The 144179-nt window shown below is 41.9% G+C and overlaps 6 protein-coding genes across 11 annotated transcripts; 2 read left to right on the forward strand and 4 right to left on the reverse strand.

Moving 5' to 3' along the window:
* Window positions 1-8660: 8660 nt before the first annotated feature.
* Window positions 8661-25798, reverse strand: maco1b (macoilin 1b). Its single transcript, XM_063498334.1, has 11 exons — window positions 25515-25798; window positions 23291-23432; window positions 20102-20228; window positions 18657-18780; window positions 17494-17672; window positions 14448-14994; window positions 13383-13541; window positions 12671-12853; window positions 12455-12575; window positions 10654-10828; window positions 8661-10566 (listed from the first exon to the last, which is right to left on the reverse strand). Exons 1-11 carry the CDS (start codon window positions 25592-25594, stop codon window positions 10364-10366), a joined length of 2040 nt encoding a protein of 679 aa, XP_063354404.1. The 5' UTR covers window positions 25595-25798; the 3' UTR covers window positions 8661-10363.
* Window positions 25799-26542: 744 nt separating this feature from the next.
* On the forward strand, window positions 26543-30685 carry rhd (Rh blood group, D antigen). Its single transcript, XM_063497537.1, has 10 exons — window positions 26543-26742; window positions 27063-27249; window positions 27331-27481; window positions 27572-27719; window positions 27810-27982; window positions 29486-29623; window positions 29712-29839; window positions 29937-30016; window positions 30096-30169; window positions 30306-30685. Exons 1-10 carry the CDS (start codon window positions 26598-26600, stop codon window positions 30330-30332), a joined length of 1251 nt encoding a protein of 416 aa, XP_063353607.1. The 5' UTR covers window positions 26543-26597; the 3' UTR covers window positions 30333-30685.
* A 320-nt stretch (window positions 30686-31005) lies between these two features.
* tmem50a (transmembrane protein 50A) lies at window positions 31006-36793 on the reverse strand. The gene is made up of 7 exons (XM_063497538.1): window positions 36683-36793; window positions 34999-35104; window positions 34789-34901; window positions 32220-32287; window positions 31941-32033; window positions 31299-31359; window positions 31006-31218 (listed from the first exon to the last, which is right to left on the reverse strand). Exons 2-7 carry the CDS (start codon window positions 35098-35100, stop codon window positions 31173-31175), a joined length of 483 nt encoding a protein of 160 aa, XP_063353608.1. The 5' UTR covers window positions 35101-35104; window positions 36683-36793; the 3' UTR covers window positions 31006-31172.
* Window positions 36794-38686: 1893 nt separating this feature from the next.
* mgst3b (microsomal glutathione S-transferase 3b) lies at window positions 38687-42176 on the reverse strand. Its single transcript, XM_063499542.1, has 4 exons — window positions 41939-42176; window positions 41727-41849; window positions 39846-39918; window positions 38687-39328 (listed from the first exon to the last, which is right to left on the reverse strand). Exons 1-4 carry the CDS (start codon window positions 42062-42064, stop codon window positions 39228-39230), a joined length of 423 nt encoding a protein of 140 aa, XP_063355612.1. The 5' UTR covers window positions 42065-42176; the 3' UTR covers window positions 38687-39227.
* A 6959-nt stretch (window positions 42177-49135) lies between these two features.
* On the forward strand, window positions 49136-55405 carry rsrp1 (arginine/serine-rich protein 1). Of its 5 annotated transcripts, none has more exons than XM_063497832.1 (5): window positions 49138-49368; window positions 52946-53584; window positions 53674-53831; window positions 54901-54975; window positions 55060-55405. In XM_063497832.1, exons 2-5 carry the CDS (start codon window positions 52987-52989, stop codon window positions 55201-55203), a joined length of 975 nt encoding a protein of 324 aa, XP_063353902.1. In that variant the 5' UTR covers window positions 49138-49368; window positions 52946-52986; the 3' UTR covers window positions 55204-55405. The 5 variants fall into 5 exon arrangements, 2 of the variants coding, with proteins under 2 accessions (XP_063353902.1, XP_063353901.1); XM_063497831.1 differs by having other exon boundaries at window positions 52966-53584; XR_010096494.1 differs by lacking the exon at window positions 55060-55405 and having other exon boundaries at window positions 49136-49368; window positions 52966-53584; window positions 53674-54231; window positions 54901-54962.
* Window positions 55406-57363: 1958 nt separating this feature from the next.
* On the reverse strand, window positions 57364-66249 carry syf2 (SYF2 pre-mRNA-splicing factor). 2 transcript variants are annotated; one of them, XM_063498063.1, is made up of 7 exons: window positions 66186-66249; window positions 65787-65888; window positions 64454-64579; window positions 63923-64040; window positions 61826-61916; window positions 60001-60099; window positions 57364-57717 (listed from the first exon to the last, which is right to left on the reverse strand). In XM_063498063.1, exons 1-7 carry the CDS (start codon window positions 66201-66203, stop codon window positions 57552-57554), a joined length of 720 nt encoding a protein of 239 aa, XP_063354133.1. In that variant the 5' UTR covers window positions 66204-66249; the 3' UTR covers window positions 57364-57551. The 2 variants fall into 2 exon arrangements, with proteins under 2 accessions (XP_063354133.1, XP_063354134.1); XM_063498064.1 differs by having other exon boundaries at window positions 65787-65885; window positions 66186-66237.
* Between the last annotated feature and the right edge of the window lie 77930 nt (window positions 66250-144179).

Here is a 144179-nt window from a genome sequence, read left to right on the forward strand (position 1 = left end):
ATTCAGTACCAGTGGTGTTTTGAACTGCAGTGTACATGTTGCCAAATGCAGTGGTCTGATTGGTCACATTTGTTTATTTGGATTGGAAAAATCACTTCTTATTGTTATTAGTTTATTGTTATGATCATAAAATCATATATTAATATTCAAATATTTGCATGAATTTTAAGCGTCAAGTGTGTAAAGGCCTTTACAGTGAGTCCACAGTAAAAAATAGAAAATCTTTGATAAATAAACACAAAATTTAAGTTTTATAATTGCAGGAAATGTCCAGATAATGAGCTCCCAGTACCTTCCTTTTGTTTTTGCGTTCTTCTTCTTAAAGCTCAAGCCCAAAAAGTTATGCTGATGGGGTTTACTACAGCAGAATATGTGACACATTACAGGAAAAGCCAAATGAAGACACATAATTGAGATAGATAGATAGATAGATAGATAGATAGATAGATAGTAGGGGTGCAACGATACACAAAATTCACGGTTCGGTTCGATACTTTGGTGTCACGGTTCGATATTTTTTCGATACAAAAACATGTTCATGCTTTTTTAATTTGTCATTTATTAAAATTATAAATATATATTTTAACTCAAAAGTACAGTTTTTAAATCTAATGTTGCTGAAACGACAAAGTAATAAAAAAAAATATATCTGATTGAGAAATCCCTCATCTTTGGAAAAGAGAGTTTATTACAGAAAAATGGCTCTTTCCAAAATAAAAGCTATACTATACGATTCTTCTGGGGTATATTCTCAGCAGCATATTAAACATATCAGGTCCCCATAAGGAGAATCATGTGCTAACAGCTGTCTAAATGACTCGGGTAAAGTCTGTAGCATGCGTGCTTGTTGTTTTTGTCTGCTTCCACTTGTCTTTGCACTAGGATGATGTCGGAGTAAATGTGCAGTCATATTCGTTGTGTTCCCACTAGTACCGTCAGCGTTAATCTGAAATGACGTTAACGCCACAACAAGGCAAATCTCCATTAACGAGCTACCGCGGATCGCCCCGTGCATGGGGGCAACACGTTAACGAGCAAACTGCGCTAACGCACTAGTTCCCACCCATGTAATTGAGCATTGCGTGGCACATCCGACATACTGTTTTACTTTTCTCCATGACGCGCTTACCTTCAGGCTCATACTTCACATGAAAACCAAGATAGTTCCAAACGCAAGATCTGAATGAGGGTGGGGGAGGTTCAATTTGCCATGTTGCAACGATTAGCTTCTGTCTTGCTAGCTTGTGCTGCGCTCAGTGGATCTGCGCTCGACAGTGCAGCCTAGGCGGAGTAGTCGAACGCAGATCCACTGAGCTCTCAACACAGACAGCATCGTCAGAAGAAAAGTTGATAAAATAAATTAAAAATTTTGTATTGTTCGATACACATGCGTACCGAACCGAAAGCACTGTATCGAACGGTTCAATATCGATACGAGTATCGTTGCACCCCTAATAGATAGATAGTAGGGGTGCAACGATACACAAAATTCACGGTTTGGTTCGATACTTTGGTGTCACAGTTCGATATTTTTTCGATACAAAAAAATGTTCATGCCTTTTTAATTTGTCACTTATTAAAATTATAAATATATATTTTAACTCAAAAGTACAGTTTTTAAATTTAATGTTGCTGAAATAACAAAGTAATAAAAAAATAAATCTATCTGATCGAGAAATCCCTCATCTTTGGAAAAAGAGAGTTTATTACAGAGAAATGGCTCTTTCCAAAATAAAAGCTATACTATACCCTTCTTCTGGGCTATATTCTCAGCAGCATATTAAACATATCAGGTCCCCATAAGGAGAATCATGTGCTAACGGCTGTCTAAATGACTCGGGTAAAGTTTGTAGCTGCGTGCTTGTTGTTTTTGTCTGCTTCCACTTGTCTTTGCACTAGGATGATGTCAGAGTAAATGTGCAGTCATATTCATTGTGTTCCCACTAGTGCTGTCAGCGTTAATCTCGTTGAAATTACGTTAACGCCACAACACGGCAAATCTCCGTTAACGAGCTACTGCGGATCGCTCCATGCGTGGGGCTGGACAGCGTCAACACGTTAACAAGCTAACTGCGCTAACGCACTAGTTCCCACCAATTGAGCATTGCGTGACACATCCGACATACTGTTTTACTTTTGTCCATGACACGCTTACCTTCAGGGTCATACTTCACATGAAGACCAAAATAGTTCCAAACGCCAGATCTGAATGAGGGTGGGGGAGGTTCAATTTGCCATGTTGCAACTTCTCGCTAGCTTGCACTGCGCTCAGTGGATCTGCGCTTGACAGTGCAGCCTAGGCGGATAAGTCGAACGCAGATCCACTGAGCTCTCAGCACAGACAGCAGAAGAAAAGTTGATAAAATAAATTAAAAATTTTGTATTGTTCGATACATATGCGTACCGAACCGAAAGCACTGTATCAAACGGTTCAATATCGATACGAGTATCGTTGCACCCCTAATATATAGATAGATAGATAGATAGATAGATAGATAGATAGATAGATAGATGGTGTCACTTCATGGTCATTTTACACTCCACACTCCTTTGCAGAAAAGTTTTAATGGCAGTGGGGCATGCTGGAAAATATCTTACTCATACTTCCTGACCTTGCTCCCTGTCATTTGTGCAAAATGCTCACAAACCCGGGTGACTTCCACTACGCAGCAATTTATTAGGTTTTTTTTGGCAAGTGGCTTACAGAGTAATTAGCTGGGGAAGTGGTATTTTAAATTATCTTTAGCAAGCAAAACAAAAAAACCTGTTGCTGAAAAGAGGAAGGAGAGAAACGAGAAGGACGAGTGCACCCCTGGGACTTTGGACTTGAGCGGTGCCGTCTATGACTCTGTGAGCGCAAGGCATGAAAGATGAAGCTATGATGGGTGAGTCATCTGTGTTTTTGTAAAGGACTGAAACATTGTTACCACATCAAGTTAAAAATATATACTCATACTTTAAGGTGTGTCTGTGTGATGTGTCTAGATGTATCTGGAATGAGGAATTCTGTGAATGAGTGTTTGTTATATAGGGAGATGGGTTTGCTCTGGTACATCAAGGTCAGTCTCAGAGTTGTTACACCTGTGCTCTTGGCTATGAGGGCGGAAAAAAACTTCACTCAGTGCAGCCACACCCCCCAGGGGAGGGATCAGAACAGTCAGCCAGCCAAATTTGCCCCCTTAGTGGTCCTGGTGACTTTTCCATCTTTGGTTGGCGTAGATATTGCTGTGAGGATTGTAACCGATGTACAGTTTCTTGTAAACCTATTCCTATTCAGTTCAATTCAATTTTATTTATTTAGCACCAAATCACAACAACAGTCGCCTCAAGGCACTTTATATTGTACAGTAGATCGTACAATAATACATACTGTAGTTTAATCCAAACATGATACAAATAAGTTTTCATCCAGGTTACCAAACCCTGGATGAAAAACAAAAATGTTTTTTTGTTATATAAATGAGTAAGTTATAATCTTATATATCACCACTGTGATTTTTTGTCTTGCACTAATCTCACTAATCTTGCTAAAGTTGTTAAAGCAGGACCCAATAGTGTTCCCTGAGGAACTCCTTTCTTTAAAACAATTTCTTACAATGTTATAATCTAAAAGTAAACAAAGTGTTCTCAAAAAGTGAGTACGCTCCTCCATCCAGCACAGAGTCTAAACTGCAATGCTTTATTGTTGTGAGGGATAAATCTGTGCCTGTTTTTCATTTTGCAGTCATACCAACACTTTTAATTCCTGTTTTGCACAGAAAGCCCAGTCATGAACTTTTGCAGGACACCACAGACATCCATCAGCCACATGCAACACAAAATGCCCATCTCAGCGTGTATTTTGGGCTAAACTGGTTTTCACTAGAGGTGGTTATTAAAGTTTAAACACAAGATTTTACTGGGGCTAATTTAATGTAACCTTTGGCCCCATATTCTGCACTACAGTGAACCGTTGCAGTATGGAGGAAGTACGTGGGGGGGGTTTCTCCTCAAAAAGGACATTTTGCATCAGTGAATCTTTGCTTAGAATAGAAAGCCATCTTTCCACTGCGGACTTGATAATAATTCTGTCTCTACAGAAAATTTTGGTGTCTCAAGTTATTTAACACAATTTTCTTTTATTTCTTAGCATGAAAACAGATTTTCTCATGCAAGTGACAGAAAGTTTTGAAGCTGGAGTTCTTAAAGCTGTGGATGAACCAGTAGTGTTCCCTGAAGTACTCCTTTAAAATCATGTGAACATGTTAGTTTTAGTACTTTAGTACTTCATATTCCAGCTCAGTTTCAGAAAGAAATTCTTCACATTTCTTCTAAAAGTCAGATAAACCAATACTTAACTCTAAATCAGAGCTGTTAAACACATTTTACATCATAACTTACACACGCCCAGTTTGATCTCAAGTGGCTCAGATGGGTAAAATAACCTATAACCTTGTGGTTATAACCTAATAACCTATAACCACTTCCAACATGTTCCGCTTTCTGTCAGGGTAAGGAAGTTTAACTATATGTATCCATATTTAATGTCTGAGATTCTTAAAAAGAAGAAGTGCAAGTTCAATAATACGCCCATGTTTTTCTACATAATAAAGAAATGCCACTAAAGTAAATCAAAGAAAATCAAATTTCCACACAAAATAGTGAAAAGCAGGAAGTGTTCTTCCTGTTTTGGTTGATCTCTTTCTTACTTTGGTGTAGTATGCCAGGCCACAAATTGTGTCTTTGTCAGTAAGAAAGGCAAAACAAAAGGACAAAATTTATGTCCTTCTTTGTGCACTTTTCACATTTTTCGAGAAGTCTCTTGGGTCGAATTGGACCCTTTGTTGGGCCAGTTCTGGCCCCCCCAGGCCACACGTTTAATGATAGTTAATAGTTAAAGGTATGTTCTGGGAATTTTCAAGGACAGAAAGAGGCGGTTATAAAGAGTATCATAAAGTAGTCTCATAGTGTGTGTTTCAATAAATTAAACTGATGAATCTGAAAACTTTCCACAAATTATAAATCAAGTCAGTTCATTTGTATAGCACCAAATCACAACAACAGTTGCCTCAAGGTGCTTTATATTGTAGAGACCATACAATAATACAGAAAAAAAAAAAAAAACAGAAAACCCCAACAATCAGATGACCCTCTGTGATCAAGTCCTTTGGCAACAGTGGGAAGGAAAACTCCCTTTTAACAGGAAGAAACCTCCAGCAGAACCAGGCTCAGACAGTGGCAGCCATCTGCCGCAACCGGCTATTATAAACAAAAAGTTGCCCCCAAAATACAAAAAATATATTTTTTGGTGAAAACCTTTAACTGGCAGTGATGCTCAAGAGTGAATTTAACAAACCTCTATGACCTCTGACCCCTTTATTGTTCTTCTTTGGTTTTCTCCAAAGTTAGCTCCATGGATAAGACTTCTGCGAAGATCCAGCAACAATTCTGACATTTGAAATTTAAAATTCACCCTTTGTGACCCTTGGTTTTATTACACTGGTCAACATCTTTTCAGAAGCTGCCTGCTTTGTATATAAAATAGACGATTTCATATGTACTTTTTCAAATTTTACATTCCCTGCTACCAGGAAGGTCAAATCCAAGGCCAAACAGAAGAAGTCAAAAGTCAAACAGATAATCGCATTTAGAATTCATACAAGACCAATATCAACAAAACAGAGTGGCCATGTGAAGATTAGTATTGGTAATGGCAATTTCGGCCATTGTTGCAAAAACTCAGAGGTGTGTTTTAGTCATTTCTGGTTTCATTTAAGAAATGATCCAGGAGCATGCCATCAAAACTAAACCCAACCACAAACTTTAAACATTATTTGTCTTTTTCACTGACTCAAAAAAGTACCTTCAGATGCATTATGACGGTAGACTGGTGTAACCTTTCCTTGTGATGAAAAAACCCCCGATTTGAATGCTTTCTGTGAGAAAGTGAAACCAAAAAGTGGAATCTTTTTCTAACCTCAATCATTTTTGAGGCCCAGATAAAATACAGTGCAGAGCATCTCTAGCAAACATGCTGATTGACATTAGAAATGTTGTCTCGTATTGGTTCCTGTAGTCGCAGAGCTACATTTCTCTGGTGAGTTTCACTGAGCTTACATCACCGCCCTGTGTGTGAATCACTCGAGGGTTTGGTTCGCAAAAAAATCCAGCAATACCAGATCTCATGGGAGATGACAGTTTAACTGGCCACAGCGTCCTCAGGGGCATATTGGGCAAGCGCTCCACGATCTTCAATCTAAAGCTCAGTTTTAAGTTACAACACAGCATAAAAAAAATAGTTTCTAGAGAGACTGATCACTCCTTTAAGTCCCTCTGTGCTCGGGCAGGTGAATTCCTTTTAAATCACTGTTTCTTTGTTAGCAGATACAACTGTGCCTCCATGCAATGGGACAAAGAGAGTGACTGTAAACTGAAGCATGCAGCACGAAGCCTGGCTTTTAAGGAAGCAGCAGTACTAGTTGGAGAAGAAAGATCAGAGAGTTTCTGCCAGAGGGGAGAGAAGACGCATGTTTTGGTTCTTCACTCTGAAGGTGAGTAGAAGAGCCAAAACACACACAGTTTAATTATACATGAGGACAAACACAAGTAAGCAACCCTCAGAGCAAGCATGGGAGTGTTTCTGCTGCAAGCTCACCAAAGCTTCAGTGATCGTCTGCAAAAATAGTGTTTTTCTAATCCTTTAGGGTGAAAGTGTTTTCAATCAAGAAAAAAAAATGTTAAACCGAGTAACTCAATAGAAGCTTTATCTGCATTTTATCTCATTTATGCCTCATTCCCTTCAAACGGGAGGATTAACTGTAGATTTCGGATGCTCAATGGCACTGTGGGTAATTTCTAATGATCATAATTTGCCAATTCCACATGCTTGACCCTGTTAAACAGGAAGTGGAAGAGCATGGAGCAGATGGGTTTAAAAACAGATTTATTACCAATCTAAGCACAGTTAGTCTCAATGCACGGGTTGATCAAACATATCTCAGGAAGCTTGGCATGTGACAGGGTCCTGAGAGGGCTTCTGTCATCCTTTGAAATTAGGGGTGCTTGACATTGACAGCGGGAATCTTAATCCCCACAACCCTCAGGAAGTGTCATTCCTGATCTGAATGAACTTCCAGGGCCAAAGGTCAGGAAAGCAAAGGCACCCCCTCACGTGTCCATATTTAGGTAGAGAAACGACTCATCCAGTCCTGCAACAAAAAATGATCATTTTAATGACCAGCTTTTCCCTCTTTTTGTGGCAAAGAATGTCCATCTCAAATTATTACCATAAATAAACAGAAATAATAATAACCAACTCTTTTATCAGAATAAAATGTGATTTATGGTCTTAAAAAGAGGGAAATATGATGATTATTTGTAGTGAATGAGCAGAACTCGAGTGGAGAGAAGTGATCACTGATCAGACTGACACTGCCCTCTAGTGGTAAAAGGGAGATGGTGCATTTGGGCAAATTCCAAAACAACAAAGGGGCCACAGCAGGTTTTTACACTGTTTTAGATCTCTCAGCCTTCAGTTTTCTGTTTATTAAATGAAACGCTGCCGTGTTGGTTTGAGATCAAGTAACTGAAGAATTTGCCGTTCCTTTCCTTTGAGAAACTTGGGTTGCTTTTCCAGTTTGCTTTGGCTCATCACCCATTCACACTGGCAGACATACATGTGCATGAGCAGCTTTTCTCCTTTTTCATATTTTTCCAATAACTCTAGTACAAGTTCACCTTTGTTTCATCCCTTCAAATATTCTTGTTCTGGACTGTTTAGGATTTTCTTTTCCTGGCAAAGTTTAATCTGTTCTTCGTGTTTGTCAGTGTAACCAGTGGTTTGCTCTTTTGTTGTTTTTTTTCCCCATTCATGAAGGTATCTTTTGACTGTCCACTTTGATAATGATGCAACTACAACATGTTTGTCTTTACCATGGAAAGAATTCTGTGATCATGCACTTTAGTTGTCTTCTTCTTTGGGTTTATCTGAGTTGGTCAGTGCATTCAGACTCTTAAACTGGTTCTTTCTGTAGTTTTTCCTCTCTCATGTTGGCCTCTCTCACTTGTGCTGACATCTCTTTGGACATCATAGTGAGAATTCAAGTGACCTGGAATCGACTCCCGATCATTTTATCTGCTTAATTTGTCATGAAATGACAAAACTGAATTCACCTCCCTGTCAGACCCCCGTCAGTCTAATGCCTGAGCCTCTGAAAATGGGGGACTGTATATAATGTCTGTAATTCCTGAACAGTTTATGCAAAACTTTAATTAAACCCTTTAAATGAAAGCTGAAAGTTCACACTTAAATCACATCTTGATTGTTTGGTTTAAAATCCACTGTGGTGTTGTAACAGAGGCAAAACTACAAAAAAAGAAGAAGAAAAAAAGCTCCAAATATTTTTTGTGCAGATTGCTGTGAGTTCGACTAAGAGGGTGAAAGCGTACACCTTTAAAAAGCTGCATGGACCCTCAGAGAGATTTTTTTTTTTTTTTAAACAAATACGCAAACTGATGAAACTGAGGCAAAGTGCGCCTGAAGAGCACACAGCAGCTTCGAGGTTTAATATTTTAAACATCGAGAGATCGAGCCGAGGGAAACTGAAATGCATCAAAGCTGTCGAGTTGGTTTTACCTCTGCAAACACGTTAAATTAACAGCATCAAGAAGAGAGAAGTCAGTTTGCAAGAAAAAAAATGTTTATTTCTTGTAAACCTCACAGAGCGAGAGCGCAGCCAAGGTCAGACCTGGAGGAGGGGGAATGAGGGAGGGAGGGGGGCAACCAAACTGTGACTTTGGGCAAAGAAAACAAAAACAAAAACAAAATCTATTCGTTCCACATTCAGCTGAACAAACAACCAACTAAAATGTAAATTTGTCACAACATTTTCCAAGAAGCCAATGACAGCAATCTGAGCGAGTGAGAAAAGAAAGAAAAAACAAGCGTCTCCATACACAGTAAGGTGAAAACCACACGCACAACAATGATGGTGAAACCACATCAGACTCGAGAACTTTCTTCTCTCCCTGCGGGAAAACTGCGAGAAGAGCAGAAACAGGAGGAAAGGAAAAACCAGCCACTCGCCAGACGCTGCAAATACGGTGACATTCACGAAACTTCTAGTCCCTTACTGTCAACTATACACCTTCCACTACTACACCACAGGTCACCACTGCCCATAGACTCCTTAACAGAAACCGCTGTTAAGGTGTGAGCCAATGCGTTCACAGTACATTCTTCAACACAGGAATTCCAGTCTTGGCACACAAACCAAAGTGGAAGTTAATTAAATTAATTCAACTCCTTTTTTTTTTCTTTTTCTTTTTTTTTTTACATTGCACAGTCCATCTTTACAGTTTTCCCTTTCAAACAGCAACGTGTGCTTTCCACGGTGAGAAAAGAAAAGAGGGGGGCAGCTGCTAAACCAAAGCATTTGGGGTTCTTCTGTCAGAGTGACTCGAATATGTTGCTGTCAAACATATCTGGGAGTGATTTTATTACAAGGCTGCCCTCCAGAGAGCACAACGATCAACAAATCTGTGTTTTTAGTCCCACTAAACTGATCTCTTCCAGCTTAGCCAGATGCTTCAACGCATTCGGAAGGTTCGGGCAGCATCTCATTAAACTCATGTCCTCAACTCAAGGCACTGTGATCATGACTCATGATGCAGGATTACGCAGAGTGGTGGAAAGCAGACTTGTTTCTGCAACCGGGTGTGGGAATGAAGGGGAAAACCAAACCGCTGTCACTTTTTACCCCCTTTCAAACAAAAAACCAAGAACAAATCCATTTTAGACAGCTTAAAAACTGTTTACCGCCAGCACATCCCCAACGCAGCTTAGAGCAGGGTCAATTTGGTGTCCAAATTGTTTTTTCTTTTTAAATAAAAGAGGTTGAGTTGGTGTCATGAGTGCATTACATTCCTCTGATGCTATCTCGGGAGAACAGCTGTTAAAATTAATTTGGATTACAAATCAGGCTGTAGAATCAAGGAGGGCTCTGTTTTCCAGTTTGTGGAGGGAATGATAAACCCAAAAAGAAAAGAAAAATACAGCAGCTGCTCCCCGGAGGTGAGGAGTGAGAGCGATCCTCGATTCTGTAAGGTTTCACTAGACACTTAAAAGAAAAACTGGGGCTTCCTAGCTGATGTGGGATTTTCAAGTTTGTTTGTTTTTTAAGTTTTCTTTTGTTTTAACTACAACAAATACAGTCACACAATACAACATCCTTCTGACCTGGCAAGGAGAGAACCAAACCAAAAAAAACAAACAAAAACAAACAAAAAACCCCTCAGGTTCTCAGCCGTGAGGTTGCCTGCAGGAGGAGTAAAAAGGACAGGAAGATGGATGGCGAGGTGGAGGGGACGGGGGCGGGGGAGGCGTTCACTTTTTGAGAGGCTGGTAAACGGAGGCGTTGGGGTCCAGGCTGGAGGGATTGGTGTCCATGAACTTTGAGGAGTAGTGGGGGGCCACGGGGGTCATGCTGCTGGTGTCGGCTGTGTAGGAGATGCTGGGCATGACGGCCATCACTTCCGCTATCTTCTGCTTCAGGTCTTTGATCTCCTGGTCCTTCTGCAGGATCTGACCTGAAAACAGATTTTAACAAGTCAGCCTGAGACATTTAAAACAAAAACAAATAAGAACAACTCTGAGGACGGTGAACTTTTGTGAACCTTGTGCGATCTCCAGCTGCCTCTTGGCGTCCCCGAGTGCAGAGAAGAGGTCCAGTTTGATCCTGGTCTCTGCACTCAGGCTGTTCTCCAGGTGCTGGGTCTTGTCCTGCATGGCTGACAGCGCTGACATCAGCACCTCTGTGTCTTTTTCGTTTTCTTTATATTTATGAAGCTCCTAAAAGATGGACAGGGAAACAGTGGGGGTCAGGAGGGGAGTGTGTTTGCAGAAAGGGTCAGCGGTTTGGAGGTTTTTCACACCTGATATTCCAGCAGCTTTTTTTTGTGGGACAACTGAAAAGATCCAACAAATCACTTTGTTATGTTAATTCCAACACTGCTCAATGGATGTTTGCGAGGAGGCACACTTAGGCTACGTCCACACTAGCCCGGATAGATTTGAAAACGGTGTTTTCGTCTGAAAATGCTCCACGTTTTCACACAGCTGCTTACGTTGAAAACGCTTACGTTCCAGTCCTGCGCATGCGTGAAACACAAGAAGATTCGACCTGCCTCATTTCTGTCTGCCGTTTATTTACTTTCCGGCTCTTTGAAACGTCGCGGCAAAATGTTGGGGAAAAGCACCGAGTTTTTAAATGGACTAACAATGAGGTGGAGTTGTTGCTGCGAGTAACACAAAAGTACAAAGTTGCAAAAGCGAGACAGAGTTTACAGACTGATATTAATCTTTAATAGGGCTGTCAAAATTGAGAGCAAACAAAACAACTGCTGTATAATGCCCTCCGCTATCTTAGTTTAATTGGTCACATGACTGCATCATATGACTAACATGCGTCATCGTTTTAGAAAGTCTGCGTTTTCCCTGTCCACACTGCGATGCGAAAGCACTGTTTTCAAATGCATGCGTTTTGAAAACGCTGCGTTTTCCATCAGCGAAAACACCGTCTCAGTGTGGACGGGAGGCCAAAACGGAGAGAACACGATAACGCATATATGTGGACTTTATTATAGATTTAACAGACCAGGCTAGTATTTCTGCTGCAGTCTTTTATCACCCTGACACTCAGAAACATCTAAAACTTTATATTCTCATCCTGCACAAAACGTCTTGATGCATTCTCAATCATCCAGGAAAGTAAATCTCCAAAAGTTGATTCTGTTCATCTGGACGTAGCGTTTTGTGTGAGAAACGTTTCGTCACTCATCCAAGTGACTTCTTCAGCCTCAGCTGACTGCAGGTTTCCCCAAATCTTATAAACAGTACATTTGCATAATGACTGAAACCAGCCCACTGAATGAACAATGGGCTGGGAGGTCAGTTCCTTAATCTTAATTATGCAAATTCTCATGACCATTGATCAACAGCCACTGACCAAAACCCACTGATCAATGGCCACTGATCAATGGCCATGAGTACCATTCACAGAGAGTTGGGGAATGGCTGCAATCACAGCATTGTAAGATGGCCAGCCCATTGTTCCTTCAGTGGGCTGGTTTCAGTCATTATGCAAATGTACTGTTTATAAGATTTGGGGAAACCTGCAGTCAGCTGAGACTGAAGACGTCACTTGGATGAGTGACGAAACGTTTCTCCCACAAAACGCTACGTCCAGATGAACAGAATCAACTTTTGGAGGTTCTGCACAAAGTGCTTCATCATGACAGACGTTACATTTTGCTTCCTCACTTCCACTTTCCTGTCGCACTTTTCAATGATGGCTGCTATCAGACCAAAAGCAGAAGTGGCTGTGCACACAAGACTGTAAAAAGAAGCATGTGAAAAGACCCAAGCCTCTGATGGACTAATACGTCAAACCAAACAGTGAATTTCTCAAACCTGTACCTGCACTTTTAACTCAAGCTCTCGGATCTGGTCCTCCTTTAGCTTGATGTCCATTGTTAATTTCTTGCACTCTGTTTCTAATTCAGTGATCCGCCGCCGCAGCGTGTCTGTGCACTCCCCTCTGAGAGCAATGGGAAACACAAAGAATGGTGAATGACCCTCAAGGCCCACAACAAACCACAAGTAACAGAGCTGGTGAGCCAGATGTGTACACACCTGGATGCTGCTGCTAGTGCTACTGCTCTGGCTGCTGTGGCCTCCTCTAACTTCTTTCTCTTCTTCTCCTCTGAGAGCTGCTTCTCGGCGGCAGCTCGGGCCTCCTGCTCCGCCTTGAGCCTCTTCTCCAGTTGGCCCACTGTCTGTTTGTCCTTCTGCTTTGCCTGCACAGCATTATGGAGCCTACAGGAGCACAAAAGCCACAGAGCAGCTTGTTAGCACAACAGGAAGTGAGACCCTAAGGTAAATGGTAAATGGACTGGTTCTTATATAGCGCTTTTCTACTCTTCTGAGCACTCAAAGCGCTTTACACAAGTGCATTTTCTTAGTGCTTTCTAACTAACATTCACACACACACACATTCATACTCCGATGGATGCATCGGAGAGCAATTTGGGGTTAGTATCTTGCCCAAGGATATTTGGCATGCAGACTGGGGGAAGCCAGGAACCACCAACCTTCCGATCAGTAGATGACCTGCTCTACTGCCTGAGCTACAGTCACCCAGGACGTCTGGAAGGCAAACCTCAACAGAGGCAACCCTACCAAACATTTACTGTAGATTTTTAGGGGACTTTTATTATTATTATTTTTTTTTTTTTTAGACAAAACCTAAAGTTCTCGATGCAAACCCCCACCGCCCTCCTTCACCCAGTTGTTTTCTTTATGTTTGTTTTTAACTCGCCTCCATGATGACAGCAGCAGCACTCACTTGTTCTGCAGCAGTTCGTTCTCCTGCCGCAGTTGGCCCAGCTCGGTGCGTATCGAGCGCTCGGCGCTGCCCAGCGAGCCGATCTGGCTGCGCAGGTCCTGCTCCACCTGCCGGCTGGCCTGTAGGTCCGCCTTCAGCTTCTTGACATCCTGCTCCAGTCTGTCCCGGGCGGGAGCATGACAAGAGGTGAGAAACACACAGAGGTCACGAGAAGGAAACAACAAAAATCAAAGTTTGAGAAGCACAGCAACATTAAAATTCAGGTGTAGTTATAGCCACAGCAATAATAAAATCAAGATGATTGAAAAAAAAAAAAAACATTTGAGAAACCCTGCCCTCTATCTGGGAACTTCTCTCTAAAACCTCTTACGCTCCTCCTAAGAGAATGAGAAAGGTGAGTTTCTTTTGGTCAGCGGGAAGAATAAAACGAGGGTCAGATGTCTGATGAGGAGAAAAGAACAGGACAGTTCAACAAACGTGCAACGTTTTGAAAAGTGGCCTTAACTCGTGATCATCGTGAATAAAAATTTTTGCCATTTTCAAACTATTTTACATGAAATCACGGATCACAGGGAGATGTGTTAATATCAGCAAACCAATAAAAAATCATTTTAAAAATTATACAAAACAAGCAATAAATAAATAAATAAATAAAATATAGTCAGGTCCGTGAATAACTGGTAAAATAAAGTTTTCTTCTGTGAATGCTAAATGAAACAAGCAGGAAGTTTCTGCACATGTACACAAATGTTAATAATCTGTAAACAGTTAATTTGGTGCTTTTGTTAAATCCCTTAAATTAAAGTTCGAGCTCGGCACTTCGATCACAGTTTGACCCCAGTTCTGCCTCTGGAGATAAAAATCAGTTAGTTGCTCAACTTTTTACGAGACATCGTTCTCTGATTAATGTTCTGGAGGCTAAAACTGAACTCGGCTGAAATAAACCTCATAAACCATTTTCCCTCAATGTCAGGCAAAATCCTTAAAAGAAGCTTCACTCCTGATATCGCTGATGAGGTCAGAACGGTGCATTTATGAATATAAACCATGTCTGTGTCTTCTTACCGAACCAGTGCTTCCGGCTTGCTGAGCTGGTTGTTGGGGATGCAGTTGTCGGTGGGGTCCCTGTGGGAGCTGCCCGACGTCCCTTTCACCAGTAGCTTGTGCTTCTTTTCGTTCTTCCCAGCGAACGAAGACGTGGGCGTGGGGACGCTGCCGTTGGTGGTGCTGTGGCCGCGGGGCGAGGAGTTAAGCGCCGCAGTGTTGCTGCTGGCATTTTTGCAATTTTTGGAGGATGACGATGAGGAAGAAGAAGAGGAGGAGGAATTGTTGTCCTCTTTAAGGAGCAGGTTCTCTGTACTGCCCAGCTCTGTGTTCAGTCTCTTGTTATTCATATGGTTCTCCATATACTCCATCTCCTGGAGTTTAGAGTCCACTGATGACGGCAGGATGCTGTTATGCTGTTTTTTAGCTTCCCCTCGTCCCTCTTTCCCTTTTTCTCTATATTCTAGCTCCGGCAGTTGTGCCAATGTCTTTTTATTGACTGGGGCGCCATTCTGTGACACTGGAGGTGTGTCCACTTCCGATATTCCTTTAGCTGCCGCCGCCGCCGCTGTGGGTGCATAGAAACACATCAATGTTTATGTGAATATGTGTATTAGAGGTGTGATGGTACGCAAATCACAACACGTTAACCCCCAGGGGTCAAGGGTAGAAATACTTTTGATCTTATCTTCATATTTAACCTATAAACCCCTTTACCTTGCTGTGTGTGAGACTTTGGACTATTTCGACACACTGTATTAACACAATGGACCGAAAATGGCACAAAAAAACTAAATATCTCTTGGATTTTTTTTTTTTTTTTACTGTGAAAACCACAAACATGTTTAGTGAACTAAACATGACTTGAAATGCAAATATAAAATGTAAGCTTCAAATGTATGTACAAACCTAGCTAACGGTTAGCTAAAGTTACCTACAACAATTTACATTCAAATTCAGTCAGGCGTCGCAATAAGATTCCACACATATTATTTGCACTACTCCCAAAAAATAGTTCCCGTCCACAACAAGACAGAGGGGCACATCGCAGGCCTGACACCTCCAGGGTGTATCACTACTCCCGATGTCCACCCGGAGACAGCGTTTACACTTCAATCTGTCTCCAGTGGCCTTCTGGCCAGACTGTGACATTCAGCAGTCACCACATTGTTTTGACACACAAAACAAATTAAAAAAAGTCTACACTACACACCGACTACACACTGCAAACAATTAAATGTCACAAATCTCTCAAAACTCGTCTCCCTTTCACCGCTGTCACTCCCACAACTTTCCCCTCTTCCTCAGCAACCACATGCTGGTGTTGGCATATAATTTTCTGATCAGTTGATGTCATGCATTTTTCACCAATAGTAAAGAGGCTATCCTTAGAAAACTGTTATACAGTTTCTTCCTGCACCAAATGGCAGTTTGACAGTGACAGTTTTCAGGAAAAAGCCGTACTTACCGTAAGTCTGGTTTATTGGGCTATCAACAAAATGTAAAAACTGGTACATAGTTTGAAGTCTGCACTTTCAACACGTGTTGAAAGTGCAAAGTCTCTGTGAGGCTGGGTCTTGTTCATACATAATCTTAAATCTGTTACGTGATCTGGACACGCCGGCGCATCTGTCGACTCCAGAGGGTTAAAAGTCCATTATGTCTACATCTTTGCAAATGTCCAACAGATCGGTTTTGCTCGACCCTCGTATATTTTCACTGAGCTCTAGCTGAGTGACGCGCAACGGCTACAAAAATTCAGGCAAAGTTAATAGCAGCAGTTCACCTGCATGCATGCAGATGAACATGTGTGCTCATTAAACTCTGTCAATGCTTTCATTGAAGGCCTTGATTGTTATCACAGAAGCGAGTGTTGCTGTGGTCGACCTCGTTCTTGGCGCCGCCTCTTTGCTGCCTGTGTGTTTGAAACTGAACTTCGGGCCTTGACGGTTTGTACTGTAATTTGCATTAACGATTAACATGCTGCACTTACTCTTTACCTGTTACATCATCATTATATAGAGTATATATGCAAGCCTTCATATGTTATATCTGAAACAGGACTTTCAGTTACACCTGTGAACACTGACAGCAGGCTCAGGTGTTTTAATTGTGGAAAAAGTGACTGTGGCTACGACCTCACATCGTTTTCACACCAGCTCCTCACACATCTGTCTCATCACACCCAATGTGGTGACTGAGTGGAAGGAGTGTTTACCTAAACTGTGAGGCAGGTGCACATGTGACCACACACTTTGGATAGAAAGGGAAGACGTACGATTTATTTGACTGAAATGATTCATGAGAAACAAATGAGAGCTTGACCAAAGCTGTGATTAGAAAGGATGTTCAAGATTATATGAGGAGGATCAAACCTCTAAAACTAAAATCGGCCTCCATGTTTCACAGCAAAAATAAAAAAGAACTTTGTAGTTGTAGAGTAGAGCCACATTGAGCCATACAAGCTAAATCACCAGACAGACATTACGTTCTTTGCTCAGAACTACCTGATAGTACCAGAGCGCCAAACACATGGCCCATTAAAATGGAAAGTGAACTGCAAAGTGGAAAAGCTGTTTTTATCTGAATGACTGAAGCACGCTGTTTAAATCTAGACAAGACTTTACCTTTTCATCCATTTTTACTAATATTATAGCACTAACTACACGTCTTCCAGGTGGCAGAATTCAAATAAGTAAAACTGGAACAACTACTCGGCTGCCTGTGTTCACAATGAAGCACAATCAAGACGTCCACACAGGAAGTGATTAGCAGCCCAAAGACCCAACATGAAGGGACTTCAAGCAACAGTGAGTAAAATAACCCCTGAGAATACAAATTTCAAGGTGAGAAACTACCAATGAAAAGGTCACCTCTGTCAGCTATCAAACAATGCACAACAAGGGAATCACTTCCTGTGTAGACCTGGAGACCTACTAACCACTCAAGCCATGAACGATCTAATCACTGCCTTAGGGCAGCGAGCTAACAACCACAGCATGGACGGAGTGAGAGGATAATCAAGGACATAACGAGATTTCTGCATGTGTGCAGGTTTGAATCTTACCTTCTTCGGCTTCGCGCTCTTGCCTCTGAAGCATCTGTTGCTCTGGAGGCAGAGCCTGCTGTAGAAGCTGCATGTAAAACTCATTCTCCTTCTGCACCTCCTTCTGCTTCCGGAGGCGCATTTTATAGCTTACATAGCTCTTGAAGCCGAAGCCCAACGTGACCACGGGGTAGCCGATGCTACAGAGAGGAACACAAAACGCACATTCATGAGGTCACTGGGCACAGATGGTCACTGCATTTTTTTTTCCTAATGTAAACAATTAAAACAGTCAAAAATATGCTTATGCAGACACTAATGTACCTCCAAGTAAAATCTATGTGTGGGAAACACTTTGTGACTTCAACAATCTCTTTGCAAACTTCATAAAAAAGGGGAAAAAAGTTAAAAATAAATTCACACAGAAATATAAATGCAGGTATTTGGTATTCATCAGTGACAATAATAAATAAAAACAGGACCAGGATTAATTTATTTGGACCAGTCTCATATCAAAATTAGAGTCGTCAGGCTTTGTCATTTGCAGGCATTCTCTTCCTTTTTCACCTCACATACTCACACACGGAGACACGTTATGTGACGATAAGTCAAATAAAAGCTTCCCGAGAGTTAAACCTGACTGTCGTCCTTCTACTTTCTCACTTATCTCTGACTGAACAGAACAAATTAAAAGTAAGAGAGTCACAGGGAGCCTGCTGTCACTGATAACCATGCAAAGATCAGTGCAGTCCTGGAAACACCAGGAAAATGTGCAGACATCTGCATACAAAGACTCTGCTTTAAGTATAAGCAGATGAATCATGCTTACATGTGTAGACTTGGTCTAAATGCCCTTTCAGCAGGAAACAACTCTGCTGTCTGCTTGAAAGAGAACAATAAGGGACTAACCAATGCTGTGAAAGATGATGGCTAACCTCACACAACTGCAGAAGTGAAAAGAAAAAAAAAAGGTCACGTGTCATGTTTAAAAGTACACAATAAGGCACATTTAGATTTATTGTGTACTTTTAAACATGATCTTAGTGGTTTTATGTACTGAATGAAGCAATGTGAACGTTAGAGTAGTTCATACGCTTATTTTTTTTTTTTCATCTTTACCTAAAAAATATCTGTTAGCTGCGTTCAAGACAGTGAACTTAAGCTGTAACAGAACGGTGGCTCACCAGTGTGCAGCAAAAGGGCGACATAGGTCCACGTGGAAGTTCTTCAGGTCTTTGAATCTGATGGCTGCCTCGATGTACACAAAGAGTATCCACAGAGACACGGTGGGTAGACAGACCCCCCTCTCTGAAAAAGCAAAGCAGCACAAAGATGTGAGAGCATGACTCATTTACAAAGCCGTAAATATTAAAATAAAAGTGCCTAAGGCGTCAACTTTTTGTATTTATTTGATTATACAAGTTTAGGAAATGCTGAAGTAGAGGCTCATGGTTCAACACAACCAGTGTTGGACGAGAAGATCAACAACCAAAGACACCATGCTGAACACTAAAGCGTGATTCCCAGTCTTCTCCTCACAGCTTATTAATTTAACACTGATATCAGAACAGGACTCGGTATCTGCGGATACCTGAAGGTATCAGTATCGGATCGACCAGCATCTCAGATTCTTCCACCCAAACTCTGAGACAATATCATAATTTAAGGATTCATTTACAATTTTAAACATTTTCAGAAGTGCAAAAAGCATGAACTTTTTCATAAAGAGGTGCACATGGAAAATGCATAACCTGTTGGTTGGGCTTGTTGAAGAAGGAATTTCAACAACTAATCAATGACATCAGCATGAAAATAGATGGGAATGTGTTTGTGGGATCACATTTTTATGGAAATGATGTCAGCCATTAACACCCCCCCCCCCCCCCCCCCATATACTGTTTTAACTGCACATAAAACAGTATAGTACAGTAAGATTACCAACATGGGGTGATCAGAATACAGACCGTAACCATTGTTTCAGGGGCTCGAAACACTGATTTCCCACTAGGCTGTGGAGAGCTGGGGGATATTAATACTCCTGTGACGTCCTCTCGGTCTGAATGTCACTGGTGAGTATGGTTGGAGAGCTCAGAAAGCAACTGGGGGCCAGTTTCAGTTCCCCCCGCCCCAAATTGGCACTAACATTTCAATCTGACACCCGCCCTTCGGTCAGCTCAGGGGGACGCCGCTAAATCAGACTGACAACTAATCCTCAGAGGCCAGCTTGCTTACACATGGCGTGCAAAATTCTCAGAAACAACTATTTGTAAATACAACGACAGAGAGTAACCGAGAGTCGCACAACGCCTTCACACCTGCTTTTCCCCTGAAAGGGACGTTTTTTTTTAAGAAGTGGTGACAAGCGTGACTACAAAGGATGAGTTATTTTAGCAGTTCATGAGTGAATGATTTACAGCACACATCATTTACATCCCGAGGACAAAAAAAACCCCAAAACAAAAGGAAAGATTGTGATAAAAATATGGTCAACCAGCATTAATTTAAAAATAGATTTAATTTTTTAAATATTACATTTAATTTTTAAACATACAAAATGTTCCTAAAGGTCATTTTGAGCCAGTATTTAAAGTGAGAGGTATAAATGCATCCAAACACTGCATAGCCTTACCTGTGTGCCAAACATACTGCACCCACACGTAGGTACTGGCAGCAAAGAACAGCCATTGCACTGGGATGAAGAGGAGGCAAATGATGTCCGAGGTAAACGCCACACACACAAAGAATACTGAAAAGGCCTGTTGGGCAGAGGAAAGGCGATTATTACCAACATCGCAGAAGAAGAAGAAGTGTACATTATCAGATGTTTCATTAAAGAGGCTGGTTACCAAAATTTTGATAGTTCATTTTACTTTTTCCCATTTAATTGCCCTTTTTGTGTAATTTTATTTTTACCTTTTTGAGCTCTTTTGTCTCGCACCTTATTTATTAGGAATTCCCCAACTTGTTGGATAAATAAAGCCTGTTACCTTAATTATAAATGTGTCATCAGTGGTAATATCTTCTTCTCTGTGAGAAGCAAACACTTCCTATCCGGCAGCATTGATAATGGCCCCGAGGCTAAACTAAAATGATGATTTTACGTAAAAATAATAAGGAGATATCGGCCAGAAGAAGTAAGAAGGGCCTGCAGGCCTGATGAGATCTCTGCTGTTTGTATGTGAGAGGAGCGCTCTGATCCTAAGAGGCACAAACAAGATTACCGATAAGAACAACATGTTGTCTTTGAGATTGTAGCAGGACTCGACTGAACCTGCCTCACATCCAGGGAACTGTCACTGACACTTTTATGCTGATAACCTGAAAGGCTGTTTTATTCCTCACTGCTCTCACCTGTACATCAACCCAGCTAACCACATTTTCCCATCAAGTATCTGACACTTCTCCTGGAGTGTGGTTATGTCAGCGCTCATTTTACCATCTTATATATGTAAGGACTTCCTCTCATCATTTACTAGACAGTCACTTTTGCACCAGCCTATACAACTTCTTTGACTTAATTACCTTATCAGTCACATTATTCAGAGTTTGTTCAGGTTATAACTTTTTAGACTGTGTTTTAACCTAGAGAGGTTCATCTCTAATTTTTTAAACGTCTTTAACCACTTCAGTCATGAAACTGTCGATCAGTATTTAGACTCTTTTCACTGTACTACACAGATACTTTGGGGATGCCCAGTTCATATTTCACCAGCAGAACTTTACTTTTTTGCTCAAAAGAACATTTAAACAAATAAAAATCATTAAAAACTAATGTTTAGGGCCTAAATTCAGCATCTCAGGAGGTAAATAAAAACAGCATGTGTGTGTATATTCTTATTTTAGTTCCACATCTAAAAAACTGAGTAGTGACAATAATAAAAAGGCTGTAATTATGTTTTTGTGGCTAAATAATAAAATAAATAAATAAGTGCACATAACTCGGCTACGTGACTCTTATGCAGATCACACATCCTAATAAGAGTTTAATCTAAGGTTGTGCAATTCACACTAAATCTACATTCAATAACAAGAATTATCAATGCAACATTATTGTGCATTCACTTTTTTGCTATAAATCCATATAAACACTTTTCTTTAAAGATCAGACTCACTCCTAAAAAAAACATTTTGGCAGGTCAGCTTTAACCAAGATTGTCGGAAGAACAAGTTTTGGTTAACAAGCTAAAGGAATAATCAGTTGTGATCTCAATACTCATCAAAATGAATGTCATTCTGATTTTTGTCCTAGCATCCCAAGTTTAATTTGCTCCAAAACATATAGCCTGGTCATACTTTGTGGTCTGCTGAACTCTAAAACCTGTACGAGCTCTCAGAGTTTATCACAAGTTTCTTTGGAGGATCAGAATGAATAAATATTCCTCCATAACTCACACATGGGCCAAATATGACGTGCTGACCATCACAATTCGACCACCAACATCCAAATAGGAAAACTAAACACATCCCAAAAACCTGTGACAGACTCGAACTCCACCTCCTTGAACTGCAGTTTGTTGCAGCAGAACTTCAGAGAACCATGCGAGTGGACTCAAATGTTTACATGTGGCAGGCAACATTATAAGAAGTGTGTAAAAATTCTTAAATTCGCAAAAAAAAATTAGGGGTAACTTATTTTGTTTATGCTGAAACTTTTCCTTCACTCCATTCATTAGAGGTCCCCAGACACCATCACCAGAAGTCTTCCTCCAGCCAGTGACTATGTTCAAAGACAGTCATGCTTTCAGTGTGAAAAGCTTCTTCTCCATCAAGCACTGATCAGGTTTCTCAGAAAAATGTTCGGCATCACTGTCAGTGTTACGACACAGTAAAAATAAATAGAGTGCCCTTATGTTTTCTAATATCCCTCTACTACACACTGTCCATTATGTTGTAATGAATACAAACACTCTTCCACAATTAAAACTCATTTAATTCACTAACAGATAAATCATGTGATTAAGAGCTGGTCTCAAGGGGAAATGCAAAAGTAAAAGTGAAGCCATTTCTGGTCTGGATAGCTATGCGCTGCCAAATGAATCGGGCAATATGACCAACTGGATAGCACAGTGAGTCTCCTGCTGAGTCCAGTTGGATGAGTGGTGTCTTGTTTTGGTTTATCCTCCCACAACGAACGACTACTGTCCAATACGGTGGAGTTGGAGTCTGTCACAGGGTGAGAGTCCCTGCCGACCACTGCTAGCTTTCCAAAAAAAGAGCGTGGGGATTGTCAACTAGTGAATCGATACTATGCCATCTAAGACAGTTGAAAATACACAAACAAAAACAGAAAATTCACTGAGAGACTGACACTATATCAGTGAGACCATGTGCGGGAAACACTAACCTGTGTTTATAAATATGAAATATTACACTGAGCTATCTTCATGCAGTGATGCAGGTCCGAGTTAGCGACACAGGCAAAATACTCCAATGATTACAGTTCTATCATATCTATATGTATGGCCCTGTATTCGCACACTGCGACTACATCCGTGAACTGAACAAAGGCTTCTGGTTCCCCAGAAGTTTGGATTAAAACATATAGGAAGTCAGGCCTTTGCAGTAGCTGTTCCTAAACTACAGAGGAAATTGCCCCTTCATATGAGGCCCCCTCCATCATTAGACCCTACTAAAACCTGAGTGAACACCCATTTTTAAAAAATTCTGATTACTTTTTATCTATGTTACTTGCGCTGTTTTTTTTTTTTAAATGCGTGGTACTGTTCTATTCTTTTAGCTGCAAATCTGACTTTATTTGAATTCTGTGCATCTTTTCAGTTGTTCAGTGTGTAGTGCATACTTTAAGCCATCTACTCACCAGCCCCTGGTATCTAAAGGAGTCGTACACGCTCCGGATGAAGAGCCAGAATGGCCAGAGGTACTCAAACCTGAACTCAAGTACAAAATCTGCCAGTAGCACCAGTGCCCAGACCACCAGGAACTTCAGGTACAGGAAGGTACTAGAATACATTTAAAAACAAAAACAAAAAACCCTGAATGACAGAAAACTGTTTTCCAACACAAACACACAAGAAAATTTAAGAGTCTAGACTGGTAATGACATTTGTTGCAGCGTATGTTTTGTCAAGCAAATATTTCCATAAATGCACAAAAAGCAATTATGAGTTTATAGTTATTAGTTCACATCAGATGCACTCAATAACAGTGAGAATAAAAACTGTGAGGAGGTAAAACTGCTCACTTTCTTGTTTGAAGAAAAACCACCAGAAGCACAAAAAAAAAGCCTGACTAAAGCTTCCTATCTCATGGCTTCAGCTGGACGACAGTGCCAAGCAATTTAAAAGAGGCACTTGGAAACCAAATCTCTCTTCTGCCTGCTGTGACAGAGCAAAGAACCTGAACCCCAGGCAGCAAGAACATGTGTTTGATTGTGGGAAAATATAGCCAAAAAAAAAAAAAAAAAAAAAAAAAAAAAGCTTGATAGTGCCTACATGTAAAAATATAGTACTGAGCAAAAGTCTTGAGCCATCCCTTCCTTATTTATATTTTGCTAGGAAAATAGGAAAGAAGTGTAGCAATTTATTCTTCAACACAGCCTGGATGCTCTTCAAGAAATCCCTGCAATTTCTTAAAGCAGTCCTCAGGAATAGTTTTCCAGGCTTTCTGGAGGAAATTCAAAGCTCTTCTCTGGATGTTGGCTCCCTTGTGTTCTGTTCTCTCTCATAAGACAATCCCACCATGTTTCAATCATGTGGAGGTCCAGGTTCTGGCGAGGCCAATCCATGACTGCCCTGGTATGCTTTTACTGGATGGGCAGTCTGTCAGGGATAACTGTCATCCTGAGAAATGAAGCTGTTGCCACTGATCTTTAGTACAGTTCTAGTGTAATTTGGCATATCTCAGCCTTTTTGCCCCATTTCTCTTCCTTAAGAATGGCTTCTTGGCAGCCACCCTTCCACTGACAGCATTTCTGACGAGGCTTCAGCCAACATTAAACGATCAACTGAAGGACCAGATGCAGCTCTCGGGGCTGCATCTGGTCTGCATCTCATGCTTCTTTACAATTTAATTTTTCTTTTTGCCAGTTGTCTGTAGACACAACACTGGTTCAGTTAGGTAACTGTTTTTTTCTTGAAGGAGTCATAGGTCAAGATTGGAAAGCATTCCTCTGAACATGGTCAAGTAGAAGGACTGGACTGAAAATGTGGAAAAAAAAACACATTTTTTGGAAGCAAAAAAAAATGAGGAGTGGCTCAAGACTTTTGTTTTGCCTTGGGCACAAGAAGTTGGAAGACCCTTTCTCTGCTGACAAAGACTGTGGGAGAATGAAGTGAGATGTGTACCTGGAGCTGAAGATTTGGATATGACATCAGTGCCACACTGCAGCAGGGATATAAACACTGCTCTAACCTCTTGCTGCTTTTATCCTGCATTTGCTAGAGACCCAGAAAGTGGCCCACTGGGGGTGCTCTGATGTCGGGGGGAGGCACCTGTTCAATAATTCAAACATTGCCCCACATCTCCAGGTCCTCATGCCACGTGTGTAAACTAAATGGCCTTTAACGTTAATATGTATGAAGCCACACACAGCTGGAGACTGGAAGCACAGCCAAGCCACTGAGAGCTGTTAAAAGCGAGTGACAGCAGCCTTATCGACACGTTTGTGGTTAATGTTACACCGCTGTCGTTGAGGCTCATGTGATGATGTTGGCAATAATAAGCTGGTGGACCTGCTAACAGCGAAGCAGCTAACTTTGGCACCTTCAGCCAGTGACAGCTGACTCTGGCGCACAGTTAACACCCGGGATTCTTTAGTTATCATGAAAAAGTCAGCTGCAGTGTAATTCAATTAGTAACTGTGCTATGGAGCCGGAGTCAAAGCTCAAAACAGGCTGTTTTGGGGCCTAGCGCTATAGTTAGCTTACATGCTAGTGTAGCATATAACGAAAACATACTAGAGCTAGCTGCCTGGCTAGGTTAACAGGCTGTCAAGAAGTGGCAGCAGCTGTGAGGTTAGGGAGGCGTATTAACGCAAACAACCCATTCATTTCCCTTCGTTGAGGAGGCTCCGTGTAAGTTACCTGCCGTATATCCCCTCGGTGATTCGGTTCCGTTTTAACGGCCGTCGGAGTTTGCTGCAGTCCGCATTGCGCCGCTTCATCCTCCTCCACTTGGCTTTGGCCTTCGAGTACCCGCCGTAATCTTATCCAGTTTTCTTGCGTGTGCGGACAGAGATAATAAATAAAGGTGCTTGTGATATATATCGCTGTTGTTATTATTTTTTTCCCCACTTGAAACAAAGAAATAAATAAATGACTATTCGGGGAACCTCCTCTTTTCTGTTAGCGCAGGCTCAATAAGCCCAGAGCGCGTTGTGTTTTACCTAGTGTGGCTGTCAGACGGCCGGTGCGACCAATCACCGTGTCCGTAAAGGACTCCTTTTTTGACAGATACACAGAAGAGCCAATCACTGCCCTCAGTGGCTGCTCACTGAGCGCTCCTCACCGTTTGTGGAGCGTCTTGGCGTTCAACCAATCAGATTGTTGTGAACAAATTGGGCATCGCCGATCGGCCAATTAACTGACAGCGGGGGTGGGTCTTTCCCTTATATGTTTCTGCCTTTGGTTTATTATGAGGACTCAAATATGCTGTCTTCGGGACAAAATTCCCTTTGTGCTTGATACAAAAACATCCAGTCCGACATGGGAGGGGGGGTTATTTATATCACGGCCTTTGTGTGTTTCGCTGACTGACTTGCCCCAAGGAGATGAATGCCATTTATGCTTTGTTACCAGGTTTAAATAGTGTGCACGGTGTGTGCATGCGTGTGCGGCAAAAAATGAGGGCTGCAGTTGTCTCTGCTTAAAAAGTGAATTATTTGTGCCTTTTTAAATTATTATTATCTATAGGGATATAATAAAGCTTCACCATGCTCACTTCCTTATGTTTCAAAATATTCCCTCAAATACCCCAAATTACCACTTATCCCCACAAATATTTATATATTTTTTTATTTGATTCACATCTATTAGTGCAGCTCACGCTGTCTTGCCAAGACGCTTTCATGCGCAACAGCTGATAAAGAGGAGAAGCTGCGTGCTGTGGGGTTGCGCCCGTTTGTCTGAGCGTCAGTGTGAAGAGAAGTTGTGCAGCAAACATCTTCAATGCCTCCTCAGTACGCACCAAGCCTGCGCTCTCGTCTGGCACCCTTGCTGCTTTTCCTGCAGACTGGGTTTATCATCATATTTGCTTTTTACACTGAAATCGAAAGAAATGGAAACGCTGATGACTTCAGCAAATGTTACCCAGGTGAGTTTTATTTTTGTGAGCTTGAAAGAGAGGGCGGGGTTGAGGTCAGATGAGGTGAAAGATGGAGAGTTCGTGTTTACTTTGATTAGCTAATTTATGAAGCAACTATCTTTTAAACTTTTTTTTTTTTTTTTTACTATCTTTTAAACTAACTTCATGTGCATGCTTTAGTGTGCGAAATAAACACACTTTAGTCCAAGAGTGTGGGGAGGAGCTGCCGTTTGTTGGTCATTGATAAGCCCGTGAGTAAATGTGTTGTGTCCTCAGCTAAAATTCAGCTGTAACTGTTTATTTTTGTGCCTTCTCTTCTTCTTTTTCAGAGTTCCAGGATGTGAATGTGATAGTGATTCTAGGCTTTGGCTTTTTGGGCACTTTTCTAGTGCGGCATGGTTTCAGTGGCTCTGGGTTCAACCTCCTTGTGGCTGCCATGGCCACCCAGTGGGCCCTCATACTGAACGGTGTGGAGTCCTTGTACTACAGGGGAAGGCTCAGGATAGATCTGAGAAGGTGGGAGGAGACGGTTGGTGCAGATAATTTCCTCTAAAGCAGCTTATATAAATAAATTTAACTGGAACTTGTCTGCTGTAGCTTGATAGTTGCTGAGATGTGCACTGCCTCAGCCCTCATTTCAATTGGAGCTGTGCTGGGGAAGACCAACCCAGTCCACCTCATCCTTATTGGACTGCTCGAGGTGTCAGGGTTCATCCTAAACAAATGGCTTCTGCAGTTAATCCTGAACGTAAGCCCACGTTTCACCCTCATATCATATCTTTAGATGAAGTGTATTCACATCGATATGCTGCTGCTGATGTTATTCTGGTCCTTCTAGACCCAGCCTCTGATCAGCATCATGATGCTTCACATCTTTGGGTCCTTGTTTGGACTCATGCTGACAGGGACACTTTACCGTAAAGGCTCAGAGCGGCGATTTGAAAAGGAGAAATTTGACACAAAGATGGGATTGTTCTCCATGTTAGGTAACAGCTTTCCCAGATATCTGCTGCATCATTTGGCTAATTTCCACTCTAGTGAATCTGTGTACACCTGAATCTGTCTCTCCTCTCCAGGGACTGTTTTCCTCTGGATGTTTTGGCCCAGTTTTAACTCTGTCCTCGTGGATGATCAGACTCCTGGGAGGAAGCTGGGAGCCGTGTGCAGCACCTACCTGGCCCTGGCCGTTAGTGCTGTGACAGCAGCTGCGGTGTCTGTGCTCTCCAACCCCAAGGGAAAACTAAACCTGGTATGACTTGACACTTGATATGTTTGCACATTATTGTGAGACTTTATGTGCAATGTCAACATAAGGTGTCCAGCATAAAACCTCCCCTCTGTGCCACTAGACAGACTTTTGCTGGCCCACAAAAAGTCAGTTTGAATACAGCTAACTGTTTTTGCTCATTTTGCTTTAAAACTAAAGCTTTAAAATAAATGCAGTGGATCAAATGCTGTGCTGCTCTTTAGACGAATCCCTGCTACCTGTAGGCATCTCTGCTAGAAAGAGAGACGTATGGTAGCAGCTGTTGGCTTAAAGCGACATTAAAGTAAAGATCTATCAGTTTATCTGCTTTCATTTTAGCTTTTTTTTTTTCATTTCTACTCTCTCTGAACAGCTGAAAACACTGTTTTTCTTCACATTTAAACTATCTCCACAGGAAGGGCTTTTATTAATATTTTAATGGGAAAATGCCCTTATCTGCCACTTTATTAGATACACCTTGCTAGTGTCAGGTTGGACCACATTTTCCTTTATAAGCTGTCTTAATTCTTTGTGGCACAGATTCATCAAGGTGCAGGAAACATTCTTCAGAGATATTTTTTGGAGACCATTTGAGTTCAGTGAACTCATCGCCATGCTCAAGAAACCAGTTTTAGATGTGCAAGTTGTGATCATAAAGGGATGGACATGGTCAGCAACAACACTCAGGCAGGCTGTGGCATTTAAAAGATTCTTAGTTGGCACTGAGGGGCTCAGAGTGTGACAAGAAAATATCCCCACACCGTTACACCAGCAGGAGCCTGAACTCTTGACACAAGGCAGCATGTATCCATGCTTCCATGCCATTTACTCCAAATTCAGACCCTACCATCACAGCAGAAATACCAGACTTCTGTTGTCTAATTTAATTAGCCTGTGTGGACTGTAGTCTCAGTCTCCTGGCACCTGGTGTGATCTTCTGCTGCTGGTAAAAGCATCTGCTTCAAGGTTCCACGTGTTATGCATTCAGAGACGCTCTTGTGCACACCTTTGTTGTAACGAGTGATATTTGAGTTACTGTACTGCCTTTCAAAGCATTTTCAGCCAGTGGGAATCCCCTTTCTTTTTCAATGACCATGCCTGCATGCTTGAATGCACTAAACTACTGCCATGTGATCAGCTGATTATATATTTGCATTACTGAGCAGATGAACAGGCGTACCTAATAAAGTGACTGATGTAGAATATTATTTTTGTCAGTATTTTATTTAAAAAATGAGGACTGCAGTTATCAGCACCTAAATAGGCTTTAAAGCCATGAGTGGTTTTTGATGTTCTGGCTGCGTTAACACAGAAATCTCCTAAAATATGACAAAAATGAAGTTTATGTTATTCACAAACTTTTGGTGACCTCCAAAGAGGTTTTTTTTTTTACTTATTAAAAAAAAGTGGGGTTAATTTAAACAAACTTTGGTGTATATTAAAATTAACAGTGCAAGCTCAGCTTCGTCACCATGTGAAGCACCTAAAAGTCTGATTTTCTCTCAGATCCACCTGCAGTCCTGCATCCTCGCTGGTGGCGTCGCTGTCGGCGTCTCCATGTCAGCAGTTCGTCATCCTTGGGAAGCCATGATAATCGGCTTTGCTGCTGCCATAATATCATCCATTGGATTCCAGTATCTTAAGGTTTTTCTCACCCCCTCCTACACGTGGACATTTGCCTCAAGCTTGCACAGTCTGTATGATAAAACTCAGCTATTAACTTATTCCGCAGATCCACATGCTGCTGGCATTCCAGTGCCATGACACATGCGCTATCTTAAGCAGTCATGCACTTCCTGGTGTACTGGGATGGCTAGCGCATCTTGTCCTGCAGATCAAAGACTCAGATGATCACACAGTGTAAGAATGAAACGGTCCCGTGATGTTGGACTGCAACACGTAAAAGAAGGAACACCCTGCTTAATTATTTGTTTTTCTTTCCTCCTTCTTTTGACAGAGCAATCCGGTTTGCTGTATTTCACATCTGTAGTCTCCTCATCACCATCGCTCTGAGTGTGACGCTGGGAATCCTTACAGGTATGCCTTAACCTCTATTCCAGCAGCAGGTACAGTCAGTGCGCAGTCTTCTTTATAAGTTTCATCTCCTTGTTTGAAGGGCTCCTTATCAGGTTGAAGTTTTGGAGACCGCCCCAATACAAGAATTGCTTTGATGATCAAGCCTTCTGGGAGGTATGCAGTCATCTTCTTTAATGCTTCCCTTTCAATAATTAAAGTGTGAAGATATTTCTGACACATTTTCCACCATGCTGAACTTTAAAACCTTCACAAAACCTTAAACAGACAAAATGTTTTCATGTTTTTGCAGTTTTCTCATCTCGCTGTGCGCAAATAAGAAGACGAAGACGCCTGTATATAATTTCACACTCTCTCTCCTGACTTTTAAAATAATGTAGTGGGATATATTTTTTTGTGTGAGGGGGGAAAAAAAAAAAAAAGGAGGATAAAAATTGGGAGTGAGGAGTGTCAGACTGATTTACTGCTCAGTATGTTTTTATTGCTGCCGTGGCTGTGAAACACTGCCCTGATGCTCTGGGTGTCACACAAGCTGAATGGACAGATGTTGCATTCAATTACAAAGTCGCAGCACTGAAAGGACACCCTACAGATGTGAAACCTGTCTGCCAGAGGTCAGCACTGTGGGCTAACTGAAACTCAACAATAAATCTGGATTGCTGCAAACTTTCAGAGCTGATATAGTGTTATTCCTGGAAAATTACAAACAACCCCACATGGTTACATTCAATGAAACACGTATGTGTACACATCTACGAAACATCCGTACCATAACCATTTATGGAACGTGCACTTGGCAGGCAGGCCGAATTAAGGGATGCCATAAAACAAAGGAGATGGAGACAGTTTAGTGTCATAAAGCTCCCAAAATACACAATTTTGTTTATGCATAAGTAAACCATTTTAACAACATGGCTACAGAGTGCGAGTGCAAATAGACACGTCACATTTCAAAATATTCAAACTTTAAAGAAATCTATGAAGATTTGTGCTTAATTATGATTTAGCTTTTATACAGCAAACCAGATAAATTAAACATGTTAATCTGAAGGCTAAAAAAAAAAGGAAATAGTTTATATATAAAGTGAATACCCACTGAAGCATACAGTATAGAAAGAAGAGTGTATAACTGTGGACATGAAGAGACACGCAGAGTTCATTACTGCCAGAGATCCTCTGTACGACCAAACTTGAACACCAAACCCCTGAAGAGGAAAACGATAAGATGAGTGAAATGTTTTCATTGTCCTGAAACGGACGAGAGAAAGAGGACTCAACAACTCACCCGAAGAAAATGAACGCATTTTGGAAGAAAACAGCAATTCCAGGGTACACAGTGGGCTTCTCTGCAAAAGATGCAACAGGTTTACGGCGTCAGTTACAGCATCACGCCGTCACAGCTTTAATCCAAGAGTTCCTTACTGCAGCAAAAATCCCTCTAAACAGCCTCATTTTCACCCAGCAAACACTGACGCGTGACCACAGTTATGCTGTTTATAAATACAATTAGATCTAAAGGTTTTTAGACAGGGACACTTTTGTTTGTAGCTTTGTCTCTGCACGTCACTACATGGAAATATGGCTCCAACTGGAAATACAAATTATAATGAAAAAAAAAAAAGGGTCTACAGGTGTTGACTATTAATGGACGTTTCCTGTTTGCACAGTCAGAGCTGCCTCGTGCTGGCGTCATGAGTGCGTGTCGGTTTGTGGATGTGTGTGGTCATGCTTTAGTAACTGTCATGAAACAATCAGATTTGCTGCACTTATTGTCGCTCACTGTTGTTGAACCAGCCCAGTTTAAATTTTATGATCAGAAAAAGTAACCGAAGGTGCCAGAGTTCCCAGTCCAAAGTTTCTACAGTTAAAAACACAGCTGAACACTTGGGCCAAGTAGAAAAGTGCTAAGCAGATAAAGTGGACTCACGGGGCACTACAAATCCTCCAAAGAGAATCCACATGGAGGCGATGAGGGAGCCAAAAGCCAGCATGAAGCCGATAAAGAGCCACACTCGAGCACCTGCAAGTAAAAGATAAGAAAGGGTGGGACACTGAGTGACGTGGCGTCGAGCTTCGTTTACCACGTTGTGTTTTACTGCATGCGCAGGTACACGCCAGAAGATCAGTAGAAAGCAGATGTGAGACATTAAATAAATAATTGCTAAATGAAAATAGACAACCTGTCGTCATCACAGCAGACACACACCTGTCTGTCCCATGCAGCCTTCGCTGTAGCTGTCTCCTCTCACTTGGCCATTTGAAACAGCATTTATCCTAAAAGGGAAAAAAGCAGAATACAGAATCTTCAGATGTTACAACCCGAAAAAAGTAACATTAACTAATAACTGTTGGAGCAGAAAAGTTATTTATAAACACTATCCAGGCCAGTTAACTCTGTAAGTGTTGTATAAATGTGTTTATTACATGCAAACCAAAAATTCCTAGAAGTACAGCGCTGTGTTTCAACATGAAGTTGAGAGTCTTCTTTTGCAAGGTTTATAACAAAGAGAGAGAAGATGCTGGAAAAAACATGACATAAATTGGATGATTTAACAAAGAAACTCTTTCTCGGGATCGAGGAATAGGGAAGATTAGACCTCCAGGCAAGGGGTGACTCCAGAAGCGTATATACAAGAGAATACAGCAGAGCTACCACCATACGCCAGAGAAAAGGATGGAAATGGTTTATAAATACATACACATGTGGCTGTGCTGAAGAGAATTTAGCCTGAAAGCAGTGTTAAGACTAGCAGTCATAAAGAAATAAGCAAGAGTGATTATTTTGACGAGAGTACAACCTTGAGTTATAGAAAAAGTAAATATTTAGGAACAGGATGCAAACACGGCACAACCAGTGGCATGTGTAGTTACACGGGTTACAATCAGTAAAGCTCCGGGGGAGAGGAGAGAAGTTTTGTCATTAATGCATTAGTGATGACCTCGGACATGAGGAGGAGGGAAAACAGCACCTCCGAGGAGCTTATAACAGGTTATGGAAGAAACTCCTGGGACATTTTGATCTGCCTTCCCGCAGATGAGGATTATACCACAACTGTCTGCTGAATAAGGAACCATGGCTGAAAACACAACAAACACAGCCCGAAAAGGACCATTCAGAGGGGGCAGCAGGTGCATCCAGTGTGGAACAGATGCTCGTACAGCAAAGTATCACTAAAGTGTCACTTCAGCCTTACAGTGCACATTGTGCCACAAAGATAAACTCCAACACCACAGCGCGTGGGGGATCTTCTTGCATATGGATTGCCAGTTTAGTCCTACAGTCCCAGTAGCCACCTTTTTTGAGCTGGGCCAAGATAGTGCGGAGATCTGCTGTATCTGGAATCTGCAGGGATATTGATGGAGTTTACTACCCTGATGGGCACCAAATCACCTCTACACATCTGCCTAATGGCGGTTTTATTTTTGCTGGACCAAACCTGCCACCATTCAAACATCCAGCTGGGAGTGCAAGTACGATTACTATGAGGGAAGTTGCTACAAAAACATCCAGGTCGATGAGGACATACAAGACCAGGAAAAACGAGTAGATGGAAGAGCAGAGCACGAGATGAGTGATGGTGACCGGCCACAGTCCTTGAGCCAACTCAGGGCCCTGCTGGACCCAAGAACTGGGGACCAGCTCATCGGCCTTGCAACATCTGTTCACTGTTGATGAAGTGGACTCCCCCGTCTTAACCACCATGACAGGCAGCCAGTGATCTAAAGGAGGGGGTGTCGAAGAGACTGAGATCCCTGGGCTTATCTTCATCCAAAAGTGGAATAAGAGGACTTAACATCCAGCCTTTTTATGGTTGCAGTGATACAGAAAACTAAATCATGCTTAATTCTAATCAGAATATAATCAGTACAGGAGTAAGAAAACGTAGTTTCAGTAATGTAATGACCCTCATGCCTGACTTTTTCACCCAGATTCCAGGAGCATTGTTATGACCACAGTGCACCCTTGGCTCTGTGTGTGTGAGAGTGAGAGCACCAAGCAGGCACTGTGTAAAAAAGCAGAAACACTGTGGACTTACGATTTAGAATTTGCGTCTTTTTCCCTTCTTATTTTTTGCTGTGCTGGGTTATAATCACAGAGGAATTGGAGAACTTTTTTCTGCATTTCTATTGGATTATATCGGCACAGACTGGTGTCAGTGGCCAGGATGCGGATGTTTTCCTCTATCTCCCTCATCTCAAAACCAGCAGTAGAAATCAGCATGATCTCACAGTAGAGTTTGTTCATTGAATTATTATTATCTTACTTGGATTTTGCTTTGCTCATGTTAAATTGCTGAAATAAAATATGCTGCATTCAAAAAATGTAAATTCTGGGCATCCCCTTTTTAAATTTTTGTGAAACAATAAAGATAAAAAAGAACCGGTTCCAGACTTCCTGTTTTGGAGATATCTCTAAATCCACACTATGAAGCTGAAGTTGTCTCTCTTCACATTCATTTAGCTATTGAGAATTTTTCACATGACTGACACATGTAAATTTAACTCACATGTTCACAAATGTCTCTGAATAAAAAGATCAAAACTGGTATCAGTGTCACCTTAGACAGGGTCATCAATCAGGCCACTTTTGAAAACAGAAAGGGGCAACAACCCCCGACTCCCAGTTATTACGTGACTAAATCGCTGTTGTTGTTTTTTTTAAGGTCATGTGACATCAGCTCTACTTCCTCTGTGACAGTAGGCATGTGATTTGGAAAACCTGCAGGTTGAGCTTTAAACCTTCAGAAACACCAAACAGCTGCAGTCTGTCTTACATGAGAAAGGCCACAGTAGCGATGACTCCACAGGTGTGATATGCATGATGAAATTCATCCTCTGCTGGGTATTTCACTGCTGCATCAATGATGATCCACCAGCCGGTGAAAAACTGCAAAAACAACATCCTCGGTTATTTAAATATGTAAAATCTTCTATACAGATATATATATATGCCTTTATTGTCTTGAAGAACTCAGTGGAAATACCAGGACTCCAGCAGCTATAGAGGCAATTGTGTTTCTTCGCTCTCCCCAGTCCACATTACACTCACAGTCTCCGCACCGGATCCCGTCCAGAAATCCTGACATGACTCTGGAAAAAAGTAAATGTAGGTGTAAGTCAGGATTTGAATTAAGAGAACAGGCAGCTCAGTTTACACAGTCTGAAAAAAAAACAAACAAATAACATATCTTTTTACTAATAACCTCTATATTATTCAATGCATGTCAAGATCAAAATAAAAAACATAAACAATGTATTTAACTCAAAAACTGGGAAAGTCCTCAGCTGAGGAGCCAAAAAATTAAACATAGCCTATAACACAAAAATCTGATATTGTGTAGAATAGCTCAAGAAAATAAAATTAAGAATCAATACATAATATAAATATTATACATAAAAATCTGTTAAAATCAAATCAAGTCAAACCTTAAAAAGCTGAATATAATACAATGAGAAGGTGAATAAGAAAAAAATCGAAATTAAATAATTCAATTTAATCATAAATACATATTTTCATAGAATATATAAACTGACTATAAAAAATTTAAAAAGTTCAGAAAAGAAAAACTATAAAACACAACAGGCTAAAACTATTTGTTAAATATCAAATAAATGTATTAAATTAAGGAGGTCAAGAGGGGAAAAGAGGGGGGGGGAACAGTAATATATATATTTTTTAAATGTTCAGTATAATAAAATAAAATATAAATAGCAAAATAAAGAAATTGGTAAAAAAAAATTTATACAACTGAAATAATACACAAATAACACCGGACAGAACAGTAGCTTGTCCGGGAGTAGATTTCAGCTCCCATTGACTTTTGATGGAGGTGTGGAGGACACACGTACTCTGAATTTGTCCTGAACATCAGGACTCGTGGAAACCTACTCAAATAATGATGCTAAGCCGTCTACTTTAGGTTCAATAACTGAACATCAACGCTCTGGGTATTACCACAGCTACTAGACTATTACAGCGTCCCAGGAGGCCACCGTCTGGAGAATGCATAACAACAATGACACAGCTGACTCCTTATTTGACTCTTAAAACAGTAAAAACAGGTCACTGAATGTAGTAAGGAAAAAGTGTCTCAGCAAAATTTCCACCCCATTGTGTACAGGAGGAACAGCTGATTTATTAAAGTTTAAATAAATGATGACATCACACTTTCCACAGCCAGCCAGGTGTATTCCTGACTCCACTAATGTAAGTGCAGGCAACATGAAAGACAGCTGTTCATTATGCTTATTTCCAATAATCAATAAGCGAAGTCAGAAAAGTGGACTGAAATCTGACACAAAAATCCATCAGTGCGCAGGCGCCGTACAGTAGGCTCATGCTCGCGCACAAACACCAACAATACTGTAACTCCACATTTATCCCGTTTAATCGCCACCTGCAATATCCACTAAGCCCCTAAGGGGATGATAAGAGCAGGTATAAGTTTTAGAAACTCAAACAATGCTCGTGTGTTTGATTAAAAGCCTGCGCTGTCGCTTTCTTTTGTTCATCGCTTTGGTACTAGCAAACATTTCCTTGAAGGTTTCTTCTCGCTACGAAGTTGCTGAAAAAATACCACGAGCCAAACGACAGCGGTGGGAACGGATAGAAACACACATCCCGACAGTGTTACCCGTTCCTCGTGCCATTTTCAAAGGAATTCCTACCTTTTATTCTCGCTTTTTGACGTGTAAAACCTTTGGACAAACCCGACTTTGCTTCCGACAGAGGTTCGTCACGCACATGCGCAGTTAACCCACACCCTTTTCGATCAAAGACGCTGTTGATGTTGTTGCCTTCAGGAGCAACGGATAAAGTGTGAATTTGTAAACATCTCTCCTTTCTAATTCCAGTTACTCCTCACCAGTAAAATTATTGCATAGTAGCTTTCTAAATAAGTGCAATTAATATAAAAGGGTTCACATTTTCCCATTTAATGACTCATTAATGACACTAGTGTTTCTGAAATAAGGCTGGCATCACATCTCTACAGTACCTGCGCATTTTACTAAAGAACACTATTCATCACTCTTTGCACAGCTATTGAGCGGGCTGAACAGGATCCTCTGGAGGACCAGTTACTGTTACTGGGCCGCACATTTGGCACACTTATATGCTATTTATAATATAAGGGAATGATATGATATGATAATAATCAATATATATATGTGACATATAAGTAGAATTGTGGCATTTTATTCTAACATAATAAAATACTTTACATTTCTGTCCACATTTCTTTATATGATTTAAACTATTAATTGCAAAAGAATTCAGATTCAGAGTTCTAGGCACATAATTATTATTATTTTATTCATACAAAACAAAGAAAGAAAACAATATCCCGTAAAGTACAATATAGATGTACTTTATTTATTATTGGAATAAAGTACATCTTATTCATATAAACCATTGGAATCATATATAGCATGACCTTATATATTTTACTCATTAATCTCCTTGTTGTATGATATTTTGATTTGGGTTTATTGAACTTTTCACTTCTTTTATCTTTATTTAACTGAGCTCCTTATTTTGTGATTGTTGTGGGGGAGGGAGGGGGGGGGTTAATCTTTCTGAGCTGGCTAAATGTGTGTTATTGAGAGACAATTTTTTCGTGTTTTGGTGACTGTAACACAATAGTTTCTCAGTTTTTGGGATAAATGAAGTACATCTTATTTCTTTCATCCTTTGTCTTCTTTCATTCCCAAATTAACTTCCTGAAACCTCACGTCGTCATATGAGAATATAACATTTTGGTTTTTGTCCTGTCTGTTGAACACTATGTTCAACAGACAGGACACAACTATGGCAACTTTATTGTATTTTATTATAACATAAACGTCTAATCTCTGCATGAGGACATACTTTTTTTTAAAGTATTTTAATGCTTTATTTCATATTATATAGATTATGCTTAATTTTTATATTTACCACGTTAAACTCATCACAAATATCTGGAAATTAAAAATGCATTTCAAAAGCTTGAGTCTCAGGAGGTTACATGGCCAGGACCACTGAATCCAGTAACACATTATCAATGCATTTAACCCCTGAGATGTCTTAACTTCCAATAATACATCTCAGTTTTTATACATTAGAGGAAGCCCTCTGTACAACTATATGGGCTGTAACATTTTAACATAGACAAAAAAAAAAAGAAGCTTTATTTAGCTTTTAGTGTGCAAAATGAAAGAAAACACCCCACCAGCTCATCACCTGGACTTATTCCCTATCAATTAAAAAACATTTTCTGTGTTAATTCTATTGTACAGTAGTGAAAAAACAGGAGTTTATTATCTTGGGCTGACCTTGGTGTAGTATAGCAGGTAATTGGTGATATCTTAGGTCAGCAAGGAGGCTGTAAGTCCAGTGATCCTTGGCATTTTCTTGTTTTCCAGGGCCATGCAGTAGGCTGGATCGGATCTTTCAACTGGCTGGCTTTGGCCCCTAGACTTTGTTTAATATTAAAGTAGTACGGAATACACAAAACTGCCTTTTTGTGGAAACTTTACACTTAAGTTTACACTTAAAAACGTAAGTTTTTCCAAAGAAAATGAGGAAATTTCCACTCAGGACACAGGAATAAAAATAAGTAAATTCTTAACAGAGATGTAAATACTATTTAAATATTGAAAAGATGATGATAAACAAGAGAAGGAAGGCAGAAGTGACTGAAGATTATTTTATTTCCACAGTAGCATGTTTGGTTTGATTCTAATCTAGGGGTGCAGTTAAAAACTGGATAAAGTTCACACTTTTTGTGTATCAGATGTGAAAGAAAACAGATTTCTACAGTATTTTCTTGCCTTGTTTCTCAGGATGTAGATTATCTAGAAGCCACTGACTATAGGCTCGAACAGATGGGGGATTTGCGCCTGATACCTCATGTGTGAGTCACATGACAGGCTCTTTAGCCCTGCTGCCTCTGACCCTCTTGGTGACCATAATCTGTACTACCTGAGTGCACAGAGAATCCATTTAAGGCTGCACCATCAGACAGCATCTACTTTATTGATGACTATTGTAGAATTTTGATTACATGGAGTATATAGTCACAGAAATATCAGAATATCAGGTTAGTGGTTCATAAAAAAAGGTTTTAAGTCGTATATAGACAGGTTATAGCATGGTTTTGTTAAGATGGAATATTGTTCACTATACATGAGCAGATTCTTCAGTCAGATGGGCAAACACAAGATGACAGTCATCTTAGAGGAAGCCGAGCAGCTGCAGGGCAACAGATATGGAGAGAATGATGACTCCGAAATAGCCAATGTAGCCATAGGCACCGTTCATCCTCTTGGCTGGATCTGCAATAAAAAGGACGAGCAAACATTGATCAAATCAGGATTATATGAAGAAAACGAGGCTAAACTTTTCTGTCTTCTCTGAAGTTCTGAACACATGATCATTTAAATTTTTTGCTTCCATTAATAATGCAGATCTTTGACTTCTTAGCTTAGTAACTTTTCACTCATATGTTATCAAATGTAAATGATTAAACAACGTAGATACTGAGCAATAAAACTGCTCAGACTGTCACAGGGCTGTAACTTGTGCAGCACCTGGACTTCAGCTCTGAACATCTGTCAAACTGCCATGTCATGCATATTATTATTTTTTTGGGCGGAAGATGGCGAGTTAAATCTTACAAGTGTGATTAATGGGGTTGTTTGTCCAAGCTTAGCAAACACCAATGTAGACATTACTGGTTGTGGTATTGATTAGGGGTTAATACTAACATAACTCTATATTTATTAATAAAATATTAACGTGAGTGTATAAATTTTACGCATCATGACTCCATTCACTTAATTTCGGTCTTACCTCCTGTGTAGTAGCCCCAGGCATAGGAAAACCTGCTGGTCACCCAAATAACCCCCAAGACAGATGCTGACAGCTGGTTAGAAGTGCACACAAATAAGAGTTAGAAAGAATGGAGGAAGTCAGGAGAATTTCCAGATGAGGGCACAACTGCCCCTCACCAAAGCCGCTGATATAAAGTACACACAGAATCATTACATTACTCATGAATTCAACTTAAATATAGATTTTAAGTACTTTTATTTTATTTAAATATTCCTGTTGTGCTACTTTCAGCACATTATAAAACAATATCCTAAAAATATAATGAATTTTTAAAGATATGACCATCCAGCAGAATATAAAGTACAATTACTTCTACCTGGAATATTAAAAACAAGTACACATTAATGAATCGATAATTATCCAGTTTGGGTCCTACACACCACAGATTCGCACACTGCATTCATATCATTTTATTTTTATATCCCATCCTTTCTCTTCTGTTTATCCTTATCAGAGTCACAGGGTGAGAGACAGGGTACACCGTGCCAGTCTATTGCAGAGGGACAGACAACCATTTGCACTCACATTCACATGGGCAATTTAGAATCACCTATTTACCGTGACCCCACTAAGTACATGTCTTTGGACTGTGGGAGGAAGTCGGAGGCCCAGGGGAAACACGGGGAGAACACGCAAACTCCACACAAAAAGACCTTCTTGCTATAAGGCAACAGTGCTAACCACCATGCCACTGTGCTGCCCTTTTTTATATTATTAATTAAAAATGCCTTCATTGGGTTTGTTAAGGCATTAAAAACTACCGGGTCAAGGTCAGAAAAAGATAGCGATTTTGGTTAAAATAACAATCGCTACATGTGCTGAAGCCCTTTCATGAGGTATTTCAACATTTCACCGCTTTGTCTGGAAAACCATCATATAAATATATGGTGATTTGTGTCCATGAACATACATAAAGATCACGTCTATTTATTTATTTGAGATCATTTACCTCTCGTTCAAACACTCCCCCTCCTGTCATAAGTGTGTAAATGCCTCCTTGTCTCTCTTTCTTTGTCATGCACTCTCACAGGTATCAGGGGCTCTAACAGGTTCAGTGAGGTCTTTGAGTAACCGCTGGTCTTTGGCCTGGATCATTACTAATAAACAGTTATCAAATAAAGTAACAATCCAAGCATATGCACAGATTTTTTTCCTAAAAAGAAAAAGAAAGAGAGAGAGTGCTCCACCAGAGTCTCCACTCCACAGATGAGTCTGATGATATGTGCACGCAATTTTTTATATTTAGTAATCTGCTACAATAATCTGTTTTTCAAAAGCACTGAGCCTGCAAATACATTTCTTCTGACAGCTTTAATTGTGCTCACTTCAGCAGCTACAAACATTTCACTTCCTCACTGACATCTCATTATCGACCACTTAAACTTTCTGTAAACTTGCTTTCCTCTAAGGATCTTCCCGCTCTCTGCACATACATCAAACCTGCCTAACAGGATATTTGCATGCTATCTATATATCGTAAACCGTTCTTATGTGATCTGTAGTGAGATATCCCAGATTTTTAACCTAATTAAGATGATTAGATTTATATTTTATAAACTCTGTTTATTTATTTATGATCATATCTTCTGTTTTACTGTGCACCCTCAATCCACCACAGAGAAAAAAGTCGTGGACACACCCCTGTGATCGAGGAAAATCTGCTTATTCACTCTGACACTAACGTTTGAACTAGACTGTTATCTGGAACATTCATGCCAAAGATCACGAGGGCGTGTTCCTGCTCGGCCCCTGACCCACTGCACTAACACCAAGACAATAAATGCATAAAACAAAAAACTTAGTAGTGAAGACTGATTAAGTGTATATGATAAAACGTACCGGGTAAACGAGAGCTGCGATGGTCTGGAAAACCAGCCACTGAGGGTACACTTCCAGGGTGTTCTGATGCGCTCTCTGGATGCAGTTAAAGACTTGCTCCTTGTCGCTGTACATGGTGGGATACTGCAGAATAAACAGCAAGCATGCCTGACATAAGCCCGAGATGCAAATAAAAATCACTTCAGAGCGTGCAGTATTCGTTTTTCACTTACTTTCACGTTGTACTTCTTTCTGGCTCCCCCAACCTTAACTGCCAAATAGCCCACCATGATCCAGCTGTACAGGTACGTGAAGATAACATATCCGAAGTTGGATGGCAGCACGGTGAGAGCGTCCATTTTCAGCCTGCGATCAAATCAGGTGAACAGCGAGGTGTGCACACGCTACGCTTTTATAGCGCAGGAAAGAGGAGGAAGCGACAAAGTAAACAGTACCGCGAAGTAGACGTTACATAAAATGTCGCGAGATCGCCCGAGACTTCCTTTATTGACATTTGAAATGCATTCACGACTTCACTTTCTCCCAGTGACGGTACAGTCGTTAGTTTCTCCCTTTTAAACCCTAATAAAATACAAATTATAAGCCTGCAGGCTTACAACATAGATTGATAGTTGTAGGTATAGCTATATAAAATTTCAGATTTTATTAAAGTTTCTTAAAGTTTAGTCTGAAAAATTTTTAGTTAGTATGTAAAAAAAAATTGAGACTTATGGGGTCATTTTTTTTACAGCAGAAAAAAGTTTCTATACCACATCTATGCAAACACTATTGATACAACTGCTCCCTTTTTGAACCCCAAAAATACTAAATTACAAAGCATAACACTTTCATAGCTATAACAATTAAATAAATGCTGTCTCACCTTTTGTAAATTTAATGCGTTTAATGATGCTGTACAAAAGGTGATCTTCATACCACACATATTAATATTATGTATCAAAGTACATGGGACAACAGTTTAAATTACTTTTTAGTATTTGAGTAATTTAATAAGCATGGGAAATATCCAAATTAAGTGTTCAAAGCTGAAAAATAGCCTACATTTAATTTTCTTTTATACCATAGTCAGCTGTCAAATTTGAGAAGACAAGAGCAGGACGCAAAAGACAGCGGTCAAGAGAGGCACGTATTTAATGCTGATAAGTACAAATCCAAAATTACACAAGTAGCAATGCCAAGGAATACACATATTCAGAAATCACATGGAGCACAAGCTCAGGAAACACGAGCTTGTGCTCGTGTTTCCATAGTTAAATGGATAACACAACAAAGGGTGCAGAAAGGCTCAGGTGATATACACATACAAGAAGTAATGACCAGTGTTGGGTAAGTTACTTTAAATTAGTAACTTAGTTACATTACTAGTTACTTCTATCAAAAGTAACTCAGTTACTTCAAGTTACTCGTTACTTTCAAAGTAACTAGTTACTAGGGAAAGTAACTTTGGTTTTACTCAGAACTCTCTTGTTAATGTGTTGCTTCCGTAACTGGATACCCAGCAAGATTGCCAGTCTCTAGCTTGCTTACATGTTAGCACTATCCTGCCACAAGTGCACTGTGCCACTTACCAACAGAAAGGAAAAAATAATGTGCATATTTCCACGAGAGAAATCCAACGCCTGGAACGTCATTGACCGCTGCCATGATTCTAGCCTAAGTCACAACGTCACGTGCGCTTTTTACATCCAACACGAAAACTGCAGTCGTGGTACTTTCGATTGTACTCAGAACTCGGAAATTCTACCTTCCGAGTAGGACGATGTAGGTAACACCAGACTGCAGATGAGCTGCATACAGGGCTGGACTAGGACAAAAAATCGTCCCGGGCATTTTGACTAGAGACCGGCCCACCATTATAGGAAAAATCATAAAGCCTTTGAATGAAAACAAACGCTGTTGTGACAGTGATGTACACTGTTTTGATGGTATATATGCATCAATCTATCAATCGTTTGTTGTAAGATTCAGATAATTATTTAATAAAAGCTAGATATTTTAAATGAGAAGAAGAAAGAAAAGTACTTCTTTGTGCCCCCCTTTCCCTGTTAATGCCCTACCTGGCCCCCCTGGCAAAACTTTGCTAGGTCCGCCCCTGCACAGTTACCAGCTGTCAGCTACTTAGAAAAGGATCCTGGTGTTATTTGTCTCTCAGAAACAGCTCATAACTTCCCTTCAACTCATTCATGTCACCTAAAAGGTAAACCTGTTTCTCCATCACCTGTTCAGCTCTGATGATTCAGTAAGGACATCTCCTGGTTTCATCTTCATGTTTCCCTCTCACCACATATCCAAACCGATATCATGACCAGCAGCTTTTACAGCTGTGGCTCCAGCAAACATCAGCTGATACCAGAAAGTAATATTAAATAAATTCTAACAACAGCTGATCAAGCTTAAACGTGCAGCTGTTGTTTAACGCGACATCCGCTGGTTTCCTCTTTCTGGCGCAAAGTGGGCGATAAACAAACAAGAGAGAAAAGCCGATCAGCTGATCATTGATCCGTTTCATGATTGAAGTAGAAACAGGAGAGGGAGGGGGAGAGACTGAGAGAAAAAGCGGCAGATGACAGCGTAAAGACACAGAATAACTCCAGCTTTGTGTCTTTTTCATTGTAGCTGAAGTCCGGGACAAACTGTGTTCCTTTTCACTTCAATACGAAATATTTTCTCTGAATACGAGACAATTCCGTTTTTTACGGGATGGTTGGCAACTCTAATAATTAACCTTATGAATAAAATAAAGTTCAACATCAGTAACATAGCACCCACCCAGCTGTATAGAAACTCCGTCATGCTAGCTAGTACCCAGTACGAAAAAGTCAGCATAACAAAAATAAACTCCACCTAAACTTGGTTTATATCTGACCCAGATAAACTGCAGGTCATAACTTCTTACCTGAAGTTCAGTTCACCTGACACTAGGACCAGCGGCCGCCTCGGGTTTCTCCTCCTCCTGCCTCCCCTTTCCCTCATCCACCTGCTGGTCTCCACCACTTGCTAATGTTACTGAAACTGTGGAAGCTCTGTGATAGCCACCACAAGAAGTAACGAATAACGACCCTACCTAAATCCCAGTAACGATTAACGCGTTCCGGATTTTGGCATAATAACTAGTTACCGTGCTCGTTACCACAGTAATAACGTAGTTACTACACTGGTAATGACTGAAATAGAACTAGGAGTGTAATTAAAGATAGCTGAAAACAATGAAGACAACAAGCTGAGGAAGTAAAACCAGACAAGTTACAGGAGACCAACAGCTACCGAAATAAAACAGGAAATAAGACACAACAAAACACAGGGGAAGACAGAATCACACAGAAACAAAGTGAAAGACAAACAAAGAAGAGACTGATGGAGGGATGGAAAGGAGAAAATGAACCATAAAGAACCATGGAAAGCATCAAAAAATAAACAAGACTTGTAAACAATAACTCCATGAATAGAACTCTAAATACTAATTTGAACCTAGACACACAGAAAATCCAAACAGAAAGATAACATATAAATAAAAATAAAAAATAAAATAAAATATAAGACATAAATGACAGACTGTAGAGATTCCCTCAGGGAGGAATAATTAAACACAAGTATTGTTAAGGTTCACAGTTCTGTAAAAAACACAAACATGAGTCCTCCTCAGAAAGGAACCATAAAAAACCAGTGTCCACCACTCAGGGATCATAACACAGTCTAATCAAAAACACTTCAAGTGCTCAAGTTGAGTAGAAAGGTGTAGTATAAGTACCAGTCAATTTACCAAATTCATTTTACTCTGCGTCACAGTCCAAGCAATGATTCCAACACTCAGCATCAACATCAGGGGATATATCACAGTTTGAATAGAAAACCTCCACCAGTTTAATATCTGTGACACAGAGGAACAGAAACAAGTCTTGGTACACTGGGTGTTTGAGCTGTTTTCTGATAATACAATGGAGAGAACTTTAAAAAGTGCATTTTGGGTAAATTTTCATCGTTATGTCGTCCAAAAAAGGCAGCATATGAAAGGCATCGTTTTAACCTACAATTGTTACCAGACTCATCTTCTAGTCCTCCATCTCATGATAGAGGACAATCCTGTATTTATAACATGAATAAACATCACATTTCACTAGGGTTTTTCTGAGAGAACAGGGAGGTTGACTGGGTCGTTAATGAAGCTGTAAGGTTGTGAAATTATTTGGATAGGAAACAGACAGTAGAGGTGTCAAGCATACGGTAAATGATTCCTGCCAGTGATAACAACCTCCTGACCTCCAGAACAGGGGTCACATGCAGCTCCTTGGGAAAATAAATAATACGAATTTATTTGAAGTGTATTTTATTTGTGTCAGTTCTTTTTTTAAATTGTAGTTCTATTTTTTTTTTATTTTTTTTTGTCGCTCAAAATAAGCGTATCAAGACTTTCAACGCCAGGGAGGCCAAGCATGGGGAAATGTCAGGAAAGAAAAATATCTGAAGAAAATAGAACATTTAATGATGCCCGGGCAGATTCATTTCAGAATCATCAATCAGAATCAGAATACTAATAATATTGATCCCTAGGGGAAATTATTTTGGTTACAGTGCTCCAGTATAAACAGTAACAAAGACAGACAATACACTAAGTAAGAAATAGACACAATATATACAATATATACATGACTTATATAGATATAAGTCACTTATTGATAAATAGCTGAATAAGAAGAAGAGCGTGTGCAAAAAGGGTGTAGCTATTGCAGTAAACAGTGTGTTAAGTGGATGAGTTGTACAGGGAGATGGCCACAGGCAGGAATGATTTCCTGTGGCGTTCAGTGGTGCTTTTTGATACTCAAGTCTCTCACTGAACGTGCTCCTGTGACTGACCAGCATGTCATGGAGGGTGGGAGGTATTATCCAACATTGTCTTTATTTTGGACAACATCCGCCTCTCCGACACCACCTTAAGGGAGTCCAGCTCCATCCCCACAACATTACTGGCCTTACGGATCAGTTTATTGAGTCTGTTAGCTTCAGCGACCCTCAGCCTGCTCCCCCAGCATGCAACAGCGTAGAGGATCGCACTGGCCACAACAGACTCGTAGAAAATCCTGAGCATTTGCATTTACTTCTGATAAGAGTGGCCTACCAGTATGCCTAATTTGTGTAGAGAGATTGGCTAACAATAAAATGTGAAATGTTTGGAAATGTCAAAGACATTTCCAAAATAAACACACAGCCTTTGCAGAAAAATACCCGGAGGGAGAGAAATAAAGCTGAAGAACTGAAGCAGAAGGCTGATCTGAGGAAAAATCCGTTGAAGAAGTGGATGAAGTCTGCAAATTTAACTATGCAAATTTTGTGGCCGTTTAGCAAATAGTCAGGCATGGGAAGCCGTTCACGGAAGGAGAATATATGAAAGAATCATTCATTAAGATTTCAGAATGGGTCATCAACACTTTCTAGAGTCTAGAAGGTGTTGATGACCCATCCTGGTTGAAGATCCAATGATAACTCCCATTCAGCTGACTGATAACATCTGAAAGTCAGTTTCGCTGGATGGCCTTAGAGAATGTAAGCAGATTTTTAATTGTATTTTGTCACTTTAACAGCCTTCCTGCTGAGAAAGACTTCAGTCATGGCCTGACGCGCGACGGCAAAGTAAAAAAAGCCAAAGATAAACCATTAAAATACAATTTTTTAAAAAACAAAACAAACTATTATTATTCCACTAAATACCATAAAACTTACTGGGTTTATACTATTTAATTTGGAAATAGAGAAATTTGTCATTTTTTATTTAAAATAAGATTTCTCTTTTCTGTAGGACAAAGTTTGGATAATTAGTTTCAAGGCCTTTTTTGGAATTTTCTTCTAGTTGATCTATTCTGAAGGTTTAAGCTTGAAAATGTGTGCTGACTGGTTTCTTTGATTTTCTGCAACATTTCTTTACAATGTAGAAAACGAATATAATACTGAAATTGCACCTTTTTACCCAGACATTTGAGGGATTAAAGTTCTTTAGACTGACAGAAAGGAGAGAAGACTTAATGGCCAATGCCCCCCCCCGCCAAAAAAAAAAACCTACAAACCAAAACAACGAACAAGGACAAGCCAATGTGGGTGGGGCAGACAGTTACAAAGAGGGGAAGCTAAATGAATAACCGAAGAGAGATTCATTAGCAAAATAAAACAGGGGCGATAAGGACGCAGATAGGTAGACATGAGAAACATGAGAAAGTATCAGTTACTTAACTCAACAAATACTCAACAAGAACCAAGAACAAAGACACATTTGATTGAGTTATAGCAGCTGAAGCTTGGCCCCCCCACATGTTTAAAGGATTTTCCATCCCTTATCCTAAAAGAAACCTCGACTGAAACAAGCAGCTATCAAAGTAAACCAATACCAAAAGACCTATAACAATATATAACATTATTTGAAAGGATGGGTTAATGCAAATCATTGCAACTCTTTTTTTAGTCCAACAAAATGGATGAAGCTGAGTTAGAACTGGGTTTGAACAAGTCGTAAATTTGTATTATCAAAATAATTCCTCTGCACTTCACGGATTCCGGTTTTTTCCTGTATAATAAGTGCAGTTAAATTTTAATTATTATGTAATCCATCTGACCATTTACTGGCTGTTTATGTTGAGTATTGATGAAATGATATGGAGAATCACACTGATGTCTAGTCTATGTTTACTCACCACTCAGACATGTAATACAGCAATAACCTGCTGATGCTGTGGTGCATCCTTTATCCCTTTATCAATGATAATGCTGCAGATATAATGTAATCTTTCAGGTTTATGTGAATTTTCTAGAAACTCCAAACTGCCCCCCTCCCTTCACCTATCGCATCATGCTCTGCTATTTGCTGCAGCAAGCTTTTGTTTAAATGCAATATAATGAAATCATAACCATTGCAGAATTCATTTGTAAACTCTATCCTGCACATAATACACTGAATACATGCATCCTAATCTTTGCTCGGTATCAGGATCAAACTCCTCTATAAAGAATACTTAAATAATAGCTTTTACTGCATCTCAGAACTGTGTGTGCAGCTTTTTCTGCAGCACTCAGCCCTTCAAAACACAAATACCCTCAATGCGGCTTTTTCTCTGTGGGTTTATCGGTCGCCCTGAACGATTTGATTCTTTTCACCAACTGTATCAGTTACCCGCTGAATCGGTTTCTTTAAGCTTGTTTTTAACCGATACTGATTGTAGAAACACAAATATGACACGATTCATAAACAACGATTAAAGGAAGAATGAATATTACGGAGATTTAAAAAAGCAGAAGCCGGTAAAGGGAAGATAACTCGACATATTTCGTTCTTAAAAAGAGTCGTTAAGCCCGCGAGTCATTGAAAAGAATCCAATCGTCGCCAACATCACGTGAATGGAAATTTCCAGAAGCGGGTTTAAAGCCCCCTGCGGTCTCCTCCCGCCTTCATTAGAGTGACGACGGTGGAACAGTAAACTTCGAAGAAGACGCTTCGGTCGCTTTTTTTCTGAGCTGTTTGGCTACAAACCAACAAATTCGAGCATTTTGAGCTCCTCTGTCAGCTTTTCGTCTTTTTATATACTTTTGGGGGGCAACAATTTGCCACAGCGTTTGCCCTTTGTTTCGACGTTAACAGAAAGAAGATCTTGCAGTCGAACTGGTAAGACAAACAACGCCGTTGGCTTTATTTTATTTCCAAGTTAGAGTTACACGAAACGGTTTCAGATTTAAAAAAAAACAAAAAAGGTTGTGACTAATGCAAATTGAGTGATGTGGATAAATTATTATTTGGAATGTTGCTCAACGATAACCTTTAAAAGTTGTATTTTAACAATTGCTGGAGAAGCGTTAGCTCAGGGTTACGTCATCCTGGAACTTTCCAGTTCAAGCCGGTCCTACTTTGGCAAATCGTCCTACCCGTATTATAATTTGCCGGCGACTTCTGACTAATCCAACCCCTAACCAGAACCCTAACCATTACCATAAGAAATATTCACAATGGGTTGAAAAAATGATGTAAATTAGGGGTTTGTGTTACGCGCATGCCCAGCGTTTGCGCAGAAACAACGGGTAGGATGGTTTGTGAGGTAGGATAGATTCCCAGAACACCGGTTTAGCCGGTGAGGTTACACAACACTGCTTTACCGGGCTTTGCTCACTAGGGGCAGCACTGAGAGTGGTTATGCAACGGTTATTTTGTCTTTTAATAGACTTTAACCGCTGACACACGTTTCTAACACAGAATGTAACTTAAAACATTCCTTTTATAAGCTGTTTAATGTTCAGGGAGCAGTTTTTAGTTTTAGCTTGCCTTGAAATGTGATTACCAGTAGTCTGCAGTCAGACTTGCCAGTTATGCAGTCGCGCTTTGCTCTCTAGAGGCATCATTGAGAAAGTGGTGGTAATGCCACATTAAAAAGACTTCGTTCCTGTAAAGTATTTAAAATTACTGAGGCGTGCTGACCACTACTAAACCTGCGCAAATTTTCGTAACTTCCCTCAACCCAACACCTACTAGAATTACTGGCTTTTTTATTTTCTGGTGCAAGTCCCGAGATGTTAATCACCCCTGCTGAGATTTTCACAGGTCGTCAGCTCGTTTCTCCTCCAGCTTTTGTTGTGCCAACCACCCATTATCATTGAGGCCTGGCACATTTGCATTTGTTGACTCAGACTAGCTCAGATCCAAGGCAGGCCAAACCTCTGCGTTACAACCTTCACAAATGTCTGCCGTATCTATACAAAATATCCCACACATTGACTGACCTGAAAATATGAAAGACACACCTTCCTTGACTCTCGGCACAGATCTTCCATTGTGACTGTGTATGTGTAGGAGTGGCATTGCATTACTAAAGCACAGTGCTGTGCATAAAAGCAGACAGACCAGGTGGGAGAATCATTTCTTCTTCGCATTTGTTCTTCGCATTTCTGAGAACGCACATCAGGATGGCCTCCGTATCACTGCCACGCAGGAAGAACCTCTCCACGCAACAGGCTTTGGCCTTGCTTCAGGAAATGGACGAAGCAGACTCTGATGGAAGAGAGGTTTCATTTGTCCAGCAGGCCACTGATACCTCCTCAGAAGAATCTGAAAAGGAGACGGAACAAGAACCCAACATGCCTCCACGGAAGAGGCCCCGTGGTACTGGGAAGCCCAGCTAGAGTCTCGCAGCAAAAGACGGCACTGTGTGGGTAGAGGAGGGCATTGGAATGCCCAGTGCAGTAGCAAATCGCTCGTGCTTCACTGCGCAAGCTGGACCCACAGAGTCTGCTAAGGTTTGTCATTGCCATATTACATATGATTATTTATATAAACCCATTTAGAGTGAGGTTCATGTAAATTTACCATTCTCTATTTGTTTATCTTCCGACAGCGTAAGATTACAAGTGTGCTCCAAAGCTTCCTTTGCCTGTTAGACATGGGAATGCTGCAGACCATCAGCTAGTCTGGTCCATCAAGCCCGCAGAACAGAGCCGGACTGGAATTTGTCAGTTCATGAACTGATGGCATTCATTTCAATTCTGTTTGTAAAAGCAATCATGTGTCCCGTTGGTGCCATTGTGGATTGCTAGTCAGAAAGATTCCTGGTGCCAGTAATCAAAGAGACAATGCCCCGAGATAGATTCATTTCAATTATGCAACACCTTCGATTTGATGACAAGGACACGCGGGCAGAACGGGTGAAAACAGACAAATTTGCGGCGATCTCCGACATCTGGACACGCTTCAACGAGAACTGTGCTAAGAGTTTCACTCCAGGAGAACACATGACCATAGATGAACAGCTGTTCCCTACCTAGGTTCGTTGTCCATTCACACAGTATATCGCAACCAAGCCAGACAAATTTGGGATCAAGTTATGGCCACGGACTTGGACACCAAATATGTCTGCAGTGCATCTCCTTACTTGGGAAAGGACCCAAGTCGTCAGAAGGGAGAGAGGCTGGCAGAGAACGTGGTCATGAAACTGATGGAGCCGTTTTTGGATGATGGGAGAAATGTCACAACGGACAATTTCTTTACTTCACTGTCACTGTCACTGTCGCACAGACTGCTGCAGCGCAAAACGACGTTACTGGGCACGGTGTGTGAACTTCCTCAACTTGCGTGGATGTATTCCGTAAGAGCAGCAACACGCAGGTGGCCAGTAGTGGTTTTCTACAATACGCTGGACCTGGCAGCGGTGAATGCCTACATTTTGTACAAGGCATGTACAGGGTGGACAGGCAAAAGAAGATTGTTTCTGAGTCTTCTAGCTCAGGAACTTCGTTGCCGATTCATGCAGCACAAGGAAAAATTAGCACAGAGGCAGGCTGCTGAAGCTGCTGCAGCTGTTGTGCCAGGGACTGTGAAGACAAGGCAGTGGCAGGTGCAAGAGAGCTGCAACAGGAATCGCAGCAGGTTTACCTGTGCAACATGTCAGAAATTCACCTGTGCCAAATGCAGGGATGATGGACACTGGGTCTGCAAACACTGTAAAGTTTGAAACACTTTGAAATAAAACAGACTTGTGTACCCATATATTGTGAATGCGTGTCTTTTGTATCGATATGGTAGGAATTTCTGAAGGTTGTAACACAGAGGTTTGGCCTGCCTTGGATCTGAGTAAACAAATGCCAATGTTGCGCGCAGACACACGCACACGCAAGTGGAAAATCTGCATTGTCATTGCAGAAAAGTGGACAGTGCAAGACAAAAGCAGCAAAAATAAAAACTGTACAAAGAGTACAGTATAGAAAGTGCACTATACAAACAATCTGGAAACATAAATATGGACACGTGTATTGAAAAATATTAGTGTGTGTACTATGTATAACGAGACTTTATGCATATTATGTAAGGTGTGGCTATATAAATATATGTACAACTCTGTGTATATGTTTATGGACAGGCATGCAATGTAGTGACAAGGATTGACAAGAACTAATATTGCATATGAGAAATATTGCACATAGAAACTACCATGGTGTATTGTAGGCTGCAGGTAAGGAAGGAAAGTAGCTTTGCAGGTAAGGAAAGACCTGAATCTCTCAGGGTTGGGGGAGGGTGTGTTTGCACAACAAAAGCAGGAGAACAATGGAGCTGAAGGCGTGTGAAAATCTCAGCGGGGTGCTAGGAGGTGTTAGGTTCAGGGGAATGCGCAGGGCTAGTAAATCTAGTAGTAGGGACTTGCACCAGGGGGGAAAAAAGGCTCAGTAATTCTCGTGTTAAGTGTTCTTGTTGTTTTATGCAGGTTTTCTTTTCTCTTTCCAGCCTTTGGCAGAAGACCAGACAATGGCCAAGGGAACAGGCTCTCATTCCGAAATGGCCCGTGCTCGCCAGAGCGATGGCCTCAATGTGATCTTTGACCAGAAAAGCCCCACGTCATCCCGATCCTACTCCAGGTCACGCTCCATATCCCGCTCTGTGTCCAGGAGCAGCTATGACAGCAGCCGCTCCTCAGGCTCTTACAGAGGGCGTGACAGACGCAGACGCTATTACAGATCATCATCTTCTTCTTCATCGTCCTCATCTTCTTCCAGGAGCAGGTCCTCCTCTCGCTCCAGGTCACGCTCCTACCCCCGCTGCCACAGACGCTCCTCTCGCTGTCGATGTGACGATCACAGCAGACGCAGCAGAGGTCGTTCTCGTCGTTCCCCACCCCGCTGTTACAGGGCCCACTCTCACTCATTCAGCCGCTTGCCAGCCAGAAACTCTCATCGCAGACAGTACAGGTCTCCCTCCAGGTCCCGCTCAAAGTCCCGATCCAGGTCATCCTTCCGCCGGAGCAGGTCCAGGGGCCGCGTGAGCCAGTATCGATGCAGATTTTCACGATCCCCATCCAGGAGCCGATCCCGATCTGTTGGACGTTCTGTCAGCCTCAGTCTGCGTGGTAAGCTCTATAGTTGATGTCAGTAGAAATTGGCAGCAAGCAGTAATGATGCTCGTATTAAATGTCCTCATTTGGTTTATGTGGAGCAGATAAAAGGGAACTCCTCGAAGCTGCAAAGGCAAACGCCATGAAGATCCTAGGAGTGGAGAAACTGGAACTTCCTGAGAGTGTGAAACCAATCCTGTCAGAACCTGAGCGTGAGCCAGAGAAAAGGGTGAGACACGGCTCCGAAAAGACCGCAGCACAGGTGAGTGTCACAGGAAACATTACCTGTATGTGGAACCTGCCATTCACTGAAGGCGAAGATTTTAATACTCTAAAGACTTAGATGCATTTTCTTTCCATATAAAGATGAGGGATATGAAGAAGCTTAGAAATATCTCCTGTGCACAGCAGTGCTCTCCTTTAACTTTTAATCATACGGTAGATGTTAATGTAATGTTTTTAAATGATTCAGCACTCAGACATTATAGCTGTGCTTGTGGTCTGTGTTGTTGACTTTCCTGTCTTGTTTAACCTTTTGGACCTTGAGGGGAACACATGCTCTCTATTTATTCCTGTCTTCATAGATGACATGACAGTGGTCTCCTTCACTCATCGGCACCTGGGATTAAAGGGCTGTCATGTGACTTGGGTGATAACAAAATGTACTCCTTGTAATCTTCACAATCTGCATTTTCTCCACTAGAGGCCAAATAAATGCAAATGTAGATGTCACATCTCACATTTTAGATACTTGCTAATTGCACACATAGATGCAGCCAACTCAGATGTGTTATTACTGATTCACCTTCATGTAGAAAGGAAGTACAAATTTGATATTACAAATGTATTTATGCTTGCAGTTGAAATGGGTCGTTTATTTAGCAGAGCCCTCCAATCGCTGATGGAGCGCACGTGTGTGGACTGCATTATAGAGCTAAAAACAGATGAAGAACTCCTCTCCATATACCAAAGATAAGTTGGTACACATGGCGTGTGCTAAGGGGCTGGGAAACCTGCGTGACCACCATTCTGCAACTGTAGACAGAGAAGACTTATATAAAAAAAAAAAAAAAGGAAAAGGGGGGAAAAAAAGAAAAAATATAATTTGTTTTTAGATTCTGTTTCAAGGTCTTACCTTGAAGCTTGCATTAACTGTTTGGGGGTTGCATGAGAGCTGCAGTTTGTTGAAGATATACCTACCCTACGCAGTAGAAAGGCTTAACTGTGTTAGAAGCAGTTCATCTAATATCACCTTCACAAACTGTCAAAGCTCACTCTGCCTCCAGTTTGGGGCTTGTGAGTAACTACTTGTTGTTCTTGTTTTTTAACAGGGCACAGAGGAGGAGCCTGATGACGTCTCCAGCCCGAGGTCATCCCAGAAAGGAAAAATCACTTTCAGCATTAACGTAAGTGACCTAAACTAAAGTGCGTTTTCCCTGCTTCACTGCTCTGAATCACTCGCGATAACAAAATAATTTGTTTGTTTTCAGAACTCTCTTGCTAAGCCAACAGCGGCAGCTCCTCCTACAGCAAAGGTAACTCCCCGAGTGGACAGCGTGGAGAGCAGGAAGCCCTACGGCCAGTGGATCCCAGTCAGATCAGGCCAATCCTCGAGTGCACGCAAACATACCTAAACCCGCACTCACGGGGCAGAGCACATGGACACTGTACATGCTGTATATACTGTACATATGAGATGTTCACACGTCGGTGTTTTCTTTCAGATGTTAAAGATTTATGTGGGAAGAAGTGAAGAATCATTCAGGTGGGATTATTATCTTTTTTCCCCTTGTGTTTTTTGTGATGTTTATGGATTCAATAAAGTTATTTCACATACTACTTGTTTCTGTCTGTCCTTTCAAACTTGAAGGCGTACCAGTGCCAAAGAGACTTGTGTAATTACTTGTTTTTCCACTTAAAAATACCCCAAAGGTTTGGTTTGCAATATCAGAGGATGACTTTAGTTGTTGGAAATCAGCTGTCATTCCAAAATGGTCCTGTGGATGGAAAATGACCTGCAGTGTCTGAAATGGCCACATGGTGTCAACATTTCCACTGCCTACAAGATTGGTTACATAAAGGCCTGCCTCCAGAAGGTTCCTGACCTTAATTGTCAGATCTGATTTGTTCAGCTGATTCAAGCAGTGTTAACACAGATCAAAAAGTGCATCTCCAAAACCTTGAACATTAAAATAAAATCTATTAGGAGCGTTATTGGTAAGTCTCTACCTGTTGTAACATAGCATGATATGATACTTTTACATGTTCTGTTTTAGCCCAGGTTAACACCTCTAGTTATTATGCTGTACATCTACTTGACTGGGCCTGACTTGACTAGATTTGGCTTCAAATGGGTGAGACATTTTTGTAGTGTAGTTTTTCTTTTACACAGCAAAGGGTGATGGGGAATTATCACCCTGCGGGGTAGGCACCATGGACAGCCAACTTTGTGAATGCAAAAAGTTCAGCGCTAGTTCACCAACTTTCTTAAAGGGATGTCCTTGGTTTTTGGAGCTACATTTTAAATAGTGGGATTGGAGAATCTCAACAGTTCAGGATGTGCCTAATGTATTTCCAAGTATGTTTGCACATGTTTCAATAAATTGCTGCATGTATTTAATATTTTCCAGGCAAAATATAAAGAAACTGGATGTCTTAGGAGCTTTGCACGGTATTGTCTATCATTTAAACTGAATCAGATGATCATCAACCATAAACACATGAACCTTGTACACAAAGTCGACAGCTTCTTGGCAAACTTTAGAAATAGCAGTGCGATACTGGTAAATCTGAGCTGATACTCAGATATTCAAAGGTGGAATCACAGCTTTGAGCGCCTTACTGCCAGACTGAACGTCTCTGGCTGTAAGCTGACTTGTAATTGTGATTAATGACTCTGTGTGCAGTATCTCCCATCAAACGCATAACAAAGCAAAGGCACAGCAGGGAGAAAGTACTGACACACAAAGCAAGCTTTGAGCTCGTTTTAACAGGAAAAGGTGAGAAGACAGGTTTATCCTGACATTCCTGTGTGACTCAATGATTCCCCCCACCTTTATGAGCAGACACTGGCATCAGTTGTGCCTTAGCTTTAAATCAGTATTGCTTTATAGGGAACACCAACTGTCGGTTGGCTGTGAATGAATCAAAAGTGTCAGACACAACTGTGAATTTATGCAACGTTTCTACAGCCAGTGTCCTTAGGCTAATCAGATAAGACTTCATAAACCTGAACACTAACAGCTCCAGATCAGAGTCAGATATCAAAAGGAAAATCTGAAGACTTCCCTTGCTTCTCATCAGCAAAACATAAACATGCATCGTGTTTAAGAAGATCTCATAAATTTACTCTAAGGATCTGACTCATCCAATTAAAATAAAATTCAAATAAGGACACATTTCATTTTCATTCAACCCTTCTGACTCTGTCCTGTCGCTGCTTATCCAGCAGAGGGCGCAGTGACCCTACATTCAGGCATGGGAAACTGTTTGCATGTCTGCTCTGCAGTCACAAGGCTTTGTGTTCACATATCTGCTCTGGGGAAGTTGGTGGCAAGATGCAGTTGATAAAACGGATAAATTGAATTACCCAACTGTTGCTCCGCGTCCCGTTCTCTTCGTGCACCTACGCTGAAACCCTGTTGGCTGACATTCTGTGCTAAACATGCCCCCAAGGAGATTCAATGGTGAGTTAACGGTTCATTCTCACGCTCAAAATCTCTCTCGTCATGAGACCACACACAGAAGCAGCCACAGGAACAAAAAAAAAGCACAACAAGTGTGCAAGATAATGAGATAATTGGAAGTGGTTTATTAAAAAATAAGAGTTCAGAGACAGACTTTTCATACTGTACAAGGAAAACAAGAAATATTACATATGTCAGCTCAAAAACCTGGCAACGCTGCGTTTTCGCTCATAAATACAGAGACTTTTAGCAAGAAGGAAAAAATAAAAAGCGAAGCTCTAAAGTGACCTGACGCTCTACACCGCTGTGCCCCTCTCCAGGTTTTGCTTGATCTCTGCTGTGTATTTGCCATAGAAACGCTCCGCCTTCTTGTTGAACTTGGCGTTCCTCTCGTTGATGTAGTCGATGTCGGCGTCGTCGTTGTAGGCCCTGCGTCGGCTGTACTTGGACCGCTTCTCAATCCTGACACAAAGCAAAAATAAAAGCAGCTTAGAGACATTTTCATAAACCGGCGTGGCCTCCAACTGTGGCAGATCCAATAACAATAACTGGCTGCAGGCAATAATTTGGAAGCATGCATTTTTAAATTTGGCAAGCCGAGTGGCGATGGAAAACCTAGCGCACGTACTCGGAGGAAAATACTGTCAATTTGTGAGCTCCTACTCCTCATCCACCGTGTCTTCAAAGCATTGTTGTGCGTCATACCCTGGCAACCGAATCCTTGTCTAATGCCCTGCAGTTGCATCTCCAACACAGTCCTTCGACTGTCTTAAATATAGAAGAGCTCGGGGGAAGACCGGGGTAACAAAAAGGTCAAAGATTTCTGGAGGAAAGAGAAAACCTTCAGCTGAGTGACATTAAAAGTGAGCGAGGCAGAAGGTACTGTTAGACCTCTTTGTCTCGCCACCTTAAAGTAGCCTCCAGTGTGGTTATCATAAAGCTTTGCAAAAGCATCACACCATCTGTCTGACATTTAGCCGTGCACACAGGCTGTTCAGGTTTGACAGTGCCCCGACTATGACCCGGTTCCACCATCACGTGACGGAGTCGGTCACTTACAGACCGGCCAACACTCATTTAATCTGCGAGATCTCCGAACTTTATTCAACACAGTTCTGTCTGAAAGTTCTGAACTGAAAGCATCTGCAAGGCTCTGCAGGTCTGCCGGAGAATTTCGAGGGAGGAGACATCCAGTCACTGATTGCAACCCCCCCCAAAAAAACAACGTTATATTTGAACATTTGAAATACATAAAAGCATCATAGCTCATGGATGTCACCACATGTGATGTTATGATTATCATATCAAGAACCAGCGGTCACTTATGAGACAAGCAATGGCTCGGTCACATTAACAACAGGATGGCAACTTTGTTGCTCTTATGAAACAGTGGTGGTTTTGTTGTCACCGCACTGATTTTTTTCACATTCGGAGACTGACTACAAGCAGCCGCAGCAAGAAACAGGTCACCCAGAGGCCGAAGACGTTGCATGCTTGTCAGTGTGAGGCAACCCATCTACAAACAATCGCAGTTGGACTTGGACTGACTAAGCAAAGGTTTGCACAGTCATTTCACCAGCGGGTGCAACTTGTTTTTGATGGATCTCAAGTGATTGAAACTACATCACGATTTCTTGAGGCATTTTCGAAGTTCTGTTTCAAATCTCTGAGGTTCTGGAAGTTTGATGTGACTTTCTGTGTCTGAAGACAAGCAACAAATTTCACATTTTTTAAAGTCAATTTCTGTATTATCACAAACAGACTGCATGTAATTGCCAACCTGAAAACAAACAAACTTTGTCTTATTGCCATAAATGTTGCTTTGAACACGACACCTGGTCCCAGTCTTCTGAAGCAACTATTTTGCAGTATCTTGATTGTGCCCCGGTCTCCAACCACTGTTTTCCTCGGTGTGACTGCAGCACAACGGAGCTTTCATAGGCAGTTAGCATGAGCCCGCTGCTTGTCACCAACTTGATCGTATTAAAACCAACTTATTGCTCAAACTTTGTTGTCAAATTGCACAACCAATCACCTCCTCTTCTTGGCATAACAAGACGTGGCCCTGCCAGCTTAGTTACGGTTATGTTCAGTTTAGCAGGTTGAACTTCCCAGTATTTGGAAACTCAGTTTAAACCTTGGTCAGAAGGTGGACACAACGTGAAGGTAAAACATGAGACTAGAACAATGAAGAAAGTCCTGACTGGGATAACAGTGGATTGATCCAGAAGTGAAGAAATCAATGTCCACACGCCTTTAAATGGATCTACTCTGCCAAGCATGATCCCTGGCAGATAATGAACTGCCTCCTGTCCTCGTTTGGACCAGAATTTATGGTCCGGGGTTGAATTCTTCCACTCACAGAGATTGCCTCCCATTGCCTTTGCTTATCTTCACACTGCGTTTGTGGTGTGCCAGCGCTAGGAAGCAGGGATTTAACTGACACGAACCCACGGTCATCCTGAGACACGTGACAAAACAAACATTTTGGGCAGCTTTGATGGTGCAAACCAATCATAATAACCAAGCTTTAACCAAATCAGTGCTTCGCTTTTCTTCCACACTGCCACGGGTGGATAAAATTCTGTTTTACGTCAAATGCTTGATTTTGTGTAACCACAGAGCATCAGTGGGTACAGAGGTTTATCTTAGCGGTCTGCCCAGTGAATCAGGCTGGTGTAGATATAAAATTTAGTGATGGTCAGAAGTGGATAGGGCACTGCTTTCGTGAAAAGTGTGACTTACTGTTTCTCAACATCCTCCACCATGCGGTCAATGCCATCCTTTGTGGGAACATGGGTGCCGTAGATCAGGCTATTGGACGTGGGGTGGAAGTCCTCACCGCTGTGGAGCACCAGCAAAACAATTAGAAATGCATAACCACAGATAATCGGCACTTTAACATTCCTAAATCCACTTTTCTATCCCATCATTGTGATTATGCTCGTCCTAATGAGGGAAGATGATGTCGCTTTGGGGCCAGTCGCGATGGTGCATCCTTCATGGTTCTACATGTGGCGGCTTTTACAGGCCGGAAAACACCTCCAGGGCAGTGAATTCCTCTCTGACCTTAGTGCGCATTCTCCACATTAAAAAAAAAATCTTTAAATTATTTCTGGAGTGTGCAGCTACGTTAACATATCACCCAGGGCAAATCGGGGATATGCGAATTAATATACAGAAAATTCTTTGCACACACATGATGGTGGGGGGTTATAGATCAATATCAACAAGCTTCATTTTCACAATTCATTTTACTTGACTGGAAATTTCACAGTTCTGGTCACAGCAAAGACCTCCTCATGCATCATTTTTATTACACTGTTAGTGGGAATTCATAAAAACTAACTCCCAAGGACATTTCTTCATATTTTGAGTGGTCTGTGTAACCGGATTAATAAAGACTCCAGAAATACTAGTCAGTTAAATGTAATATTTATTTTAATCAACGTACAAAATCTAACTTGCAACATACGTTAGTTAATAATAATTGGATTAGTTAATAATAATTGGATAAACTCATTAAGAAGGCCAGCTCTGTTCTGGGATGCACCCTGGACCCAGTGCAGGTGGTGGGAGACAGAAGGACTCTGGCCAAAATAACATCTCTGATGGACAGAGTCTCCCACCCCATGCATGTAAATGTTGCTGAACTGCAGAGCTCCTTCAGTGACAGACTGCTGCATCCTCGATGCATGAAGGAGCGTTTCCGCAGGTCCTTCCTCCCTGCAGCTGTCAGACTGTACAATCAAAACTGCTCCCAACAAACACAGATGTTTACATCAGTGCTGTAACTTGCACTATTTTATCAACCGATTCATACTATAACCAGGGTTTGCCTCTTAACTTCATTTAATTTTATTGTATTTAATAACAGTACAGTACTCTGTTTTTGGTAACCACTGTCCTTCATGTAAATATATAAAAATTGTTTATGTTTCTGTTCTGTGTCTTGTGTACTGTTTGTATATGTGTCTTTCTTGCTGCTGTTATACCCAAATTTCCCCATTTGGGACAATTAAAGGATTCTTCTTCTTCTAGTTTTGGCTCCAAGATGCAGTGATGCCCTTAATGGGGGTTTTACTACAAAGATGCGCAGGTAGTAAACCACTGTAAAACACTGGGCCTCGTTTTTGTCGCTCCAATTGCCTGTTTGCTCCCTGTCACATGGTGCTGTGCAAAAAAAACCCCATCAATGTCAGCTGCCATTTTGGTGTTGCTTCGGCCAGTTTGCACAATTTTTGGTGGGAGACTGATGTGGTGGTATTGTCCGAGCGACAGCAACTATCGCTATACTGCAGCGACGATGAATGCTACCCAGTGGAGGGTGTACTGGGACTCTTACGTCTGCAACAGACGGAAGAAAGGAACGCAAATGTCCCCAGTTCTGTGATTTTGAGTGTTTGCAAACAAGTTGGTGCCTTCCAGACAAACTAAAGAAGCTTTCAGTACTGTGCTGTGTGCCTCTATATCTATATGTTCATATTTCCCCTGCCAGCAGCCACTCACCACCTGGCTGGAGAATACAGGTTGCTTGGGGTTCCTGAGGTCTGACGGAGGCCCAACTCACCTTTCCTCCTTTTGCTTCTCGTAATTTCCCATGTCTGGCCTGATCTGCTTGGTAAGCCTCTGGTACTGCCGGAACTGGGCCTCTGCATAACCTGTAGTCCATCGTGTGTGCGTTTGTGTGTGAGAGGAGGAAAGGGGAAAAAAAAGGAAAAAGAGTTATAATTAGTGGAACAAACAGCAAGCAGGCACGAGGCTCAGCAATCACAATCTGCGGCTTGTTAAGGAGGGCTGGAGAGGCATCTCTCCTCCTCACCCCCCCCCCCCCCCCTTTTTTTTTTTTTTTTGTTGAAGCCCCTCTGCTGATTATTTTCTCCCCAGAGGTTTTAATTCAGGGGAGGTTTTGATGCCACACATGGCAGCCATATTTAGGAGACACAGCAAATGTTTTTTTCCAGCAGATTAAAGCAGGAGCAGTCTGACACGGTAAGGCCAGGATCTGTGTTCACAAAGCTTCCTGATGCTAAAGGTTGCTCCTAGTCACAAAGATCCTGGTAAAGATAAAAGCTGTTCACAAAGGCATTCATCTTCTATTCCAACTCTTCCAATAGGAGCTACACTAAACCTTGCCATCACTGAAAAAGTACAGATGGTGTGATGAAAGGTAACGGCTACCGAACAGTCAGAAAAATCCAACCAGCACCAAAATGGACAGAAAGAATGGTACAAATAGCAAAAACGAGCATTTCCATAAGAAGCTGGCTCCCTACATTTTGCTGTAATGTAGGCTCAAAGCATCTTTCATTCATCTATGTCACTCAAATTTTTTGTGATAAAGAAATTGGAAACTAAACAGAAGACGAGAATCACGGTGCACCACTTTCTCAAGAGTAAATTATGTTAAGTAAATATCTAGTAAACGATTGGACAGAGGCTCTTTGGCGTGACAAGAGGGTTGCCCACGGCTAAAATAAAGCCGTTTGATCTGATCACCTTATAACATCTGCAAAAGGATTCCACAGCCAATACAATCATTAGACGTGGTCTATTTTTACACCGTATTAAACATTGTTCAGCAATCATGCTGGACGTTAAAGAGGATGAGAATCATGCAATCAGATTAGAATTCTTTTAGGATTCAAGCTAAATAAGGCAGCGCTGTTAGGCTGAGTTTCAAACTTGATTCACAAGGCATTTTTTTGGTAGGCTGTTGACAGCGAGAGCTGGGTTATTTGAGGCATCTGGCTCTTCCAATGAACACAGGTCAGCTGCAGAGTTTCTGTGTATGCTGACAAAAAGTAAATAGAAGGGTATGTTCAAGAATAGTCTCCTTAGAAAGACCTCAGAGAGGTCTTACGTTAGCCTAGAAAGTACCAACAAGAGGAATTTCAGCTTATAAGTGATTTAGGAGAATTTTTTATAGCAACTCTGAGCAAAGAAGGGACTAAAAATGTTACATCCATTAGGAGGTGGAGCTAACATTGTTGCTAAATATGACATATTTAAATAAGTAAATAGTGGAAAAAAATATCTTAGTCTTGGACATAATGAAGAATCACTCGCTGATAGTTCGATAGATATTTGCTTATATACATTAACTCAAATTTCCAGGAGAAAATCATTCAGCTTTTACCAGCACACTGAAGTTCACTGTCTGTAAAAGCTTTTTTAAGTCTAAGACGTGAAAATTAAATGCACCGCGAGTGCTGTGCAATGGTTTATGATCACTCTGCTGGTTAAATCTGGGCAGACCTGTTACATTTTTCCTGCTGCCAAATATTTTACTGTCACTTTAACATTACCGTGTAGGCGAATATGAGCGAATCTTTAATGGGATCGACCACAGATTTTTTAATCGCTGTTCACTATTTCCTCTTTGTTTTTTTGTTTTTTTAAGTGCCAGCGATGACACTAATACACATGCAGGGTCATGTTGTGGCTAGTTTCTACAGCTATGCAACCACTGCTATTATGGTGGCATGTTTAACCAATTAGTCTAATAACCACACTATAAAATGTTAGACTGCACAAGTAGATGATAAAGTCATCTGTCACTCATCCTTCTCCGACTCCACTTTCTAACACATTTTTTGCCATTAATAAATAGAAGAATAGAGTCATTAGAAAATAATCTGCATCTGTCTTTAGTGGAACAACCGACCTGCAAATCCTGTGTCAGGATTCTTTTTCTTCTTTTTCCTCTCCCACCTCTCTGCATCGTCAGCAGTGATGTCCAGCAGTTTCACTCTGTTATAGTCCTCCCCACGAGCAGCACAGTCCTGAATCAGAAAGCGATACTTAATAATCAGCTCGAACTGGGAAAATTCAGTTGCACCACCGCAAAACTTTTAGATATTTTGATTCTAGTAAATCCAGCATAAAACTGCCACATTATTTTTGGGTAATGAGATAACACGTTATGTTGTGCTACATAGAAGAGAAACAGAATTTTCTGACAATGCCTGGAGGTGATTCACTTTAGACTTTGGGGCAACTGCACTAGTGATGATATGAGATTGACAAGGATGCAGTTAATACAGCTGTCGTGGATACCTAAAAATCACTTTATTAAGAGTCCTGGTGGAGATTTTGCATGTTCTTCGGTATGGTGGTATTTAATTAGCCTGAAATTAGGACCGGTATATCAGTACATCCAGTGTACCAACCCAGGACTACTGAAAAACTGAAATACCTTTTTCTTTTCATCTTCAGCAAGCTCCCACTCCAGTCGGGCTTTCTTAGCCTCCCAGTTTGAGGGCAGCTTCAACCTCTTGTCTTCCTCCACGACCTCCTGGTGATTGAGCTTACGTGCTTCATTCTGCAGTGACAAATAACACAAATGACAGGTTTGAGGAAAAGCTGCATGAAAGAAAAAAGGGAAAAAACAAAAATACAATACACCTGTAAACCTCTATACCTCATTTCATGGGTCACACCTGGCCCAATTTAATCAAAATGGGTCAGAAAAGTAAGAGTAACACACAGTACTTATCTTTAGAAGACGTTTACAGAGACATCTTCTGTTATAGTACATTAACATATCTACTGTTGGAAACCTACAATTATTCAATAACAGTGTGTTTTGAACTTGTCGTGAAGTCCTACAATTTCCCAAAAAAGCTCTACCTTGAGTTGCTGTGAACACACCTTTAGAAGCTAAACTTTCAGCAAATAAGCTTTTAAATTTTTTTTTTTTTAAAGCTTATTTTGTGGCAAAATTTCAAAGCAGTATTTAGACTTGGCAGGTGATTCTATATATGCGGCCTTTATGCCCTGATTACTCTCCAAGTGCACTGGGGGGTGTTATAATGGCTGCATGGTACAGAGAATTGCTACTGATACCAGCAGCCCAAGTTTAAGAACATTATTTCCTTACTAGAAGAAAAAGTTCTTCTCTTGTAAACAATAACCAATGAACAGCCTTAGATTTTCTTTTAAAAAACAAATATTCAACAACAGATCTCACTTTATCCACATTAATCACACCATCACGACACTAGGAGCAGCAGTGCGTTTCATTGAAAAACTGGGTTAGTTAATGACCTTACTGCAACTGCCAGTGGGCCGGTGCCACACCAAAAAGTGATTGCTGATGTCTCTATCTGTGATATATTTGCTTATATTAACAAATAGACTGCAGTGAGCAGGATGTATTAGTGAGTTTTATATAAAATAAAGAAATTACCTGCTTTGCAAACATCTTTATGACTGTGTTATTGTCACTACCCTGTATGATTAATCAAGTCCTTTTTTGCCCAATCTTTATAGAGCTGTTGTGCTTGTGAGCTTCTGCTTTGTGACAGGAATGTTTTTTCGGGCTCAAGATGATTCGATATCATTCGTGAGAGATATGTTTGAGATATACTGGTCATATTCAAGCTTTGTTTTTCACATGCCACTGGTTTGCACACTACAGGGATCGATTCCGGCCTTTGGGACCCCAATTTGCTGACCATGCGGTTAAACATGAGGTTTCTGTGATTTTACGATACATTTGACTGAAGCTTTGAAGTTAAACAGCTCACCCGTTTGAAATGCAGCTCTCGAAATTTTCGCAGTCTCGCTTCTCTCTTCTGGGACGCGACGCTTTCAGTCGGCTCCTCTTCAGCAGTTGCAGCAGACTCCTGCTAACAAAGACAGTTAGCATTACAAGTAAAAAGTTTTAATTCAAACTGTTCAATGAAGAAGAGACGCCTGAGAACAACTGGCAGTCAGAAAGCTAACGCTTATTAGCCAAGACGCTAAATTCCCGTTAGCCTCGTACACAAAACACGACATTTTAACCAACAAACACGACGAAGAAACACAACATCTGTCAGCAAAACGACACATCGCACTCTAAGGAGTTACATCCATCCACCGTATCCACTATCCATTAAAAATAAACCTCAATAAAATACCAATAACAAGGAAAAAACGCTAACCTCGCTACAAGACGCCATTATTGTGGTATTGATGCGGAAGAAAACAGGAAGTTTAGCACTAGCGCCGGATATTACGTACAAGAAGAAAGTAACGCAATTACAACAACAAAACGTAAATAAAGCAAAGATAACCGATTAATTGCTGAATAACATCAGTTCATATAACGGCAGAAATCAAATATGATATAATCTTAGCTCCACTTTCAGATCATGAACTTATTTTATTGAAATAAACAACCTTACAACTAAATTTTAATGGACGAGTCACTAAATATAATAAAAAAAAAGTTATAGTGATTCATACAATTTGGGTGATGAAAAACATGAACACCCATATCACTGATAAGTGCCGTGGAAGCTCAGTTTAATTATTTAGCTCACAGTAATTCAGTACTTTTGCACCGGTCATGGAAACCAGCATGCAGGTCACACTTTGGGAAGTACAACTCCTGTCTCTTTGAAATCAAAAAGAGGTGATTTATAGGTTGTGCAGCTAGTTTGAAAGCATGACCCTACTGAAAGCTGCAAAGCAAATTGAAATGTGTTGAAGATATTATGAGCTCGCAGTCAGCTGTCCTAGTGTGAGTGAGTTCATAGATCCACTTCTGGTCCCTTCTTTTTATATGATATAGTAAATATCTTAGAATGTCTTTAGAAACAAGTTCAACCCTCTGATGAAATCAGTTGAATACAGTTTTAGTTTGTGACTCCACAGACACCCATCTGTTTTAGGGAGAGCTTTAATTGCAAAAGCAGGAGAGTTTTTGCAGACTGTTGCATACAACACCAGTTTTTTATTTATTTGGAAAAACAAAAACCATAGTATTAGGAAAGCTGTCTTAATGAATAAGCCCGATAAAGGTGGAATCGTTGCCTTTGATTTTGCAAGTCTTCATCACTTCACTTTTAAAATCCAATGGTTTCAAAATCTCATTAAAATCGGACCTTAAAATCTTGGGAGTTTCCCATCAATGGATCCAAAATGTTAATACGATGATCTCTGAGTCATTTAGTCATCCCTTTCGCCTTGTGACATGGAGTGGCAACATTCTGGAAAGTGCACAGCCTGTCACCAAATTGCTCCTGGATCATTGGAAGAAAGTGATGCTTGTGGATGTTTTTAGTGGTCAGACCTTAAAAAGCCGAAGCCCACAAACTGAACAACATGGCCCTTCAATAAGAGATGAATGGCTCAATCATGCAGCATGCCACAGAGGTCAACTTGGTAAGTACAGCCTCTTTGCATACACTTGATTTATTTAATGAAATTAATTGTTCTTCACTCAGTCACAGAAATATGTAAAAAATAATCTAAACGTAAACTGATATTAATTGTATGAAACAAAATTTCAAGCTCGATCTTTTCTCAAACATTGTCGTGATAGCAAACATCTCATTTCATTTTATGATAAAAGATTTAAAGTAATTTGAAGAATGTTTTGTTAAAATGTAGTTTTGATCTCTTCCTGTGTTTGAGGATGTTTTTTGTTATCTACGTATCCTCTGAATGCTATTCAGCTATCCTGCCTACAAATGTAAGATTGTTTCATGAGGTTATTAGACATGAATCATTAACAAACCTGTTCTGTAACTACAAGAACTCATGATTATTTATTGTGACACTGCATCAGTTGTGTGCATGTTTGGTCTTTTTATGGTGGCACCATGGCAAAAGTAATTGGTAGACACAATTTATTGTACAATAAAGTCTTTGTGTATAATTTTAAACCAGGGCATTTTACTTACTTTTGAAGTTTAAATTCATTGAAAAATACTGCTACACAAATGGAAACTGGCATGACACACACAGAGAGCAATTATGAATATAGCTGGAGGTTATAAAACGAGAGGCTTGAAAGGTCAAGCATAAAGTCATCAGTGTACCACACAGAGAGTCTGTTTAGACTCTCCTAAACTCAATTGTTATGGTTGTTTTTGCCACATAGAAATATATTACCAATGCATTTTATTTTTACCCACAAAAACACAAGTATCAATCAAGGCCTTGGAACATGGGATGCCTAAATATGATCCTATGATCTGATCGGGAGATGAAAGTAAACACTTTCAAGACCCATTTGATCATGTTTGATTTGCCAAAATGGATGTGCTCCCTGTTTGATTGCATTATACTAATAGAGCTCTTTTGGAGGATGTAATTAAGTGGAGTTTATACTCTTAGATTAAAGCATCCTCTAGATCACAGGCAATGTTAATGGAGTGATGCATTTTCACTGGAAACCAGATGGGAGCACATCACAACAGAGCAAAACATCATTGGCTGCAGTAATGGGCAGGGCTCTACTACTGTCATGCAAAGGAGAAAATATCTTCCTAATGAATGACTCTCAAATGAGTAAGAGAGAGCAACGGGTAAAAAACAAGAATGGGACAAAACAGCATTTTCTCTGCATCTGATTCAGACTCAAAATGGCAGCGTGCAGAACAGTTGCAAAACAACAGGAAAGGGGAATTTAAGGCTGGTGTGTATGACTGTTAAGTATCCAGACAAGCGTGAGAGTTTACAATATGTCAGTTGTGGGTGTGCTATTTTTCTCCAATAGCTGTTAATCTCTTTGTCATCCACGCATGATTCAGTGTTCTCAAGTACTCTCATATGTTAGCTAAACTTCCCTTCGCTCACTCCCTGGAAGCTCCGTCGTGTTGTGCTATCTGTCCACGGGGAAGTGAAAGAAATGGGCAGACAGCTTGTTAGCAAGAAGCAGCAACTTCAACCTCAATGTTTAATGTTCATGTCATGCACAAAGCCAAAGCTCAGTAACATGCACTCCATTATAATGTAATTATATAAATGATTAAAGAGAATCAGAGACCTGTAATAATTAGAAGATTTGCACAACAGAAACATGAGTACTTACAATAAGAGTGAGCACTACTCTAAGTTTAAACCAGATACATGGTAACAGTAATCCAAAAACAGTGTGCAGCATAAAGCAAACAGCGACTGCACATCATTTAAATTATTGGACTGAAGTTCATTTGCGGTGCATGGGTCACAAGAATCAACAAAAACTCACACATTATATAAATACTGTGTACTAGCAGACTTTCTAAAAAACAGGCCACTCTTAGCAACCTTTTATATTACCTTAGCAACATAGATATATTATCATTGCTTCGCTATTTCAGTTGAACTGTAAAAAGATAGCCACAGTCTGAGTAAAGATAGATTTATAGCTTTCGGGTCTAAAAAGTAGAGCGAACAAAGTAATGTTTCTTAAACAATGGCCACCAGGTGATAGCTGAGGTTGCAAAAAGCCACCGGGGTGTATAGAAGTCTGTGGGAAAACATCTCTTGGACTTGAACTCAGCTCACATTTTCACTCTTTTTATGTAACACTAAATCAGGGGTGTCCAATTCCAGGTCTCGAGGGCCGGTGTCCTGCAGTTATTAGATGTGTCCGTGATCCAACACAGCTGATTCAAATGGCTAAATGACCTCCTCAACATGTCTTGCAGTTCTCCAGAGGCCTGGTAATCAACTAATCAGCTTATTCAGGTGTGTAGACCCAGGGTGAGATCTAAAACCTGCAGGACACTGGCCCTCGAGGCCTGGAGTTGGGGACTCCTGCACGACATAAAACTTCTATAAAATCAGAGAAGCTGCCCCCTGGTGGCCACTGGAAAGAAATCCAGCTTTAACCTCCTAGGACCTGGCGTCCACATTTGTGGACGTCACATTTTGGGTTATTTAGACCAAAATACTTAATTTTGCTCTACAAGGGCCTGATATCCACTTACGAGGACATTATACTGCTACTGTTCTATTGAAATTATGAACGAATATCTTCATATGTGGCTCTTATTTTTCATAAAAACAAAAATAAGGTAAAAAAAAATAATCTGGTAATTCTTTGTTTTTACATTCATTGGGCCCCAATATGCCCAAATATCAAAGAGAAATTAAAAATGCATGCCGTGGAAGAGTTCGGGTCTTAGGAGGTTAAGGCACTTTCAGACTGAGTTAATTATACGTACTGGGCAAATGAAGGCAACAAAACCTTATAAGCACATAAATATTACATTCACCCTTAGCTTTCTAAAAAAATCGGAAACATTCAACGTAACCATATGAAGTGAATTTAGCCAAGTTCATATAAATAATCACCCTTAACTACTGCACTTTTAAAGTCACACAGTAGTTTTTCTGTTGTAGTTCAATGATCCTCTGCCAGCATCTGCCACAAAAATTTATGTTTCAAGTTGCCTAATATGACAAAACATAACTCCTTGACATTTTAAAGTGTCATTTAAATGCAAAGTATTCCACAGAAGGCACACACCTTTACAGCTGATATCAACCCTAAACAATAAAAAAAGGAAAAATATGTATATTTGATCCTGGAACAAACTGTCCCTTTACTGTGCCTTTAATTTGAAATCCAGTTGCGCAATCCCGTAGTGCGACATGAATCGCACATCTGCAGAGGCCACCCAAAAATGCTGAACAGCCACTCCTTAATATTAACTTTTCCAGTCAGGCAAATCAGGTCTTAAATAGAGTAACATTATATCTGCAAATAAATTGCACTTTTGTAAATACAGAGCTGGCCTCACGGTGCTTTATAACAGTTTCTCGTTAATCAGAGGAGATGTGAGTTTAGCCACTGTGAATGAGATACTATATGTTTTTCCTCCATTTGACTGGTGCTGTTATCGTGCTTTTAATAAGAGTTCCTCAAGATAGCACGTGGGGGGGCAGGGCGTCTTGCTGAGCAGACAGCTGCTTCACATCTGGAACTTAATATAAACATCATGGCCAATAAAATCATTCCATTTCCTTAATTACTATTCCTGTCATTTCCGCACTAAATGAAAAGTTATTAATTCGGGGCCAACACAAACATGGTTCCCCAATACGAGGAGCTGCTCCTGAAGCGTCGCCACCCTGACTACGGGCCGCTGTCACTGGACTGGAACCACAAGCTCCTGCCGTGCTCTGCCAGTGTGTGTGTATGCATGTACAGGGAACAGAAGCCAAGCTGCTGCAGACATGAGTGGAACACAAGATGGCGTCTTGTTTTCCATCTCATCCAAGTGGTGCCAGTGTAATCATGACAGGCAAAAACCCATCCTGTTTCATCTCCGTCCTCCTCCCCCTTCCACACTTCTGCTCTTGTTCTTTATTGCTGCTCTGTGTGTTCAACACATGCATCGCCATCCTTCTCTAAACCCTTTTCTTTGACATGTCTCCAATCAGTGTTGGGGAAACTACTTAAAACAGGCAGATCTGAAAATAAACAATAACTAGAAGCAGCTGAACTACAGCAAAACTACCCAAGAGAGAGAAACATAGTTTGGGAAACCAAAGCTGCTTAGAGGAAGTAGTTCCAAGTACCTTAAAAATATAGGATCAAGTGTCAGTGTACATGTTATATAAAACTAGAACAACATCTACAACATGCCTGGGTAAAAAAGGCTTTTAAAATGCAAAGCTTTGTTTTATGGCTGAAAGTAAAATGTTATGGGTTTTTTTCTTATGCTCTGTCATTTATTCTGTTACAATAGTGGATACTCATATTAAAAGCTGATAAAAAGTTCCTCCCAACTACTAAAACCTGTTTGCAAGGGGCAGCCAATCAAAAATGGTCAGAAGCCCCTCAGGGGACAAAATATAAATGCAGGTCAGATATACAACGTAGCGTCGCTGCAATAAGGTCCCATGTTTGGTCCTTTCAGCGTGGAGTTTACATGTTCTCTCTGGGTTCTCTAAATTGGCCGTCTGTCTGTCTTTGTGTTAGCCACCCAACAGGCTGGCTACCTGTCCAGAGTGGAAGAAAAAAAAAAAAGCGGAAAAAAATGGCTGGGCAGGTTCTCAGTTACAAAACATGCAAAGCAGAGGCCAAGAACAAAGATACGCAGCTGAAAATGAGCAGGGCAGAGCAGCAATGTATTTGCTTGAGGATAGCCATAGACTGTATATAAACTTTTTCGGTTGCCATAGTAACATATTTCCAGTAGTAGAGAGTGGTTGTGGGCATAAATCAATATGTACGAGAAGACACAAATATGAAGAAGGTTGATATAAATGACATTTAAATTATGAATGCATGTTTTGAAACATGTTAAATACTCTGAAAGGATAATGATCGAAAAACACAGACAAACAGGCCGGTTATGGATAATAGCTCAGAGAAAAGCTGCATTTTCACAATACGTGTTGATGAAATAACTGACACAAAATAACTAAAATCATTTATTCACCACCAGTGATCTGACAGATCTGTCAATTTCAGGCCTGCTTATAAAACAAAATGACTGGGTATGCATCAGAAGTTAATGAGGGCGGTCTCTGAATATGCAGCTACCTTTGAAAAGAACCAGACTTAGAAAACAGGTTGTTAGCAAATGCAGGATTGAGGACTTTAATACAGACACACAAAAAAGACTCCATAAATACTTCTCCATTTCATCCACCTTCATCAGTGGACGAGAAGAAAAATAATAAAGTTCATAAACAACGTAAAATAACTCTAGAGCCAGGAGTACTGCTAGGAAACAGACCGGAAGTATAAACAGATGCTACAACAATGGACAAAGGCAAGACAGTGCTATTTATACACGCAGATGCACTAAAAGGTAATCAGGGAAATTGGAAAAAAAAACCTGGGTAGCAAGACACAGCTGAAAACAATCAAGACAATGAGACAGGGGTAGTCTAACAAGACACAGGAGACAAATAGCTATCAAAAAACACACACACAAAAAACAGGAAATCGCAGACTAACATACTCAAACTTGACACAGAAAACACACAGGGGAATGTTACACAGATACATCTTAGGCCCCTGAAGGTTCTTATCTATAACAGCAGCAGGCTAAAAACACTTTTAGCTGCTGATTCTGCTTTGCATATTTAATTTGGCAGATTTTTACACCAGGTTCCTGAGATGACCTCAAAGGGATTTGTGTCACTGAGGCAGAGGTCTTGGGCTTGTTAGATGATGTGAAAGCAGCTACACTGCAAAGCCCACTATCTACCAGCAGGCTGAACCGATCAGTTTTTAGCTTTTAATGCATCTGCAAGAATAATCATAAAAAAGTATTTTTATGTCACCAGTGTTGTTGAGTATTGTTTGGCCAGTTGCATAAACAGACCAAACAATACTCTAGCATGAGCATGTACTAGCGACCAACACTTACAAAATGAACTTACACACTTATCAAGAAGGTGTTTGCTGCGGTCAGGTTCAAGGGCTGTTTTCTCATAGACTTCTGCAGGTTGTGTCTGTTTGTAATGATGCCAGAATACTGACAAATAATTTTTTACAGCTATACTCTATGAGAGAGATTTCAGAGGGTCATGTGACACCAAGCAGATTTTTAGACATCACATAATTATCACAATCATATTTACATAGTACGAATGGAGTGAATATGAATGGAGCTTTTTAGATGGGAGATCTTTGTAAAATTGTCCACACTAAAAACATCTTTGTACGAGCACAAGCACCTGCGTATGTTTGTCCCTTCTGAGCTCAGCTCACCAATTACCATCTTCCCCTGCAGGCAAAACAATGCCAATATCATGTAGGTGATTCCTGTTTCCAACCAAAGCCATTCACAGGCCAGCAGAGGAAGAGGATTTGGTGAGCGACACATATACTTACACAAAAGATGCATGTATGCACTCAAATACCACCAGTTTTGTAGTCAATGCTTTTCCTGCACCACACACAATTAAAGTCCCAATTAAAGGCCATTATGGGTTTTCCACTAGCAGCGACCGCAGGGAGAGCAGCTCCACGGCTTCTACATTGCGGGCGCACAGATGTCTCCTGTGCTGTCATCCAAAGGAACTCAGACTGATCCACAAACTTTATGATCATAATTACTGATCAAAATTAAAGTGCAACAACAATATGAACTCAGAGGACGGCAATAAAATAAAAAAAAAGTTTGAGTGATTCCGGTAAGCAGGGCCAAGTGGGACTATCAGAGGGAAGTGTTAGTGAGCTGTTCATCCTGTGAAGATATACTGCAGCGATGACAAGAGAAGCAGCAACTCTAACCACAAGAGGGAACCATTTCCCTGAAAATGTACGAAAGGTGACAGTCCTTTTAAATCTGAGTGATAATATTAAATAAGGCCCCATTTTCATGACTAGTTTTGCTTCCCACAGCAAGCAATCACAAGGAGATATGAGTTCTCACCCCAGATGAAAGCACTGGGCTCCATATCTGCTGTGAAGCATCCATTCACCACAATACCCACACAAAAGTTCATCACCAGTGTCTTCCCCCAAGCGGGGCCCAAATGTGTCATGGGTTTCCGTTTCTGAGTTCCCATCCTCTTACCCAGTGACCTTAATGAGCGAGTAAAGTTCTCACTTGGCCAAACAATACGCTATTGTAGAGAGGCTTGATAAGAGGTGGCCAGTCAACAGCCTCTGGACATGCAGCTGTGTGGGCCAGCAGTCTCCTCTATCTGATCCCCGGCGTGACACGCAGAATCAGTCGCCTGATCAAATAACTTTACGCAGACACGCACACGTGTCAGGATGCATGTGGCTGCACGCGCACATGCACACAAACTCAAACGCATAAGAAGTGGATCCCATTCCCACCCAATTTTGTTCTCTGGGAACTAACAATCTGTTTAGTGCAAAAAGTGCAGTGGCTTCTTTCATCTCGGGTTCAAGGCGCAGATGATCTAATTCCAAGTCTGATGATGAACAAACCAGTGCCAAACAAGTAAAGCAAGTGTCAACAACAACACCACTGTGAACTGCCGTGTGATAAATGGGTTCTTTCTTTGGACAATATGGCTTTTTCGTCAAGCTATTAAGGGCTTAAAGAGATCTTTTGTGTTCATGAACAAACTTATTTTGTGAGGTAGAAAATTTTAATTTAGTACTCTTCAAGGTGGAGAGCATTTTCCCTGGGAATAAGCTCAAAGTAGGACTTGCAAAGTGGGAAAATACAATAGCGCAGTGGAAATACATCTTTTGGATTATACAAAATCTCATTACACGGCTTGTTTGGCAACTTTGCCATCTCTTATAAAGATGATAAATGCTCTGAAAGAAGGAAACATGCACAAGCACTAACAAATTCAATGAATGCTGAGATCAAGTGATATGATCAAAAGCTCCAAGTATAAAACAATAATAAAAAGTGACTGGTCTGATATCTAAACAGTGTTCTCCAATAACAAATCAGAGGGCTCAGCGACACCAGCTCGAACTGATGGAATCACAGCAGGTTTAGGACATAAAGGCAGTGCAAATGTGTGTAGTCTTTTACACAAAAATAGAAATAACATAATACACCTGATCTGTTTATTGTTGTATCTGGTAACTGGTGGAACGGTTGAAACGAAGCTGGTTACCTCCACCAATCAGGATACTGTGGCTCTGCTTGCCAGCAGGTTTATTTAAAAAAAAAAGTATGGTGGATGGAAGTCTGTGAAATTGCCTTTGCATAGTTTTTAGCTTTTGGAGTTGATATGGATGCGGATCAAGGAAATTTTGCATCACATGTTCACAAACATTTACGTGAGAAAACAGCGATGTTCTCAAGGAAATGTCAGATCCTATTCTGGATCCAGAGTCTCAATTCCTGGATGCTGTGAAGGAAAATTTCAGCCCTGCCCCGAGGCTTGCAGTCTTGAAATACTCTTATTTACTTATTTCAAAGATCGGTCTATCCTTGCAAATTACAGGCCTCAAATGGCGACATGTAAGTTAATACTGATGACTGACTGGAAATGCTGATCTTTATCCTCCAGAATTCGACATATTAGCTGTGCCAAAAAAATAGTGAGCCTACGGGATTACATAATCTATCAGCGTTCACTCAGTGTGTCACTCTTTGGTGTGACTGGGCATTAAAATAAGGTGATGGTTATGTAAACGTGTTCAAGTAACCATAACCATGATGTTGAAGGTAAATTGTGGTCGAAATGCATCTGATAAAAAGATCCTGTTGCAGTACATCAGTAAGGATACGCAACACAAAAAATACTGTTATTTTCACCTGCACTAAGTTATATTTGGCCTTATCTACACGTACGGAAAGATGGAGGTGGGGTGAGTGACACAAACCAGAGCAAACATCAGAGACATCAGATATGACACTAGTAAGGATAAAAGGAGGAAGTGAATCAGAGTTGGGTTGCAGAAGTGTAGTAATTGTATGCTAAAGGATTGAATGAATGTTTCCCAGGCATCAGTGCTCTCATTTCTATTTTGCTTTGAATGTGGTCATGTCACAGACTGCCGAGCTGCATTCTGAATCTCTTTGCTTTGCTTGTGTTGAAGGTTTTCAAGCATCAGCGCAGGGTTAGTGTTAGCAGGTTAGAGCTGATCTAAACACCTTATGCATATGTTGATTGTACAGTTTGGCATCAAAATATGGAAGATGATCGCTGTGGTGAGTAATCAGCCTGTTGCATATGAACAGAATTCATCACGGGCTATTAGCTTTGCTAATGCTAACTGCTAACTTGCTTTGTGATGATTTATGGCTGTTTCTATGATGATCACGTCAGCAAAGACACAGTCATACTTTGTTATGTTCTATTTAGCAGGCACAATGCACTTTAACATAATTCTCATAGATAGCATGAAAATATGTTCTGCACAGAAAGTCTATAACTACTGGTAATTTCCAATCCTTTTGGCTGGGTTAAAGAAACAGATCCATGTGAATCCTAGATGAAGGTGTTAGCTGAGCCACCGGTTGATGTAGACTTGCATTGAGATTAGCTGATCCCCCTGGGATTGCTACTAATCCTGACTTTGTGGCCTGGCTGAACTGAAAGAATGCTCAGTTTAAGCGGGAAGGTGAGTGAGCTGTAGCGGGAAACTCAGTAGCCACTGCAGTATGGGATAGCCTGCAATGAAACCATGACAACCAAATACAATTAATGCCACAAAGCAGTTTATGCTGCTAGCACGGGCTGAAAAAAGGTGCATTTTTACAGTGTAAAGATTTCCAGTGTGGTATTGGCACTATTTGGTGGATCCACTTTTAACAGGTCTGTGGGTGAGCTGCAGTCATTGAAACCAGATGCACACGTGAGATTGCTGAACAGGGGAGGGAAAACAATGACAGATATTCCAGAGTCAATGAACTGTCTCAGCCAGACAATCTGCAGTGATGCAGGGTTATGTGTGTGAATGAATGAGGTGTTTCTGCTAATGTGGGCTATAATCTGACCCTCCTGGGAAGAGCAGACAGAGTGCTGGGGAAAATATTCAGTGAAAAACTCTGGACCGGTGGTCTATTATAAAAAAAAAAATCTTGTACATGTTAGGGGAAAGAGGATTGCTGTCGACACAGGAATGCAGAAAGGGGAAAAAAAGGAAGAATATTTGGAGAAACGGAGGGATCTAAAAAGAAGCAGAACAAGTTTGAGCTATGTGTAAACAGACTAAAAGAGAAACCAGATAGGGGTAAACCTAAAGGTAATATACAGAGAGAATGTGTTTAGCAGAGTCCATTAAAGCCAAAAAGCCTTGCAGGGATCGCTTCGAGCCAGACTCTGATGGAGATAGCCAACTGCAGGTTATCCTCTCACTCTGTAATGGACCGGGGTGTTTTCAGACTCCCATGGCCCCTCGCGAGCCCCGGTGAGCCCCTATGATGAAGTTAGAGAGGGAGCAGCGGTGTTAGCCGGCACAGAGAGAGCGAGCGGTGCCCGTCTCCTGTTGCTGTTGAATGTAATTTCGGATCGTGTTGCAGCGGAAGCACAACTGACAGAAGAGGAATCTATCGAATTCAGCTCAGACATCACAATAATATTGAGTCTTGTTTATAAACACACATTCAGGATGCTGCGGGAGTATCACTCGTTGGACAAGTTCACCTCCCCGAGAGCAAAGCCCGAAATAGGTGTGAAATCATGCCATTCGATAAGGCTGTGTGGATTTGTGTTGGCCTGAAAGAAGACTAACTTATCAAGAATCTAAATCAAAAAATCTGGTTTTGTTGGCCAGGTACTGAATTGAAATTGAATTGAGCTTTTTTGCCCTTCACCTGATAAACACAGACAAATCCTCCTTTTCCTTTCTTGTCATTCACTGCGCCCCCATGTCTTTTCCTCTGCGGTTAACCAATTCTTGGCTCGTCCCTCCAGCGCGACGCCATCCCTATTATAATGCCATCGTTCTTGCCTGCCAAGCCATGGAGAATGATGTCACTTCCACCCTCGGTCATGGTGGTTTGGGTTTGGTCACTGGTGCATGTCACAATTTGAGCCCTACTAGTAAGGCCTGGAGCTTCCAGCTTGGCCACCAGCCATGACTTCCACACCCTCACCCAAGTTTTGTGGATGCAGCTGAATGTTTTAATTCACCAGAACACTTTTTGACTATGCCCTTATTTCTGCTTGATCACTTTAGTGCTGCAAAGTTAAATATCCACTCTCCCCGCCCCCTCCCTTTCTTTCCCGTTATGCTCTGCATCGTCTCCACTCCTTGTCATTTAGCCCGTGGCTTTGTAGTCGCTTTGTGAGGCAGAACGGAGCTGGGCAGGGTGAGGCGCAGGCCCAGCAGTGGCTGATGTATGACTTCTGGAGAAGGCAATGCAGCACAGGCGATGAGAGAATGTGGAAATGTACGCATGGCAAGATGCCCGTCGGGCCCGGCCCACTCTGCTCTGTGTTTAGAGGCAGCCTTTCTTCTCGCGCCAGGTGGGCGGGGGATGAAAGAGGGCACTGAGGGGGTGGGTGAGTGGACACAGGCCTGGGATCAAACAGCAGAGAGGCAGTGGAGGGTGGTGGCTGCGGTTGGTGGTTGTGTGATGAGTGCTGAACTGACTGGACACTTCTAATTTCTAATTCATATGTGATTAATGCGCAAATCGTCCGTGCACTTCCGCTTGGACTTTTTCGTACTCGAGGCCATTAACGAGCCATTCATAAAAGTGTTACACGCTGTGCCTCATTTTCCTTTCTAATACCTCAAATACAGCGCACAACATCCAGCTGAAAAACAGTCCTGCACTGTTCCTCCTGTAGATCGGGGTGGGCACATTTTGTTTTTCCACGCTGCCGTACTGAGAAAGATAAAGTAACTGCTGAATTAGGTTAAACGCCATGAATTTGGTAGATGTGGCAGATTATTTTACAGCCTGTTTGAGAACCCAGAAGGTCCGGGAGTCCAAGTTTAAAAAAGCAAAAAGCAAAAACCTTTATATTAGAAGAATATGACCTTATGTATGTGTTAATGTGCTGTACTCTGCGGTTCATTTAAAAGCTTCCTCAAAGAAATTCCCTTTAATTGTCTGATATGCACCACTGGATAAGTCAATAACAAAATATATTACATTATGTCAAAAAATATCGACTCTAAGAATACTGACACATTCATCGACATGTAAGCCTGAAGTAGAAGCTTTCATCAACAGAAATATTAATTCATTTTGTGCTCTGTTACTATATTTCTAATGCCAAATCTAATATACTGTACAGTCTGATAGAGAGCCATAATGTAGATTATGTTTTAAAATGAGCATTTTTCTGGTTCCCTTTTACAAAAAGAGTTTTCCAGGGAATCTTGGAGTAACTCAGATTTTTTTTAAAAACTAAAATCTTCACAAAATCATATTTCTGATTTTTTAAATTGTAAATTCAGGTGTGGTTTTGTTAATAGAAAGTGTATTTAGCACAAAACCCACTTTGAGCTGAGGAATTCACCTCAAGGCGCTTTATATTACTAAGTAAAGACCCAACAATATTAGAAAGAAACCCCAACAATCATACGACCTCCTATGAGCAAGCATTTGGCGACAGTAGGAAGGAAAAACTGCTTTTTAACAGGAAGAAACCTCCAGCAGAACCTGGCTGAGGGAGGGGCGGGGCCATCTGCCACCACTGGTCGTGGTGAGGGGAAAAAGACAAAAGATGGTGTCTGTCTCCTGATTCCAAACTGTAATATCAAACCAGCAGTCTAATATCACAGTGATTTGTTGGTGTGATACGGTACTATTAAGACTCAATTCTAGATTTAACGGGAAGTCAGTGAAGAGAAGCCAATGTGAGGCGAATATGCACTATTGTTCTAGTTCCTGTCAACGCTCGCTACATCTTGGATCAACAGAAGGCTTTTCAAAAAGACTAACCTGGTTTTAGGAGCGCTCTGTGACCTTAACCACGTTACTTATCACAGAAAAGTTTGTTTGCACCAATGATGCCAAAAGTTTCAAAAGCTCAACTTTACACCATGAAAAGCACATTTACATCCTGGTACATAAAATGATTTTGGCCTCTATCCAGTCTCACCAGTCACGACCCCTTTTCGGTGTTGATTTAAAAAATATATCTCATTCCCCACTCAGATACTGAGTTAGATAAAGACTGTTGAAGCCAGCCGGTATCTGCAAGGGCTCATTCACTACTTCATTATTAAAGTGGACCTTTCCACCATGTTTGTGCTGCTGGTGCCTTTAAAAGGGTTTTTATTGGTTTGGGGGTGTGGCTTGCGAAGTACCTGGAAACAGGTGATAACTCAGCACTCCACTTTTTCATCCGTATTAGGTGTTAACAACTTGGTGTTAAGCGGACGAATCTTTTATACCATCTACTCATTGCACACATAATGGAGCGCCCTCTGTTGGAACTGGACTGAATAGCAGATGAAAAGATCTGAAGACCAGCTTCACTGGAATCCATTTATATCTCCAATTATGCCTTAAACTGCTACTTCATCTGTCCTATCTGAGAAAAAATCATCCACTTTTTTTGCTTTGACCATTGTGTATCATCTGCCAGTCAGCAGCATCACTGATGAAAAAGAAGCAGTTCAGCAAACTGTATCTGAGAACAGGAATTTTTCCATACATACTTCCACTGTGACTAAGAGCCGGGGCTGATGCCTTTGTTGTCCCATAGTGTCTCATTATCCCAGCCCTTCCAGCTCAGGCATGTGGGTTCTCAGCGGAGAACCCCAGGCCAGAGTGCGGTGACGAGGACGGGACAAACCAACCGCCACTCACAGCCTCTGGTCGGATGAGGAGGGAGGAAGACGACACTCATCATTTGGAGGTTTGGGTCTGATTGCTTCCCCTTGTGAGGGACTTAACCGTCCCCCCTGGGAATGCGGTCCCTTTTACACCCACGCCTAAAGACACTGTCAGGGAGAGTGAGGTGTAAAAATACAAAAATAAGTAAGATCTGCAGCCACAAAGAGTGTAGCTGACAAACAGGGTCACTAAGTTAAGAAACAAAAACAGAATGAATAAAATATGTATGAATTCAAGCTAAAAAGGGACTATACTGTGGGAATGGACTGTGACTGGGTACTCATTATGGCAGAGAGGAATTTCACTTTTTAAAAAAAAAAAAATATTCAACAAATAAACTTGTTTAGTCAACTCAAGTCAAGACATGTATTTTCTTTTTCAGTAATAGCTGATGTTAAAGCCAAAGCTGGACCACATATCCATTTTAAATGTTGTTTTTAAATAAAATTCAAAGAAATATTCTTATATTAACTATGAATCAGATAACTCCACCACCATGGCACCTATTATATTTATAAAGCACTGTTATACACAGAGGCAGATTCAAAGTGCTGTAAGAACTAAGACAATACACAACAATTTAAAAGAACACAACTCAAAGTTAAAATAAATAACGGAATATAAAGACAAAAGCATTATTCTATTGTAGTATTTATTACAAAAGTAATAAAACAAAAGTATGAAATAAAAAATATTAAAAGGTAGAATTGTGAAAAAGAAATCAGAATCATTATGATTAAAATGACAAAACAGAGTAAAATGTAACAAACCTAAAAAAATTTTAAAGATGAAATTAAGGATCATCAGCAAGTCCCAAATAAGATGTTTTTGTAAATGATTGGAAACACGTACAGGCGAAACAGAAAAGGGCCTAGGACTGACCCCTGAGGGACACCACAACATAACAACATGTGGCTATAAATACGATTCCACTCCATTAGAGGTACAATAAGAGGAGCCTTTGTGGAAATCCACTTTTTCAGATCCTTCAGCTCACTTTGATGCTTTTTTGGCCACACCATGTGACTGTCTCCATACAAAAAGCTTTAGTGGAAACACCAAATGTAGCTGAAAGCTTGAAATTAATGCTATTGTTAATGTTATTTAACTGCTGGATGTTGGATGGACTTAAAAAAGGTAACAATAATCTCACAAATGTGTTGAAAAGAAACATGGCAGATTGGTTTAGGATTGCAAAGTTGCATCTGAACAAACTGCAACACTCCTGGAGCGATGTTCTTTGGACAGATGAGACCAAAGTGGAAATGTTTGTCAATAACGCACACAACCGCATTAGGAGAAAACCAAACACAGCATATCACCACAAACACCTCATACCAGCTGTCAGCACTTTAGTGGGTGATGATTTGGGTTTGTTTTGCAGTCACCTCGTGGGTACTGAGTCGACCATGAAGCTGACCATGTATGCTAAACGTGAGACCATCTGTTGGATCAAACTGGGCCATGCAACAGGACGATGATCCAAAACACACCAGGAAATCTACAGACAACAATTTGAGTGACTAATAAAGTCATACAGAAATCAATTACTTGAAGTTATTAAAGGTGGTGCTTAAAGCTGAATGATGTAGTGTATTCAGTGTATTTAATCAGATGACCCCCTATGAGCAAGCACTCGGTGGCAGTACGAAGAAAAAACTCTCTTTTAATAGGAAGAACCAGGCTTAGGGAAGGCCAGCCATCAGTTGTGACCGGTGGGGGGTGAGGGGAAACACGTTCAGGTTAAATAATGATCCTGTTAAGTGGCCAAAATCTCAATGCTGCAGATTTAAATGTGCAGCGTCCACAAAACACTCGGGAGGAAAATGGATGTTAATGTTGTATTTGGGTTGGAATTACGTCCTTGCATGTTATATCCACGTCAGCATCAGCCAGTGATCGAAACCAGACATTGTTCAGCTGATTTCTAACTCTACATCTGAAATTCAACCGTGTTTTAAAGCTGACCATATTTCACTGAGAAATCCGCCGGTTGGAATACATAATCAATGTAATTTTTGTCTTACTCTCATATGCTCCTATACTCTCCCCTGCCCGCTTTATTGCTCAGTCGTTTCTGCTCTAAAGCCAATCATTTTAATTTCCTCGTATCTTATTTCATTCATTTACTTTAATCACAGTGTACAGGAGGCACCAGTGATTCCCCGTGCGTCTGCTTTCAGCTGGCACTCGGGCAGAGACATCCATACTACTGTACTTAATGACTGCGCTGGAGTTCAAGCACTTAGAGCTCATCTTAGAAGAGCAGCAGGTCCTTTTGATCTTTGAATCCTGCAAATGAAGTCAAGGGGAGAGACAGAGACAAATCACCTGCGGTTTTGGGAATCATTTAGAAGCGACTGGCTTTTCATACTGATAGGGGGTGAAAAAGGCTTGATCTTTGCTAGAGCTGTGCGCTTCAGATTCTCCATCACTGCAAGCGTGTGTGATGGTCGAGTTTCCTCCGCCCCCGAAGACTTATAGACACAAAGTGAAAAAATGCACTGTTCAGACAATCAAAGCGTTAGACCAGCAGCATGTGGATGACTGTGATCGCTGAACGGCCTTGCACTGTGGCAGTCTAAGGGCCGGCGAAGAGTTATGGCCTTCGTCTGCCCCATTAATTAACAACCATTCAGACTGGAAACCAGAGCCAGCACCCCAGTCCACTTTCATGTCTCTTCCCGTTTGCCTGCAGAAAGCTCATTTTTCATTATTTACTGTATCGCTATAAGATCATCCATATTGTGTAAGGATTAAAGATTACACAGATAGTTTTCTGTTGAAATATTGCCCCGACGTTTGCTTTCTGAGCCCCTCGGTGACATGAAAAAGGCAGGCTTTGTACAGCCACACATGCAGGCGTAACAGTAATGAACCCCAGGGACACTGACAGCAATAGCAAAAGTGAACGCAAGTGTTTTATGATGTGGCAGCGCCGCGGACAAAGCAAATAATCGCCAGACACGGAGGAGCAGGTAGTTTCACTTAACCTCTGCTCGGGGCCGAGCGCCAGCTTAACTGGAAGCACATGGCTGCACAGCACATTAGATAGAGGGAGAGAGAGTGATTATTCCTGACTGACCCACCAATTAAATATCCCTCACAGTGTGGAGAGGAACCAGCCTAATGACACTGTTATCCTGGCCTTTCACCGGCACATGCAATCCCGCCGCTAAATCACACAGGAAACTTTAGGAAGTCACAGTTGGAGTTGTTGTACCTGCGTGGTCAAATGCAGGAAAGAGCATACATCTCGAGGCCTGTGGTCTGCTGTTTACTGGATGTCTGTGGCCTGTGGCTTTGTTTCTCTCCCATTAGTGTGTTTGGTGTTGTTAGCATGCCAATTGGCCCTCCGGTAAATTCTTCTCATCGGTCGGCCACTCCCGAGGGCACCGCGGCCACAGAAACCCCTGAGAGGGTGTAGAATGGATGAGGTGTGTACATGAGGGGAAAGTGAGAGAAAGAGGAAAGTGAGACGTGCGAGCCTATGTTCGCATGTATAACGACATTAGGTAAAGATATAGCGTAAGATTCTTTGAATGAGTGTGCCGAGGGTCAGGCACAGCATCTCTGACCATTCATTTCACGAGCCTGGGGCAGCCCGCTCGCACTGCTCGGGTTAACTTCTCTGGCCGCTATCAGGTTCCTCCATGTGGTTCCACTTAGACCAGCCTGCAGGCAGCCTCTCAGGCCACAGAGAGGGAGCAGGGAAGGCCCCAATAACTGGATATTTAGCAGGATCTATATCACACATCATGGCACGTGTCTCCTGGGTGCTCTTCAATAATCATTACTAAGCTTCTTTACCTCCTGCGATTGATGAGAGAGGTCAGGTCAGACTGGAATCTGTTTATTTCTGCATATGCGTCTGTAAAACGTTTAGGGGGAACTACAAACTTTAGTCAGGCACTGCAGAAAAATACAAATTCAGCGGAGACAGTTTATTATGATTTATGCGACCAGTACACAGTTTGCTGGTGAAATTACAGCTTTCTTACGGCACACCCAGCTGTACATGTTCCCGGCTTTCTGCCTCGGCACAGTCAAAGCCAGTCCTTCTCTCTCAGTGCCCCTCCATCCCTCCATGTCCCCCCTTCACCACTTACAGTCTATCACTGTATATTTTTATTGATGAGGCCTGACAGCGCCCTGATTCCAATATAGCTCAGGACATTTGATATGCACACCCCACCCTTAAAAATAAAAAAAGGAAAGAGAGGAAAAATGTACTTCGGCCTCCCTCTCTCAGTCCAGAGACTCCACTCCATAACAGCAGGCACTAATTTCTCTTTCCAGTCATGGAATATGATAATTTTCTTATTTGCAAGAAATATCAATTGCTCAAGGCGGACACATAATCATTGGGGAGGAAAGGAGAAGCTACCTGTGTAATGTGCTTAACAGGCTAACCCATTTAGCCGCAGGCGCTGTTTGAAAATGAGAAAGTGCTGATGGTCAAAATCAATTTTCCCTGTGTCCAAATTACTCCCTGCCCGGCTTAGAATTTCACCTAAATGGCCAAACCTTAAAACACTGATACTAATTCTATCATATTAGAGCCTGGTCATATAGTTGAAGTTATTGCTAATGCTATTTTGCTGTATTTATTGATGTAGCGAGATGACTCGAAGGCCGGGGGAGCAAAGAGTTCTGTTACCGCCTTTGTTTGTGTGGAGATGCATATCAGTACAACTCAATGCACACACTGTACATGCAGCAGGATGTCTGCTGCTTATGGCTTTGGAAATCTTTTAAATCAAAAGAGAAAAAAAATCCCATGAAGGCTGCAGTTGTTTATTATGAAACACATAAAGCTTTTTGAAGTGTGTTTATATGTCGCTCCTTTATTTTCTTATCTCCTCTGTTTCTTAGAAAGGAGTTTTTTGCCTTAAGAGCTTTCCTGGCATTGTGTACTAATTATACTGAACTCTGAAAAACGGCACATTTGGTTAATCGCTGTGTGAATTTCTGTGAAACAGCCATAAAATCAAATACATGGAATATGAAAGCGGTTTAGCAGAGCATGAGCGGCTAAAATTATTTAGTAGAAAAAAATATGTATTACAGGGATTATTAATGGATTATATAAACGATTCAAATATGCAGTATTTTATGACTTGGAGGTCAAGGTTTTACGAGCTTAAAGGAGCTGTGGGGTGAGGTCAGTGTAATTACAGGTCAGTGTGTGTGAAGCCGGTTAAGTCAGCATGACATACAAGAACTTTCTCCTCCTCGACTTCCAATAAACTGCTGAATTTATGTTTCAGTTGTAAGGAAACGTTTTGGCATTTTTAATGCAAAAATGACTCTTTACTTTTTAGTCAAGAGTTCAAGAAGATTAGAAGGAGCTAAGGAAGAAGTCTCAGCCAGCAACAAACACATAAAGGAAATATGGAACGTGTGCTGTGTGCATTTCATTCAATCTGTGCATGAACCGAAATGTTCACAGGTACAGCAGTTCCCACTGTTTACAGATTCAAGTGGGATAGAATAGAAATCTCCTTTTTTCCCTCACTGGGGAAATTCACATGCTCCAGCAGCAAAGTGAGAGGCAGATGGAGCATGCAGATTCACACAAAAGTAAAGAATATAAAATAAAAAAGACGAAATAAGAGACTGCACAGGGCAAATTTACAGCATCTGATGATCTCCTCATCTGGCTCTTTTCAATGTCAAATACATACTCCACATCAAAAGGAGCGAGTTGAAGTGGTTCGGGCATCTGACTGGGATGCCTCCTGGTTGGAGGAGGAGCCGGGGTAGACCCAGGACACGCTGGAGAGCTTATGTCTCTTGGCTGACTTGGGAATACCTCAGCGTCCCACCAGAAGAGCTGGAGGAGATGGTCCGAAGAGGGAGGTCTGAGTGTCTCTACCTAGACTGCTTCCCCTCGGATCAGGATGAGCAACAGAAAATGGATGAACGGATGGAATGATGGATGGACCTTCTCATCTAACTCTAACACCTGCTTTCCATCGATAGTGCTCGTGGTGGTGAGGAGCCAGTTCCATCTCGGTCTGAGGTTTGAGAGCTGAATGCCAACATTGCATAAGAAAAGTTGGAGGAAGCTCAGAAGGAGGAACATCATGGTGCAGAAAATCTGCAGGATGCATGTGTGAATATAATAAAGTAACAATAAACTTTATTTACTTACGTGTTACACAGAAAGTAATAAACAATGAAGAAAGGGAATAAAAAACAAACATAACATTCAAGGGTTTTGATTAAAAAGGTTTTATGAAGACACTTAGGAAAGGGGTGTCAAACCTAAGGCCAGAGGGCTAGAATTGGCCCGGCGAAGACTCCAATTAGGCCCATTGGATGACTAAATTTTAGGCTTTTAATTGCAGGTTTTCCAGCTTTTCCTGCTGATAAAGACCTCTCCAAAGACCATTCAAACTACACCATTATACACTATTAGATATGTACTTTTACATATTTCCTTCTTACAATTTAAGCCCAAAAAGTGTTGCTGAGAGATTTCTACATTTCCTGTAGCAGCATTTCTTTATCATGTGGATAAATTAAGACCAAATGTTTCTCATATAAGGATTTATTATTGATTAAATGTGTAGTTAATTTCCTGTAGACTGACAGAACAGGGTGTTTCTCTGGTCTGGCCCACATTTGACCAAAGTTGTCCGTGTGGCCTGATTTGGGAGCTCAGACAGGAAAAAGTCACCTTCATCTGCTACCTGAGACCTTGGAATAACCAGTAGAAGCCCACCTGCCTTTCAGAGTGAATGCACAGGCACACAAAGTCCTGGTCTATGACGCTGGTGCACTGCCGATGCAATTTTATGTGTGAAATTTTTTTAATAAACTTTTTATAAACTTGTTCTCATGTCTAGATATAGAATCTAAGCTTCAATGCTCAGATGCACCAGTGGCAGAAATATCAGCTGCTGAGGTACCAATCCCCATCCGCTTCCACAGAATTGACATTAGGAGGTGGCACTGAAAAATCCTCACTTCTTTACAGCACGCCTCTCCACAACAATAACCCAGATCAATGACATGCGGCAGGCTGGCAGTGACAGAACCCTTTTACTCATACTACAGCCCACTGCATCATGTGGCACTTGCCAAAGGACACCTTGTGCACAAACAAACGACGGCAGCGGTTTTGAAACAAAGGCAATAATTGATACCCTGAAGATGAGAACAGGCTGTTCTGTCTCTGGCACAAGTCCTGCCACATCAGCGGTTAATCAGCAGATCTGGCAAAGTGCAGTGTTGTACAGAAAAACCACAATAAATTGATTAAAATTCAACAAGAAGAGTGACAAAATACGAGTACGGCAGCCTGGTCTGCACTTACGACAGCTTGGTTGCACAAACTGCTTTGAAATTCACATTTCTGCATCTAAAAACGCTCGCCGTTATTTTCACGAATAACATGAGATGCTTGTTTAAAAAAAAGCTGCTATCACATTCAATAAACTTTACCTTCATACACCAGTCACACAGTGGATGGAGGTTTAAGGCTGCATAAGTTTTTCCAAATATGAATCGTGCATACTGGCAGTTCCTTCTTGGAAAATATTTTTAGACACTAACAGCTTCTCATGAACTCAATCAAACTGACCCCTTTTTATTTTTATTGTATGACTGTATAATTACTGGACTTTTTCTTAGAAAGCTAAAGTGACAGGCCCCTGCCCGCTGTGCCTTCTACCATTTTCCTCTATTTTCAATAGAGTAAATATGCAATAATAATTCCAGGAAACGTTTTAGGAAATTACGAGTTAAATATAAACTCCTGTCATGACGTTTTAATGAAACAGAAGCTGAAGATGGAAGAGTTGACCAGTTTCGCCAAGGTTTAGTCTGAGTGAAAGTTAAAGACGGCATTTGCGATTCTAATATGAGCTCATATCTCCACATTGTGGCACACGGATGTGTGAATATATGACTGAATCCTTTTTATTAATCTCTACTTTTGTTTGTTTTTTAAATATAAACTATTCAAGTCTGGAAATGTTTGAACCACCTCCTTTTTGGTCATATGAATTTCTACTAAATGTCCCAAAGTGATGTAGCTTGCAACACGGCCTTGGATTTGCTTGAAAGGAGCTGGGATTTCACTTGAGTCTCGCTGGGACCGACCTGACTCGACTTCCCCCAAAACATCTCTGGTCAGGACTATAGATCTGTGGATTGGAGGTTAGGCCGACTTGTGGCCGTGGCCCTGTCCACCTGGGCTAGCCACATCATAAACAACAGCTGTGTGTCAGGTCTGCTTCTGTATCAACATCACCACACTGGCCACCGGCTGGAGCCACACATAGGTATTATATCCATGAGGCTTCCTGGCCTCTGAACACCAAGGCCACTGTCCAGGAAGTCCGCTATCCCACTCTGAGGACAAGACATTTAAATGGTAACTGCAGAGCAATGAATTACTGAAAAATGAGTCTCAGAGTGTGCTTGATTTTTACAATTTTGAGGCGGTTTCACTTGCAGCTTGATAATAATTAATGAACTGGAACACGCTGCCTCACACTTCCCCTCTCTGGGCAAATTCCCAGAGCTTGAGATTACATGACATTACATGTCTTTTGCAGCTCTGATTTATCTGTTTGGCCCTTTCGGCCGCTCAGAGCGCGGGTCGGCCTAATAACCTTTGTCAGCTCTTTAGGCGTGAAGAAGGTATATTGTAACCATTTGGGCAGAAACAGGCAGGCTTTCCCGATATTGACTCAAACACACAGAGGGGAGAAGGAGGGGAGGCGTGGAATAAAGTGACACTAATGGAACATTGATGACAAAACAAGGCGCGCACAGGGACCACTTTCTAGCGTTTTTAATTCTTAATGCCGTCGCCTCGGGTTTCAACATGTCTTGGGTCGAGGCAGCTGCTCGCGCCCGGACGGATCTGGCACGAGGATTAGGATTTCTTCGCGAGGAAATGGTCACGTGATTTACTGTTGCTGGAGGGGCGCTACAGGTGCCAGCGCGTGAGGCGGGGGGGATAAGATGACCGAGAACTGGTCTCTCTGGAACCGCACTACGCTCCTCACCCAACCCCGGAATCAGCTCTATCGTGACTGGGCTGAGAGACCGGAGCGTCACCCTATACTTTGAAAACACACTTTGATGGCAATTAAATATTAATATGGGGAATTATAGCCTGAGAGCTGTATCCATATTACATGGAGCATGCAAATCGCTCCAATCAGTGAGCCAACTGAAATAGCATCTGGAGAGTTGTATAAATAAGACTATGGTTATCTTTAATATCATTAACATGGACTAAACCAAATGCAGAGGGAAAAAATAATAGAAAACTTGGGAAGAAATGACTCTAATTATCTTTGTTTTGCACGTGAACTCGCTGCAGCTTTGACCTTGTGTCAGCTAAGGCTGATAAAAAGGGTTCGCTCCATTACAAATTGAAAGCCTCCAAATATGTGGGCTGCAAAGAGGAAGGGCGTGGCAATAAGGGAAGAAAAAATTCTCTCCCCACATTCAAACACAACCATCTTCCTTTTCTCTTGGTTTCTCTCTCCCCTCCATAATCAAGGCTGGTTTCCTCCCAATAGGAAAACATCCCTCTTTCCTCTTTGCCTGCGTCTGTCAGCGATTCTGTGTGGGCCTGGACTCAACTCAGCCTGTGGTCAAAAATATCCCCCCATGGCTCCTCTGGATGGGACAGGCCGCACAGACCACAGGCACACAGCCCTAAAAATACAGAGCAAGTCAGCCACAGCTCCTCGCGTTCATTCATTAGCTTCGAGCAGACTCGGGCGCCAACAGAGGCAACGAAGGCACAAAGTGATGCAATGTTGGGACGTCTCGCACACCAGGTGTGGAAAAACAATGGCCGCCTAACATGAGAGGACTTCGGATCTCATCCACGCCCAAACAAAAGCTGAGACAAGATTGCCAAAAGAGCACAATGTCAGTTATGCATCCTGAGATTTCAGCCTGGAGACAAAAACTTCTATTGGCTGCGGTTGAGTGTCTATCATTGGTGGTGGCGTGGGAGAAATTCATTAAAAGTCATAAAGCTGTCTCGCAAACATGACTGATTGCCCTGTGGCTGGCTCTCACAGATAACCATCGTCTCGTCATGCAGTGCCACCCATTATCTCCTCCATCTAATGGGTGAGACAGAAGGTGAGAACGAGGGGTTTTAATTGCAGCAGTAATATTTAATAAAGACAAGTTATTTGTCTGCATTCCTCCCCTGCTGTTCGGCTGTACACTTCCCCGCTGTGCGCCATGCCAACCTGAGCGCTGGGCGGCTGCTCGATGTGTGGGCACCATTTCTTACACATTCCATTCCTCCGACGTGCCAACAGACGGGACAGGCCCGGGCCAAATCACATGATGAGTGCATGTGTGCACGCTGAGCAGAGAAAACGCGCGTCTGTGTGACTACATTTACAAATATGAATATGCTTTCATGGAGACTGAGTTTATATAGATGTGCTCTGTATCTGCGAGTGCGCAGCGGAGAATGTCCGCCGCATATTTGTGTTTTTGAAGCAGCCATAAGGGTATGCAAGCGTGTGAGTCTGAGTGTGTGCGTGCATGTGTAAACAGCTGGCAAGCCTGCCTGCGGTGCTGTGTACACAGAAGTGAAGGTATTCTGGCTGAGGTTACGAGGTGGGTGGGGGGGTATGCCGGGGCTGAATGAGGCATTTAGTGCTGACAGTTAAAAATACTCGAGAGCAGGACTGCCATTACTTCTGCAGCTAACGCTGAGCTGCTGAAGCAGACTTATACTGCTCGCCCGCCGTCACACACACACACCCACACACACATCAGATGCCTATTTCAGGCCCGATCTTTGTTGCGGCCTAGCATGCCAAGCCTGATGTAAGACAATGGTTAACCAGAAATATGAGTGCAGGCCTGGGAGTCCTCCCACACATGAAGGCATGCGGCTTCCTTACTGGCACACATAAAATTGTTTCATATTCAAACGTAAACAAAGCCTTAATGTGCCGTGTGATGATGCTGTGAGGTTGTGTCTATCAACACTTTGCGATATTAGAGGCAGTGGATAGATTTAAGGTTTTATGAGAAAAATGTTGATCACATGACATGACTTAACCTGACTGACGTTCCCTTCCAATCATTTCCTCCTGCACCTCTGGACCGTTTCCAGCCATGCTTCTATTAATTTAGACTTTTAGATGTGAACTCTTGCAACTGTGCATCTAATTTCAAAAATATTTTTCTTTCTTTCAGTGTAAAGAAGTTTAACTGCACACAGACACATCTCAACTGAAAGAAGCACAATACCTTTCAGTTTTTCTACATTATAAAGAAATGCTAAATCAAAGATACCCATCAGTATGGCTCTTTGCATTTATATTTACACATTTACACAAAAAAATGCAACTGATGTATAAAGGACTTCTAGCCAAAGTTGCAGACAGTGTTCCTGGTTTGACTTTTGCAACACAACCTATCAATACAAAGAAAACGATTAAACAGAAAATAGCAACAATAATAACAACTATAGTAAGTAGTAAAAAACAGGACATTTTTCTATTATTTAATTTAAATATCAGTTAAACACCTCATTTATTGGGTTATCTAAATTGGTGTAGTATGCTAGGCCAAAGGTGATGTCTCTGTCAGGAACATGACTCTAAAAATGCAGTTAAAAGTCCAAAATTTATGTCCCTTTTTAAAAATTTTAACATTTTTGAAAGCCAACCAGTGGACTAGATTGAACTCTTTGGTGGGCCACACCTCTGATGTATTTCATCACGGTCTGTGATGAAAGCTTGCACAGAGAACAAACACCACCATCTGCGTCGAACCTTCATGTTAAAAATCATCTCTAGTGATGAGTCTATCCTTTTTCCTGTCTTATATTTCTCTGTTCTCCTTACAGTTGTTTTGCACTTTAGTCAGCATTTCTTGTTTTGAGTTAATTTGACCTCCACACAGCAGTTTACAGCGTCAAAGCCGGAAGGAGCAAACTCCTTTATTTTCCTCTGACCTTTACTGACATTTACAGTGTTGTGTAGCATGAATTTGCCTCTCAGGGCTAAACTGTCAGCTTGTAGTTTTCCAGGGGCACCTGAGAGAGAACCTTGATCGCAAATGACCCTGAAAATGCAAAATGACCTCCCCTCTTCACCCCAAAATGAGACAAAATTGGAAAAAAGCAGTGCTGGCGGATATCGAGAGATTCACATGAAAACGAGTATGAAAGGGGGATTTAGAAATGTTACATTTGGTATGCTTTCTGCTTTTCGTGGGTGGTGTCTTAAAAGCTTTCTATGCAACCTGAAAACAAACAAATCCAGCCAGAACATTTGCAGTTTTCCAAAAAACAAATAGAAAATTTATTGCTGCATCTGTTGAAGTTTGAATCAGTTTTGTTTGTTCCTGGGAGCCATCACTTAAAGCTGCTGATATTCCGGAGTAACCACGATTCACAGGAATATGCCGCTCCCGTAGGCTCAGGCTGGGCTGCTTATACATTGGGACTGAAACAGCAACTTAATTTCACTGATTCAATCTGGCCATTAAATCATTTTAGTCAGAGGCAAATGGAAAGCTGTTTGCTGTTTATCAGGCTGAAAGGCTTCCTCTTGCTCATTTAATGATAGCATTACAGTAATATAGGTGTTTACGATAGGTGTGGGGCTTATTTAGAGTTATTAAAACATTCTCTTTCCTATGTAATGAAGGATGCTGTTTGACGTAAGTGCTTTTTGTTTGTTCTGTTTGGTCTCAAGTGTGAGGAGAGGACCATTAACTTGAGACAAACATTTTTACCAGTGGTTTGTGAAAGCCTACTCTGAAAATGTACCAGAGGAAAGGCACTGAGAGCAGCAAGAAAGTGAGGGTGACGAAGTTCTCAAAGCGAAATGCTAAGGGTTCACGGGCAAGAAAATAAAAGACCTTCTCTATGTTTTTGGTTGTTTGTGCTACAAGTGTAAATTAATTTGGATGACATATGATTTTATATCCAAGAATGTGGTTACGCAGTTAACGTCAGGCCAGTGTAAACACGCTGCCATGTGATCCCTTCAAAGAATTTGACGTGTATGAACACTTGCTAGCAAACACAAATATGCTGGAATACAGTAGGTGGAGCTCTTGTAGAAAAAAGGCGTCAGTGTGTTTTGCTGGAGGCCGGCTGGTAGAAGGGATATGGCTGACAAAATTCAAAACAGAAAGTGTGTTTTTGTGTTAAATTTGATAATGTTCCCCCTCGGGTTTCCAGGAGCCCATGGATTGGGCTGAGTGCACAGCGCACGACAGAGCTTCAAAAAGCAGCTATTTAAAAGTCCCAGTTAACAGGACCCTCCAAACAGCCAAAACCGCTTCAAACGTCAGCCAAACAAGATCCACATTATTCAACGGCATGCCCAAAGTGGCCATAACCCAAGCAGGGGCCCATAAACAACTTCTAATTGGTTTAATTATCATATAATTTTAAAAATATGTTTTAATATAGGCTCTATCTTTATATTTACCCAGAGTGAAGTGGAAATAAGACTTGGACGCAGTAACAAATTCAATATGCTCACAATGTAAACACCTTAAAAAGCTGGAAGAGACAGGGAGGAGAGTGAACTAGTCAGAAAGTAGAGATTAAATAAAGCAGTTTTCAATTCTCTGCATATACAAAAAAAGACTCAAAACTAAATGTTTAGTGCTTTGTGAGATAACCTAAACCCACTGGCCTACAGATAAAACGCCGTCCCAGTCCATGTCTGTCTTTGTGTCTGTTTTTCCAAGAGAGCTGACAGACACGCGGAGGAAGCTGGCCGAGTGTTTTGCAACTACTGCTTCCTTCCTGGATGGATGTATGAGTGGTAGGGAGGGATAAGAAAGGAGAACAGGTCAAAACTGACAAAGAGACCATTCAAGAAAAGAGGGTGAGCGTCTCCCGCCGAACTGCACGCTGCAGAGGAACGTAAACAAACTGAAGACCACTGACCCCTAATCAATACTATCTGGAATCTAACTGTTGAAAGCAAGTTGTGCCTTTGACTCTGTGCAAGAACACAAATTACAACACACAACGGTTTCCGACATGTTTACTTTAAATGCCGCCTTATTGCCGGTTTGATGTGGATTAGCACAAATTGGCTCTTTGCTTTGACTCAGCAACAATGCATAGATGCAAATGAGGTGGCAAAACCAGACGCCGCTTATGTCTGGTCATGTCGGAGAAATTGGGAGCTGTGGTTACGCTCAGAACACTGATTACAGAAGCACAACAAGGCATTAACTACAGTGTTTGGCATGTTTTGTAATGAAGAGCTGCAGGGAATTATATTTCACAGCAGATAGGGGATTTTTCTTTGTCAGATGAAGAGGCAGTGCTATTATTCTTTCATTTAACACCTTCGGGATTTATCAACAGACTGATTCTTTGAAGAAATCAACAGCAGCATTCAACTGTTCACAAAGGGACAAAGGCAATTCTGGGATAGTGGCCATCGCATGACTCAAAACGCCAACACAATAACAGGAAAGATAAAATAGCAAATATGTTTTTTTGAGCAGCATAATCTTCTGGATCATTTGGAAAGTCCAGGAGAAATACACTTATCAATGGTGGTGTATTGAAAATGAATTTTAATAGATGAGGTGTCTCTGTATGAGCTGTTCAGATTTGCTGCCCTCGTGATGATCAGTAACTGTCCTCAACTGGTAAACAGATCCACTGTGTTCGATTCAGAGTGAGTCGCTGCTGCAGTCCTTGTTTTTCACTTGCTAAAGCCCACGTCGTACTGTTGACCATATGGCCTCGACAATGTATAATCCCCAAACGGTTGGCGAGTGTTTAGTCGAGGATGTGAAACTGGTTGCAAGAGGGTGCTGCAACAAAAACACATCCGGTGATTGCTGTGATCACCCATGATTTCTACAAAAGAGGCTGATTTGTCTGCAAACGCTTGCTAACTACTAGCTGAGCTGTAGCAAAACTCGAAAATGTAAACCAGAAACAAAGAACCCTTTCCTTCAAAGTAAAAGTTGTGCCTCACCACTCCACCCAACATGTTTTAAAAAGCGCAGCTTTTATTTTGAAACACCTTTCCCAGTTTCGCTAGGAGAGTAGTTGGCCAGTGTCTGCAGAAAAGTCTGCATCTCCCATGCAGTCTGCCAGTAATTAAAGCATTTGAAATGAGATTTTTGGTGTTGCACCATAACCACCAACTTCCAGCAACCAATCTCCAAACCGGTTGGGGATTACACATCGTACCCTCGCGACTGGTGGCTATCAGATAGTCCCCAGCCCACCTTTAGGCCTGTAGGCCTAACATGTGCACCAGCAGTTGTCATTAAGCCACTGTCAAACTCTTGGTTTTTATAATGGTGTCTGACAAAATTTCATATGACAGAAAGAGAAAGGTGACAGAATGCCTTATTTTCAGTTTTCTCTCTCACTTATTTATGTCGATGACAGCCACCCTGTGCTCGAGTGAATGTGGTGTCTGCCATTCAACACACGGACAGCGACACCATTTCTTTAAAAGCTAAAAGGTGAGCTGTGATAAATAAATCGATCTATGGATCCATTCATCCAGTTTCTTGTGTTTGTTTAACTCAGGGTCGTGACAGGTCTCGTGTCAAGAAGTCGTTTACAATAGATGTATTAAAAAAACAAAAGAAGTCATTTTCACTTTTGCAATTTAGTGGTTAGCACTGTTGCCTCACAGGAAGAGGGTCCGGATAAAATATTTGCATTTTTTAAGAAGAGTTTACCCGGATTTTACCCTGAACTTGCCCTGTATCTCATCTTTAGTGTGAAAGAATTCAAACCGAAGCGATTATAAAGCTGTTGATGGAAACTGAACCTCAACAAGGAAATCGTTTGAAGATCAAAATAAATCAATGAAGACACAAAGAAGGAAGTCATTCATCTTCGGCTCATGTGATGGTCAGAGCTGTGATTAAAGGTTTGGGAGGGCTGGAAAAGATTTTTAAGTTTCCCAGTGATTTCGAGGCAGTCTGAAGTTGGGTAATGGCTGAAACGGGGCTATAGGGGCATAAACTATCTATATTGTATGCTCCGCTGGAATCTATAAGATACTTCCTGGGATCAAGAGACACTTTTGAGGATATATTATGGGACCACATTCATGTCTGTGGGCAGCTCAGCTGGCAAAAGACTCTTTGCACTCAGCAGCATGTGCAATGAATCAGCTATTTGGTTCTCCTTAATGCATTTTTGGTGACAACACCACAATTATGAAGGAACTAATTTCTCTAAACATCGCACAACCGCTCAAACAAAGGTTTGAATGCAGGATGTGTAATTCAAGCAAGTACACAAATGCATGTGAAGACATTAGTCTGAAAGTGAATACTTCATGGTCAGTCTTGCATCACCGTCACATATAAAATCAGAACAAGGGCTGTTCACGGACGCCACTGTTCCTTCTTTGAGACTGAACGTTATCATGCCAGTTTTGTGGCCTCGCAACAATTTTAGGCAGCGCCAGAATGAGGGATAAATTGCCTTGAGTCATCGGATTCCTATTAGGGAAAATGTTTGCGGAATGATTGGCAGCGATACCAGAACCACTTTTTAAATGGTCAGAGAAGATGAAGGGGGAAAAAGCAATTGAGGCATCAGGTCTATTCCAAGACTTAATCTGACTGTCAACAATATTATCCTGTGATCGGGCCCTCCAGAACGACACACACTGCACGCCATGCTTTTAGGGGGGGAAATGGAGTAATAGCAGGAATCTGATAGTGCTTAGATGGTCAAGTCAGCCACTGAGCAGATCCAGAAATGTTCTGCCGAGGCAGACGGCACCATTTTCTCTCTTTGGTATGCAAGTCGCTTGATTGAAGCAGATTGTTCTGTTACACCAGCAGTTACAGGGTGATGTTCTCTGTTCGTGGGATGAATGGGAACTAATAGTCACACTGTGGAGGGAACACGAACGTAAACTGAAGCAGCTTTATTTTGGAAGCTCTTCCTTTGTCTTGGGTCAGCTCCAAAACGTGCGTTTAATTTGCAACTTTGACCCCGAGATCACGTCATAATTTTTGAAAAACAAGTTCACTCCTCATTAGAAGTGGGAAAATTGATGAGGCGACAGGGGGGCATAGAAACTGAGAAATAAAGATAAATGGGACAAGAGGAAACGAGAGAAACGGCGAGAATGAAAGAGCGTTTTGGTTGCTGCGAGCCAAATGACAGGCGCTGGGACACGAATGTGAAGACTTAATGGGCCTGGCCTCTGAAGTGGGCCTCCCCAGTAAAATGAAAAGCCTGTGGAGCTGGCTCCTGTGATGGATGAAGCGTTGCGCTGGCCCGCCCCTGACAGATTCTGGGAAAGTGCCTGAACCTTCTCCAGTTCTGATAAAGACAGAAGAGATTTAAAATTTAAATTTTACCAGCTAGACAGCTGTTATCTACAAATCTGTCTTTGTTCTGCACACCCCCTTTTTTTAAAGACAACTGATGAACGCCTCCACTGAAGTGCCTTCGGCCATAAACATATAAATGGTGGTAACCTTTTAAGTTTGTGACCTGCTGACTTTGCAGAAGATTACTGATTCAAAGACCTGGGACGGAGCCCACAGCTCCCTGTTCAGGTGACGCCTCTAATCTACTTTCTAATTGGTACCATCTCCTCTCAGAGTGACATCAGCAGAGTCCTGACTGAGGTGATGGGGAACAGATGGTGAAGGGATGGTGACAAGCCATTCCCGCGTGTCTCTTCTCTTTACCTCTCATCCATATGGTTCTGTTTTTTCCTTATCTTATCTGTCAGATGGTCGGGATTCGTCCGTCTCTGCTGTTGCCTTTGGTTTCCAATCAGAGTAAATCAACCTGCCTTCACGTCACTTAACACATCCCTTATGGTGACTTCTCACATCTGATAGATTATCACAGGCGATGCTCAGATTTCAGCGAAGCGGCTTGTGGTGGTAGAATCCTCCTGCAGACCTTTGACCTCTTATTAACAACCCTCCTCCATCATTTCCCAAAAGTGATCCAATATAACACCCACAGTGAGTGTTTATGACCTGCCGAAGGTCGAAGCTCTTCAGCCTTTCACACTTACATGCAAATGCACACAAACCAAGACGCACATTGATCCTAGGGCTGGTGTTCATTTCAGATTCCTGTTAGGATCTATCCACCTCATTGATTTCAGCATCTCCTCTGATTAGGCAATTGAGGGGAACATACCCGTGTTCCAGTGGGCCTGATCAGGAAGACTTGTCCCGTGGGACAGCTGATAAAAAGAGCAGGAAAAAGTGTGAGGGAGATGGGGACAAAAAGCCGACGGAAGCCACAATTGATGGTTGGTTACGCATGGTAAATCTATAACAAATGAATATATGTATCTTACCACGATTTACTTCACTTAATATTCATACAGAAATATAAATAGGAAAAAAGCAGACTTTTTATTTCAAGACCAGGACCATCGACCATGACCTGAAAATGAACAGGCTGTCTGAATCATCATTTGCAGCAGACTCGTCTGGGTTTCGTAAAAGAAGTGTTGAACATGAACTTGAAGTTTTTATGTGTAACATCAAAACCCTAAAGCAGCTACTCCTAAAGAACCACGCAGCTCAGTTTTCAATCATCACTAGTATCAAGTGTTTCCTTCATTTTTGTTAGATTTGTTTTGATCTGATCATTTTCTTGTTGATGTTGACACTCCAGCTTTTCTTCGTCTCGCTCTGTTAAAACTCTTTCCTCAGCAGTGGGGAGGCACAGATTACCGAACAAAAGTGGGTCAGTATGGTTTGAATGCTTTGTTTTGTTACATCTGAATATTTTCCTTCTATTTTTCCTTCACTGCTTACAGAGTAACAGGACAGAGTGGCTAGTGTTAGTAATTCAAGAGGATCCAAAAACTGTTTATTTCAGTGTATTTCACCCGTGGAGTGTACATGAACAACCCCAATTCCAAAAAACATAAGTAAAATTTTACTGACCTGTTGCCATTTAGCCTAAATAGCTGCAAAATGTAACTAGTTATTTCTTTTTAGTATCAGTTACTTTTCCAGCCTTTCCCAACTATTGTGAGACATTATAATAGACAAAATTACAAAAAGAGCTAGTATTGTTCATGGAATAGTGAAATATCTCACTTTCGATTTTGATTTGTTTTATTGTGAGTAAACAAATCAAAATGAAATGTGAGTAAGTCCATTGGTTTTGGACTCATAGTTAGGAAGTTGGGTGTTTTCGGAGCCAGTAGTTGTGATGATGTAAGAACCCTGCTTCCGAGTCCAAACTACTCTATGTTTATTAAGGCTGTTGTGTTTTTAACATGTTTTAATGGTTTGTATTTTGTTCTATTTAGTCTGAACAAGCCCCTAAAAAAAGTCAGTGATCACTGTCGGCCTCTCTCGGTTTTTATTACCACTAATCATCGGCAGCACATTTTAAAGCTCAGTTTTTAAACCCCTACATGTAACTGCAGACCAGCCAATGTAGCGGTGTATTAATGACTAACCTTGTATTGTGGATGGATTAACTCAGTTGTTCTCCTGACTGAAGTGTTGGTCCGTTTACAGCATCCTGCCATGCGATTGCATTTGTCCCTAACCGTCGGGAACCCTCACGTTAACTTTTATCGAGTGGAAAAAAGTTAGCGTTCATCCTCCAGCTTCACTGTGTTTATATTATGCTAACATAGCTGTGTAGCTAGCCACCACATAGCACACTGGAAACAGCTAATGGCATCAGACTTAAAGACCGGATAGGATGAGCGGATGTTATCAGCTAAAGCTAGCAGGCTAACATGGCAAGCTACATTTGTAAACTGTACTGGTACAGCAAGGAAACAGACTAATATAATCCTAATATTAACTCACCAAAGCTAAAGTATAAACGTTGTGGGGGGTGTTTACTACACAACATAATATTTATCACATAATATTATCAAAAAGCTAAGCTATTGGCTACACCCCCTAATATTTAGCCTTTGCAAAATGAATGACTTACAAAAGAAAAATCACCCCTCACAGAGTTGTTGTAAACGGGGAAATTATTTACCCAGAGAATCGTAGAGATTATGAATGGGCCTTGTGGTTCAGAACCGCTCAATAATGTCACTGTACCCTCTCAGATCAACTATAAATCACTCTAATTCAGACACTTTGGAAATGAAATCGTAAACATCCATAACGCTGATAAGTTATTACAGTGGGAGCTCAGTTGAATTACTTGGTTCACAGTTCTTTAGTGCTTCTGCAGCAGGCATGGTAACCAGCATGACTGAGGAGAACACTGCGTGGACGGGCCTATGCAGGTCACACTTTGGGAAGTACCCCTCATCTTTCTTTGAAACTAAAAAGAGGTCATTCATCAGCTTGTGCAGCGAGTTTTAAAGCATGACTTTACTCGAAAATTGCAAAACAAATGGAAATGTGTTAAGAATAATGTGTGTTCACATTAGACTTTTCTAGTGTGTGGTGAGTTCAGTGATCATTGAGATAATGTCCCTCATGTTTGTATCTACAATCTAATATTTGCACTTGTATAACAGTGGAGTCTACATTGCATGCATAGTTGTAATTATGCATTATGTATTTAAGTGCAAGCACTTTATTTATTATTTTTTACAAAGTACCAAAGTAATTTGATGCCAGTACACTTCACATGGTGTGCTGCTGACACCTGTTTAGGGTCCAAAATGTTTTTTGTCACAGTCCACAAAGATGCTTTTTAATGCTGTTAAGTTGCACATTTTAATGTGGGAATCAATGGGGATTGTATTGCTTTTGGAGCCAGCCCCAAGGGGCCATAAGAGGTACTGCAGTTGTTAGTATTTCCACATTAGCACCATCTTAACACCACATAATTTGAAAACAACCCCACAAATTAATGTAATTAGTTAATGATGGCCACAGATCCATTTATAATGCTTTGGGTTTTTGGAAAAAAACCACATTTTTAAAGACTTAACATGCACAGTTACAGTCTGTAAGGTATGAATGAAAATTGCTGCTTAGGGGGAGGGTTTTAGTAACAGTTATTTGGTAAAGGAGTTAAAAATAAGGCACCATAAAAACTTCCATGCCTACACTGACTCCAAACAAATGATTTGTGGCTTAAATAAAGCAGTAAGACATGTTCTGCAGAATGATTTTAGACCTGGAGGACAGAGAGCAGACACAAAGCCAGTCTGGGCCCAAGACACAGATCACATGAAACAACCTGAAACGGCTCCTAAACACACAGTCCAGACCACAGAAGTGGATCCAGTCACAGCAAGAGAGGAAAACTGTCCAGGCATTCTTCCCCGTCTGTGTCAACAATGACACACCTCTGCTCCAGCTCGCACTCTCCCGCCTCCTGCATGTATTTAAAGCACCAACACAGAGTGAGAGAGAAAAAACAGGCCTCCGTCACGGTGTAAAGCCAAAACGCTTACACTTCAGACTGCTTTAATTCACGTTGCTTCACTGTCTTGTGCAGTCCATAATCCCAGCTTTGCTTGGGGTCCGGCTGTCTCTATTTCTCTCTCTCTCTGGTGCCTCTTGCTTTCTCTCTTCAGAGGGATAAAGCAGCAGTTGAAGAAGTAGCCCACCCTAGGGGTTGAAAGCTTGTATCCCATCCAACCCTGAAAGCTGTTTTCACTCAAAACATTGTCAGCGTGCCCAAGCATGTCAAAGGAAGTTATTTGTAACAAGGGGGATAGGGAACTATCCTTTAGATCTGTCATCGGGCTCTGGAGGGGAAGTTTGCTGCTCACTGGCCGCACACCTCCGCTGGCCAATCAGACAGCAGGAAAAGAAAATAAATAGGAGGCTCTGTCATGGACAGCTCATACCGTTAGTTTCATCATCCTCCTCCTGGCGTGTCGGGTGTGATGGCGACAGTGTTTCTAAGGCTGTTTTTACCATCTATTTTTCGTTCCTTCAGTCTCAGCTTTTCCAGAGCTTTAAACACGGGGCCTGAAACGTCATTCCGGTCTGCTAAAAAATGATTCTAACCAGAAGTTACTCCGCATTACATAATAGAGATGGGCTGAAGAGATAGGCTAAAATCAACAGCATGGATATGCAATTAAATGTTCAGAAAGTAACCTGAAATGGAAACCCTTATGCTCATTTTTACCGCCTTGTTTTATTCTTGGGTTTAACTAGGGTAGCTTTGCATGAGTCACAGCTCAAGATAATTCTTATTTATCTGATACAGGGCTTTGTATTGAACAGCAGGTGGGTGGGGCTGGCAGATTGGTGTGTCTGAGCATATTAGGGAGATCTTCTCGCTATGACATCACACACATTCAAGAGCAGAACAACGGTTAGAAGCAGGCTGAAGTTTTTCCATACACTGACCTCATCTTTTACCTCTTCAGGGTCTCCTTTTTATGTAATTTTCACCATTTGAATCTTAAAATGTATAATCTGTTAACCTATTTATTTGCCTAAAATCATAAACATTTTGAAAAATGGATGGAATGGAAAATGGAATCTCAACATTAAGTTTTTGGCTCCAGGAGTTCTAGATGATAAGTTATCAGCTAATTCAATTAAAAATATTCCAGCAGCACGAGGAGAGAGGTCCAGCTTACAGTCTCCAGTCAGTCGATGGTTGGTTTGACAGACAATGGAATGCCTGTCATTCCCTAAATAAAGCATAAAATTATTCATCATCAACCAGAAATTAAATCAGAAATTTAATCCAAACATGCTATAGGAAGTATTTGCACGATTATTAAACCACAACAATTCCAACAAGGGACACAGTTTTCATATCATTAAGTTAAAAATCATAGAAAAAAAACAGAGATAAATAAGTAATGTTTTTTTGCATATTAATCTAGAGGTTTTGAAATTTTTGCAAAAAAAAAATCAGTATGTTACTGCACACCCAATACTGGAGAACAAATAAGCTCAAGATGCCATCGGAACACCATTAAAACTGAAAATATGAATGTATCACGCCTCACACAGAAGCTAAACACTTGAGATGGAGCAGCATTCCCAAAGTGCAGCGAGTCCAACCAGCTCTCCTCGTGTAAAAACAAACTTTATTAAAAGATCACAGGCACGAGGTCCGACAATACGAGAAGTCATCAATCAAAAGTAGAACAGCTGCCACGGCGTGCGTGACACTGTGGGAGGCTTAGTTGGAAAAGCATCACAGAAAATGACTCATGCTTTCCCAGATTTGTTGGTGCAATTCCCTCTTGTCTCCTCCTCCCTCATCAGGAATGTCGGAGTAATCAGAGAAAATGTAATCGGCGGATTGTTTATCACCGGCAAGCAATCGATACCAAGATGAACACAAACAAATATATTGCATCGTGCATACGCCGTACCAGCTGGCAAGCTGCGACGTGTAATAAATGACACATCGGTCTGAATACACGCAAGCTTAACTCACAACCGTTCAGAAATCCACAGCCGCACATGCTCAATCGCAAACACACGCACACACACAGAAACTCCTCCAAGGCAAGCTGTGCCCAATCAATTGTTGTAACCATTATTCAACATATGTGGCTAATTTGTCCCTGGCAATTTCCATCACGGTCTGGTGATGGTCTACAGAGAGAGATAGAACAAAGCTGAGGCGGTCACATGACAAGCCCCCACCAAACCGTCGCAGCCACAAACACACAGGATAAATGTCAGCACTTTGACCAATCTAACCTCCTATTCTGCTTCTATCAACACAAACCAGACCGATAAATATTAGCAAGGATAATGGCGGGGCAGGAGGAAGCAGAGGAGTAATGACTGCTGCTGGCCTCCATGCTAACACGTAGGAGTCTGCCAGGTAGCAAATGTGAAACGTCTGATGTTGCACTGGAGTCGTTAAAGTAAATGAACCCAGTAAAATGTGCTGGAGCCTGTGGCTGGCAGAATATAAAAAGAAGAGTCGCTGCTTTGTCCACACACATTTGTCACTGACGGCGGATGGACCAACAGACCTAGAGGCACATGGATGCATACACACACACACACAAGCTTTGTGGGTAATAGTGGCTGCACGGGTGTTAGAGGGGCGCCACTGTGGTCGGACTGAGCTGTCTGGGAGCATAAAGTGGCCTTCTCGTGGTTCCCCTCTTGCTTGGGTGGTCTGACTGTGTGTCTGTGTGGACAGAGACGGACATGCACTCATCCTGCAAAGGTGAGATGAGTGAACGTGTGTGGTGGCAAAGGGTGGCAAGACAGCCAGGGTGTAGTGCCCACACACACACACACACACACACACACACACACACACACACAGCTTCATCCTCGTGGAACAAATATTTTGCCAGAGACGGGCAGACGATGGGGCGTCTCCTCTCTTTCTAACTGGGTTTCTCCTGGTGTTAGGCCGGGCTCAGGATGGTCTCGCTATGCCCAAACAGGACCCAGAGAAACCTCAGCCGCTTTTAGAGTCAGTCAGTCAGTCAGTCAGGCCCCCCCCCCCAGCGACTCGGGAGGCAAACATTAACAGTGAAACCATCAGATGGTGGTGCGAGGGGGACAGCAGATTCCTTGGGTTTCTAACTTGTGGCCAAGAGGAAAAAAATAAACATTTTTTCTTTCCAATGAGATTTCAACAGGCAGATATACTGCCGGTCAGCCCCTTCTAGTTGCATTGCGAAAAAAAGTGTCACTCTCTCCCTCTCATAAGTGCCAGGCTATTTCGGTTTCCCAAAATATTTTCTAAGGCCTGAAGAGCTGCTTTTATATATCTGTCGCCCTTGCTGTTTCAAAGCGAGAGTGTCAGCTGAAAAGGACCATTCACTGACCAGAATCAAAGTGCTCTGACCATGTGAAATGGCCCTCTATTGAGAGGGAAGGCCACCTCAGTCCACACAGTAAAATTATGAGTTCCTCATGCTTGAATCACCCATGTGATTTTTTTTAAATCAGTAAAACGAAATGCAATCAGATTCACGCTCATTCATTGCTGCAGGTAGTGAATCAGCACTAAAATTGATTTGTCTGTGCATTTTTTTCTGTCTTACTATTTTTTTTTTGCATATTGATCTAATTTAAATGTTTCAGATCATCAATCAAATTATTTAACCAAACCTTCCAGGCCTCGTGTGAGAAAGCAGTTGCCCCCAAACCTAACATTTGGTTGTACCACCCTTAACTGGTGATGAGTCTTTCACATCACTGTGGAAAACTTTGGCCCAATCTTTACTGAACTGAGGGTTTTCCAGTTTTCCAGGATTTTTTAAGGTCACGCCAAATCCAGACGTCGACTAAGTTGAAACATTCAGAGGTGGACTTGCTGGTGTATGCACAACCCATATGCTCTTGAGCTTCAGGGCATGAACTGATGGCTACACATTCACCTTCAGAATTCATGATTCCATCAATTATGGAAAGTCATCCAGGTCCTGAAGCAGAAACGCAGCCCCATCACACTACCACCACCAATTTTGACTGTTGGTGTGATGTTCTTGGTATGATGTTGTTGGTATGAACTTTCCATAAAGTTCAGCTTTTGTTTCTTCAGTCCACAGAATATTTTTTCCCAAAGATGAGCCTTCATGTTCTTCTTGGTCAGCAGTGGTTTTCTCCTTGAACTCTCACATGGAAGCCGTTTTTTGCACAGTCTCTTTCTCACTGTTGAATCATGAAATCTGACCTTAACTGAGCCAAGTCAGGCCTGCAGGTCTTCAGATGTTGTTCTCGGTTCTTCTGTAACCTCCCGGATGAATCGTTGATCTTTATAATTGAGCTATTTGCATATATTAGAGCTATTTCTTAGATTTTGTAACTTTGCAATATATTATATTATTTCATTCAGTTCAGTTTGTTACTGTCCTTATTGTCTTCGAGCAACTCTAACCACATAATTTCCTTAGGGATTAAAAAAGTATTCTGATTCTGATACCCTTCTATTTTGAGCCAGTGATTGAATGCACCTCGAACTTGTGTCACTCTGACACGACTATCTGGCGATGACTCGGTGATCAAAGAGTAGCTTTCAGTTGGAGAGTCTACAGCGTCCAAGCCCGAAGGAGGCACATCATGACTGCAACAAAGACTTTGCTTGTTGTTCTGTTTTTTAAAAAAAATTAATTAACAGAATTGATTCACACCCCAGGGTAGAACTGCCACTGAAGGAGGAATAGTTGGTGTAAAGCAAGGGGAAACTACCAGAGCTGAAAAATGAGGCCAACATGGAGGCACCAAGAAACTCATTCCTGTAATAGTGACTTGAAGCAGGCTCCAAAAGGGCCGTCTATTGATGTCCTCTTTTTCGTTGCCTCAGATCACATGGAAACCCGGCCGAGTAGGTACTAAAAATGTGGTACCAGGTACTACCAACTAATGGAAAACCCTAAAAACTGAGCCGAGTATGTACTAATGGGTTATCTGACTAATATCACCGTGTGCTTCAATTTTGATGAGTGAAATTCTACTATTTTATGAGACTATTAGCACTAATTAGCTGATATGTGTGTCTGTGTGTTGCACCAGCACAGTTTATGGAGACAGCTTTCGCTTCCAAATAGCATCAACACAATCACATCTACCCATCTGCCTGCCTCAGTTATTATTTCGCTCTTCTTGCCTTATTTTACATCTTTGCAACCCGGCTGCTTCCAAAGTAAATTCCAGCTGAAGGGTCACAGTTTTACTACAACAAAAAAAAGTAATGTCGGTCTTAGGGCTGGGTATCGTCACTGATTTCTGTAATCGATTTGATTCCGATTCACAAAGATTCGATTTGATTCGAATCGGGGAAATTGTGCCTCAGACAGTCAGAAATATTATAATTCTGATCATTTATCAGTACTGACACTTGTGAGACTTCATCAGAGGTGTGAGCATCACAGCAGATGCACAGACACAGAGGAAAAACATGAAGGAGATTTTCCTGGCCTGGCGTTTTATAGCAGATAACCTTATAACCTCTGCAGCAGATCATAAACTGAAGAAAACAGTGAATCAACATATAAACATTACCTGATGCTGCTGAAGTGAAGCAGAGCAAAGTTACAGAGGTTTTATCGGAGACACAGCTAAACGTTTTGCAATTTGGCATAATTTTAATCATTTTACATTTCTTTGGCACTGAACAGCTGAAATGAGGCTTTCAAGCAGGTAATTTTTGAAAAAACAAAACAAAACACAGTGGCCAACAGTGCTGTAAACAACGGTAAACTGGTGGGTAATAAGCAAGCGAATAATGCAGAAACTCATTTGAGATGGGAAACTGTTCTTGAAGTACACAGAGAAAGAGCTGTGCAGGAAGTGTGATTTTATCGTGATGGAAGCAAAACAGCAAAAGTAAGAGGGAATTCATAACGATATTTATCAAACGTGAAGCGTAGTTTGGATCTTCTTTTGCTGCTGGTTCAGTGAATTCTGGTCGGAGAGTGATAAAATCTGCAGCATCAGAATCTGTGAGCTGTTGGCTTTCAGCCCCGACGGCGTGTCCGTGTCGTCGGCTGAGAAAGACGACAGCTCACAGATTCTGATGCGTCGGGTCCACGTTTGTGTTTACGTCCTTGTGTGGGACCAGTTTATCTGCTCTCATTTGCTGTTTTAGCCGTTTCGTGGTTGTTGAAATGAAAGCTTTAACCTGAGATTCTGGCGTTTCTGGCAAAATACATTTATATTTAAAAATCGATTCAGGATTTAATGAATCGATATTACCTTATTGAAGCTAAAATTGATTTTAATCGGAAAATCAATAACTGAAACTGAAACTCACCCCTAGTTGGTATTAACAAAGAGCGCACAGTCAGATGAGATATATGGGGGGGAGAATTTTTAAATCAAGCCTGGAAACCAATTTGCTAACAATTGCAAAACACTATTCACTGCTAATTGTTTTGATATTTAGGAGAAACCGAAGAAACAGCATGTCTGAAGTTTTGCTCTTGGTACTGAAATGAACTGACTGCACCTGTGTTTCGAAAACAGCACAACTTTTGCAAATCACCTGTGAAACTGACGGCACTTAATTTTGCCAACTTAGTTTTTCATTTTTTCTAGAGGTGGATGCATGGATCCAGATACCAACGCTATCCGATCGATACCAATGCCGACCCGGTAATAACGACGCGGTGTTTACTCGGTTTCTGGTCCAAGCCATATTTGCAGTATTACTTTATATTTTGCCCCGTTTAGTAAAATTGGCCAGTACGGCATGTTTTTCTGTTTTTGTCTAACTCCCGAGAGAACTCCTGTGACTCCTGTGTTCTTTGTTGCTGGGCCTTGAGCATACACTGAGTTTCTCTGGGCTTTTTCATCGAAAACAACAACTCACAGTCTGTGAGTAAAGCTGATCCAAATCAGAGCGGTCACATTTAAATTTCAGGCATGCGACAAGAGTTGGAAACAAACCGAGTCACGTCATAAAAGTCATTTGACCATGCGCTCACGTAAAATGTGGATTTAGGAATCTTTTAGGTGAACAGCACTGAAAACCTACTAATGCGGGATCGATTAGCTGTACAGACCGGTCAGACAAGTTGTTGTTTCCAGGGGTACCTCTTCCGAAGGACATCGCTCGCCCTCGCTGTCGTAAAACACCAGATGCCTTGTTGTTTACATGTTATTTATCAGGCTCCTCCATGCACGCAGGCAGAGTTAAGGAAGCGCCATCCATTATTGATCAAGCTATTTCCAAATGTCCTTATTGAGTAATAAACAGTCGTTTATAGACAGTCAGTGCATTAGTGTCAGCAGGAGCGCCAGGCGGACATCGGAGGTCTATCAGTCACCATCAGTCTCAATGTGACGAGCCTGATTAGAGGTTATTATTAAGCTGTATTGATTAGTGCCAGAAGGAGCTAAGCGTCCTGGAGAGAGACTGTCGAAGCGTATAGGGAGAGACTTTTACTGCTCACTGCAATAAAAATACACTCTACTGTAATAATGTGCAGTATTGGACAGTTTAAAGCAGTTTGGAGTGTTTTCAAATAAACACTGTCTTTACTGTCTCCTTACTGAGCGCTATTCTTTCGGATCAATGTCAAGAAAGTCGTGTCTACGGTTAAATTCCAACAGTGTTTTTCCAGCTTTGATCTGCGAAATAATTACAGCTGTCCATTTATCGAATAAACTTTTGAGGCGGTAGCATTTCGAGATGCCAGAGCCACCCCGAACACAGCGCTTTTGGCGGCAGAGCGAATGACTTTACAGGCTTTCAGAGCCATGTGGCTAACCCACTCTGTACTACTTTGTCCACGCACACACTCAAAGACAAAAACACACTCGCACACACAGTGTGTTGTCAAGCCAATCATTATACCCATCGTGCCCACAGCTCAAACGTCCTCAGGTCCACAGAACGTACTTAGTTGTGGTTGAAGAAGCACTTACATCCACTCAGCAGGCAGTCAATCCCTGCCCAAGACGCTGCCGTTCTGGTGGGGGAGATCTTCCTTTACGAACTTCCTGCAATCATCCATCAGCCTGCTAAAAAGAAATGGGTGGGTACCGTGGCCACAGTCTCTAACCTCAAGGAAGGCCTAATGCAAAGAGGCCTTTCTGGACTAGATCTTCGGCCACCGTTGCATAAGAAGAAGTGATGCAATCAATTATTAATGCTGTACTCGGTTTAATATTTAATGCCGGCGACATGTAATTTACACTTATACTCGAGAAATCACGGGGCACAGACCGAAATAAACAAGTGTATTTGTTCCAAAGGGTGTTATGTGAATCCTATTCAGTGGGCTCTGATTTCACTAACAATCTTTGCTCTAAAGCTGCTGCTGTTTGCTTGATTTGATTCATATCGGAAATGACTGGAACCAGCATATTCAGCTGAAATCCTGAAGGCTATAGTAGTCATCCGTTTACACAATCCAACTTTTGATGAAACTCTTACGCGTGGGGTACTCATTCAACAATGTTTCTTTTTGGTCCTAAAATATATTTTAATATGTATATACAACATATCAACTGGTTGCATGAGGTATATGACCAGCATTAAGAATCTGTGGCTTTCACGACAATCCCATGCTATCCCTCTGCTACATGTTTGCACAAGACATAATGAACTTTATTCAATATCTGGCTAGACAGACGTTCTTTCTAAGAAAACCGAAGAAAAACAGTGGTTTGTCACAAGCAGCTTCATCAGCCAGCAAAACGTCAGCGTGTGGCTGAAGCTCCTGTTTGTTCGTTTTTGATTAAACTGTCCCCGTTCGTCAGCGACTCAGCTCAACGGAGCTCCACCAGTAACCAGGGATTTAAATGAGGTGGTGAACTTTGAGTTAACACCTTTTTAGGGTTACGGATGATGTGAACATGTGTTGCGAATTTAGGAGAAAACTGCACTGCTGCCACAGGGGAAGCGGGGTGACCTATGACACGTGTAACACCTCCTAATTTGTTTTGAGGAGACGTTAACGAGGCCTGCTGGGGAGCGGGTCATTAAAGCATAGGGCAGTGGAAGGCTTGTTGACAGAGACGGGGTGGCTGCGTGTGTGTATATGATGAGTTTACATAATCTGGAGAACTTTTTTAAATGACATTCACGGGTATTTTATGTTTTTCCAAATGCTGGCTAATTGCATCAGTACAAGGTGACGCATGTAGTGTCAGAGAGCGACAATCTGTAAATGTAAAGGCAGTAACATCTATACCCCTCTTAACACAAACCCATAACAACATCTTCAACTCAAAACTACAAACTGAATCAACAACTCTGATGTTGTTGGAAGCAGACTGTAGTCTACGTTCTGCTGCACAGGCGTAGAAAAAGCTAAAGCAGCAGTTTCACAGCACTCTATATTGTAAGGTAAAGAACCTACAATATTACAAAGAAACCCCAACAACCCTCTTGGTTGACACTTGGTGACAGCGGGCAGGATCTTCTGCCACATATCCAGCAGGTCTGCATCACCGGGGCAGCAGTCTCAGCACAGATGCCCAAGTCGATTTTTACAGCTTCTGCGAGGGATACTGAGTCATTCCCAAAATGTGGGATTTCCTCCCACTGTGGCATGCCTGAAACGCCTCACCTAAGAGTCATAGAGGCATGCCTCCTGGAGTTTCTGTTGCCCCAAAGACAATGTACAAGGGAGGTCCCCTGTGCCTAATAGTACAACATATAGCAATATGCATAACCCTTCATTATGTTTCCCAGTCTATGGAGGGTCAACAAAAGCGCCATTTTAATCCGAATCTGAACTGCATCCATACAGCTGAAAGTAATACATCCCATTGGAACGCAGTGAGGCAGAAGTATAATGCGATCAGTATAAAAATATACTGTACTTACTGGAAGTACATTTATCTCCTTTCACTAATGTCAGAAACTAAAAAGCAGATATGCTAGTCTTCAATGTGCAAACATAGGTGTGACACCACAGTCAGTGCATCATTAGTATCATACTTCCTCCCTCGAACTTTGGAACAAAATTTATCATTTACATCAAAGACCTGGTTGGTTGCGGTGACTTTATTATCCTAGCGTGATGCTAAAGTTGCCTTTTTTTTTACTGAACACCTTTAAAAGTATAGTGCTTATAAATGCATCTGTGTGTGTGTGTGTGTGTGTACACAGTCATTTGATGAAGCACTAAATCATGCCTGTGTTTTAAAATAAAGGTGTGAAAATTGAAGGATCGGAAATAATACGGCACTTTGTGTATGACCGAATAGGTGGAAAGCACGAGGCAGAATGTACTACCAAAACTCACATGTTCAACCAGCCGTTAGGTCTCCTATGATCATACGACTTTTCCTGAAGTTCACCTCTCGTGCACCCAAAGCAGGGAAACCACACCATATGCTTCCAGGGCAGTGTGCTTACCACTGATAAACATTCCTCAGACTGTGGTGGAAACAGTTTTTTTTTTTTTTCAAGCTGCTGTGTGTGCCTTTGTCAGCCAGGAGCGCTTAACTGCGACCGAGGAGGAATGCATGTAAGACTGTTCTGCACTGAAGGGTCCTTTTTAAACTGCCACACCACTGGAGGGCACTGCACTGTCTGCCTTCACACAGACCGCTCTTTGTTGGGAGACGCTTTTGCATCAGACACAGGGGAAGATTTAGGGGGACAAAGTCAGGCTATATGAAATATTGGGTAGATTTTGCGTCATGCGTGATGTAAATTAAAAAAATTTTTTTTTCTAAAGCTTTTGAAGAACTTTGGAACAGTTTGATCAGACGTCGTTGTCTGTCCAGAGTGTTCAACTTTTAAATAGCTCTACAATTTCAAATACTGACACAATGATTTATATATTAAGCTGATGTTAGATAAAAAAAAAAAAAACATGGGGAGGAGGTTGTGGTGTGAAATATTTTGCTCACATAAAAGCTTCCTGTTTCCTTTCCCCCCTCCTTATTAGGCAAACTGCAGGACGGATGCCAACACTGGAGCTGCAAATGACATTTTTTGGCCTCAGCACCTTCACCCCCTTCAGCCCCCGCAGTCACAATGTCACAAACACTTACATCCTTGGCGGAGCTACCAAAAAAAGCATAACGTGCAATAACGGTTGGCAGCGATAAAGTGCGAAAATAAAGCAGCTGCAGATCCAAAGCAGATCTGCTGACTCAGGTCTTTGGATCTTTAGCATTAATGCTACAAGTGCTACTGCAGGAATGGGCCTTGTTTGCTGGAAAAAGAATTAAGTGGATTAGATTAAAGACAACCGGTGGTTCATAATAACAGAAAATGGCAGGATGGGTGAGGAAATTAAGCCTTCAAGATGTGCATAACATAGACTGAAAGGCAATGTTGACAGCTGGAGAGGAGTTTAGTCGCAGGGTTGAAACAAAATGATGAAAAAAGAGAGCAAAAGAAGGGAGAATAAGTTGGAAAATCCATCAGAGGTATAGTAGTACCCTGCATGACTGATAGCCCTTAATCAGAGGATAAGATACAACGATGAAGCTCCAAACCACCATCGGCCCCGCAGGCCGGGCCATGCGCAGAGCTGGAACCGATGCTTGCAGAAGCTCTGGCTTATTGGAGGTGGGCAGATGTTCAAGTTTTTCCTTGACGCTCCACCCCTCAAGCCGCTTTTATGGGCCTGTTTACTAGCACGGGCTTCCAGAGATCTTTATCCAGCACGCCTTTGATTTGCCAGAGCTCTCATCCCACATCCCATATGCAGCGGCAGAGACACAGGCCTTTCAAGACGCACAAATAGGAATCTGGCAGTCATTTCACAGTCAGAACATTTTTTTTTGTCTCCACCCCCCTGTTTCTGTTCACCCCTCTTATTTTATTCCCTTATAACCCCCCTCTTCTCTTTATCCACATCTTCAGATATAATTACCGAGGCTCTTTGCAGATGTTCCTTCTCTTCTCTTTTTCCCGACTTCCAGATTTGCAGAGATGAGTAGAAATGTTATGTTACACCAAACAGAGGGGACAGATGTATTTATTCTGAAATGTAGCCATGCTGCTGAAATAACTCCTTCTTTGATAAACAACAAAGAGACAGCAAATAATACAAAAATAAATGCAGAAGGAGGGGAAAAAGTGTGATGTTAATTACATTTATTTTATATGCCAAATGCTGCATTTCAAAGGCTTCAGCAAAATCAGAACAGCTGGAATGACTTCTGTGCCTTCTACTGTACAGTGTAGGTGGTCAGGACCTTACTGTAAACTGTTACAAGACACAAAACACTGTGATAAGACAGCACTTTTAAACTGTTCAAAGCAAGGAGACTCAGACAAAGCAGGTCAAAGCCACTTCCGTCACCTCAGTGTGAACCCAATTGTCACAACAAGAAAAAGGCCCATCACTTGCCAGTCAAAATATGTCACGTAAGCTAAGTTTCCAAAAAGGGTCCAAAAAGCTAAAGTCAATACACGGACTGCATATAGCTCTGCTCCAAGGATGACCGCTGGACAGGGTGCAATTATCTTGCGTGGACGCAAAAACACTAGCCGTAACATTCACCCATTGTTAACACCAACCTCTGTGGGCAGGCGAGTAGAGCGGGGCCCAGCACAGCTCGCGGGGACAGAAACCAGACCTGACCAGACGAGGCCGGAACAGCCAATCCCGACCGGCCGCAGTCATCCCTGTCACATGACCAAGGTCAACAGGAAGTTTCGGAACAGGAGGAATAACACGGTTTAGGACAGCAGCGAGGGAGCTTTCCTCTCCTATTTCCACTCTCATTTCATTTGCCATTTATCAAAGTGCCAGAAGCAGCTGCACCGTCCCAGGTTGTCAGACAGGCAAACCTCAGGAGTGCCTACTCAGCGACTTGGTGACAGCCAGCCTAAAAGTTGCCAGTTTTAAACTCAGAGTATAGAAATCTGTGCGCCCCCAACCCCCCTTTCTCCCAAGCTGTAGGTAGGAGGCGAGGAAGTGAGTCTGGGCAAGAACACCTCTCTGCGGAGTAATTCATGAACTGCCACAGTCCGGGTGAGAGGTGTGATTTGGCTCAAAGCGGGTGAGGGTTTCTGCATGGTAGACAGAGGCAGGAAGCTCTTGCTGGGAGGAGAGAGGGTCAGCAAGTCTATATAACGGTTTCTGAGAGAGAGAAAAGTTTAACTGAAACACAGAGCCCCTCGCTTGTAATCCTCTTGTGGTTTCCTTCCTCAGCTCCATGGCCTTAAACCCCCATGCAGACAACCTCCCTTTTACTGCTGCACTCTAAACCGTCCTCTCCCCACCTCCCTCTCCCTCTCTCTCTCCTTCAGTCTCTTTTTCTTTTGTGGTATAAAAAAGATTATGCTTATTCGGGTCTGGCTGTGGCCCTGGCCTAGCTCCATGGGAGGAGATGCGGTTTCTCCAGCTGCTGTGAATCCTGCAATGAAGGTCCACGCATGAAAGCATGCTGCATTTGAGTGGTCGAGGCCGCCATACACCCCCCACCATTTACGCCCCCAATTTTTCGTAATACTCCATCATCTCTGCGTATTACGGCTTTGAAGTCTTCCTTTTTTTTTAAATGATTTTATCTTGTGGCTTATCTTTGCTGCTTACATCCTTTACTGAACCAACCATGATAAACACAGCGCTTACTAATATATGAGTGCATGTTTTTCTGCTTTTTACAGCTGGAAAGTGGGGATCATATTATAGGAGGTGCATTAAAAAAAACTGAGACATTGTGTCCTGTAAAGCAATAAAGTTTAACTGGTTTTTTTACTTTGGCCAATCTCCCCTTCACGTTCGCCTTTTTGCACAACTTGAAACCCAAAGTTAGAGTCATTTCATATAGAAATATAGATATAGAGTTAAATCTGAAGAGTTCTTCTGTTAAAACCAGGATATATCCCATGAAGAACATAAAGTGTAAAGTTTATGTACAGCTTTGATTTCCTGTACTTATAAAGTTTTGTGCTGTTTTTCTTTTAGCCAGAAATGTACTTGTATGGACAAAAGGATTGATTAACAACCTGCATCATTAAAACTATCAGCTAATCAGTGCTAAGTAACACATTAATAAAACAATTTTTGGATGGTCTGTACTACACAGCAAACCATAATTCATGTTAAAAATGCTCTAGAAAGGCACCAACAGCACACACACAGTTCACAGAGGTTCAGTGCAGAGGACATGAGGCCTTGCAGACACCTGTTGGCTCCACTGATCTGTACTGGGAAGCTGTTAATCCACATGTGTCAAAGTCAAGGCCCGCGGGCCACATCCGGCCCGGCGTACATTTATATCCGGCCCGCGAGATCATTTTATATAGATGTACTATTATTATTATGCATGGCCCGGTGACATGAGGCGCTAATAATATACAAACTACAGATCCCATAATGCAGAGCTGCAGCCTCCTTGCTGAACGCTAGGCTAACTGGGAACATTCCCGTCAATCAAGTCAAACTTCTGTTATTGCGAAGCTAGCCGCTCACAATGGTGGAGAGAAAAGTTGATTCTGAAAGCAGAGCCTTTCAGCGCCAGTGGGTGACTGAATATATGTTTTATTGTAGCAGAGGAGAAAGCCAAATCAGCCCAGTCATTACCACTCTGAAGAGCTGCATGATGAAGCTGTGCGACGTCTTGTGTCCAGACAAAACAGATTTTGGCAAATGTGAGCCTGAGGAGAAATACGATTGCTGATCAGGTTTGTGAGATGTTAAGAACACAGTTGTGTGAAAGAAGCAAAAACTTTATTGCATCCTCTCTTGCTGTGGATGAAAGTACAGACATGATGGACATTGCACAGCTGGCCATCTTCATCCGTGGAGAGGAAATATTGAACATTAAGTCGATGCACGGGACAACGACAGGAAAAGACATTTTTTAAAACGTATGTCAAAGTGTAACCGACATGAAACTGCCCTGGGACAAACTTGTTGGACTAGTCAGCAGGATGCGAGTAAAGGTGCAGGAGGAGAACTGTACCGGTGAGTTAACAGCATATCACTGCATCATACACCAGGAAAGGCTGTGTGGTAAAGTCCTAAAAATGGAGCATGTAATGATCACCGTGACACAAACCGTGAATTTTATCCGAGCTAAAAGTTTAAATCACCGTCAATTTCAGTCTTTTATGTGGGAAATAGATTCAGAGTTTGCCGACATTCCTTATCATACAAAGGTCCGTTGGCTGAGTTGGGATAAAAATTCTCAATAGAGTTTTTGAGCTCAGCAAGGAAATCTGTCAGTTCATGGACATGGCATGTATGATGCAGTGAAGGCATTTCAAGTGAAGCTGTCACAAATGCACCAGTGCAACCTGCCTCACTTTCCCTGTTGCCAAGTAATGTTGAACCAAGTCAGTGGACTTTGCTGAACTGCACCTGTGCAGACTCAGATGGAGCTGCAGTGTAATGATACACTCAGGGGAAAGTACGACACTGAATGGCCCGCACAGTTTATTAGTTCCATTCCTGAAGCAATGCCCAGCTCCGTCTACATGCAGCTCCAACCTTGTGTATGCTTTCATTTATTTTCTCTGGGGTTTTTGGCAGCATGTTCATATTTCTAACTTGCATAATTTTGACAGGATATAGTTTTATAAAGAGCAAAATATTTAAAGTTAAAGTTAATTTTTTTAAGTTTATTTAATCTGGAATAATATTCCTGTCTGTTTTTATTCATATTTATGTTTAAAAAACATTGTTTTAATGTGTTCAGTAAATGTTTATCTTGTTTGGCCCGCGACCTAAAGTGTGCCTTGAGTTTTGGCCCCCTGTGCAATTGAGTTTGACACCCCTGTGTTAATCAATGTGGCCTTTGTGTGTTAATCAACACCCTTAGCGCCTAACTCTGCACTGAGATGTTATGAGGAAGGAAGATATCCATAGAGGTCTAAGGTTGTAAAGTTGAAAATTTAACTTTGGAGTCTGTGGCACTGGTGGTCATGCTTTGGTCAAAACAGAGACCTTTTAAATGTAAGTTTAATTTTAGAAACACAGTTGCTGGGAGATAAATCTGGCAAGCAACACGTGTGTTAGCTCAAACCAAAATTTATGCTGGATAGCCTTCCTGACACAATCCCCAAAGGGATTTGTGTCTCATCCTGGGATAAAAGCAGGAATATTTTGTGTAAAGCACTCCAGTGTAGAGTTACTTGGCATGACCAAAAATGCTCCTTTAATTTAAGCTGTGACAGGGCACGGTGGTGGCTCAGTGGCATGCGCTACAGTTCTCGTTGTTTGCGAATGTTCGGGATGTTCCAGTAGAACTCAGCATTGACTGTCCAACCCTGGGGACAAATTTACAGCACACAAACTGCTATTTAAGGTGTTTAGTCCTGCCGACTGTTGCTGCTGCCTCTGCAAGCTGCTTTGCAACCCCCTTCACTATATTTTCTCCTTTTGGTTATGCGTCTGACTTAATCAGTGTCCCTCCTGCTGTCGCTGACGCCTGCTCTGTTGTGTACTGCGGGGGTCTTGCTGCAATCTTTCCATTTATAGTTTGAAAGGGCGGGGAGGTCCCAGAACAGAGCCGTACCACAAAAAATAAATTACTGCAGATGGAAATAACAATCTTCTTCTGACTCAAGTGGTCCTGAATGAAAGGCTAACTGCTCAAGAAAATCCGGCTAACCACCTTCAAATGCCTGCATGAAGAGCTTTTGAGTATGTGACTGACAAACAGGATGATTTAGCTACACAAATGTTGGCTGTCCATAAGGTTCTAATAGATATTTCATATTTAAATTAAAAAAGCAAAAGGGACCTCATAGGAATGGTCTGTTAGTAATAGAACTGGAGCAAATACAGTAAATTAGGCTTCTTGACTGTCGAAGTAAAGGCTCTGTGCAAGTAAAACTCAAAGTAATAGTAAAACTTTACTAATATGAGGCCATGTAATGCCAGAAGTCCAATCACAAGCTATTAGTTAAGAAAAGCAGCAGACATATGGGGCGCTTTCATACGAGCTGAGACACTGCCATGTCCACATATAAGTCCCATTTACATCTCGCACACTAAACGCTGCCTACTGTACTGATCAAAACATTACATAAGACTGGTGTGGTGGTAGGATAGGAAGTCTGGCTGGGATCCAGTGGCTTTCTAGAGGCCCTGGCTTCTCTCTGTACATTAGCCAGGATATTAAAGGAAATGCAGGCTGCCACAGGCTCCACTGCTGTGGTTTGCCATCAGCCGGAGCAAATCTGTGTGCTCCAGTGGCACACACTCCCTGCCCAGTCTTGACGTGAGGACTGTGTGTGTGTGTGTCTGTGTGTCGGTGGGACAACTGCATGACCACGGTGTTCCAGTCTGTGTGGCCTGTCAGCAGCCGGTCTCTATAGTAATGCTCACTCATTACACATAATAGTCTCAGAGACAAAGAGGGGAGCAGATGTAAGGGAGACACGCATGCACACACACACTGTCGTGAACAGGCGCAGGCCCCCGTGTGTTCACGGACCATTAGCATAGCTGCAGTGTGAGCTAATCGGCTGTGGCAGTGTTTTGCCGTGGCCTGACTGGGTGGAACAGGTAACATTCAATTAGAGGCCTGCATGGCTGGCATGGAAAAGACAAAAAAGACTGTGTTACTAAGCAAACGCACAACACGCTCTTCAGGAAGATGGGAAAAAGCGCCACCTTTTCCTCTGGTGTCGGAACAGAAAAGGTTCACACAGGTTGTTTATTTAAGTGAGTCGACCCAGCTACAAGAGACAGAAACCAAACCCGTCACAGGGGAAATCACTTCAACCCACAGTGGAAGAGTCGCTGCTTTTACACTTCTGTTTCCTTGTCTTGGAGTTAATTATTTCTGGTTTGATTCCTATAATGAGCTTTAGACATTTCCATATTTTGCTCCACAAAGCTACTCACGATCCACTTTATTAGGTACACTTTTCTAGTTCAACTTTGGACCCTCATTTGCCTTCAGAACTGCCTTAATTCTTCATGACAAAGATTCAACAAGGTAAAGCAAATATTCGTGAGATTTTGGTCCATGTTGACACAATAGCATCACACTGCTACAGATGTGTTGCTGCATATTCATGATATAAATGTTCTGTTCCATTGTATCCCAAAGAATTTAGATCTGGTGTGTTGAGCCCATTTGAATAGATCAAACTCACCGTTGTGTTTAAGAAACCAGATTGAGATGATGTGAGCTTTGTGACACGGCGCACTGTCCTGCTGGAAGATGGGTACATTATTAAGGATGGATATGTACAGCAACCATACTCAGGCAGGATGTAGTGTTGAAACAATGCCCAGCTGGTACTAAACAGCCCAAAGAAAGTGCCAAGAAAACGCCCTCCACACCATTACACCACCACCGGCAGCCCGAAGCACTGACACAAATCAGGATGGATCTACACCTTTATGCTGCTTATTTATCATTTTAATTTATAATATTCTACTGTGCAAACTATAGCCTCACTTCTCTTTTCTTAGCTGTCAGTAGTGGGTACCCAGTGTGGTCCTGTACTGCTGCAGGGTTGATGTGCGCTCAGAGATGCTGCTCTGCATGCCTTGGCTGTAACAAGTGGTTATCGGAGTTACTGTTGCCTTCCCATCAGCTCGGTCATTTTCCTGTGACCCCTGGCATTAAGACTAAGCATTAAGACATTAAGGCATTAAGACTATTCTCTATAAAGCCTACAGATGGTTGTGCAGGAGAATCCAAGCAGATCAGCATCCATCCCGATGCTCAGTTTGAACTTCAGCACGTTGTCTACATGCTTAAATGCGTTCAGCTGTTGCCACGTGACTCCCCTCACTCCTAACCGGTTGTGGCTCTGCTGGAGGTTTCTTCCTGTTAAATGGGAGTTTTTCCTTCCCACTGTTGCCAAGTGCTTGCTCATAGGGGGTTGTTTGATTGTTAGCTAGTTAAAAGTTTATGATTGCAATGTTATGATTTTCACGCTTCTGTAGTAAGTTAAAAGCATTAGTTTTCACTCTATTACAATCTAATTTTAGCATGCTTTGTTTATTTAGCTGTTGCAAAGATACATTTTAGTTAGCTGAAGTGAGCACAGTAATGGTACTTTCTGAGTTATCCGCTTTTATTCTACAAGTTAAACATTTTCAACATACTTTTGCTCAGAAATATTGATGCAGCATAAGCTTTTCGGTTTTGCTGTTTGCAGATGAAGAGACAACGAGGCACCTTTGCACAAAACAAATTCACTGGAGAGCCATAAATTTGTTTTCTCCTCCGGTACGAGCGGGACTTAATTGCGCTCAATCTCTGTGACTCAACGTGAGTGTGTATTCATATTTAACAGTTTAATATGTATGTGTGTAGCGTGTGTGTGTGTGCGTGTCTGTGGGGGATTGTCTCTTAATATAGTTAAGCTGTGAAAAACCCCAAAGTCTTTGGCGAGGTCTCACACACACTTTTTCTCCTTCCTTCCTCTCACCAGAACCATTTATCAGAGCAGAACAGGGGCAGCTTGCGTGTCGTAAGCCTCTTTGGAGCCACAAACAAATCAAGCAGGGCTCTCCATCAAATGAACTCCCCACTCGACTGGCGGTTACATAAAGGTTTACTCACTCGCTGTGTAAGAGCATGTTTCAGTGGGAATGGCTTCTGATTGAATACATCCATACCTACCAGCACTGGGGAAGAAAAATGGCTAAAACTCAAAAAGAAGGCGGGGGGTGACTGTCAAACTTTTTTTACTTCTCCATATGTCAGCATATACCGAGGCTTTTACAAGTATGGCTGATTCTTTTATTTCAGTGCATGTGTAGGAACCATCGCAGATTTGACTTACATTGAATGTGATACAAAACAACACATGGACATGCTCTGCAAAGACAGCAGTGCATGTGTTTATGCATTATGACACAGATCGAGAGGGGGGGATTCAACAAAGGCTGGAAATGAACAAAGACAATCAGACTAAACCAGCTGCGCTAGTGTGATATAAGTGTGTTTAGTGTAATAAGACTTTAATGCAAAGCAGACAGCTCAGAAAAATATGAAATTTGTTTGACTTTCCCCACAAATATGATTTTTTTGTTCAGTTAAACTGAATTTAGTTTATTATGATCTTTATTTTATTCCACTGTAAAATATCAGACAACCATAAGGATTTGACTGAATAATAGAGCCGGGCTGCACAGGTGGACTTCAAATGGAGCTCTATTAGCATAATTTTACTTTAAATGTAGTGCTGCCAATAAGTGAGAGGCAGGAGACCAGCTGATGGATCAGTACGGCGTCCGCATCACTGCCGATGGACCGATCTGCTGCGGTGAAGAGAGGACTGTGCGTGAAAGCGAAGCTGTCGATTCAAGTTCTGCTTTTACTCTGAATGTGTTCGCCACGTTGAGTTCCATTGTATCACGCTCTGTTTTGATGATTGTTATTCATATTTATTTCATCACATCTGGATTATTATAATTCACTGTTCACTTAAATAAACAAAACTTCCTCGGAATGTGCGCAGGCTGTGACTAAGCCTTCCGAGTACTGACGTCACACTGTTGCTAATTCAGTTGCTGGTTCCTCATTGACTTCAGAGTCCAGTTTCAGATTCTGGTTTTGACTCTTAGAGTCTTGCGTCGACAAGCACCAGGGTACACCGGTGAACTTTGACATTGGCAGCAGGTCCCAAAGGTCATGTGATCATGTGAAACAGGACACAGTGAAACCTTTCTATCTCTTGACTGCTTTGGGAACACCTCTGTGTCCCAGCAGAAGAGCTGGAGGAGGTGGTCTCTGTTTTGACTGCTGACCCATGAGATGGACTGGAATACACAGCTGAATATAAATAGATCGAAACAGGTGACCGCTTCTATCTCGCCAGAATACAGAATGAGATTCTAGTTATTATTACTAATTATTATTACTGTTATTGAAGTAGTTTAAAGATCTTTATAAATAAAAATGCTGCTGTACTGACTTTTCTGGGAGAGATAGCTGTATCGTGGCACAAAACATTTCCTTTCTCATACGAATGCTGCAAGACACCTGCTACACTGAAACTTTTGCATACTTAGAAACCTTATGACAGCCTTAATCACCCTTTACAATGGCTCTAACTGCATGCAACTCCTGACATACATCGCATATCTTGATGAAGAAATGCTCAGTTTTAAGAAGTAAGGTTAAACTTTCAGAGATCAGCCCTAATTTTTTTTTATTACTACAATGCACATTAATAAGGAAGATAAGAAAGTACTGCTATTCCACTCGGGTTATTGTTATGAGCTAAAACTAAAATAAACAGCAAAACTAGCTGTGAAAAAAGCATTTTAGTTAATTATTATGTCTACATTTGTCTGCAAATCTAGCCTGATGAGGCTTTCCTTCATATGTTTCCTGAGATCTAGATGTTTGCAAGTGTTGATTTTGAATTTAAAAAATCAGTTGTGTGATTTGGAAATCTTGCTCCTGCCTTCATCTTCAAGCAAAATGAAACTAAAATAAAGACAACAAAAAAACTAATTAGAAAGCACTGATTGTAATTCCCCGTGACCTCCACCGGATGCTCTCAAAGTCCCATGCCTCGATAATAACACCTAACTATGCTAAACAGCACGTTATTATTAGATAAATTAACACGTTCATGGACATGTATTTCCTCATCAACTCATCGCACTTGTGTTGACAGGAAACCGGTGGCGTAAGATTGAAGTTTACTCCATGAGTCATCATTCGTGTGTATGCAGGAATGTGTCTGAACAGACACAAACACAGACACCGCCATGGCGACACAACAATAATACAGACAGCGTGCACAATAGAGCTGGAACGACCGGGATAAAACTGCTTGGATGTTTAAATCCCCATTAGTCACTGTTTCTGTACTGCACAGCAGCTCAAGCTCACAACATTTAAACGCAAGGAAAGTGATCAATCACTACCCGGATACAGTAAGGCCTCGAGCTTTGCCTCAGCAGCCTGATATGTTTTTCCTTCTGGATGATAGCTAATCAATATCATCAGCGTTCACCCTGCCCTCCAGCCAGGCCTCACCTCCCCACTAACTGCAGCTAACAGCCGAGGTCTTTGTTGTGCCGTGACCCCACTCTCTCTCCACTAACACAGGCACTGCTGACCGTGACCACGAGGGCCACAAGGAGGGGCCATTCACAATCTGGGGGTCCACAGCCTGAACAAAAGCCCAGGTCAGTGGAGAACGCGCAAACAGACGGAGACCAGGGATGAGCCTTCTGCTCTGTGGTCAAGCTACAGCTGGGACAGTCACTCTGAGAACTTGACCTTCACCTCTGGACCTGACTGTGGCTTTGGAGGATGGAGAAGGGGGCGTGCCCTGCACTGACTCCTGTGACTCTATTGGTAATGGCATCGATTACTGTTCCTGGACCCGAGGATTTTTGTGTGTGTGTGTGTGTGTGTGTGTGTGTGCGTATTAGCATGACCGTAAGCGTGAGCCAGATTTATTTGAATGATTCATGGTGATGAGAGACACTCACTACATCTAGGCGTAAAATACAAAGTATACAGTCCCTTTGGTGCCTACGCCCTCTCAGCTCCATCTAACACCTCTCCCCTGTGGATGACAAAAGGGGCTTTTAGAGCCCTGATGAGTGATGACTTCTCTCTATCAGTTACTGCTGTCATTAAGGCAGAAAGGACTTCGCTAAGGAAGTTGCCCAGAGTGACACTTACAGTACATTTAACCTTTAGGGGGGGAGATGTTTCTGCAACGATGGAAACGCGTGTGTTTTCAGTTACATCAGTGAACTAGAGAGTGCTCACACCCACATAAATTATGCCTCATAAATGGTTTTAAGTTATATTAATAATATATAACAGTTTATTTTTAAATTAACATCCGGTACAGCTATTCTAACATGCAGAGTCCTACAGGGATCTGGCCAGAGCTGACTCTGATTTGGGTTTAATTGGACTCTAAATAAAATAAATTACCTTGGCTTCACCTTCTAGTTTTCTTGGAGTCCTGACTGACAAAACTCTAAGTTGAAAGGGTCATATTAATTTTGTCTGCTATGCAACGTCTAAATCCATTACCATCATTTGCCAGTTTCAAAGACTGGTTCATCAGAAGTGTTTATAAACTCTTTATTATAGCCTAATTTATTCATATCTTTATTTATTCTACCCACATCTGTAAGCTTTATGTGTTACCGAAAAGGTTCTGCAGAATATCCCCATTTAGCACCAGGGCTGATCACTCAGCCCCTCCTCGTCAATCAACTCGAGATGCTAACATTTTTTTTAAAAGTGGACCTATTCTGGTTTTCCTTATTTTCTGCCACGTGTACTGTATACAGTTACAGTGGTGGATGTTTGTATTAAACATGCCCAAAGTCTCAAATAATGAGGTCATCTTATGTGAAAGTAATCCATCTGATTTAAAAGCTCATGATTCAGTTTTTTTTCTATTCTTAGATCTGTTTGATGTCACTAAGAGTAAGCCAGACTCGCAGTTCTAACCACCCTACAAGTTGGTGTTTGCGAGGGGCAGCCAATCAGAAGAAAGAAGGCTTGTTTCAGACAGAAGATGAACTAAGGGGCTATCTCAAGATTATGATATGCAAACCTGCTCTAGTAGCTGTCCGTTAGCCATGCCAAGCTGACTTTAAGCCTTCTTTCTTCTGATTGGCTGCCCCTCGCAAACACCAACTTGTAGGGTGGGTTAGACTAGTGAGTCTGGCTTACTCTTAGTGACATCAAACAGATCTAAGAATAGAAAAAAAACTGAATCATGAGCTTTTAAATCAGATGGATTACTTTCACATAAGATGACCTCATTATTTGAGACTTTGGGCATGTTTAATACAAACATCCACCACTGTAACTGTATACAGTACACGTGGCAGAAAATAAGAAAAACCAGAATAGGTCCACTTTTAAAAAAAAGTTAGTATCTTGAGTTGATTGATGAGGAGGGGCTGAGTGATCAGCCCTGGTGCTAAATGGGGATATTCTGCAGAACCTTTTGGTAACACATAAAGCTTACAGATGTGGGTAGAATAAACAAAGATATGAATGAATCAGGCCATAATAAAGAGTTATAGCCTAAACAATGAACTGGATAAGCTGAAGCAGAATGGGTACAATTTAAAAGTAACATGTTTACATTCAATCAGCAATAAAACAGGACATGTTAAACTGTTAAAGTATCATATTAAACCGTGTTAAGTGTCTGTTATATATGACACAGACCTTGGCTGTGGAATGATTTAATTTAGTTTTACTTAGCTAGCACAAATCACAACAACAGTCACCTCAAGGTGCTCTTTTACAACCCGCTGTGAGCAAGCACTTGGTGGCAACAGGAAGGAAAAACTCCCTTTTAACAGGAAGAAACTTCCATGCGCCTGACAGTGACAACGATACTTTTGACCCAACATGATCATATCTAGCTACTTTTTAACACTATGGTATCGCTGGTTCATACTGGGATATTTTTATACGCACTACCACAAGTGACATAATAGTATTAAATTCAGTAGATTAGCTTACAATATTAGGTAACATACTGAACGATCTCAGGACTCATTAATGCAGATTAGCATTACTTCATTAACACTGGGCGGACTGACTGTAAAACAACGATTTCTAAGTGTTTGCCTGAACGATAGACTGTAATTTGAAATGAAGTGTACACTCATCTACAGAGGGTCTGGTCTCTTAGGGCCACTAGTGAACATTAGAGAAGGCTACAACTCACGCTGCACATCAATATTTAAGGACAAACTGGGACTCTTCCATTTGGCATCCCAAAGGGGGAGAAGCAGGTCCATATATCCGTGCTCCTGGTATACGGCACTTTCTTCTTGTTTTCTGCTCATCTTTTGCTTTTCTTTCTACACCTCCAACATATATACAAAAAAAAGACTCTGGTTTTCCTTATCCTCGTGTCTGAGGCGCGCCTGCTGTCTCTTCTGTTTCTGTGGTTGCTCAGAGCTCAGGAGCCGCTGAGAAAGATGAAGGGATGAGCACTTGTCTTCCCCCCCTTTTCCCTGCTGCCTGGCCAGCAGGCTGCCAGCATGCTGAGGAGATTGAGATGCGGCTGACGATGCAGCAGCTGGTTCTTTTTTGGCTTTAATCGCTCCCAGAGATCCGATCATGGTTTGATTTGGTTTTTTACAGCCTGGCCTTATTTTTCACATCAGCAACGTGAATGCCCCTTCAAACTCCCCCCCCCCCTTATACTTTTGATGAAATTTGCACCATATGCCTTTGAAGGGAATGAACCGACTGGCAGGCATGCTTCTCTTTAGCTCTCCTTTCTCAGTGCAAATGGTTTGATCAGGCCCCAGCCCTGATGGGGGCAAGCTCTCCAATCCTGAGACAGTATTATGTTCCCAAAATTGCCTGACTGGAGATAATGAAGGCCTATGATTTTTTTTTTTTTTTTTTTTTTTTGAGCAGCGATCACATCCAGAAAGAGGAGGAGACAGGGACTTGACTAAGGATGTGCTCACTAGACCGTTACTACCAAATCAACTTCCAGAGGTAGAAATAGGCAGTTATGGGCATCAAAGGAAAGGCCAAGTACATCTAATCACCTCGAGCTTGATGTCTGTCTCTCTGCCTTTTCTGATTCTCTCTCACTGCTGAGTCCAGTAGGATTAGAAGAGTTTTATTTCACCTTGAATTACCACTGTGTGTATCATACAGTGTAATCCATATTGAAAGACTTCTGGGAAGAGTTTGGCCAAATAGAGAAAGGAGAGGAAGGAGGGAGTATGGTGGACTGATTGCTGAAATGTATGCCGCGTTTCCCCCGTATCTTTGACCCAATGAAATCCTTCCCTTCTTCTGAAGGAGAAACAATCAATGCCCTTATCAACTATCTCATCAGGCCGACGGGCCAAATTAGCCCCTGGCAATTCACAGAGTGACGCATAGTTTGTGTAATCAGGGAGAAATCAACATCTAAGAAATGAGAGCATTCATTGGAAAAACAGTGAGTAGAAGAGCTAACCATGGCCAGCGACAGGATGAGATGAAGATGATGATAAAGAAATCACAATTTCAAATGTACCGGGGCAGAGAAAGATGCCCCATAACCGGGATCCTCTTTATTCCGACATGTGGCGTAGGGAAAAAAAAAAAAGGCAGACGCATTTGCTGATGAGCTGGAAAAGACTGATATGACAGAAACAATATTTAAACTACAGACAGCTGATTCAGTTGCATTTTAGAAACTCCAGACGGTCTGGATACTTTCTCCTCCACAGAGTTAGATCATCCTGGCACTCACAGCGACATTGTCTCCGTGCTAAGTGCCACAGATGTGCATCGGCATGCAAGCATCAGGCCAATAAATCAATTAGCAAACAAACCAGTGAATGATAGTACTGCTGCAATGCAGGTGCACGCTATAGAGCACCTTTTTTAAATGCAATGGCATGCCCTTCCTCCTCCTTCTATCTGTCAGTGGCACCCAGAATCTGGTTCTGCTTCTCTGCTGGCTGTCGCAGAGGTTTCCAATCAGCTGTGGAGGCTTAACGGCTGGAAAACAACAAGCTTGTGTCTTTTCTTCAGCTCACAGACGTCTGTTGGCATGAGGCCTCACAAAAGAAGCAGGCGAAGAGCTCAGGGCCTTGAGGGACAATTGGTCTACAATTACTTGGTTGAACAGCAGCAAGATGACAACTATTACTGTAAAGCTGTACTTCTCTTATTGCCAGAAATTATATCGCTACAAGGTGCATTTAACAAGTCCTTGGACTTATCAAATTGAAACCTTTAGGTGATTCAGGTTTACCTGATCTCCCCAGATTCTCATGAGCTACTGGACTTCTTTTTGCTCTGTGGATGTCCTGTTGTGACCACTTACACGCGTGCCTCCACTCTCGGCACTGGATCTCCTCCAGTGTGTCCAAACAGCAACGTCTCAACTTGATTTCTAAGTTGCATGGAATGAAACCTGGCAAGAAGACTGTGCCTCACTCTTTATTTTTCACTGCTGGCATGCCGCAACGTTCAGCTGTTCACGTTACAGTCAAACTTGGTATTGATAGCCTGATCCTAGTGGACCCTGAGGAATAAATTCTGGAAAAATACAGCAAAGGGGGAGAAGCAGGTCCATATATCCTGGCTCCTGGTCTGTGGGTCATATCTGGACATTAATACAGGCCCGGTTTAACCCTCCATCACCGCGATGTCGACATTAAGGAGGGACGAGGTCAGTATCCAGCACAATGCACTGACGTGTTGCTGACGTATAAATGTTTGGGTGGTGGTGGCCCCTCTGGACCAGAGACATGTGTTTGCTCACTGAGGTCATTTCTACGTGTTTGGCTATGTTTCTGAAGTCCTGATTTAGCTGGGAACTTCCAGACAGTGATCCAAAAGCGGTTCAGAGCTGCACAGGAAGAAGACTTTTGAGGGGAGATCGGACACCTTTACATCGGGTAAGGTTTGAGACTTTCACTGAGACCAGTAACCTTTTTCACCTTGTAGGTGTGCGTGTACCACCCTGCCATCTGCACGTGTAGTTAAACATCAGCTAATTTGTTAGTTGGCTGTTGTGACTCCAGCAGGGCTGGGAATCATTAATGAAGAGTGATGAAGGCTTCAGAGACATACTGTAGCACATGAGTGTTTCTATGTGCGCAGAGAGCATCTTCAACATGTTGTATGCAGCATGTCTAACTGCAGGCCATCACTATTGATTTATTAATGCTAGAGAATGCTGCTGCGCTAATTGAATTGAGATCCAGGAAGTCAGTTAATGTAGCTGACAGCGATACAGGAATTTAATCTCCCCAGTGCACAGAATTATGACTCTTCCCTATCTGCGCTGTCAGAGGGATAAATAGTAAATCAATCTTTTCTGCCCCACTCAGAGTTTGTGCAGGATGGATCGTAACAACCTCTCTCTGTCTTACACCATCAACAATCTCTACTCAAGCCGTTCAATTGGTTCACAGTCTCATATCCCTGCGAAGATAAATCAAAGTCCTCCAAACCCCATAATCATAAAACCTGTCATTATAAAAAGACAATGTGCTCTCCATAGCCAAATCACTTGTAACCCAATAGTTTATAGGCACTTACACTGTCCACGTCAAGGCTCATGCTACACACTTCCTGAAGTCCAGCCCAGTCCAGCTGGTTCCACGCCATCGCTCCCCACCAGCGTGCGCCCTTGAAAAAGTCAGCCGACATCAGCACTTCTGCCCATAAGACCACCACCGCTACAACGACCGCTGCAACATCTTAGAATACCAGAACCGCCGCCGCAGAGAGGCTCCAACATAAAGTCATTAATACAGGCCCGGTTTAATGTAAATGTGTTTGCACAGCTGCTATTTAGCTGCCGTCTGAAGGTAAAGGAAAGCTGTATAGCCAGGTCTCTTAAAGTGCTGTGAGATGGACTGTCCAGAGGAGCTAAAGCGCAGATGCCGGCAGGCAAGCAGGGCAGAGGCTCGGGGCCAAACCACGACAGTGTGCTCAAAGGCACCACCACCCAGGCCGGCCAAGGTGTGTGGGCCTGCTGGCTGGGATTAGATGACTGTGGACAGTTGGTGTGTAAATGTGACACAACCATACTGATCATATAGTATATGCATCACAAAAACTCATAAACTAGAGAGGACATTTTTAGCTCTTTGAATGAGAAGGTGCAATACAGCAGAGAGAAAAAGGGATAAACAAAGGAGCAGGGAGAGGAAACGAGGGGGAATATATTTTACATTTATAATGTAGGCTCTCTGGCGAGGAAAGGGTAGGGAAAAAAAAACAGTTTTTTGCGCTTTCTGTTTCTCTTCTTAGTGGTTAATGGACGCATGAGTTATATACAGTACTTATTTTAGTCTCTTTAATCATGAGCCTTTATCGTATGTTCTGCCAAGACCTGCCACCAGTTACTGCTCGTGCCTGCCAAAAAAAATGAATGAAAATGTAGAGAAACCAAATATTGTGGAGCCATGGCGCAGAAGTCGAAACCCATCTCCTTCTCTTCCTTTTGAAGAGCTTAGTTATAAAAGAAACACCTAACTAGGACCAGGTATTGTGTTCAATGGATGTCTGTGGATGAGACACAAGGAAAACTCTTGAATTTTTTAAATTATTTCCTGGAGCGTTGTGCAAGATAAGCTCATATAAGCTATTCAAAGACAAAACAAATGGAAATGTCAATATTTCCTTATTCCACCCTGTGTGGCTTAAGAGCACAGGAGACATCATTAATCACTTTCTAACATGCCTTGATATGTCAGAGAAAAAGAAATGCAAAGGTAGTTATTGTTACAGACGCGTCTAATAATTCTGCTCGGTAAAAACTGGATTTAGATTCAACTAAAAAAAGAAAACCTCCCACCTCCACACAGTCAGGCTCCCCAGAGATCAAATTTGTTGCAATAATCAGAGGTGTCAATGTTATCCCGGTCTGTCCTTAATGGATGGAAAGCCTGCAGAGTAGATGAGAGGCTTTGCTAAGGTCTGATGCATAGGCCGCTGCATTAGATGGGGCCAGGGCTGTGGCCAGTGGAGCTCTTAGGCCTGAAGAGTAGTACTTAATGCTTGGGTGGAGTGGAGGACCTTCCTGGCCACAACGTCCTACCTCTGTGCCCCCTGGAAAACCACAGCTGACCACCGGGGCACGGGGAAATGAAACCGAGGAAACCACGGGGCCAGGCGAGATCAGCACGGCAGCAGACACCAAGGTGGAAAAAACAAAGAGTTGAGCCATTCGGCGGCTTGGCGGTTGGCGCTGATGGAGCTGTATTAAGATATTAATTGCTTTTTGACATGATTTTGTTAAGAGAGGAGGGCAGGCCTGCGGCTTCTTGCACAAAGGCTACGATAATGGTGGAGAGGCCTGACGGGGCAGAAAGGGTCCCACTTGAAGCTCCGCGAACAAAGAGATACCTGCATTCATAAACACTGCACTCAAAGTGATGGCTGTGGAAATTGATATAAAGAAAAGCATGCATATTTTTAATATTGGGCTCTAGAATAGTTTTGAATGATTCAGAGCTTAAAGTAAGCCTTATTTATCTCATCCTTGGCCTTGACGCAGCCGCTCGTGGTCCGAAATGGTCTGAAACTGAGCCTTTGTCTCACAGCGATTGTTTCCATATACATGCTTTGCAAATTTTCACGTCTAATTTTGAAAATAGCAGAAACGAAAGAGCAATCGAAAGGCAGAATGCTGCTGAAACAGGGATGTAGGCCAAAGTCCAAGTCACTACAAAGCACATGAGCAAATGCAACCATGAGAGAGCTTATGCCCTTCTTAATGTTCAGTGCACAAAAGTCACAGTGAAAGAGAACAAAGTACACTGAAAGCTAAGTACGTCTCCCACTGTAGACAGGGTTAACCCCACTGAGGTGATAGTGCGTCAGATGGGGGTGCAGCCTGCACACACGACAGCAGACATAAACAGCAGTGCAGCAGCCCTGACGCAAGGCCACAGCTTCACACACACTGCAGTGCAGCTAAGGTTTGCGCCGGGAGAAGTGAATCACCAAACCCCGGTGATTCAGGACACATAACCTATACTTATGGGCTGCTGTGTTCGTGAAACTGTACTCCGCTGTGTGCGTGTGTGTGTGGGAGTGGCGTGCGTCTGATGCATATGCGTATATGGCGCAGGCAGCTGCCAGGGGACGGGCAGGGAGCATTACCATCAGCATCTGAGTGGATCAAGGAGAAGCCCCCAGTAATCCTGGCCTCTCTCTAGACTCCCACACATCGCAATTAGAAGTAATCCTCCCCCTCCTCCCTGCAACCAGCAGAACAACTGAGAACAACTCTGTGTGTGTGTGTATGTGTGTGCGTGTGTGTGTGTGTGTGCGTGTGTGTGTGCGCGCGTGTGTGTGCGTGTGTGTGTGCGTGCGCGCGTCTGAATGGGTGTGTTGTGTGGCTGTGGGGGGCAATTAGCCAACTTTGTACTTGGGGAGGAGATTCTCCCCCTAAAACCGCCAGACGACCACTAGGCTGTGGGACTGTGGGATGGTCCACAAACACTCACAGCACACACACACACACACACACAAACACACACTTGAAATAGTGAGGGAGGGTAACAAATCGACCACAGTGGTGGCGATATAAACAACTGTTTGACCATTGGCCACATAATTGGCTGTAGAGTAAGAAGATTTCTCACTATCAGTAGGGAGTTTTCTCCATGGTATTCCACCACTACCACAGCATTTGTCCCTGTGTGCAGATATTGATGAGTTTTATTACCCTCTTATATGTTTGAATCATCCACAGCTTTGTATAAAAATACATTAATGGGGAATCTTTTTAAACAGTGGGGTGAAGGCCAGAGTGGAAACCTGATATCAGTGTGTTTGGCGGTCTTTGTCAAGGTTAATTACAGGCCTGCCCTCACTTGGTTTGACAGATTATCAGCGAACAGCCAAGGTGCTGCTTCTGAGCACAGATTAAACATCTGCAGGGCAAACGCAAGCCACAGGGTCACTGCGCACGGGCTGATCGCTGACGGGGAGCGCAGCCCGCCGTATCTGAGTTAAGGTGAACTCGCCAGCAGGAATTGTCAAAACTAAACGGAGATCTGCTTGCTGAGCTTTCTGGAATTTTTTAAAAAATGACTTTTGTTTAGGAACAAAAAGAAGCTGGTAGGAAAAAACTACAAAGGCTGTGGTCACTGTTACAAAACAGCCTCACCAAAGTGGCTGCTCAAAAGCTTTTCTGGTGCTTTCCATTGCATCACGCAATCAACAGTAAAAATAAACTCTTGTTCAAGGTAAAAACGAGCTTGTGAACTCCCCTTTAATGTAACATTGACTAAAAATGCTGCAATTATGTGAAAGTTAAGGTTCTTCATCAGTTGAGGAAGACTGTGGGATACAGATATCTTGTAGACACAAAATAGTGATGCAGATTAAACATCAAGTCAGTAAAAGGTTGCATGTTTACTGTTGACAAATTCCAGAAAGCATCACATTATTTTACAACAAATTTTACCTTTCACTTTAAAAAAAATGCTACACCCGCTGCTGCTCCTCAGAGACAGTTACAAAGGTCAAGGTCACAGTTAGAGAGTCATAAAGTTTCAGGACTGAAATGTGCAGCTGGGTTTTAATGTCACTCCTACAGTCAGATACACCAATCAAATAAAGCTTTACTGAACAGTTTTAAAAGAAAAGTTTAAAATCATTTTAGCATTACACTCAGTAATGATCAGTTTGTGCCTCTATTCTTTACATTTTCTCAACAACTGTTTATTAAACCCACTTAAAACCAACAACTCTCAAGCATGCCTGGGAAGGTGGTGTGAAAAAGTTTAATCACTCAGATGGTCAAAACTCAAAGCGGTTCTCACAAAGACAGCTGCACATGTTTTATTTTGCTTTAATTATCCTTTATCTTTGGTTTCCTGTGACAAATGACATCAGCTGCAACCCGCAACCTTCCCGCTGTGCAGGGCCATGTTTTGAGCAGGCACAATCACACACATGAATTCGGCGAGCGTGTCTTTGAAGCTGCCCTCGTTTCAAAATCGCAACTTCATATTTACCTGCATGTACCGTTTTAAAGGGCCATCTGTAAACTGTCACCGTAAAATAACTTGGATTATATTCTAGTTATCTTAAGGTCGCCGAGCTCCATCAGGATTTGTGTGCTTCGGTTACACTTGGACTAAACATCGAATCACACCCATAAAACAAATATTCAGTTAGAAAAAAAAGATCATGCAAGCAGAAATGTGGCAAATTATTTTGACCTGTGGTTGGCACTTAAGGTCCTTAAGTGTCAGAAGTGATTTGCCCTGTCAGCTGATGTTAGGGTCAATGTGCGTTTTTAGTGTAAGAGCCCATGGTGGGGGCGGGGGAGAAGAGCAGGGCGGAGAGAGGTGTCAGGGTGGAGGGCATGTAGCACACAAAACCTCAGAGCCCACGCCTTCGCAACTTCACAGCTACCTTCAATAACCACTTCCGCTTTATATAGGAAGCAAAGACATACATTTCAAAAACATGCTTTGAGTCTGTTTTCACATGTGTCCACTCCTTGATTAGATCATCAGTAAAATAAAGGTGCAATATAAAGAAGTAGCAGCAGCAGCAGTTCTTCGAGAAGCAGACTTTAAATGAGCAATTCTTAAAAGTTCTGCAGATCTAAAAACTAAACACCACGTTGCAATTTTCTATTAAACAGTCTTTCCCTCCCAACCTATTTCCCTTGTAATAAAAAGCCAGGGAGTGCAAAATGCCCCGAACAGGCAGCTGCATACTACAACCAAAGCGTCAAAATCATTTCCAGACTTCTCCATCGTGGATCAAGGGGAAGGAGAGGCACGGGGAGAGGAAACCACGGCAAAATAAATTAATTGCAAATGTGTCGTTGAGGGGGGCAAAGAGGAAAGATTAGGGCAATTCATCTACGCTGATGGACGGGGGACAGGAGCGGCGAGCCGGTGGTGAAAGAAGCAGCATGAGGTGACCGAACAGCGGCGCAGGTGATGAGGTGAACAGACGAGCAGAAGACGAGCACAGAAGCAGCGTGCCGTTGGATACGCGGCTCACGTTTGACTGCATCTGAAATCCGAGGGGTCTGTTAATCCTTAAAAACGGCGGTTACTGGAGGCAGAGGATGGGAGGAGTGTGAATTGTGCTGCGGCCGTGACATTGATAAACGGCCCGGGGAGACAGGCTATGAAGAGCAGTCAAACACCTGCCCTGCCCTGCATGAGCTCCACTCAACTCAAACAAGATGCGGGAAACAGGAAGTGCAGCGTGCCAACGTAAGAAGGAGGAGGCTGCTTTCCTGCCAATGCCATCTCTCTTTTTGTTGTTCAAAGCCACAAAATGTGAACAGGTGTGTCAAGACAAAAGAGGAGCCGGATTCATTGCTCATTAAAAAAACAAACCAGGGTTATTTGTCTTCAAGGTAAAACTGTGACTGACGGCTCAAAGCGAAAGACTGATGTTATTTTTGACAGTTCAAAACAAAACAGGGCCTCCAGCAAATAACTACTGAGATTCCCAGCTTCTCAATAACACAGGAACTGCCAACAATTGCAGTCTTTTGAACCTTAAACAATATAGAAAAAAAAAAACCCAACTTAACTCACTTGTTATTAAGTGACAAGCTTTATTTAAGCTGCGGAGGTAGCGACTGACTGTTTTGTTTGTTTTTTTCATCGTGAAAATAATGCCCATGAAGCACAAACACATGGCGCAACAGGGCGGAGTGGTGGCTAGAACTATTGCCTCAGAACAGGAAGGTTGGGGGTTCAAATCCTTGTGTTTGTGTGGGCTTCAGTTAAAAATGGTGTACGGGTTTGGTTCATGGTATGCCCCGCCTCTCTCACAATCACAGCTAGGATAGGCTACGACCCTGAACTTGCCCTTTAACCCTTAAGATAGATGCAGCCTAGAGTTCATGTTATGGGTGTTACATGTGCCACAGTGTATTAGTGGAGTCTATGATAAACATACCGTGCCATTATACCCTCCACAGTGGTCGCTTCGCTCACTGCCAAGTTACAAAATTAAGAGCTGCAAAACCGGCCGATGTGACATAACCTTACTGATCTACAGCTCTTCTCTTCTGTGAATGTCATCCTCCCTTTAAGCAGTCTTTCTTCTGATTGGCTTCCTCTCACAAACAAAAGGTTTAAACAGCAGGTGGGTCAAGTGACTGTACTCAAAATCAGACATGCGTGCATCTATCTATCTTCATACCTACTGGTAGTTGGTAGTAACAGAGAAAGCTGTGCAACAATGTTTACTGCAGCGACAGTAAACACGGAGGAGATTCAAGTGCACTTTAACTGCTTCACACAGAGATTCGCTGAGTCAAGACGGGAAAGGAGACAAGCAAAAATGTCCAAAATACCAGACTTCACTGTTTTTTAAGCCATTGACAAGGCTGAACTGTAATTTAATTTAGACCTTCATCCTCAAGGTTCACAGTCGCAGAAGAAAACTCCAAACGCATCTTTAGTGGTTCTTATGCAGCATTTAGACTAAGAATAAAACATTATGCAACACATGAACAATGATTAAATATATATATATATATATATATATATATATGTTAAGTGGGAATCTATTTTTGCCAAGTCATATTCCAAATACACAATATAAGGCAATTACTCCTCCAGTGTGTTTATTACAGTTTGTTTTCTTGTTTTTAAAATTAGGGGTTACGTCTTTATTTTAATAACTCATCTTGCTACTCAGTATATTTACTTATACCATACAAATTTGTTTCCCCTGACTGCTTTGTCACCGTTCCTGCTCATGCATATGAAAATAAACTGCGGAATAACTGGGTGGAGAAAGCCTCCAACTCTATGTGTCTACTCGACTGTAATGAAAACCCCCTAAAACGATGCATAAAAAAGATTAGATCCTGTCTGTGGCAGTGAAGCCAACCAATGGTTTAGTTTAAATAATTTATGTGTTAGAATAATAAATATATCTGTCCAATAACGACACGTGAGGGGCGGAAAAAGTTAAAATATCTGACTAAAACACTGAGCATCATCACTGTAAACGTCAATCTGCTCTTCTGGAGCCTTCACATCCTCCTCTGTTTTTTCCCTCTGCTGGCATAATTCAATAAAAGCCTGACAGCAAATATTATTCTGTGTTAGAGAAAGTTTTATAAGCCTTAAATGGAATCAGGCCTGAGAGTTGTGCACACTGGTCGTCTCCCGGGAAACAGACAGGAAGACAAAGGGGGGAATAAAACGACGCAGGGCAAAGTGTCTGAAGGACTCGATGACAGCGGCGCTGCTCACCTTCGCTCTTTATCACTTCCTGGAATCACAGGAAACTACAAACAAAAACATGAAGTGACAGACGTTATTTTCACTTTTGATTCCATAAAACATCGCCCAAGGTTTTCAAACAGCATCCCCTCTGCTCGGACATCCTCTGCTGCAGACAGACCCAACAGACCTGCCAAAGTGAATTTACCTAGTAAAGTGAATTACAGGGTGATAAACGATACTTTGGCAGCAAGGCAGTAAACTGCTGAGAGAAGCTAAATACTAATGTGATTTGTCAAGGAGTTTATAAGCTGTAAGTGCTGCGATGAAATGACTGGCCCCATTGGAAGAGATAAACACGCGGGGAAAGTCTTTGTTTTGCAGCCTTATCGACTACAGCAGAGAGGAACTGGTTAACATTTACTGCGCTCATACTAGCGGCTGTGCACAGACGGGAGAGGCAGATCCTAAATGGCAAAGTAATGGATTTTTCAGCAGAGCAAGAACATCTCAGGACAGAGGCTATACTGCTGAGGCATGGACTTCTCATGAATAAACATTTTCTGGTTTAACCTCTTAATTTCCATGTGGGAGGTCTCTTATTTCAGGGGAAACTAAGTCCTAAAAATATCTCCTTCAACTTTCCCCAAACTCTACCCAACACACATAGCCCCCCCACCTCTGCATACACACACACCCCCTATCACTGTGGCTCTGCTGTGTTATGCTGCTGGGAGGCTGAAGTGGCCTTTGTGGGCTGAGCTGAATATCTGCGTCCACTCTGGCAGGGCCTCAGAGTGCCTGCTGCCGCCTGCTGCCTCAGCCCCGGGCTCGGGCTGCCAGCCGGCCCGCCGACCAACTTCCCTGAACCCATGCCAAGCTCCTGACGCCACCCTGGGTGGTCCTGCTTCATGCGGGTCTGGCAGGGCACTGCTCAAATCGCCCCCACCTCCCCTCCTCTCTGGCTCCCCCAACAGCCGCAAACAAACTCGCTGTGTTCCCGATGAGGAGCTCCACAGAGAGTCAGTAAATGTTGCGAGTGATATTTTTGTCAGAAGGGAGGATGTGGACGTACTGTATTTTTGAGGGTTTTGGAAAAGCGAAAAGTGAGAAAAGAATGTCTGTAGGCAAGGACATTTATATTTAGTCCGCCTATGAGTTTGTGTTTATTTATTTGCATGGCATTTTTTGGGGAAAAGGTGCTAGTGATGGTTCACACAAACTAAAGAGAAGTTTTGTTTTATTCAAATCTACCGAGTCAGTGTGTCTTCCCCCCCTCCTGTGTCTCATTGTGCTGCTGTATCCATCCCTCCGTCTCTTTCTCAGTTAATGAACCGTGGCTCAAAGTTAAAATCACCAAGGCAGAGCAGTGAAATCATTGGTGATGGTCGTTGGAAACCGACTGTCAAATTACACGATGAAGACTTAAGATTCTCCCGTTACAGATATCACAACACACGCAGCCAAGAAATCAAGCCTGCTTGAGCCGGAATTGCGCTCCCATTCTTCGTTTCATGCCGGAGTCGGGAGTCATGTTCCCGCAGAGCTTTGGAGGTAATTGTGCCAGGCTCCTTCGCTCCACACGACCACCCCTCTGCCCCACCAAAGTAAATGCACTCCTTCTCCCTTTTCTCTGTGTTTGTCTTGTCTCTCTGTTTCTAGTCCAGAGATTCGTGACTCCTGATTGCGGATGATTAAAATCATTAGAGGTCGTTAGCGGGAGTCACTTACTGCTGAGCTCGCTGTGAAGGTTGGGTGGGGTTGGGAGGAAAAAAGGGGGCTAGGCACACTGTTGCAGGAGGCCAGATCTCATTGTGCTGGTGTTGTTCCTGCAGCATCGTAATCAACATTCAGCCTGGGGAAAATGAAGGGTTGAATTTTTAGTTTCTGTCCTAATTAACAAATAAAAACTGATTTTATCTCACATTTACTTTCAATTTTACACAGAAGGCAAACCGTAATCCCACGAGTGAACGTTCTGAGCCTTTCATCCGACACAACCCCATCTTTATGTAGCCTTTGATGCTCTACACTTCTTTTTAATGGGAGGGTTGACCACACTAAGGTCGTAAATCTATGAGTGGTCAACAAAATTTACAGGATGCTGCAGAAACAACACCAACATATCAGATGGATGGTTGCAGGATGCTGGCAGGGGTGGGCGAGGGTGGGGGTGACAAACATCACTCTCTTTTCTCTGAGCTGCCAGATCCCCAAATGCACACACAGGGACAAATATCCATCAGCCCCACCCGTCCACCTCCAACAGTCACACATACACACCAAAAACCACCCAAGCTGCCTCTGATACCATCAGCAAAAAGGCACCAATGTGTGTATTAGCAGTGTGTATAATCACAAGGCCTTAGGGGACCCTAATGGATTAGTACACTAACACACTGTCAAATCCGGGCCAAGCTGGGCCCACACTAACATTGTCAAATGACACAATCAGTGTGCTGGAAAAGTCCTAATTGCCCCTGTTAGGCATCAACAAACGACTTCATAATACTCAAATGACTCATTTTTGTGCCCAATGTTTTGAGCCAGTTGATTAGGAAAAGGCAACAACACAAACAGCGTATTTACAACAAGTGATCATCATCAGCCTTATGAAAATGTACTCGCTGTCTGAAGTGTGTATGGCTGCCTTATTTTGAACCCAGATGCCACACAGATGTGTTTATCTCATCAGCTATAACTACAGTTGGTTAAAGCGGCCATAGATTAACTCATATGTAGATGTTGCTGTTAGGCCGATCCTATCTGTCTGTCAGTGGAATGGCCGGACAGCTGTCATAGCCAGCGCGCGCTGTGAGTGGATCACCGGGCTGAAGGCATGAATAATAGATGCTGTTTATGAGTGTATGTTTTCCATCTGACCCCTGGGTCTGCAGTGAAAACTGCAGCCAGCCTCTTAAGGGGTTGAAGGAGAGAGTGAGAGGGAGACAGATGAAGCTCACCCCGGGGAGCCGATGGGTCATTTACTATCCAGGGACCCCCCATCAGCCATCAGTGACATGTTCAATCAGGGCTTATAGTGTTATACACAGAAAAACATGCTGTTCCCTGATGCTGAACAGTGAGTGGTGCCTCACACAGACGGCTCTGTAGGGAGACAATGCAGCATTTATAGCACAGTGAGCGCCATCGTGAAAGTAGCCTTATATTAAACCCTGATGTGTACACTCAAGGCTTTTCCACAGATATTAACCTACAAGATATGTAATGAGTTTTAATATGACCGAACAGTGGATGCCTTCAGCTCCCGTGTTCCTGCAGCAGGAATCACGCTGAGTGATTTCGGGCTCTCGATATTACGAATTTGTTCATTTAAACCAGGTCCCCTCTGGTGAGCATGGCAGAAATAAAGGCAAAAGATAAGGGTAAGGCCTCTGGTGCAGTGTGCACGGCCCAGACAGTGGGGCCGACTGTGCCCCCGATGTTGGCAATTAGCTCAGGCTGCTTTTGGGGCTGCAGGTCTTAAAGGGACAGTTCAAACCAAAATCTGGCCAACAGAGCTATGCGATCCATCTCAGTCAACTCTAGGAGTAAACAGAAATCACCTCGAAGTGGTCACCACGCTCTGAGCACTTTTCTGTAGGAAATATTTTTATTTCTTCTCTTATCAAACTACACCTGTCGATCGTATCTCTGCACAGAAGGAAGCGTGCATTTAACCGTGACTGCAGACTTGCGAAAGTTTGACAGGATGTAAACAATAATAGTGTCCCCCTTACCTAAACACTGAAGCTTGCTAGTTGCACTCTTCCGCTAGATGTTGCATGCAGTTTCAGTATAAGGCAATGATTTCGAGAAAGCAGAGAACAAAGTTTGTAGATTGATGATACGTTGGATGCTGATTTTTTAAAAATATATTTATTTTGGTGCTGTAAGCACTAATCCAGTCTTAATATATACAAGAAAAATGTAGAGATCTTTACAGCCACTATCTGCAAAACTGTCCAAGTCACAGCAAAATAATCCAGATGACTGATCAGCAGATACTCCGATGACAAAAAACTCAGAGAACGTGTTGGTTTTACAAGAGTGGTTACATTCACACTATTTGAATAGCAAAGGAGGAAACAGAGAGCCTGTCATAGAAAATATTTCTCAGGTTGCAACTTCAGCTACATTATCAAATGTGGGATCTTAACCATCTTTGGTCAACTGACTTTGTTTTGATAGTAAAGTTAGTGTAAGCATTGGCTCCGAAAGACCTGCAGCTGTAATACCACTAGGTGGCATGGTCACTTTGAACACTTACACAAAGAAAGCCATTGAAAGACAGAAACCATACACATGTGAGGTGCAGCAGTGTGACATTTCATCACTCTCGCAGCTTGATGAGTAAGATGTTTTTCTGCATATCTGATTGAGAGAGAGATAACAGCTGACAGACACACACAAGCATTAGCACAGAAACTAAAGTTCTAGATCATTATGTGAGGGATAACTGCTGATCAATGAGATATTTGACAAGTAACGCAACGATAAGCACCTTGACAATCACTGGGCTTTGTGCAAGCAACATGATGTTGTCATCAAAGGATGTTATGTCTTCAAACGCCGTGTGATTGTAAGCTGCACATTCAGCAAAGACACTGTGTCAACAGTTCTCGGAAAAACTGTGCAGATGTTATTTTGGAGTGTATGAAATCACCAAGTGCAAGAATGAGAAATAAGAAAGATAAAGGGCCACAGTGTGAGAAATGAATGCTTGTGTGTGAGTGAGTGATTGCATTCAAGTGTGCATGTGTGAACATATGTGTGTGTGTAGGAATATATATCTGTGAGCATGTCTGTGTGTGATCACAGTTTTAGGCTGCTGAATAATTCAGTGTCCCCCCAGTGCGAACACTAACACTAACAGAGGGGAGCCATTAAAGATCCATGAGGAGATCATTACAGGCCACCGCCTGGCCTTCTCCTCTGCACCCACCCACACACACACACGCATGGCCACGCACACACGCACACACTTCCCCAGGGCAACTCCCTCTCTAAACAGTGGGGCCAAACCCCTCAACATGAGCTCACTCTCAGGCCTGGAGCTGCTAAAGGGGCCGGAGGTCAGAGGTTAGCCAAGCAAAGGCGTGACCCACGGCACTAATGCACTTGTAACACTTTAAAACACTTTGGTGAGAGTTAAACAGAACACGCTCTCAAGGAGGACCACACAGACGGCCCGCTGGCTACTCTTTCTGATTTTTTCCCTTTTCCCCTCACTCACTACTTGGGCTGCTCTTGCAGTTTTGTTGGCTGCTCGTCAGGCACAGTTTGGAGGAAAGTGAGATGTGTAGTTACAGTCCTCCTTCCTTTTTCCCTTCTCACTTTTAAGTTGCAGCAAATTAAACACTTTCTTCTTTAAATTAAATAAAATTGCAAGGGTGACGCAGGATTTGCGCTGAAGATGACATACACACAGCTGGTTCATTCAGAGCTCCGTGTTTCCACCCTGGCCCTCACACCACCCTCCAGGGACCCCGCACTGTTATCACGTCATGTGAACCCATCAGAGTGGGCATCTAGCACATCGCCGGTCAACAATTAACTCACATTGTAGGTCCCCCTGGGTGGCAAATCCAATCAGATGAGAGTTATCGCTGGCTGTCCTGTTTCTGCCTCTCATCACACTGGCTGATATTGGAGGTCCCAACAAGCGCTGAAACACACTTGAAGCAGATCTGATTTGCTCTGGCTCTAATCGCATTGGCCTGAAAAGCTTTTATGCATAATGTGGGGAAATGTTTTAACTACAGAGTGTGTTTGATGCTGTCGTGTAAGGCGTGTTGGTCTTTATTTACGCATTCTGATCATGTAAGCCGGAGATGTATTCAGGCTCAGGTGAAATGTTTGCATCTTCAGATCTAGCAGGTTAAGGTAACCCCATTTAAACCCATTCTCAACCTCCAAGTCTTTAAAAGCAATTGTGGTTTTCGGCTACTGTAAAAAGCCTCTTAAGAAGCTCAGGCGGGTGTCATTCTATACTGATGGCTGAGGTCAGGGGGTCAGGGAGCCACCAGAGTGGCAGCTGTCATTTAACTAATGACCAGAGTCCCACTTCCCACCAGGAAATAGAAGGTGTGTGTGCTGGAGGCTGTGGAGTATGTGGTTAGCTGGCAGGTCAGCGGTGGGCGTAGAG

Source organism: Pelmatolapia mariae, linkage group LG16_19 (genome assembly GCF_036321145.2).
Source record: "Pelmatolapia mariae isolate MD_Pm_ZW linkage group LG16_19, Pm_UMD_F_2, whole genome shotgun sequence".
Lineage (NCBI taxonomy): Eukaryota > Metazoa > Chordata > Actinopteri > Cichliformes > Cichlidae > Pelmatolapia > Pelmatolapia mariae.

Excerpts from the sequence above, each read along its gene's own strand:
- maco1b (XM_063498334.1), bottom strand. The coding sequence starts at position 25,594 with ATGAAGCGGCGCAATGCGGACTGCAGCAAACTCCGACGGCCGTTAAAA. Across the intron at positions 20,229-23,290 it reads CCTTTAGATACCAGGGGCTG|GCCTTTTCAGTATTCTTTGT; the intron begins GTGAGTAGATGG and ends TCTGCCCAACAG. Across the intron at positions 10,567-10,653 it reads GCAGCTGGAGATCGCACAAG|GTCAGATCCTGCAGAAGGAC; the intron begins GTTCACAAAAGT and ends ATCTGTTTTCAG.
- rhd (XM_063497537.1), top strand. The coding sequence starts at position 26,598 with ATGCCTCCTCAGTACGCACCAAGCCTGCGCTCTCGTCTGGCACCCTTG. Across the intron at positions 27,720-27,809 it reads GGGATTGTTCTCCATGTTAG|GGACTGTTTTCCTCTGGATG; the intron begins GTAACAGCTTTC and ends TCTCCTCTCCAG. Across the intron at positions 30,170-30,305 it reads ATGATCAAGCCTTCTGGGAG|TTTTCTCATCTCGCTGTGCG; the intron begins GTATGCAGTCAT and ends ATGTTTTTGCAG.
- tmem50a (XM_063497538.1), bottom strand. The coding sequence starts at position 35,100 with ATGTCAGGATTTCTGGACGGGATCCGGTGCGGAGACTGTGAGTGTAAT. Across the intron at positions 34,902-34,998 it reads CTATAGCTGCTGGAGTCCTG|TTTTTCACCGGCTGGTGGAT; the intron begins GTATTTCCACTG and ends TTGTTTTTGCAG. Across the intron at positions 31,219-31,298 it reads AATGCGTTCATTTTCTTCGG|GGGTTTGGTGTTCAAGTTTG; the intron begins GTGAGTTGTTGA and ends TTTCCTCTTCAG.
- mgst3b (XM_063499542.1), bottom strand. The coding sequence starts at position 42,064 with ATGGACGCTCTCACCGTGCTGCCATCCAACTTCGGATATGTTATCTTC. Across the intron at positions 41,850-41,938 it reads GAAAGAAGTACAACGTGAAA|TATCCCACCATGTACAGCGA; the intron begins GTAAGTGAAAAA and ends TTTATTCTGCAG. Across the intron at positions 39,919-41,726 it reads TCGCAGCTCTCGTTTACCCG|CTGTCAGCATCTGTCTTGGG; the intron begins GTACGTTTTATC and ends ACTTCTAACCAG.
- rsrp1 (XM_063497832.1), top strand. The coding sequence starts at position 52,987 with ATGGCCAAGGGAACAGGCTCTCATTCCGAAATGGCCCGTGCTCGCCAG. Across the intron at positions 53,585-53,673 it reads TGTCAGCCTCAGTCTGCGTG|ATAAAAGGGAACTCCTCGAA; the intron begins GTAAGCTCTATA and ends TATGTGGAGCAG. Across the intron at positions 53,832-54,900 it reads CCGAAAAGACCGCAGCACAG|GGCACAGAGGAGGAGCCTGA; the intron begins GTGAGTGTCACA and ends GTTTTTTAACAG.
- syf2 (XM_063498063.1), bottom strand. Across the intron at positions 64,580-65,786 it reads GAGAGCTGCATTTCAAACGG|AATGAAGCACGTAAGCTCAA; the intron begins GTGAGCTGTTTA and ends TTGTCACTGCAG. Across the intron at positions 60,100-61,825 it reads GAGAAGCAAAAGGAGGAAAG|CGGTGAGGACTTCCACCCCA; the intron begins GTGAGTTGGGCC and ends GGTGCTCCACAG.